The 121,517-nt window shown below is 51.4% G+C and overlaps 1 protein-coding gene and 3 long non-coding RNA genes across 5 annotated transcripts; 2 read left to right on the forward strand and 2 right to left on the reverse strand.

The window, feature by feature from the left end:
• Positions 1 to 39,286: 39,286 nt before the first annotated feature.
• Positions 39,287 to 101,584, forward strand: LRRN2 (leucine rich repeat neuronal 2). 2 transcript variants are annotated; one of them, XM_025277791.3, is made up of 2 exons: positions 39,287 to 39,458; positions 98,800 to 101,584. In XM_025277791.3, the coding sequence occupies exon 2, from the start codon at positions 99,036 to 99,038 to the stop codon at positions 101,172 to 101,174; it is 2,139 nt and encodes a 712-aa protein (XP_025133576.2). In that variant the 5' UTR covers positions 39,287 to 39,458; positions 98,800 to 99,035; the 3' UTR covers positions 101,175 to 101,584. The 2 variants fall into 2 exon arrangements, with proteins under 2 accessions (XP_025133576.2, XP_025133577.2); XM_025277792.2 differs by lacking the exon at positions 39,287 to 39,458 and adding an exon at positions 94,961 to 96,027.
• LOC123333747 lies at positions 67,612 to 69,904 on the reverse strand. Its single transcript, XR_006551251.2, has 4 exons — positions 69,765 to 69,904; positions 69,592 to 69,668; positions 69,063 to 69,309; positions 67,612 to 67,838 (listed from the first exon to the last, which is right to left on the reverse strand). It is a non-coding gene; the product is annotated as an uncharacterized LOC123333747 (long non-coding RNA).
• LOC123333749 lies at positions 90,584 to 91,343 on the reverse strand. Its single transcript, XR_006551253.1, has 3 exons — positions 91,206 to 91,343; positions 90,918 to 91,022; positions 90,584 to 90,726 (listed from the first exon to the last, which is right to left on the reverse strand). It is a non-coding gene; the product is annotated as an uncharacterized LOC123333749 (long non-coding RNA).
• A 1,894-nt stretch (positions 101,585 to 103,478) lies between the features above and the next one.
• Positions 103,479 to 105,193, forward strand: LOC123333748. Its single transcript, XR_006551252.1, has 2 exons — positions 103,479 to 104,200; positions 104,619 to 105,193. It is a non-coding gene; the product is annotated as an uncharacterized LOC123333748 (long non-coding RNA).
• The last annotated feature ends 16,324 nt before the right edge of the window (positions 105,194 to 121,517 follow it).

Raw genomic sequence — 121,517 nt, forward strand, 5'->3', positions numbered from 1 at the left:
GTGGTGATTTATAGCCAGTCTATCAGAAGCCTATCAGAAGCCTCTTGATGAAGGTGAAAGAGGAAAGTGACAAAGCTGACTTAAAACTCAACATTCAGAAAGCTAAGATCATGGCATCCAGTCCCATCACTTCATGGCAAATAGATGGGGAAACAATGGAAACAGTGACAGACTTCATTTTCTTGGGCTCAAGAATCACTGCAGACAGTGACTGTAGCCATGAAATTAAAAGACGCTTGTTCCTTGGAAGAAAACTATGACAAACCTAGACAGCATATTAAAAAGCAGAGACATTACTTTACCGAGAAATGTTCGTCTAGTCAGAGCTAAGGTTTTTCCAGTAGTCATGTATGGATATGAGAGTTGGACTGTAAAGAAGGCTCAGCACCAAAGAACTGATGCTTTTGAACTGTGGTGTTGGAGAAAACTCTTGAGAGTTTCTTGGACTGCAGGGAGATCCAACCAGTCAATCCTAAAGGAAATCAACCGTGAATATTCATCGGAGGGACTGATGCTAAAGCTGAAGCTCCAATACTTTAGCCACCTGATTAGAAAAGATCTTGATGTTGGGAAAGATTGAGGGCAGGAGGAGAAGGGGACGCCAGAGGATGAGGTGACTGGGTGGCATCACCCACACTATGGACATGAGTTTGAGCATGCTCCAGGAGATGGCGAAGGACAGGGAAGCCTGGTGTGCTGCAGTCCATGGGATTGCAGAGTTGGACACAACCAAGCCACTGAACACAACAAATCAGGAACACAGGCAACTGGACTTCTGATTGGCATCTGGGGTGGGGAGGTGCACGCTTATGAGACTGAGCTCTGAAACTGTGTGATACGATACCGGTCCTAGGTAGATGCTGTCAGAATTGAGTTAATCTCTTGGTAGTGTTGGAAAAAAAAACCACATTGGAATCAGTGCCAGAATTGGACTACCATCTCAATCCATTGTGAAACTCAGTTTTCCTCAATTGACTTAAAAAGACTACTCAAGTCTTAGTCTTTTTAACAATGCTGTTGAAACAACTAGATACACATATGCACAAAAATGAGTCTCAATCTATATCTCACACTTTATATAAACTAACTCAAAATTAGTTAAAAATGGATCATATGGACCACTTTACGTATGGATCATATGTAACACATAAAATGATAAAACTTCTAGAAGAAAGCATAAGAGAAAACTCTGTGACCTTAATTAGGCAAGGAGTTTTTCAGATACAATACCAGAGCATGATTCATAAAAGAAAAAATGATAAATTAGATATTATCAAAATTTAAAACTTTTCTTCTGCAAATTACACTGTTAGAATACAAGCCACAGGTTGGGGAAAAATATTTACAAATCACATTTTTTACAAAGGAACATATATCCAGAATATATAGAGAACCCTTAAAACTCAACAATAAGGCAACAAACACCAACTAAAAATGGACATAAGATTACAATAGACATTTCTCCAAAGGAGATACAGGGATGGCAAATAAGCATATGAAAATGTGTTCACTATCATTACTCTTTAGGGAAATGTTAAAACCACAATGGAATACCACTACAAACTTGTTGGAATGGCTGGAAAAATATTTTTATATATGACAATATTATCAAGTGCCAATGAGCTTGTAGAACAACAGAAATACTGCCAGTGATACAGCCACTTTGGAAAACAGTTGGGCAGTTGCATATAAAGTTAAACATATACCTACCGTACAACCCAGCAATCCCACTTTCCTTGGCTTAAGAGAAATGGAAACATATTCATGCTAAAATCTGTACACGAATGTTTACAGCAACTTTATTCAAAATCACCAAAAACTGGAACAACCCAAATGTTCTTTAACTGGTAAATGAATAAACAAACTCTGGTACCTCCATGAGGGACTCCCAGGTGGCTCAATGGTGAAGAATCCACCTGCCAATGCAGGAGACGCAGGAAACTCGGGTTCAATCCCTCTGTTGGGAAGGTCCCCTGGAGAAGGAAATGGCAACCCACTCCAGTATTCTTGCTGGGAAAATCCCTTGGAAAGAGAAGCCTGGATGGCTACAGTCTGTGGGCTCGCAGAGTTGGAGACAACTGAGCATGCGTGCACTCTGTGGAATGGAAAAGTAATTGACAATAAAAAGGAACAAAGTACTAGTTGACCTACAATATGGAGTTTTAGTCTTAACTGAATTTTGCTAAGTGCAAGAAGTCAGATTCAAAAGGTTACGTACTACATGATTCCATTAAATGACATTCGGGAAAATGTTTATAACTTTAGGGACAAAAAACAGATCAGTGATTGCCAGGGGTTAGTGCTGGGGAGAGAGACTGACTGAAGGGGCAGGACAAAGGGGATTTTGGAGTAATGCAGTTATTCTGTATCAAGTCTGCAGTGGTGGATACACAGCTCTGTGCATTTGTTGAGACCTATTGCAGTGCACACCAAGAAAAGGGAATGTTACTGTATGCAAATTAAAAAAAATTAGCCAGAGTATTGGAGGAACTCAAAATGGAATACTCTAATATATAAAGTTGTATACACCTATGCTGAAGCGGGTGGGAAAGAAAAGAACCAAAGCTAAGTAATGTTAGAAAGCAATTTTGACTGGACACAATAAGAGAACGGACTAAATAGACCATACAGGTGCTGTGCTCTAGTCAGGAAACCTGCTTCTCACAGGGCTATGCCTCAGGCTGCTGCAGCTGCCTCGGGGGTGGCTCGCACTGGAGTCTAACACTCGTTATCCACGGCAGTTAGAATCTACAAAGGACTGAGGACACTGCCTTAGCAAACCCTGAGCCGAGGCTCCTCCAGAAATATAGGGTTTATTTCCTGTGTGGACCTAGTCAACCAGTCAACACATAACTTTGTTTTATACGTTTTTGATTAAAGAAACCTTATTAAATTATATCGTTGATTCATTACCAATGAGCTCACCATCAACAACGCCAGGACTCGTGCCTGAGGGAAGCTCATCTAACACCCATGTTTTCTGCATAAGGCGCGTCACAGGTTCCCCTGCTCATCGGCTCCAGAGGGCACCTCAGCACTGTGCCTGGGGACCATGGTAAACAGCAACATCGCCAACGAAGAGCGTAAAGACAAGGAAAATGTGGCACTAAATAGACCATGAAAAGGGCACTTGTTTACAGAAGAAGAGCAGACGTAACCAGGCGGAGGGGCACCTCATTTCACCTCAGAACACATGCCTCTGGCAACTCAACCTGTTCCCCACTCTGCACACGATTGACAAAACACCCTGAGCATTGATTTGTGGGTGAGGAATAAATTTTAGTGAGAAAGAGAATTTGCAGTATAGAATCCACAGTTGTTGCTGTTGTTGCTCAGTGGTGTCTGACTCTGTGACTCCATATGGACTGCAGCACACCAGGCTTCCCAGTCCTTCACCATATCCCGGAGTTTGTTCAAACTCATGTCCCTTGAGTCGATGAGGTCATCCAACCACCTCATCCTCTGTCTTCCCCTTCTCCTCCCACCTTCAATCTTTCCCAACATCAGGGTCTTTTCCAATGAGTCTGCTCTTTGCATCAGGTGGCCAAAGTATTGGACCTTCAGCTTCAGCGTCAGTCCTTCCAATGGACATTCAGGACTGATTTCCTTTAGGATGGATTGGTTGGATCTCCTTGCAGTCCAAGGGACTCTCAAGAGTCTTCTCCAACACCACAGTTCAAAAGCATCAATTCTTCGGTGCTCAGCTTTCTTTATGGTCCAACTCTCACATCCATACATGACCACTGGAAAAACCATAGTTTTGACTGGATGGACCTTTGTCCACCAAGTAATGTCTCTACTTTTTAATATGCTGTCTAGGTTGCTCATGGTTTTTCTTCCAAGGAGGAAGCGTCTTTTAACTTCATGGCTACAGTCACTGTCTGCAGTGATTTTGGAGCCCAAGAAAAGAAAGTCTGTCACTGTTTCCATTGTTTCCCCATCTATTTGCCATGAAGCGATGGGACGAGATGCCATGATTTTCATTTTTCAAATGTTGAGTTTTAAGCCAGGTTTTTCACTCTCCTCTTTCACTTTCATCAAGAGACTCTTCAGTTCTTTTTCACTTTCTGCTATAAGGGAGGTGTCATCTGCATACCTGAGGTTATTGATATGTTTCCCAGCAATCTTGATTCCAGCTTGAGCTTCATCCAGCCCAACATTTCGCCTGATGTACTCTGCATAAAATTTAAATAAGCAAGGTGACAATATACAGCCTTAATGTATTCCTTTCTCATTTGGGAACCAGTCCATTGTTCCATGTCCAGTTTTAACTGTTGCCTTGTGATCTGCATACAGATTTCTCAGGAGACTGGTAAGGTGGTCTGGTATTCCCATCTCTTGAAGAATTTTCCACAGTTTGTTGTGATCCACACAGTCAAAGGCTTTGGCATAGTCAATGAAGCAGATGTTTTTCTGGAATTCTCTTGCTTTTTCTATGATCCAACAGATGTTGGCAATTTGATCTCTGATTCCTCTGCCTTTTCTAAACCCAGCTTGAACATCTGCAAGTTCTCGGTTCACATACTGTTGAAGCCTGGCTTGGAGAATTTTGAGCATTACTTTGGCTAGCATGTGAGATGAGTGCAATTGTGTGGTAGTTTGAACATTCTCTGGCATTGCCTTTCTTTTGGGATTGGTATGAAAATTGACTTTTTCCAGTCCTGCAGCCACTGCTGAGTTTCTCAAATTTGCTGGCCTATTGAGTACAGCACTTTCACAGCATTATCTTTTAGGACTTGAAATAGCTCAACTGAACTTCCATCACCTCCATTAGCTTTGTTCGTAGTGATGCTTCCTAAGGCCTACTTGACTTCACATTCCAGGATGTCTGGCTCTAGATGAGTGATCACACCACCATGGTTATCTGTGTCATATAGATGTTTTTTGTATAGTTCTGTGTATTCTTGCCACCTTTTCTTAATATCTTCTGCTTTTGTTAGGTCCATACCTTTTCTATATTTTATTGTGCCCATCTTTGCATGAAATGTTCGCTTGGTATCTCTAATTTTCTTGAAGAGATCTCTAGTCTTTCCCATTCCGTTGTTTTCCTCTATTTCTTTGCACTGATCACTGAGGAAGGCTTTTTTTATCTCTCCTTGCTATTCTTTGGAACTCTGCATTCAGATGGGTATATCTTTCCTTTTCTCCTTTGCCTTTTGTTTCTCTTCTTTTCTCAGCTATTTGTAAGGCCTCCTCAAACAACCATTTTGCCTTTTTGCATTTCTTTTTCTTGGGAATGGTTTCCATTACCACCTCCTGTACAATGTCATGAACCTCTGTCCATAGTTCTTCACGCACTCCATCAGATCTAATCTCTTGAATCCATTTGTCACTTCCACTGTATAATTGTAGGTGATTTTATTTAGGTCATACCTGAATGGCCTAGTGGTTTTCCTTCAGTTCAGTTCAGTCGCTCAGTCGTGTCCGACTCTTTGCGACCCCATGAATTGCAGCATGCCAGGCCTCCCTGTCCATCACCAACTCCCGGAGTTCACTCAGACTCACATCCATCAAGTCAGTGATGCCATCCAGCCATCTCATCCTCTGTTGTCCCCTTCTCCTCCTGCCCCCAATCCCTCCCAGCATCAGAGTCTTTTCCAACGAATCAACTCTTCGCATGAGGTGGCCAAAGTACTGGAGTTTCAGCTTTAGCATCATTCCTTCCAAAGAACACCCGGGGATGATCTCCTTCAGAATGGACTGGTTGGATCTCCTTGCAGTCCAAGGGACTCTCAAGAGTCTTCTCCAACACCACAGTTCAAAAGCATCAATTCTTCAGTGCTCAGCTTTCTTCACAGTCCAACTCTCACATCCATACATGACCACAGGAAAAACCATAGCCTTGACTAGACGGACCTTTGTTGGCAATGTCTCTGCTTTTGAATATGCTATCTAGGTTGGTCATAACTTTCTTTCCAAGGAGTAAGGTTTTCCTTACCTTTAAGGAAATTTAAGCCTGAATTTGGCAATAAGGAGTTCATGATCTGAGCCACAGTCAGCTCACGGTCTTGTTTTTGCTGACTGTATAGATGACTTCTCCATCTTTGGCTGCAAAGAATATAATCAGTTTGATTTTGGTATTGACCATCTGGTGATGTCCATGTGTAGAGTCATCTCTTGTGTTGTTGAAAGAGGGTGCTTTTGCTGTGACTAGTGTGTTTTCTTGGCAAAACTCTGTTAGCCTTTGCCCTGCTTCATTTTGCACTCCAAGGCCAAACTTGCCTGTTACTCCAACTATCTCTTGACTTCTTGCTTTTGCATTCCAGTCCCCTGTGATGAAAAGGACATCTTTTTTTGGTGTTAGTTCTAGAAGGTCTTGTAGGTCTTCATAGAACTGTTCAACTTCAGCTTCTTTGGCATTTGTGGTTGGGGCATAGACTTGGATTACTGTGGTATTGAATGGTTTGCCTTGGAAACGAATAGAGATCATTCTGTCATTTTTAAGATTGCACCCAAGTACTGCATTTCAGACTCTTTTGTTGACTATGATGGCTACTCCATTTCTTCTAAGGGATTCTTGCCCACAGTAGTAGACATAATGATCATCTGAATTAAATTCACCCATTCCAGTCCATTTTGGTTCACTGATTCCTAGAATGTTGATGTTCACTTTTGCCATCTTCTGTTGCTTGAGATCTAGGCCTCAGTTTACTCAGATTGATATGACCAAAATGCCAGAAAAAACTTCTCAATAGCTAGAGCCTTGGGTTCAGCCTTGGACCTCCCTCCCTTCCTTCCACTCTCATTACCATCTATATGGTACCATCTCCCATCATCTATATGGTACCATTTCTCAGTACCATCTATATGCAGCTTTATACCTCCAGCCTGGAGCTCTTTCCCTGAACTCCAGACTCCAATTTCCAACTGCCTTCACCACATCTGCACCTGGATATTTAACAGGCATATCAAAAGTAATATCTATGAAACAGAACCTTTCAGTTCAGTTCAGTCGCTCAGGCATGTCCAACTCTTTGCGATCCCATGAATCGCAGCACGCCAGGCCTCCCTGTCCATCACCAACTCCTGGAGTTCACTGAGACTCACATCCATCGAGTCAGTGATGCCATCCAGCCATCTCATCCTCTGTCATCCCCTTCTCCTCCTGCCCCCAATCCCTCCCAGCATCAGAGTCTTTTCCAACGAATCAACTCTTCGCATGAGTTTCAGCTTTAGCATCATTCCTTCCAAAGAACACCCGGGGATGATCTCCTTCAGAATGGACTGGTTGGATCTCCTTGCAGTCCAAGGGACGCTCAAGAGTCTTCTCCAACACCACAGTTCAAAAGCATCAATTCTTTGACGCTCAGCTTTCTTCACAGTCCAACTCTCACATCCATACATGACCACAGGAAAAACCATAGCCTTGACTAAACGGACCTTTGTTGGCAAAGTAATGTCTCTGCTTTTCAATATGTTCCCTCCCTAATCTTTCCCAACCCAATAAACAGTAGCCCCTGTTGCTCAGGCTAAGATCTTGGGCATCATTCTTGAATCCTTTCTCTCATATGCCACATTCCATCTGGCAGCCAATTCTGTGGGCTCCTAGTACTTCCTAGCCATGGACACGGCCCTCAGACTGCCGCATTCACTTCCTGACATGGGTGCCCTGCTTCTAGCCTGGCGTGTACAGTCTGTCAAACAGCAACTGGAATGGTCTTATGGAAAATCTGTCGCGTCATTGCTGTTCCCCCAGGCCCTCCAGTGGCCTCTCCTTTGCTCAGAGTAAAAGCCAGGGCCCACGGTGGATGTCCAGGGCCTGCTTGAGCTCCACTTCCTCTATACCTTCTATGGGGCACACCCTGGCTCCTGCCACTAGGCCCCTGCTGTGCACAAATGCCCAGGCGTGTTTCAGCGGGCCTGTGCCCTTCACCAGGAAATTGCCCCAGAGCGCAGGTTTGCAGACCTTCAACACTATCCTATTGGATCTGGACAAGCAGATCTGGGTTGCAAACCTTTGCTTGCTGGCAGGTCGTCCTCCTCCTCTCCCACCACCCACTAGCCATTCTCAGTTCTTTACAGCTTTTTCCACTTCAAGGCTGGGTTTTATCTCCTCTTCCCAGGTTTGGAATGTGTCCCTAATCACTGGAGAATCTAATTACCACTCCTTCTAAGTGAGTTCTCTGTCTCTTTTATGCAAATATGGTTGTAATAGTGTCAGGCAGGTTTTGTTGCCATTTTATCTTTCCTCTACTGTGTCTCCCTGCCCCCACCCCCTACCCCTTTCAAAGTGGAGTTGCGGTTCCTTTTATTTTTTACTGTGAAGACCCCTGAGGTCCCCAGCTCCCCAACCACAGAAATCATCTTGATTACCCACTCTGGATCCCAGGAGCTGTAACAGGTCTGCCTCAGGGCAAACAGAAGGAAAAATAAACAGCGTTTAGTGGAAGTTATTTTATTTCTTTGGAGATGCAAATCAGAAGGTTCCAGAGGAGCTCTGGAAGCCTCAGTGAGGGTTGGGAGGAAGTTGGCTGTGCAATGGGGAGCAGACTGGGAAAACTGGCCTCTCTGCAGCCGCTGGGGATGCGCTGATTCTAATGATGCTAAACAGAGAGGGGAGGGCGGGTGTGTGTGTGGTGGGGGGTGTGTGTGTGTGTGTGTGTGTGTGTGTGTGTGTAGGAGTGGGAAACAGCGCCAAAGTCCAAACTGTTACACTTGCTATTTTGTCTTATTAAAAGTTTCTGAGCCCTCTCTGAGCAGAGGCTCTTGGGAAGCTCCGGCCCATTTCAGCCTTGAAATTGTCCATTGGCAGCCCTGGCTGGGCTTCTGGGGTCCCTAGAAGGGGTGAGTTCTGTCCCTGGGATGGTCTGGGACCATCCTCAGCTGCCACATTCTGTTGACCTTTGGCTTCCCCAAAGTGGGCAGAGCAGAAGGCAGGGAGATTGTTTGAGGTTCCATTTATTCATTCATTCACTCATCCACAAACACAGTGAGTGCCCACTACGTGCCAGGCAATATCCCAGGTGCAGGGAATGAGATTCCAACCTAATGAAGGGAGACAGACAATATACAAATGGGTGAATATATATTATAGCAAATAGCAATGAGTATAAAGAAGAAAATCCAGGCTGGAGAGATGGACTGTAGCCCACCAGACTCCTTTGTCCTTGGGATTCTCCAGGCAAGAATACTGGAGTGGAGGCCATTTCCTTTTCCAGGGGATCTTCCTGACCCGGGGATCTAACCCAGGTCTCCTACATTTCAGGCAGATTCTTTACCACTGGGCCACCTGGAAAGCCCCATATGAGGAAAAACACAATTTGGAAAAGGTGGTCAGGGAAGAACTCTGATAAAGACACATTTGAACAGAGCATTTTGCAAACAGTGAGGCTGGAAATCCAGGCCTGACTCCACTGGCCACTCAAATCTCTTGTCTGGACTCGGATGAACGTGTTCAGGATCCGCAGACCTGCCTGGGGGAGCCTGAGCTGGATCCCAACAGTTGTGCGACCTCGTGCTTGACTGGCTCCCGGTAACCCACCTGTTTAAATGGGACCTAAAGGGCTGTTCGGTGATTAAATGCTATACTGTGTAAGCGTGTGTGGACTTTAAACCTGAGGGCAGTGTGCTCCTTTAAAAGCACCTTCTCAGTGTGAGTCTTGCAGAAACTGTGTGGCTTCCAGTACAGCATAAGCTTGACCCCCTTCAGGAGGAGGTAGCTTTTGAGTTGAGAAGGCAGCTAACCCAGGGAGGAAGGGGGTTGGAGCCATGCAGCTGGGGCAGGTGACTGCAGAAGCAGGGTGACTGAGGAGCTGGAAGGACTGAGCGTGCTAGCGAATGCGATCTCACCCTTTCTCTCCCAAGCCCCAGCTCTCTTTCTCTCGTCAAGGAAGCACAATGGCAGCAGGGTCACCTTGAATGCAGTATTCGTGCATGTATAAAAATCATTAGCAAATGTGATCCTTTGTTATTAGTAACAGATAATTTGTGTATACCACATACTGCCTGGACACGCTCCTTGAGGACAGGGGCCAGGTTTTATTTACTAATTGTATTATCACTTTTAATTTCTGGCACGTTGGTGCATTGTAAGTTATCAGGAAATGTTTAATAAAGGACTAACTAATAACACTCCCTTCTTCTCCACTACTGAGGCGTCGGCCAAGGGAAGAGGACTCCTTAAAACCAGACGGCTTAGGTCTATAACCAGCATGACTCAGCAAAGGATTTAGGCACTGCTGTCTCCCATATGTGACTTCTGGGCAATGTTAGGATGTTGGAACCAATGTCCCAAGTTCCCAAGAAGAGAATGGATGGCAAGGAGCTTCTCTAAAAGAGAATGGACTCATCTCATCCTCACCTCTTATCTGGACTCGAACATTAGAGCCTAATTCCTGAGATTAGAGAAGAATGAGTCAACTGTTATTCTTTTACAGGTGTGTGTGAGTGTGTGTGTGTGCATATAAATGTGCATGCGCATGCGTACATTGTGTGTGTGTGTTTTCATTTAAGTAGTGGTTGTGGAAGTATTTCTGTAAGTCAACTATTAGCTGAAGCTGAGTCTGTGCTGAGCTGGTTTCCGTGGTAACACATCAGCTTCCTATGCTTCCCTCTCTTCTCCTCCTCTATTATGGGGGTATTTCTTTTCTAAACAGGAGGGCCAAGAGTAGTGAAAGAGAGAAGGGACCCTCATCCAATGCCTCAACTGCCCACTGACACCACAGCTAAGGAGCGGTTGCTGGAAATCTGAGGGGTCTGCCCCCACGGGGCTCCGAGATGGTGGAGGGACAGACGGACTCCCTGCTCCAAGGTCACCGCCCCCCAGATTCCTGCTCAGGCCTCACCTCACCCTGACAGCTAGGCTGGCGGTGCAGGCACAGCTGTGCCCAGGGACTTAATTACATGCTTGGGATTCTGTTCTCTCCCAGATCAGGTATTCGTTTATCAAATAAAAGGACAGCAAAGGGTTTGGAGGAAGACAGGCACTGACAGAGGAAAAATGACAGATAGACAGGGTCAGAAAAAAGAGCACAGTAACCTTTTGACCTTCTGCTATTCTGAATAAAAAGAGTCCCCAGAGAGTACTGGTGAAGGACTAGTTAGAAGATGAGGTCTCAGGCTCAGAACAAACACAGCCTGAGCCCACACGTTTTCCAACTTGCAGGCTACTTATTTTATAATACAAGGTGCATGAACCCATGAAACCTTCCCCTTCCCCTGCCAAATGTATATAAAGAGGGGACCACCCTTTTTTGATATTTTCTGATACAGTTAACTTCTCAGAGCAAGGAGACACATTCAAAGAATCTAGACTTGAGGTTTTATTTAGACTAGATGACCATGTGCCAGGCACCACTCTCACGCCATCACAATATATTAATTAGCTCATTTCATCCCTGCAAAAAGCCTTTGATATAGATGCTATTAAGAGCCCTCATTCTACAGAGAGGGAAAGAGAGGCGCAGAGACATTGAGTAAATTGTCCAAGGTCACACAGCCAAAAAATAACAGAGCCAGAGTTCAGAATCCAGAATCTGTGTTTATAATCTCTCTACTAATGTGGCTAGAAAAGAATTTAGACAACACCCATCCTGTTTAACCCTCTCACTTTACCTGGAATAAGGAAGTGACCTAACCAAGGTCATACAGCCCCTGAGCAGCAGACACCGAAGGCAAGTGCTTGGATGATTAAGCTCTACCTGCTCTCTCCCCTCTGAAAAAGCTCAGCTGGGGTAAAGTTCTCCCCCAGCCCCACGCCAGTCCCCTGCCATCCCGAGGGAGGTTCGTAGTCCTGGCTCCCTCCCCATTGAAGTGCCTGGGTCTCACCCCCTGGGTGAAGGGGACATCTCAGCCCCTGGGTGAAGGGGACATCTCACCCCTGGGTGAAGGGGACATCTCACCCCTGGGTGAAGGGGACCAGGCTCTGCCCGGCAGTGCCGCTGAGTGGCAGCACCGCCCACCACCCTGTCATCTCCGCCTCATCCCCGGCGGCCGCCTCCCAGCTCCCAGCTGTCTGTCAGCAGCTGCTGGGATATAAATAGCCACCCGTTGGCAGAGCACCCTGGCAGAGAGGGGCGGGAGGGGGAGGAGGGGTGGTGACAGGCAGGAAAGAAACCTGGGGGTCTCCTTTGGGCTCTCGCTCGATAGCGGGGCTGGTAGAGGCCTGGCAGAGGAGCGGGAACCGGGGTTTAGCAGGAAGCGACCAAGCAGATGCCTGGAGCAGGCCAGCTCGGTCACATATCCCTGGGTACCGGAGCAACCTGCATGCCCCCAACTCTTCCCTCTACCACCTGATTCTTGAGGACGCGCAAGGGGAGCTCCTCTCCCCACCAAATCTGTGGGGTGTGAGGACGCTGGTTCTATAAAGGGAAGACACTTCTAGAGAGGAGAAGGCTCCTGAGGCCTGATGAACGCCCAGAGTAAGGGCAGAAATAAGAAGTAAAGGGAGATTGTGGCCAACTTGGGAGGAGAAGGAAGTAATTTAAAATTCAACTAACATCTATCAAGCCTATACCATATGCTGGGTGCTTCCGCACACATCACCTCACTTCATGCTCTCTATAATCCCGGGGGTGGGCACTATCTCCGTTTTACAGATAAGGACACTGGAGGGTGATAAGGAGAAGCGAGGAGACTCGGGGCTGGGAGATCAGGGGCGCAGTCGTCACCTCTGCCGAGGAGACACGAGGAGGCTGATGACAAGCCCAGAGACACAGAGCCAGGCAGGGGCTCACTGGAAACAGCTCCACAGCCCCTCACCCTGCGCCGCCTCCCAGCCGCGCACGGCGCAGCTGCGGGGTCGCGGGAGCTCAGGTAAAGCCAGGGAGGCACGCCCCAAGAGGAGACCGTGACCAGGCCTGCTTGATGCCTTGACTAAGGCGGCCCTCTAGGATCTCGCGGTGTAGGACGGTCTCACACTTCAGCGTCACCGTCACCTGCAGGGGTTGAAGCGGAGGGCTGAGCCCCGCCCCCTGAGTTTCTAGATCAGTCAGGGTATACTTTTTATTTTTTGTATTGTAAGGCGCTTTGTAATCATGGAAATCTTTCTGGCTGGGAAGAGGGACTGCCTCTTGGGCTAATCAGGTAGCAAAGTGTCCAGCTGGGAGCACATCTTCCTTTGATATGCAAACTAACCAATCCGAAGCCAAATCTCTTCTAATATTTGGCTGGGACACCCCAGGAGGCAATGCTTCTGCCTTAATCATCCCAAGGCTGGGTACCAGGCAACTAGCAACACCTTATTGCTCAGAGCCCTCCAGAATTATGCAAACCTGCCAACCTTGTCTTGCTTGCTTTTCCCACAATTCAGTTTGGTTCAGTCACTCAGTCGTGTCTGACTTTTTGTGAGCCCATGGACTGCAGCACGCCAGGCCTCCCTGTCTGTCACCAACTCCCGGAGTTTACCCAAACTCATGGCCATTGAGTCGGTGATGCCATCCAGCCATCTCATCCTCTGTCGTCCCCTTCTCCCGACTTCAATCTTGCCCAGCAGCAGGGTCTTTTCCAAGGAGTCAGTTCTTTGCATCAGGTGGCCAAAGTATTGGAGCTTCAGCTTCAGGATTAGTCCTTCCAATAAATGTTCAGGACTGATCTCCTTTAGGATGGACTGGTTGGATGTCCTTGCAGTCCAAAGGACTCTCACGAGTCTTCTCCAACACCACAGTTCAAAAGCATCAATTCTTCAGCACTCAGCCTTCTTTACGGTCCAACTCTCATACCCACACGTGAGCACTGGGAACACCATAGCGCAGCTTTTCCCACAGAAGCCTCAGTAAAGGCTGTGCTGCCCCCTTCCTCCTGCACCTCCTGCCTCCTGACCGTGCTTCCTCGTGTGGCCCTCCCTGTGAGGCAAGCTTCCGGTTTCTAGAAGCTGTGAGTATAATAAACGTGTTTTCCTGAGTGTCTCTTCCTATGGCCGCACCTGACTGACAACCACATAAAAGAACATGGTACAATAGCTCTAGGGTGAGCCCTGAGAACTCGAATTTCCAACAAGTTCCCAGCTGATGCTGCTGATCCAGGGACCCGACCTTGGGAAGGTGGGCTCAAAGATAACTGAAGAAGGACTAGACAAACTTGCACAGGGCTCCAGAAGCTTCGTGAAAAGAACATGACCAAGTCACCGATCTTAAGTTCAGTAAGCAGTGGTGACCGTAGACACCACTGGGGAGAATGGACACCAAGGTCTCCCAGGCAGAACTCATCCTGAGGAAAGAAGACTCTAGACCAGGCTCTGCAGGGGGCCCGGTACTGGCATTGGCATCGTGTGGGATGAGATGAACCTGTTACGCCCCATCCAAGGCCCGCTCAGTCAGAATCTCTGAGGTCTGTGTTTGAACAGGCTCTGCAGGAATTCTAATACAATACACAGTACAATTGGGGAAGCCCTAGTCTAGACTGGCCGTCTGGCCGTAACGCTGGAGCCCAGGTTATCTTGGTAGCAGAGCGGCTGGTTCTCGCACAGAGGATGGCCAGCAACGCTCCCCAGTCCAGCTGTGAAGGCGGCCTCTGGGGACCATGGCTGAGCACGTAAGCACACATTTATCCACAGTGAGTCTGAGGCCCAGGAGTGGAGCATCCCTGTGCTGGCCTATGTGAGAACCTGAGCAGCAAGGACGTCAAGGCAGCTGCAGGACCTGGGAGACTGCTGTCAGAGCCTCGTTTCAGGAGGAGTGACGCAATGTGGACTGGTCAGGGCTTCCAGTTGTCTGCTCACCCATCTCTTCCCATTTCACAAGGCCTAGGACTTTCCTTACAAGGGCCAGGACTTCTGGCCGAAGAGAGGGGCATCAAGAAAGAGGTAAGGGACTTCCTGCTAAACTGGGCAGGTGGATGCTCAGAGGATTTAACTTAAATACTAAAAAACATCTGTGACCTGACTTGTCTCCTAAGCCAATGAAGCAGATCACACTGATTATCTTTTTTTTTTTTTTTTTGGTTATCTTTTGATACATTTCATAATTTATCTGTGTCTCTAACAGAGACGGGTTACTGGTACTCGCCACTGAAGGTTCTGCCTAACCGTAACCTGAACGTGAGGTAAGGTGTGGCCCAGCGTCCTCACCCTGCCCTCAAAGACTGCAGAGTTCACACAACTGCAGATGATTCCATGAAGGTTTGCTGCGAGAGGGGTCCCGGCAAGGAGAAGGAACGATGCCCCTGAGCACTAGGGTGCCCTCGCCTCACCCTCATTTCTCACGGTCACCTATGCCTTCTAAGCCCCTGGCGACTTTCCACCTCTGCTAAGGATGCTCCCTCCCACTGGAAGGTCATGCTCCACCCTACCCAGATGACAAGTGTCTGTACCTTCCTCAGGACTTGGTTTGGGGGACTTCTCTCAGATTTTCCAGACCTGCTCTCTGGTGGTATGGCCACTGCTTTGCCTCCACTGGACACTATCTGTCAGAGCACAGACAAGGCTTTTTGCTGGACTGTAAATCCCCAAAGGGCAAAGATAACTTGCCTTTCTCTTTAGGCTCAGCTTCTTGCAGGGCGAGCAAAATAGTTACTACCCAGGTGGAGTTTATAATCAGGTATGATTATTATAAAGTGATCCAGATAAAGAATTCAACCTTGGATGAGGAGCCTTAAATGCCTGATATTTTACCAATTAAACTACCAAGACCTAATCTGCTTAAGAAACAGGCCTACCTGGGGAGCTCCCATTTGATTGGGGAACCCAGCTCCTGCCCCGGGAACACCAGTCTGGTAGGGGTGATACATCTCTGGTCCTCAAGAAGGTTCCAGCCTGATGGGTAAATATATTCATCAAGACACTGTTACGTGCCATTGATGGGGAAGGTGGCCCCTAGAAGCCCAAAGCTAAATTGCCCTACAGCTCACAGTCCAGAGGAAGAGACCCAGGTCCTAATGTCATGTCCTGACCAGAGAAGGCCCTGTGCGGCCTGGCAGGTTAGGCAGGGCCAAGTGGGCAGGGCGCTGCTCACGCTGCCCAGGCACACAGATGGCTCTGTCGTAGGAGAGGGCTCTGGTGCAGGGCTGAGAGGGTGGACAGAAGAAAGGCCGCAGGCTGCAGGAAGCAGACCCCCACACCCAGCCCGGGATGGTGGGCAAGGACGGTGCGAGCGCAGGTTCAGGGGAGCCTGGTGGTCCGGGTCAGCGGGGTTAAACAGCAGGCGCTGACGGGGAGGGAAACCTGGACTGAGAACAGGAAGAGAGAGGCCCACAGGGTCAGAGGGGGCGGAGGGGGTCCTGTCAGATGCCGGGGTGCTGGGAAGGGGTCGGGGGCACTCAGGAAGGAGAAGACAGTTTCTCAGAGCGTGCTGGAGGCGTGAGGCCCAGCATTCCCACAAGCCTCACTCGGGTCCTCTGCCCCCTGCTCCCGGCTCTAGCACAGGACACGTCCCCCTCAGGGCTTGGCACCAGCTCCTGGAAATCTACAGCTCTTTGGAGGACTGGAGAGGAAAGCGTGTAGCTCTACTCCTTCCAGAGGGAGAGGCGGGGCCGGCAGGGATTTAAGTCCCACGGAAGTTAGGAATGACGTGGGGGAGGGGGTGCTGAGCGGGAGAAACTGAGAAGGAGAGAGGTTTTTAGCTTGTGCAAGGAGCCGAGTATGGGGTGGAAGCGAACGGAGGCAAGCCTCACTGTTGTCATGGCAACATAGGCAAACCCAACTGTGCCGTAAACACCGCCGTCTGCGAGTCTATTCCTAAACCCGGAGCCCCGAGGCTCTCCCTGGACAGAGAGGAGTGAGGACAGCAGAGCCCGGGGTGTGCGATCCCCACCCTGAAGAGCCTGCCCCCGGCAAGGCTGGACGCTCCCAGGGCCAGGGCAGGACCGGACTGGGGTCTCCTTTCCGAGGAGGCCGCCTCTGCCCTCGGGGCAGACAGAGGGCAGCCGCTCATGCAGGGTGCCTCCCGCTACAGAGAGGAGCTGAGAGGTGCAGCTTGGGCACCGGGAGTGCTGGAGCTGTGAGGGGCAGAGGAGATGCCTCCCACCAGGTGGGCCTTGCCCAGGGAACCCAGGACTCATCACCAGCACCGGTGGTCTGGCCAGCCACGGCCCTGCTCCATCCTCCCTGAGAAGGGGCAAGGGGGTGGCAGGAGACAGATCCCTTCGGCTGGCTGGAGGCAGGTGGCCGCAGGAATCCCTGCCACCTCCTCCTTTATTCTCCGCTCCTCGTCCCCTGCCTCTCCCAGCTCGCATCTTTCCTGCTCCCCCGGTCTCCCCGCCCACCGCGCGCTGTTCCCCTTCCTCTTCCTCGCTCTGCTTTCCTCCGCCTCTTGTTCCCTTGGTCGCACTCTTTGCCCGCCCCACCTGCCGTCTCTCTATTTAAATCGATACTAAGCCAGAGAGTGGGTGGAAAAATACTGCGCTGGGGACAGCAGGGAGGAATGCTTTAGTGTCAGGCCTTTTTCTTCCTGCCACAGTGGAAGCAGCAGAGAGCCCAGGGGGCACTATCCCGTGCACACGGGTCACCCACGCACCCCACCCCAGCACCGCCCTTCTTGGGATGGGCGGTGGGAGACCAAAACTCAGGGGAGGAGAGGGGGGTCGCACCCAGCCCTTTCTTCTGTGTGGACGCCCTGCAGCTACCTGCGATCTCAGATTCAGGAAAATTGGACCGTTCCTGAGTGTTGTTCACCTTGGGAAATCCTAGCTGTTGTGCACTGTGGCTGGCGGAAGCTGACAGAGAGCCCTGTGCAGAGTCGTGTGTGATGACCACGGGAGGAGAGCTGGGGCTCTGCAGGAACCCCGGGCCAGTCCTCTGTGCTGGAAAACCCCCAGCTGAGGCCGACAGAGAGGCAGGTTGGCCTGAACGTCTGATGTGGATGCGTTGGTGAGGAAGACTTTCTCCAGAATTGAAACTAAAAGTTCATTAATGAAAAAGGCCCTTTGATTCCCATTCTGCTAAAACAGTGATACTTCTTAAGTTGTAAACCCACCGTTGAGACTGCGGCTATTCCTAATGGCCTGTAAACACATTTCCTGGATCTTACAGATCCCTATTTTTGGGGGGTGAAACTACCCATCTCGGAGCCCACCCTCAACTCTGGAAGGCTACACTAGATATCGGACAGCCATAGGGTGTTTCAGGATGTCACCCTGCCCCCCATGGAAACTGTTGACCCTAGAGCCACCCCGCCTCCCCAGATGAATCCAGACTTACAGCAGAGTCACCCTTCAGTCTCCAGGGTCCTAGAGTACGGCTAAGGGCGGTGGGGAGCAAGGCTGCACGGGAAGCGCCTTCAGCCCTGGCCCCACCCTGTGCAGACACTTGGGATCCTGGGCACTGTGGGCAGCACAGTTGGTCAAGCATCAATCAGCAGCATCTGGGGCATGTGTGTGTGTGTGTGTGCGTAAAATGGCTAGATCACATGCACCACATGGGGAAGAAAGAGAAGGTCAGGTTAGCCAGCACAGGAGGTAAGAGCGTGGGCTTGGTAAGGTCTCATGGAGCACTCAGCTTCTTTCTGATACTCACCACAGTCTACACCTGCTGATCATAACACTTGATGTGACTGCTCTAGAATCTGTGCATTCTAGAGCACTCTGACTTTTCAGAGCTCTTTCTCATCCATTATCTCATTTGATCCTCAAAGCAGTTTCACGGGGATCACTTTCCCAAATTCCAAGACAAAGGTTGAATTCAGAGAGGTTAACTGAATTGCCTAAGGTCACACAGCTTATTGGATTTGATAACCTCCCAGATGTTTCCATTGGGTTAGAAATGTGTTATTTCTCAAAAAGATATGACATATTATTTGGTAGCTCACTGGTCTAAAACGTGTCAAGTCTAACATTGGTCGAATACAGCCCAGGAATTTGCCCCTCAGACCTCCTGGGCTTGGACCAGGGTGGAATGTGTTGGCAACTGCCCTAAAAGACCAGGAAAAAGTGAAAAGTCTAGAATGCTTGGGGAAAAGCAGCCCCTGTTGTGAACCACCCCTCAGTGCTAGTTGCTTTCTGTGTGAATGCACAGACGCACACATGTCACCTGGGCGCCCTCTCCCTGGGTCTCCTGCGTGTCCTGTCCTTGCTATTGTCATCCTGTGGCCAGGCCTATTCGAGAGCAGAATCTTGGATCTAGGAAAGGGAGCAGCCCTGTTCCCGCGCCCAAGGCTCTCCTTATGTGGGCTGCCTGTACACACAGCGATGCAACCCTGGCAAAGAAAACAGAAACAAATGCAGAGGAACAGCCCAGCTGCGGCAGCTCTGCATAGCCATGCTGGGGGTGCAGGGCAGGGGCAGAGTGCGGACCTGGGGGTGCTGAGTCCAGGCGGCTGTGTCTGCGGTTCAGAAACTAACTTTAAGGGTGAGCTCTAATCAGTACAGAAGTCCCGGGGCTCCTTCTCAGACAGTCTGCGTTGAGCATGACTGGGTGGAAGCTTGGACAGCCCCTTGGGCTCTGACCCAGGCCTGAGGCTCCCGTTGGGGCTGGGGCAGGAAGATAAAGCTGCAAGAGATAGATATTGTCTCTGCCAAGGGGTAGAGAGAAGGCACTTCCCTAGAGGGCTGGGCTAGTGACTGTCTGTGGCCAGAGAAACAGTCTGCTGTCTGAGTGCAGAAAGCCCATCCTCAGTTCCATTGAGGGGCAGAAGGGGGTCCCTCCCACTACAGTAACTGGCCCCGTGAACAGGCTGGGAGAGGGACCAGCTTGCCAAGGAGGACACATCAGGGCACAGCAGGACCACTCTGAACTCCTGGATGCCAGGCCTCCTGCCTTCTTCTTGCAGCTCTTCTTCACCATGGGCCTCATCGGAGATCTTCTGGAGGCTGATTTAAATCTAGCTTGACTAAAAACTTCCTACCTTGTAACCCTTGGTTTACATTCCCCAGGCTCCAGTTTCCTGCTTGTAATTTGGACCTCAAGGAAAAGACATAAACATCCTTACATTTGAAGGGCCTCTAAGGAGCCACAGTAGGTCCTGGGACCCAGTGATCAGGGGGTGATGGCCCCAGCCCTCCCCCAGAGCCTGGCCCGGGGCTGGGAGACGCAGGGTCCTGCCCTGTTTGTGATGCCAGGAGACATGGGGAGGAGCGCTCCTTGCACCACGGCTGTTCTGCAGTTTACAGCCGGGCACCTAATTTATAAGCTGTTTTTACTGCTGTTGTCAAACAGCCACAAACCAAAGAAATAAGCAGCCAGAGGAACAATGTCTGCCCTGGGCCTGGGCCCTCCCAGCCTGTCTGCTGTCTCAGGGCGTCTGTCTGAAGGGCCGGGGAGTTGAGGTGCTCTGTGACAGCCCCTCCAAAGTGACTCCCCCAGGTGCCTGTGAGGAGGGAGAGACGTTCAGGGGGCTGGTGGGAAAGATTCAAGGCTGGGCCCTGAGCTGGATGCCCGAGGAGAAAGCTCCTGGCCCTCTAGACAAACGAGGATGTGCCCAGACTTCCCCGCCTCCTGGCTGAGCATCCCTGGTCCGCCCTGTGGTCCTTTCTCCCCGGAGCTGCCAGGAAGGACATGCAGCAGAAGGAAGGGGTGATGACATCGCACCCCAGGGCACACCCTGCCTGGGACGGGCCAGCTGTGGCTCTGCTCACCTGCAGACCACAGTGCCATGAGCGATGGCACATGATGATGGGCACTGTGCCCTGGGGAAGGGTGTCTTCTACAAAATGACACCTTACACGGCTTTGGGCCCCCTTCTCGTCACACGTGGGCCCGCAGAGGGCAGCTGACCTGCACCTACAGGGATTAAATGTGGTTCTGGGAGGGCAGGGCTGAGAGCATGTGAAGGAGGCAGCAAGCAGATGGAAGGGGACCGAGTGTGCGGGCCCATCCAGGGAGGGGCACGTGCCATCTGGGCATGCCTGCTGGACCTTGGGAGGAGGGCCAGGGCGCCGGCCATGTCTCACAGCCACTCTTCTATCGGGGGCAAACACAGGACATGTTTGGTCAGATGCTGAGGCCCTGACCAGTCTCCCCTGCAGAGACAAGCGTCAAGGCCTGGCTCCCCTCCTTAATCACGCTGGAAGAGCAGAGGACGGTGTCTCCCGGGGCCTCCAGGAGGGTGTCACCCAGGTAAGTATTGAAAACCGAGATTCCCGGCTGAAGCAGGGGAGACAGCTATTTGAGACACGGAAAGCTGGGCAGGTCGTGGTTACTCCGTTGATGAAGCCTGTTTGCCATGGCTCAGCACAGACACCCAGGCCCAACCACAGCTCTGAGCTCTGCAGCCACCCAGACCGCAAGCTCACCTCCACCACTCAGAAATCCCTGTCCTTAGAACTGCGAGCCCAGGTGACTCCCCTGCGCATCCTTTAATCCAGACCCTGGCTAACATCCGATGGGAGCCCCTCCGCTGCTCCCTCCTGCCCGGGCAGCCTCCCTCTGCTGACGGCGACTGGCCTCCCTTTTCAACCCTTCACGCGACCAGCACCACTCACCTACCCTCCCACCCACCCACCACAGCTCCAGTCAGTCTCATTTCCATTCAGCAGCCTGCGTGGGCCTCCCCTCAAAGAGGAGAATGCGAGATGCTGGGGAAGGAACCCTGAGGGATACCTCATCCTCGCCCTCGCCCTCGAGGGGCCCACAGCGGAGCAGAAAACCCTGGCATGATGGTGGATAACTGGCAGTCATTTCCAAATAATTCCCATGTGCACTCTAACCCAGGAGGGATCATAGTGGGTGAGCCTCCTAATAATCATGGAAGGCTTCACAGAGGAGGCGGGCACTCCAGGAGGAGGGGAATCTTCAAGAAAAATGGAAAGGTAGGAACAGACATTCCAGAAGGTGGAAATGGAATGAGCCAAGGCCCAGAGGCAGGGTTTGACTCAGTATGGAGAGGGGATATTGAGTCCTGAGCTTACATATTATCTTTTCATTCACTCACTCATCCCTTTACTCATTCATTTGTTCAATAAATATTTTTTATTGAAGTATAATTTATTTCCAAAGTTGTGCTAATTTCTTCCCTACAGCAAAGTGGTTCAGTACATACACATACATTCTTTTTTATATTCGTTTCATTGTGACCAACACAGGATACTGAATGTAGTTCAATATACACAGCGTGTGTGTGCTCACTCAGTCGTGTCCAACTCTTTGTGACCCCTTGGACCGTAGCCCGCTAGGCTCCCCTGTGTGTGGGATTTTCCAGGCATGAATCATGGAGTGAGGTCAAACCCCCATCTCGTCCTGTGTCTCCCGCATTGGCAGGTGGCTTCCTTACCACCGAGCCACCTGGGAAGCCTGAGCTATATGCAGTAGGACCTTGTTTATCCATTCTATATATACTAGTTTGCGTCTGTTAATCCCAAACTCCCAATCCTTCCCCCCTTCCCTTCTGCCTTCTCCCCTGGTAACCACAAGCCTGTTTTCGATGTCTGTGAGTCTTCTTCTGTTTCATAGATAAGTTCATTTGAGTTGTGTGTTCATGTGTGAGATTTTGCATATAAGTGATCCATGCGGTATTTGTCTTTCTCTCTCTGACTTACTATCTCTAGTTCCATCCATGTTGCTGCAAATGGCATTGTTTAATTCTTTTTTTTTTTTTTTTTTTTGGTTGCACTGTGAGGCATGCAGGATCTTGATTCCCTGACCAGGGATCAAACCAGTGGATGAGTTTCCCCTGCAGCGACAGCACAGAGTCTTTGCCTCTGGGCTGCTGGGCAGTCTCTGTTTCATTGTTCCAATGGCTGAGCCATATTCTGTTGAAACTCAACATTCAAAAAACTAAGATCATGGCTTCACTTCCTGGCAAACAGAAGAGGAAAAGTGGGAGTAGTGACAAATTTTCTTTTCTTGGGTTCCAAAATCACTGTGGATGATGACTGCAGCCATGAAATTACAAGATATTTGGTCCTTGGAAGCAAAGTTATGACAAACCTAGACAGCATATTAAAAGCAGAGACATCATGTTGCAGACATAGGGCTGTGTAACCAAAGCTATGGTTTCTCCAGTAGTCATGTCTGGATGTGAGAGTTGGACCATAAAGTTGAGCACCAAAGAATTGGTGCTTTCGAACTGTGCTGCTGGAGAAGACTATTGAGAGTTCCTTGGACTGCAAGGAGATCCAAGCAGTCAAAGTCCTAAAGGAAATCAACCTTGAATATTCACTGGAAGGACTGATACTTTGGCCACCTGATGCAAAGAGCCAACTCATTGGAATAGACCCTGATACTGGGAAAGACTGAAGGCAAAAGGAGAAAGGAGACGCAAGGGATGAGATGGTTAGATAGCATCACCAACTCAATGGACATGAATTTGAGCAAAATCTGGGAGATAGTGGAGGACAGAGGAGCCTGGAGTGCTGCAGTCCACGAGGTTGAAAGAGTCGGACACGACTTAGTGACTGAACAATACATGAACCACATCTTCTCTATCCATTCATCTGTTGATGGACATTTAGGTGGTTTCCACGTCTTGGCTATTGTAAATAGTGCTGTTATGACATGTATGTTTTGAATTACAGTTTTGTCCAGATATATGCCCGGGGTGGGATAGTATTTTGAGGAACTTCCATACTGTTTTGCGTGGTGACGGCACCAGCTTCCATTCCCACTAACAGCATAGAAGTGTTTCCTTTTCTCCACACCATCTCCACCACAACCAATATGTCTTGAGCACCTACTCTTTGTCAGGCCTTGTGCTAAACCTTGGGGACAGAGAAATGAACTATGGATGCTGTTCTCAAATAACTCAGTCTAGTTGGCAAGACCAGCCATACATGTGAAGATAGTAAGGCACACAAGTTTGCGTGCTAGGGGACCAGGAGGAGGGGCCCTCCATCCCTGCGTGTAGACTCGGGCAAGATTTCTCGAGGAAGTAGTTTCTAAGCTGAAACATGAGGGACACAAATATAGAACGATTTTAAAAACATCCATAGTCACTATCATCATAATCAGCGTCGTCAAAATAACTGACATTTATTGAGCCTTCACTGAGTGCCAGAGACTAATCTGAGCACTTTACATTTCTTCTCTTCCAATACTCACAATATCCCTGTAAGATAGACGCTATTCATTACCCCTGTTTAGGGATGAAGAAACACAGGCTAAGAGTGTTCACAAGACTTGTGCAAAGTGACATGGCCAGGAAGGGACAGCGTCAAGATTCAAACTAGGTCAGATGGAGCGTAACCTTTATGTCCCTATGCACGATACTAGAGGTCAGGAAGAAGTATGCTTAAATCCCATGACATTCATGTTTGCATACATGTGCGTGTGTGTGGGGGGGGTTGGTTCAGGAGAACACTTGTTTAGTCCGTCTGCCCACAGTACCCCCACCATCACTGCAACTGCCCACACCCTCAAGCTCAGCCCTCCTGGCCCTGGACCCGGCCGATCCTTCAGTGTAAAACTGGTGCTCCGAAGAGCCAGAGCACCAAAAAGCAAAGGAACCTCCAGAAGAGCCAGAGGCATCGTCTCCCTTTTCCTAAGCTTGCCCCATCCCTCCAGCCCCTTCTGAGATGCCTGCTCCAGGAAAAGTAGGGGGTGGGGCACAGACCCACACAGCTGACTCTGAGTTGTCTGCCAGGGTAGTTCAGGTGAAGTCCCACATCTGTCATCACCAAGTCTCCCAGTTAAGAAACCAGAATAGTTAGCCAGAAATAAATGTATGTAATTCATTCTCCAAAAGAGGCAGCATGGAGTCCCATGGTGGGCTGCAGCCCAGCTCTGCCATTAGCTGCTGCAAGGTCTCAGGGTCTTCATCCACAAAATGAGGCGTCTTGTCCATGTGAGCCTGGACACAAGACGAGAAAAGGGGGACATGCACTCCTGGATAATTGCCTACCTTCCCGGCAGCCCCACGAGATCAGGACGGGAAAGATGAGGGTGGGCCTAGATGAGCAGTAAGGAGACGGCATGGGATCGAAGCAGGACGGGTCTGGCTCCTTCCCTCCCAGAGACTTTGGGAAGGGAGAGAGAGCAGAGCTCCTGGGGCCACTCACAAGGGGAAGGGGTGAGTGTGGTTAAAGCAAGTCTTAGGATGACTCTTTCAGGCCCCTATCCTGGACTCCGCTAGGGCAAGCTGCTCTCTGTACCCCATGCCAACAGCAGGGTGGGGCCTCAAATCTCCAGGTACACACCACAGGTTCAGAGAATGGCCCCAAAATAAAGCAGCAACAGAAGCACGACTTCTGGTAATTGAACTCAGGATCTTCCTTAAACTTGAAGGTGAAGCTGATTAGACTTAGAATAATCAAATAAACAAAATATGTTTATGCTCCTACTTCACAGGGTAGATAATCCACTTAGAAAACAATACCCCCAAGAGGAGGCACAGGATGGAAACATGCAGAGTGCCCAAACCAGATTATAATGATTCTGGGGGAAATGGATTCATTGTAGATTAGAAGGAGAACTAAAGTATTTTAGCTATTGTCCTAATATTTAAGAATGCCAGCAGAATCTGGCCCTTCCAAACCTATCTTGAACATCAAGCCAGAGATCAAAGGCAGCCCAGGGACTGACAGACAGTGGTAGCGAGGGGTAGAGAGGTTCTTTTTTAAAAACAAAATAGGAATTGAATGCTGGCACAACATACAGGCCTTACTGAGATTTCACCAGTTTTACATGCACTCATGTGTGTGGTGTGTATACTTCTATGCACTTTTATCACACGTGTGCGTGCATGCTAAGTCGCTTCCGTCGTGTCTGACTCTGTGATCCTGTGGACTGTAGCCCACCGGGCTCCTCTGTCCATGGGATTCTCCAGGCAAGAACACTGGAGTGGGTTGCCATGCCCTCCCCCAGGGGATCTTCCCGACCCAGAGATCGAGCCCACATCTCTTATGCCTCCTGCATTGGCAGGCGGGTTCTTTACCACTAGCCAGCTGGGAAGCCCAGTGTCACGCGTGTAGATTCATGGATCTCGTGCCACAGTCAAGATGAAGAATTGCTCCCGTCACACCTCATGCTACCTTTTTATGATCACATCACATCCCTCTTCTCCTCTTAAACCACCCCTCCTCCTCATACCCTGGTAACCTCTAACCAGTTCTCTGTACAATCTGTACAGTTTTGTCATTTTGAGAATGTCATATAAACAAAATCATGCAGAAGTGACTTTTGAAATTGGCTTTTTTCACTCAGCACAATGCGCTGAGAGCCATCCAAGTTGTTGCATGCATCACTAGCTCACTCCTTTTTGTTGTTGAATTGTATTCTGCATGGTGTGGAGGGACCAGACTGTCTAACCATCTACCCTCTGAATGACGTTTTGGTTGTTTCCACTCTGGGGCTATTACAAAGAAAACTGGTCATTCATGTATATGATTTTATGTGAATATAAGTTCTCATTTCTTCAGGGTACCTGTCTAGAAAGATGACTGCAGGATCATATGGTAAGTATATATTTATTTTTTAAGAAACAGCAACTGGGACAAATAAACAGGCACATCTGGGAAGTGCAGGCACCTCTGGCACACGATCAGAGGCAGCCACTAAGTCTGGCCAGGTCCAACTGGGAAAGCAACTGATACTTACCACGCTACAGAGACTGAGATGTCAGCTGACCCAGCGGCAAATGGCAAAAGCAACTGGACAGAAGAGCTATCTGAACTGCAGAGCTATTTCAAGCAATCTAGAGAGAACTTAGAAACAAATTTTAAACAGCAAAGTAATACTAGCCTCCAATAAACCCCTAAACATGCTAGAAAGATGGGTTACCCAGGTGATTTTCAAGACTTAACCACATTCTGGTAAATCAGAGCCCTGCACATAATGCAATCAGAAGAACTCACTTGTTCACTAAAGAGCTGCCTTATGATCCAGCCCCAACCTGCGCTGGCTCTGCCTCCCTGGACCAGGGGGGCAGCCAAGGGGAAGGCACCAGATCACTCGGTCACTCTCTCAGCGGGCATCAGTGGAGGCTCACGTGCACGGTAAGTACTAGGCGTCTGATTCAACCAAAAGGAACCAGCAGATGGTCAACATCCGGGGGGAAAACAAGAGAATGTTGAGGACTGTCCAAGGGACCTTAAGAAAGTTAGCATCTTCACCAGACAGCATTTCTTAAGAGAGGGCAGCCAACAGGCTGTGTGTGAAGGCAAGGTGTCGGGGCCTTAGGGACAGTGGCCACCTCTTATTGAGCACTTGGTCACCACTGACACCAGCAGTATGCCGAGCATTTGACAAGACAAATGGTCCCTGACTTCATGAGGGTTTAACAAAGATTTTTTGACTTTATGATGGTACAAAAGAAACCCTTGGGTACACACCCTTCTTCAGGTTTAGATTTTGATCTTTTCCTTGGCTGATGACATGCAGTCTGATACCCTCTCACTTCTTAACATGCAAACATTTTATATTTCACTTTCAGTACAGTTACAATCAACTACATGAGATATTCAACACTTCATTATAAAACGGGCTCTGTGTTATATGATTTTTCCCAACAAGGCAAATGTTAAGTGTTCTGAGCACATTTAAGATAGGCTAGGCTAAGCGATGTTATTCAGTAGGTTATGTTAAATGCATTTTTGACTTCAGATATTTTCAGCTTATGATGGGTTTATTGGGATGTGAGCCCACTGTAAATTGATGAAGACTTGAAATTTAATAATGTAAGTTTCATGCAGTATATACTTAATGAGTTTCCTCCTGTGTGCCTGGATGACTGAAGAAGACACTGATTTCTCAAGATGAGGGGAGTGACTTGGACAAGAGACTAAAATGTCCTTGGATAGTCCCAACCTGGCATGGCTGGTGCTTTTCTGTTTATCCTGTGCTGGATATTATGGCAGCGATTCAGTGATTCTCCATGGAGAGGGGTGGGGAAATTTGATCTCCAATGTGGGACTTACATAGAGATTGAAAGAGCATATTCAAATGATATTATAATTCTATGTTTGGAAAATAAAAATTTTAATTTTTATAATAAAAATTACATTAAGTTAGGCTTGATGAAATGTTCTCAGCTAGTGCAGATACACAGAACAACAATCATTCTCAAAGAGGGTAAAGTTCTGGGGTGAGATGCTGCTGAATCTCTGAAAGGGTGTGTACTATTTTTACGGTCATCACAAAGAAAATTTGAATGAAAAGAAAAAAAAAACACATTATATTATCGGGTTACTATAATCACCCTGCCCTGCCCACTTTCTCAAATAGACTCTTCCAACCACAGTTAGAGAACACAAGCTCTGGAGCACCAGGCAGGGGCCCTGCGAGGCCGCTTGTCTCATCTTTCTTTCTGATACTGTGCCCTCCTCCAATAAGCCCATTGTGGATGTCCACGTGTTTCCCTTTTCTCCGACGGTTCTGCAAGAAAAATGCACCACATATTGGGGAAACTCACTGGAGCTGGCCCTGGCTGAAAACGCCCTCCTTTTGGTGACCTTGTCAGAAGGTCGGTCCGGTAGTGAGGGTCCCGCCACATCAAGCAATCCTTCGGCGAATCTGGTAGCAATAGAACAGGAAGGCTGGGCAGTGGGAGACTGTCGGGCCTCCATCCTGTCGCACCCACTAAACGCATCTGGCAGCCCCCAGAATGTTCTAAACCTCAATCAGAGGAAAAGGAGCGAGATCAGCTTCTCTTTGTCCTTAAGAAAAAAAAGATACATTCCAGATAATTTCACTGTGATGAAAGGAGAAGAACCGCTGAAGTAGCAAAGGAAACAAATTAACGCCATCTCAGCTAAAATCACACACAATTAAAACCTGGATCTGCGTGTACTTTGCTTTGCAGAGAGAGCATCTTGAAAATGACATGTATTAGTCATCCCCTCCAGCCACCCTCCTCAGTGTGGGGAGGTCATCTCTGACACCGTTCGTGGTGGGCGTGGGGGCAGGGAAGGAGAGGGGCTGGGTGCCGGACCTGGGGCCTCAGCTTCCTGTTCTCCCATCTGGAGTCTGAAATCCCACTCCTCCGGGAGGGGAGTGTCCTAGCAAGCAAGGGGCAACTTGTTCCAGAGGCTGTTTCACCCATCTTCCCTTCCAGGGTGGGACCCATCAGCAGGAACAGGGGCTGGGGTCTGAATGGATGTGCACCACTAGCCAGCCAGTCGTGCAGAAGCAGACAGAAGTGACCCAAGATGCCCAGCTCTCTGCCGGGTCCTGGTCTGCAAGGAGCGCAGCACTCGTAGGGGGATCACCCGCTCAGGTCACCCGCTCAGGTCGTGCCTTCAGGCAGACCAGCCTCCCTCAGCTCAGGAAGAGGGGGACTGATTTACAGCTGCAGCTCTCTTCTTTCTCCTGCTTTTCTCCTCCCTCCTCTCAAAATTTTTCTTCTCCCAGAAAAGAAAAGGAAGCCCCCCACCCCAACCATCAGCAAAGGAGATGAGTTTACAGTGCCTGAAGAAAAGACAGAAAAGACTTCATAAAGCCAAAGGCTAAGGGGTTCCCACATACAGAAGCTGGTGACCGGTGACAGGCCGTTCTTCATCCCCCCCGAGGTTAAAACAGGAGGAAATGTGGTTTGTGGCAGGAGGAGCAATAAGGATAAAACATAAGGACGAGTTTTCTGACAGTGAAGATTTTAATCCCTTTGACAAGTGGCTCTCAGGAATAGTGGGATGGGGAGGCAGGGGAACTGCAGAGGGGGATGAAAACAAAGAACAACAGAAAGACACAGCGGACTTTGACCAGAGGACATGGGCCCGAGTTGGTGGAACCCATAAGGACCAAGGGAGACCACACGCTGACCACTCCTTGCACAGAACCAGGAGCTTAGAGTCAATTTTATCCAAGTTGCTTATCATGCAAGACAATGCCTTGGGACAGGAGAATGGACCAAGCTGACCTCTGCCTGAAGAAGCATTTAATCCAGGAACAGGACAGTGTTCATGCCTTCCTCTGTCTGTCCATTTTAAGGCTTAAGTGTCAAAACTTAGGGCCCAGGACACTTGCTTTAGGCTGCTCAGCAGCACTGGGAGTAGGGTGAGGAAAGCTGCCTAGAGCCGAGAGTTAAGGAGGTGCCCCCTCTCGAGGACCTGTGAGTGCAAGGTCAGCATCTAAGAGCGGTGGTGGAGGTGGTCGTGGTGGTGGTTTAGTCACCAAGTCGTGTCTGACTCTTGCAACCCCATGGACTGTAGCCCATAGGACTTTCCAGGCAAGAATACTGCAGTGAGTTGCCATTTCCTTCTCCAGGGGATCTTCCCGGCCCAGGGATCAAACCCAAGCCTCCTGCACTGAAGGCAGATTCTTTACCGACTGAGCCACCAGGGAAGCCATCTAAGAGTGGGCACTGCCTTAAATTTTGCTCCGTAAGCAGCTAGCTTGCCTTATTCTAGAACTAGCCTTGCTGCTCAGACCCCTGCCTTTGCTCTTCAACGTGTTTCTGAATGGGGAGCATATAATAGCCTTTGATGAAGCTACAGTCCCAGCAGGGTCATCTAGACTCATCAGTTTTTACCGATTCACTTCTCCCTAATGCTATGGAGGTGAGATGGAAAGGACAAAGTCAGACACAGCTGAAATCACCCAATCAATAAGGCTGCTTGATCCAGGGAACAACGCAAACACTTACCCCTGCCCTGAGCACTCAGGGTACAGACTACCACCTAAGCAGGCAGGGGCTGCAAGGGGCAGGGAGATATACAGGAGGATTCTGTATTATGCACAGAGAGCATATGAGAAGTCTGCCATGAGCAAGGTCCTCTGCTGGGCACTCTGGGGAAATAGTAATGAATGATACACTTCCTTGACGGAGCTAATAATTTAAGTAGGAAGGCGGGATACCCAGATAAAATAAGTTTTCAAAGTGCAAATGATTGCAAATAAACATAAAGTGGCAAAAGTAAGACTATTCCTGCAGAAGAGAAACAGAGGAGTGATCAGAATCAGAAGTGAATCGGAAAGCTTCCTGCAAGGAAGTGAATTTTCTCCACGGTTTACAAATACATAGTGTTTCTCAAAGTGTGGTCCTCAGAATCACTTAAAGAACTGGTCAGAATCGCAGTTCAGGAGCCCCACTTCAGAGCTATGTGGGATCCAGGAAAGTGCATTTTAATCAGTTGCCCAGGGGGTTCTTTTGTATGCACAGTTTCAGAAGCATGAGTTTAGAAAGCAAAATTAGACCCAGGAACTGGGGGCTGGGACAGACCTTAGGAGTGATCTCTGCAGAGCCCTGTGAGCTCTAAGATCTCTGTTGGAATTAATTCAAATATTGGAAGTAAGACCATAAAGACTTCCTTCTCTGAGAGAAAATAAGAAAGAAAATATAGGTGTTATGAATAGCCGAAGCAGTCTTGAGAAATAAGAATGGAGCTGGAGGAATCAGCCTTCCTGACTTCAGATGACCACAAAGCTACAGTCATCAAGACAGTATGGTACTGGCACAGAAACAGAAATATAGACCAATGGGACAAGATAGAAAGCCTGGAAATAAACCCATGCACCTATGGGCATCGTATTTTTGACAAAGGAGGCAAGAATATACAATGGAGCAAAGACAGCCTCTTCAATAAATGGTGCTGGGAAAACTGGACAGCTACCTGTAAAAGAATGAAATTAGAACCCTTCCTAACACCTACACAAAGATAAACTCAGAATGGATTAAAGACCTAAATATAAGACCAGAAACTATAAAACTGTCAGAGGAAAACATAGGCAGAATACTCTCTGACATAAATTATATATAGCAAGATCCTCTATGACCCACCACCCAGAGTAATGGAAATAAAAACAAAAGGAAACAAGTGGGACCTGATTAAATGTAAAAGCTTTCCCACAGCAAAGGAAACTATAAGCAAGGTGAAAAGACAGCCCTCAGAATGGGAGAAAATAACAGCAAATGAAACAACTGACAAAGGATTAATTTCCAAAATATACAAGCAGTTCATAGAACTCAATACCAGAAAAACAAACAACCTAATCAAAAAGTGGGCAAAAGACCTAAACAGACATTTCTCCAAAGATGTACAGATGGCTAACAAACACAAGAAAAGATGCTAAACATTGCTCATTATTAGAGAAATGCAAATCAAAACTACAATGAGATATCACCACACACCAGTCAGAATGGCCAACATCAAAAAGTCTACAAGCAGTAAATGCTGGAGAGGGTGTGGAGAAAAGGAAATGCTCTTGCACTGTTGGTGGGAATGTAAATTGATACAGCCACTATGGAAGATTCCTTAAAAAACTAGGAATAAAACCACCATATGACCCAGCAATCCCACTCCTAGGCATATACCCTTAGCAAACCAAAATTGAAAAAGACACATGTATCCCACTGTTCACTGCAGCACTATTTACAATAGCTAGAACACGGAAGCAACCTAGATGTCCATGAATGGATAAAGAATGAATGGAGTAGATAAATGGATAAAGAAGTTGTGGTACATATACACGATGAAATATTAGCCATAAAAAGGAATGCATATGAGTCAGTTCTGATGAGGTGGATGAACCTAGAACCTATTATACACAGTGAAGTAAGTCAGAAAAAGAAAGATAAATATCGTATACTAACATATATATATGGAATCTAGAAAAATAGTACTAAAGAATTTATTTACAGGGCAGCAATGGAGATACAGACAGAGACATGGGAAGAGGGGAGGAGAGGGTGAGATGTATGGAGAGAGAAACACAGAAACTTACATCACCATATGTAAAATAGAGAACAAACGGGAATTTTCTGAATGGCTCAGGAAACTCAAACAGGGGCTCTGTATCAACCTAGAGGGGTGGGATGGGAAGGGAGGTGGGAGGGAGGTTCAAAAGGGAGGGGGTATCTGTATACCTATGGCTGATTCATGTTGAGGTTTGACAGAAAACAGCAAAATTCTGTAAAGCAAGTATCCTTCAGTAAAAAAAATTTAATTAATTAAAAAAAAAAGAAAATATAGGGGTTAAAGACAGTGCCGAGAGCAAAGGATTGGATTAGGATACAGGGAGTCCTGGTTTCTTTGCCCTGCCAACCAGTTCTGAAATAAAATGCTCAGAAATAAACAGAGTCTGATTGGAAAAGAAAAAAAATCAGAGAGAAGTCATGCCATGGAAAAAAGCTGGATTTGAGTAAACACATTAGTTTTAAAATGTGAGATTGAGTCAACTCCTAGGCAGGTTAATAAAAAGTCAAAGGTCCCCAAGGAGGAGATGGGGTCTGGGGCTCTCAAGGAGGAGATAGGGGTCTGGAATTCTCGAGGAGGAGGAAAGGACAAACGTCTTTTTTTCTCTACATTCCTTAGTCTTAGTTACATACAACTAATTAATTTTTCTTAATAATTTTTTTATTAATACTTTTGCTCCAGTTTCATGAAATCTTATGTGTGTACTATGTCATGGTGTTCAATGAATATCTTACCATGGGTCTATCAAACCATGGCTATTTATTCCAAACAGTCTGCAAATAAGAAAGGATCTTGATAGCTTAAGGTGAAAGGTGTTAAGCCCAGAACTGATGATTACACAGCAAACAACTCAGTTTAAACTCTGTACTAAGGATTATATAACAACAATATACCCTGCTTGAGGACAGTTTTTCCTTCCTGAAAACCTTCTGACTAATCCTGATATCTTAGACTGTATATTATGGGAATGGGTCTGGTAAAATCTTTCTATTGTTAAGTTCTAATCTTGTTAGAACTTATTTGCTTATTTAACTTATATGCAGAGTACATCATGAGAAACATCCAGCTGGGCTGGAGGAAGCACAAGCTGGAATCAAGATTGCTGGGAGAAATATCAATAACCCCAGATATACAGATGACACCACCATTATGGCAGAAAGCAAAGAACTAAAGAGCCTCTTGATGAAGGTGAAAGAGGAGAGCGAAAAAGCTGGCTTAAAACTCAACACTAAAAAAATGAAGATGGCATCCAGTCCCATCACTTCATGGCAAATAGATGGGGACACAGTGGAAACAGTGACAGACTATTTTGGGGGCTCCAAAATCACTACAGATGGTGACTGCAGCCATGAAATTAAAAGATGCTCGCTCCCTGGAAGAAAAGTTATGATCAACCTAAACAGCATATTAAAGAGCAGAGACATTACGTTGCCAACAAAGGTCCATCTAGTCAAAGCCATGGTTTTTCCAGTAGTCACGTATGGGTGTGCGACCATAAAGAAAGCTGAGCCCCGAAGAATTGATGCTTTTGAATTGTAGTGTTCTAGAAGACTCTTGAGAGTCTCTTGGATTGCAAGGAGATTCAACCAGTCCATCCTAAAGGAAATCAGTCCTAAATATTCATTGGAAGGACTGATGCTGAAGCTGATACTCCAATACTTTGGCCACCTGATGAGAAGAGCTGACTCATTGGAAAAGACCCTGCTGCTGGGAAAGATTGAAGGCAGGAGAAGGGGACGACAGAGGATGAGATGGCTGGATGGCATCACCGACTCAATGGATATGAGTTTGAGTAAACCCCGGGAGTTGGTGACAGGCAGGGAGGCCTGGCGTGCTGCAGTCCATGGTGTCGCAAAGAATCGGACATGATTGAGCAACTGAACTGAACCGAACTGTGGTGTTGGAGAAGACTCTTGAGAGTCCCTTGGACTGCAAGGAGATCAAATCAGTCAATCCTAAAGGAAATCAGTCCTGAATACTCATTGGAAGGACTGATGATGAAGCTCCAATACTTTGGCCACCTGATGCGAAGAGCTGACTCACTGGAAAAGACCCTGATGCTGGGAAAGATGGAAGGCGGGAGGAGAAGGGGACGAGGATGAGATGGTTGGATGGCATCACTGACTCAATGGACATGAGTTCAAGCAAGCTCTTGGAGATGGTGCAGGACAGAAAAGCCTGGTGTGCTGCAGTCCGTGGGGTCTCAAATGGTCGGAAATGAGTGAGCGACTGAACAAGAAAATGAAAGGAAGGAGGAGACTCTGCAGCCCTCTCTGTGGCTCCCTCCTTTCCCCCAAAAGAGCATTTCTCCTAGGAATCTTCTGAATTCATTAAATTAAACTGAATGGGATTTGGTTATCATATTGCCCAGTTTAGCTGTTTTATATTATATTATATACTCAAAGTCAATTTAACAAATACAGAGTGCAGGTGTATCATTTAAAGTTCATTAAATATGATGTTTATGGTGTTTATACATATTCCTTTAAAAAGCTGGGCACCAGGACTTTGGTGAGGATTGTAATTTCCATCATCACATTGTTTCTGGGCAAAAACAGATTCAACCTACATCATTTTACCTGCAATATCTTTTCCAGGAATATAACCCCAGATACATTTGCGGACTCCCTGCAGTACCTGCTGTTCGGCTGTCTGCAGTGTCCTCTTGCTTTCTGGTGCTCTGTGCTCCAAGGTGTGTCTATGGATCCTGGGAGCTCCCTGAAGGCAGGGGCCAGGGGAAGATCCAGTTTTTGTGGGGCCCTCTTAAGAAAAAGAACAAATACAAAATTAGCCCCAATGGTTTAATTTCTTTAGAACTAGAAAGATCACAACAATGTATGTGAACCTTGGAAATTCAGATCCCTTTCTTCTGATACCTCTTCATTCAGTTTACCAGAAATGCTTGCATAAAAACGCTTGCTGTTTGTAAACCAACCTCCCCTCCCCTCATCCCCTCAAGTGAACAACCATCAAGCTTAAACTTCATCAGCTTCATCGTTAATCTGCCTCTGGCAGGGACCCTGTGTTCTCTTTTCACTGTTGTTCCCCAACAGCCAAAATATAGGGCTCTGTACTTGCCGTGCCCAGGCAGAGAGCGATCAGAGAGTGATGGACACTCCAGGCCAGTGTCTCAAAGCAGAGTTCATCCGCCACTTGAATCGGAATCACCTAGAGAGTTTGCCAAACTGCAGATTCCAAGAACTAGAGGATCTAACTCTGGGGTAGGAGCTGTGAGGCTGCATTTGCACACATGCTCTAGCTGACGCTTAAGCCTGAGGACCACCGCTCTGGGGCCACAGTCTCTACCGAGTTGAGTCCCTGGTGGGACAACAGCCCTCAACGACTCCAAGGGCCTCACTCAGGGCTTCCTGAGGTGGGGCTGAGCAGAGGCTACAACAGTGGGGTTTCCACTGAAAGAGGTGGCGCCGCCCTCCAGCCTCCCTTCTCTAACTTGGCTCACCGCCAGGCTCCAGGAGGATCCCTCCTCTCCTCACTGCCCCCCACCACACAAACAGCATGCTTCCAGCTCAGCCTCTGACCCCTACATTACAGAGCCAAGTGGAGTTGAGCTGAGAATCATTTGTAGTGGTGTGTAATCCCGGCATCCTTCTCCCAAGACACTCTGGGGTCACAGAGTTCCAGGCTTCTGGCAGTAGTGATGCACAGCTAAGCCTAGAGATTAAATTTGGAGGGCAAAAGGTCACTAACCGGGCCATTAAATCTCCTGCGAAATTACCTAAGAGCTTCCAAAGGACTAAGTTGAGTGCCCATCTTTCCCCAGAAAACTGTCTGGTTCGGAATGGAAACCATGGAAGACGAGTTGAGAGAGAGAGACGACCGTTTACTGAGATGTGCTATATGCCAGGTAACATGCTCACTCCAGACACACGTATCCCCCATTCCATCTCACAGCAGTCCTGTGAGTCTGAGTGAATGTCCTTATCGCTACCCTCATCTTGAAGAGGTGGTGCAGGCTAGTGGTTCAGTGTTGGGACTCTATCATCAGATACCCTGAGTTCAGATCTTAGCTCTATTATGTACTGGTTACATAACTTTAAACCTCTTTTGTCTTCTATCTCGAGTCCTAGGGTTGATGGAATTTTCAATGAGCTGAGGCATAAATATGCCTTACATGTAGCAGGCGTTCAAGAAGTATTAACTGCTATGACTTGAATTTTTTTACATAGAAAAGAACTGGAACCCAGAGAAGTTAAAGCACTTTTCCTAAAGAAAGAGAAAGTGATGAGGAGAGTTTCAAACCTCAGGCTCTGAAACCAATGCTGAGCTCCATTGGATGGTAAGGAATCTGGAGTCAGCTCAAGAAGTCTCCCCTATCCTCTGCCCTGAGACAATACAATTCCCTATCCCTTACCCAGCACACGTCTTACAGGTCTGCCACTTAGAAACAGCCAATTGGCAATGCTACTTGCTTTCACCCCACTTATTCTTTAATTATCAGTTATTGAGCATCTACTATAAGGCATTACTTCCCTGGTAGCTCAGAGCTAAAGAATCTGCCTGCTAATGCAGGCGACTCAGGTTCGCTCCCCAATGAAACGGCAACCCACTCCAATATTCTTGCCTAGGAAATCCCATGGACAGAGGAGCCTGGCAGGCTATAGTCCATGGGGTCACAAAAGAGTCGGACTTGACTTAGCGACTAAACAACTGTAAACCACTAGTCCTGACTCGGTGCTGCGCGGGAAGTCTCAGCCTCCAGAAGACCCCATCTGGTGGGGAGCTGAGACACACTACGCAGCATGGATGGGTGTTGAGGGGCTGGGGCCCTGGAGTGTCGCTCAGCTGGCAAAGGGCTGGTGACATTTCCTCCTTCTTAAGAGTAGCCTGAATACACTGACATTGTCCCTCAGGACGGTGAACTGACAAGGGACTCCAACACTCCTGCTCAAAAGCTTAGAGTCAAGTTTTGACCCCTTTCACTTACGCACTCAGTGTCAGACTTCTACCAAATCTTCTTACAGAGGCCTATTGCATTTACTCTCCAGTCTCACTGCTCCCCTCCCTCTTGTTCCACTAACAGCCTTCTCTCTAGCCTCCCATCTTCCAGCTTCTTTTATCCCAAATCACTTGTGTACTGGGCCAAGGCTAAACTGTTCAGCCTGGAAATTCATGCTCTTTGTTCTGCAGACCCAGTATGGTGTTACAGCAAGGGCACTGTGGTTCCAAGAAGAGGTTCAAATTCGGCCTATAGAACTTAAGCTCTCTGAGCCTCTATTCTGCTGTCTGTTAAAGGGAGGTGTAAGAGTCAACTCAGAGGATAAAATGAGAGGGGTGTGTGAAAACACCTGGTATCTAGTAGCTCCATAAAATCCCTCCCTTGCCCCCTGCCCTCCAAGCAACCCACTCTGCTCTGAGGTCTCCACTTGCCTGCATGTGTTGGCCCCTGTTTTCTGTCAGTTCCTCCATATGGGCTCAGCCTGAAGCTCACCTCCTCCATAAAAGCTTTCCTGAATAACCTTAACCTATAACAGCCTTTTCTTTCTGTATTTCTATGGCACTTCCTTTGCCTTGAAATGTTTAAAATTGTTTCTTGTAGTTCCAGCTTGTCCCTCTAAGGTCCTAGAGGCCATCATGCCCCACAGCAGGGGTGGAGAGCATGGCATGGGAGTGGGTTAGGAGGTACAATGGGAACTTAATACATGCTTACTGAATACAAGAAGGTGAGAACCCCCTCTGTGCATACAGGACACACAGACCTTCAGGCTGATTTGATAAAAGCCTCCAGGCACGGAGTTAGCACAGGCTGTGCCCTTGGAGAAGGCAGAGTGAAAAAGCTCTCTGAAGCTCACAGAAGGCATTGAGCTCAAGCCCTGGATGGAGGAAGGAAAACCGGATGCCACTCCTGGCAGGACTCCCCATCCCTTGGGCTCCAGCCCACCTGCTTCTCTATGGTTGCTTCTGCAGGCTCTGGTCATGGATCTGAGCTTGTTTTGAGTGGTCCAGGTCGAAGGCCCCACTGAGGCATGGGACTCAAGCAGTTGGCCCCAGCAGAAGACACACTCCTAAGCTCTGACAGGGTGGTGACCCAGCCTTTGTAAGCCACCACGTAGCAGCCGAGCACCACCTTCAGCGCCCTGCTCTCCTTTCCTAGTGTTCACAACGCTTGGCCCGCAGGGGGGGCATCCGCCCAAGCCAAGCCCCTGAGTGGGCTTGCCAGTTCCTAACACCTATGGAGATGGACACCTTTGCTAAAGGCCAGGATGGAACCTTCCAGAAGGTCAGAGCTGCCGAGCTCAGGGGGCCATGCTAGAAGGGTATGGAACTGGCGGGGGTGGAGTGTATATTCCACACTGTTCTTTAGGCTAAGAGACGCCTGTGCCCGTGGACAAATTCTAACCCACTCTTTGCGTTCCTTAGTCCGCTGTTAACTTGGGGGGAAAGGGGGCAACAGCACCGCGCAAGGCAAAAATGCTGTGCCTGTGAGTTGCACCTGTCCTCTAGAAGCTGCTGAATTTCCCCTCTGTATTCCTTAGCAAGGGAGTAAGAGGCAATATGAGAACGGCCCCTTTCCCCTCTCGGATCTCCCTTCTTCTTTCGGACCAGCGCTGCGTCTGAAGGCGCAAGGGCTCCGCGGCCCGGGAGGCCCAGCCATAGCATCCGGCCCGGCCCCGCCTCCCGCGAGCTGTGTCGGGAGCGGGCCGCCGACCACTCAGGAGTTAAAACGGCAGCGGGCCTGGAGGGAGGGGGCGGCGCGGCAGGCAGACAGCGAGGAGGCGCCCGGCGCGGGCTGGGGAGGCCGGGGCGCGGCGCAGCGGCGAGGAGAGGCCGGGCGGAGGGTGCGCGGAGGGGCGCGGGCGCCGCGGGGGCCTGCCGGCCGCACCCGCGAACGCGCGGCGGGCGGAGGAAGCTCCGCTCTCGGCCGCCGCCCTCCAGCCCGGCGCGCGGGCCCGGCGCGGGCAGGGAGCGGGTGCTTCTACCGGGCCGTCACCTCGCTCTGCCCCGGGACCACTCCCAGGAAAACTCCGCGGCGGGGAGGAGCCCGCGACCCCGCCCCGGCCTGTGCCCGCGGCCTCCCTGAGCCCGGCCCGGGCGGGAGCCGAGCGGTGCGCGGGCAGCAGACGGCGCCCGGGGTGAGTGTGCGGTTCGCGGGCGGACCCCGGGGGCCGGGGGGCCCGCTGGGGAGCGGGGGCTTGGGCGCGGGGCGGCCGCGCGGGGGCAGGGAAGGAGGGCCGGAGACAGGAAAGGTTGCCGGCCGCGCGGGCTGGACCCGAGGAAGGGGCGTCCGAGCCTGAATGCACCCGAAGAGGTCCGAGCCGCCCCAGACTGTGGCTGGGCAGAGCGGGGGCCCCGAGATGTCGGGGGGCCGCGAGGTTAGGGGGGGCGTGACGGGGGCGGACTCGCCAGGGAGGGCTCCGGAGCCTGCGGACTTGCCCTCCCCTGGAGTTTGGGCGTCCAAGGTGGCCTTCGTGTCGGTCCGAAGTCTCTGGAGCCCGGAGCCCGGAGCCCGGAGCCCGGCTCCTCCCGGGCGGCCGGAGTCTGTGCGCGGCCTCTGCGCGGGGACCTGCGGCGTGGAGGAGGGGCCGGCTCGGGCCGCCGCGGCCGCCGGCCGACCGAGGGTGGGCCAGCCACAGGTGGTGCGTTCGTCCTGCGGGCGGAGGGCGGCGCGGGCTCCGGCTGCCCCGCCAGCGGGGCGCTGCCGGGTGGGGGGAAACTGAGCTCCAAGAAGCCCCGGAGGTGCGGGAGACTGGGACCTGGAGCGGGGGCCCGGGGGTGTTGCTGTGCCCCCCTTCTGGCCCTGCCCTTCCTCCCCCACCAAAGGAACAGGAAGGAAAATGTCAGCTGGGCTTTGTGCTCTGTTCTTCAGCCTGCCGCAGCTCCCATCTGTTGGAGCCAACGCAGCTTCTAATTGGGCAACCGGCAGGGTCGGGAGGGGGTGGGCTGGGCGCAGCGCTCGGTTGATAGAGATGGGCCGATTGGGCCCTCTTCTTGAAGACCCCAGAAGGTGGGTGGTAGAGGAAACAAACCCCCCTCCCCCAGGTCAGGGGGGTAGAGGTGGCTCCCTGCCAGCGTGGCCATCATCATGGGAAGATCTAGGTCTTTCCATGCGCCCTGATAGCCGCAGGCTCCCCGTTCCCTGACAGCTTGGGATGGGCTCTGGCCCATGTCCTCTTCCTGAATGAGAAGGCACGGATCCCCTCCCACTGCTCCTTAAAGTTCCCTCCAACAAGAGCACTGGGCATGGGGTGGGCAGGGTCGTGTACAGGGCACCGAGGCCCCCTTGCCTGTTGTTAGAAGAAAGTCACATGTGAGCGGCCTGACCCACTTTCCTGGCTGGCCAGGTGCCTTTGTGGGGAGAAGATGGAAAGAGAGACCAGTGAGGGGTCTGAGCCTTCTGGATACCTTTCTTTCCCCTGGGCTGGCTCACACTGAGTCTCCTTCCCATGGTGGCTGGGGAGGGGCTACCCTCTAGACCTAGGGTGAAACCTCATTGTTTGGAAAGGATGGAGCAAAACGCCTCAGGCTTCAGGATTGGGACCTGCCCAGGGTCTGGCAGACACCTGGCATCTAGGGGTACCCCCAAATCCACAGCCTCCCCCTGCACAGCCCAACCCAGAGGAGATGCTGAGTGGCAGGGGGAACTCAGAAGTCTCGCTAAGACAATTCCACCCAGGCTGAGACAGCAGATTTCCTCTGGAACTCTCCACAGTTCCTACCCACTCCCCATCCTTATTTCCAGTGCCTCCTCCCCACCGTGCTCCTCCTGTCTCCTTCAGGAGTCTCTTCCTCCCCACCCCCCACCCCCCCCTCGCCCCAACAGTGTTCCCCTTCCTCTCTCACCCTCCTCCTCTCCCCAGACTTCTTCCTCCCTCCCTCCCTCCCTTCCAGGCCTGTCTGCACCTTTTCCCCTTCTCTTCTGTAACCTGCAGCTTCAGCCACAAGCCAGGCGGTATGTAGGCTCCTGGCTTCTGAGCCTCCTAATGGGAACACCTGTGCTGGTAGCTTTGTTGCGTCCCCTTTGCAGGGGCGGAGCCTGGGTGGCCGGCCTGGCAGCTGCATTCCCCTGGCATCACTCCTGTACCAGGGCATTTGCCCCTCCTATCCTCTCTCTTTAATTTGAAATGGGAAGGAAAATCCATTGTTTAAAAAAAAAAAAGCATTCATTCAGCAATTTATTGAGCACCTACTCTGCTCAGCACTATCTTAGGAGCTGAGGATACAGCCATTAAACCTTTATATCTCAGGGCTGAATTTGTATCTGGACCTCCCAGCTGATCAGGTCTCTGCCCACTAGGCTTTTTACCCATTACTTGTGTTGCTGGGGGAGGGGTGTGAACAGTCCTAGTAAATTGTCATCTTTATCATACTGAGTAACCTCTAATGTGACAGGCGCATCTCCTTACAATAAACCAGGTACTGCAAAGCTTACAGACCGAGGTCATCCTGTCCTTAAGACATTTTTGACCTCCAAGGATGGATCAGTTCATGTCTCATCGTTTATCTGGGACGGCCGAATAGAAAGCCGGTGCCTTAGATGGAGAAGGGAGAAAGAAGCATGTATTACTGAGTACGTACTAAGCATCAGTCTGTCAGGAACTTTACAAAAATTATCTGATTTGATCCTCCTAATAACCTTCTAAATTTTGGATTACCATCTGCTTTATAACTGAGGACACTGAGGACCGTAGAGGATAAGGCACTTGTCCCAGGTCACAAAGGTCTCCATTTTGAAATCACTGCATCTTTGCAGTTCGTTTGGCACCTGTGTTTGTGACATCTGGTAACTTATGCAGTTCTCTGAAGGTCACATTTTAACCAAACTTTTCAGAAGCATGCCTTGTCTCCTCCGAATATTAAGATATATAAAGATTTGCTGAATGGTTGCATGAATAAGCTTTCTCAAGGGATCAGGGAAGGCTTCCTGGAGGAGCTGGGACCCTGGGAGAAGAGACAGGGAGGGCAGTGGATCTTCCTGATCCAACACAGGTTTGTAACAAGCTACAGGCAGGCACACACACACAGCACGTCCGCAGAGATCGCTGTTTTCATTCAGGGTCTGTGTGTGGGAGCTTGGTCCGTGGCCAGTCTAATGAATCAGTGTCACTGGTGTTCTCAGCTTCCTTGGGGAAGTCTGGATTCTAGAAAAGCTCTAAGGCAGAGAAGGAGGGTGGAAGGCTTTCAAGCCTGCAAGAACTTTACGGAAGGACAGGGCCGATGGATGGAGGCTGAATGGGACAGGAAAGGGGGAGAGTGACCAAGGAACAGACAAAGGCAGGAGACATGCAGGAAAAGACACAGCGGGCAGGACAGAGTGCAGGATATGGTGCACTTGCTAAGAGAGGGCGAAGAAGGATGCCTTTATCTGATACTTTCTGGAGGGGCTTGGTCTCTGTGTCCTACAGCTTAGAGGCTGGAACGTTCGCCACGTTAGCCGTATGCAGGCACATGCTGTGCGTTCAGCCCAGTGCTAGGTGCAAGGGATAGAAACACATCAGGTGTTGCCCCTGCCTTCTAGGAGTTCTAAAGCCACATCACTGGGACTTGAATCCAGGCCCCATGACTTCTAGCTGAGTGACTTTGGTCAGGTTGTCTAACATCTCTGTGCCTCGGTTTCCTCGTGTATGAATGGGATAATAACAGTACCTACTTCATAGAATTGTAATGATTGAATGAGTTAATACATGCCCTGAGTTTAGAACAGTGCCTGGCACAGTAGGCGCCAGATAAATATTATTTTTAGCATTATTAAGTGGAGTAGTTATGTACTTGCAGTAACGAAACAAGTGCTATAATACAGGGCTTTCCTGGTGGTGCAGATGGTACAAGTGAAAGTCGCTCAAGTAGTATCCAACTCTTTGCAACCCCAGGGACTATACAGTCCATGGAATTCTCCATGCCAGAATACTGGAGTAGGTAACCCATTCCCTTTTCCAGGGGATCTTCCCAACCCAGGGTGAAGAATCCACCTAAAATGTAGGAGATCTGGGTTTGATCCCTGGTTGGGTAAGATGCCCTGGAGAAGGGAATGGCTACCTACTCCAGTGTTCTGGCCTGGGGAATCCCATGGGCAGAGGAGCCTGGTGGGTACAGTCCGTGGGGTCACAAAGAGTCGGATACGACTGACCAACTAAGCACATACAACAGTTAGTCTTACAGTAACAAAACAAGTGCTGTAATCCAGGGGTCTCAGATAAAGAGGTGACTGTGTCTGTCGCCAGTTTATGAGATGGACCTTGGAGGCCATGATACTGGGGCACGGTTTGAAAAGGAGTCAGCCAGGCAGAGGCAGCAGGCCTGAAGGCCCCGGCGCTCAGGACTGCATGTGGAGGGGGCCGTGTTGCGTGCGTACTGCCCTCTATGGAGGGCAGGAGCCCCTTGGACCCATCCCACTGCAGCCTCTGCTTCCAGTGCTCAGAGCTGGGCTTCCGGTGGGGCTGGCAGGTCACCCAGAGCATCCCAACACGCGCCAGCCTCAAACAGTTGGCCTTTGGGCTGAGGACCTGGTGCACCCCTAGGATTGCTAGGATTGGTCTCGTGACCGTGGCCTCTTAACTGCTCTAAGCCTTCGTCAGGCAGTCTCTGCTCCAAACCCAGAGCGGCCACGGGCCTTGTTCTCTGGCTTCCTGCTCTTCCTGGGGACCCAGGAGATGCCTTGGCCTGAGGGCCTGTCTTAGAAGGTGAGTTGAACCAGGCTTGGTTTAGAATTCAGTTTCTGTCTGTACATTTCTTCCACCCACACCTTCCCTGCTGCTCAGCGTTTGATGGGCTTGAAGTTCCCGGATGAAGAGCAGGCAGAGGATTCGTGGGGCGCTGACTGGTATTCAGCCTCCACCTCACACGTTGTGATGGCATTAATGATAGCAGCTGGCATTTATTGAGCACTAACTATGTGCCAGGCACAGTGCCGCGTGCTTTACCTACATTTTTCCATTAAGCCCTCAAAAAGTACTCCATTAGGTAGGTCCTCCTATTATCCCTAATTTAAACACCAGGAAACTGAGACTCAGGTTCAGTAACTTGCTCAAGGACATGTCGCTAGAAAAAAACTGAGGGAGGCCTCAACATTCTCTCTGACTGCAGGGCTCCTGCTCCTTACGCCCCCAGAACCCAGTGTTCTCGGGCCTAGAGGTGCCCTGGTAGCATCCTGCCCGTTCTCCCCACTCCTTCCTACAGTAAGCTGCTCCCCAAAAGAGGGAGATGGGAGGGAGGGCATCTGGGTGTACCTATGGCGATTCTTATTGATGTATGACAGAAAACTACAAAATTATGCAAAGCAATTATCCTTCAATTTAAAAAGATTTAAAAAAAAGATGCCCCCCGAGTCCTGTCCAGGCTAGGGCTGCCTGCCCCACTTTGGGGACCCTCAAGGAGGGTCTCCCTTTTTTTCCCTCAGATGACAGCTCCTGGAGAACCAACATTTTTTCCTTCTGCTTCAGCTAAGTGCTTCAGGGGCCACATGGAGCCAGTGACCTCAGAGGAGTGGCACCCTGACTCAGTCCCTGGGGACCAACACTGTAGTGGGGCCGACGCAGAGGTGACTTCTGGGAGAGGTCTGCTCCCAGTGGCTCCGGGGAACCAGAGTGCAGAGTCCAGACACGGTGGTGGGAGGGGGAAAGCTTGTGACTAGTGTTGCCAGTGGGGTGTCTCTACAAGGGAGCCTCCTGTGTGTTGGGAAGAACAAGAACAAGCAAACATCGTTTTTGCAAACATCTTGCAAGGCAGAGCCTCCAGGAGCAAACATGTGGAAGAAGGAGCAGCGGTTGTTAGGCAGCCAGCGTGGGTCCCCCAGGAAAAGCAGGTCTGTCTTCCCTCATCCCTACCAGAGTGGGAAGAAAAGGGGCGAGGAGAGAGGAAAGGTAGGGAAGGCCGTGTTCCTTTACACAGTGTTCTCAGAATGAGCATTGGAGGCAGGCGACGAAAGTGGCCTGGGAGGACAGGGGTGGTGATGCCCAGGAGATGGAGCGAACACAGGGGCAGCTGATGGGCAGGCTGCAAGTGTAAGTGCTGTGCGTGCGGAGGGGAGGGGCTTGACACTTGGCTCTGCCTGGTCCTCATCCTCACCCTCCGCCTTCTCCTTGGACAGCCCTCCCAATGAGATGAAGGTCACTGGGGCTCACGCAGCTCCAGGCCTCCAAACAGAAGGTGCTTGCCCAGAGTTGGCCTGGAGCTGGCATTGTGGAACCCTTGGGCTTCCCTGATAGTTGGTAAAGAATCCGCCTGCAGTGCAGGAGACCCCCGTTTGCTTCCTGGGTCAGGAAGATCTGCTGGAGAAGGGATAGGCTACCCACTCCAGTGTTCTTTGGCTTCCCTTGTGGCTCAGCTGATAACAAATCCGCCTACAATGCGGGAGGCCTGGGTTCGATCCCTAGGTTGGGAAGATCCCCTGGAGAAGGGAAAGGCTACCCACTCCAGTATTCTGGCCTGGAGAATTCCATGGACTATACAGTCCATGGGGTTGCAAAGAGTCGGACACGACTGAGAGCCTTTCACTTCACTTTCATCTAGGGAGAACCTACACCCTACAGAATTTCCTGTCCATTGTCCTGCTCTGAGCACAGCTGTGCCTCTGCCATCTCAGACCAGGGTGGCGCTGGGTGTCTTCATTCGGCAAGTATTTATGAAGCACCTGTGTCAGACACTGGGTACAAATAACTGAGCAACCAGAGATCATCACCCTTACAGAGTTTATACTTTATTGTCTGAAGTGAAAGTGAAGTGAAGTGAAGTCGCTCAGTCGTGTCCGACTCTTTGCAACCCCATGGACTGTAGCCTACCAGGCTCCTCCCTCCATGGGATTCTCCAGGCAAGAGTACTGGTTTGGGTTGCCATTTGACTTCTCCAGGGGATCTTCCCAACCCAGGGATCGAACCCGGGTCTCCCTCATTCCAGGCAGATGCTTTAACCTCTGAGCCACCAGGGAAGTTCTTATTGTCTGCTGCTGCTGCTAAGTGGCTTCAGTTGTATCCGACTCTGTACGACCCCATAGACGGCAGCCCGCCAGGCTCCCCATCCCTGGGATTCTCCAGGCAAGAACACTGGAGTGGGTTGCCATTTCCTTCTCCAATGCATGAAAGTGAAAAGTGAAAGTGAAGTCACTCGGTCATGTCTGACTTTTAGCGACCCCATGGACTGCAGCCTACTAGGCTCCTCCGTCCATGGGATTTTCCAGGCAAGAGTACTGGAGTGGGGTGCCATTGCCTTATTGTCTGAGGATACAGTAAATAAATAATACGGTTGACCCTGAGCCACAGGTTTTAACTGCATTTTTTTTTTTCCAGTAGTAAATACTGAAGAACTACATTACCCCTAACATGCTTGGCTGAATCAGTGGATACAAAACTGCAAAATAGAAGGTTGATTATAAATTAAACTCAGATTTTCAACTGTGCAGAGAGAGGGTCAGTGCTCCAAACCCCACATCATTCAGTAGTCAGCTATGTATTAATCCCTCTATGGGATTCTCCAGGCAAGAGTACTGGAGTGGGTTGCCATTTTACTTCTCAAGGGGATCTTCCTGACCCAGGGATTGAACCCAGGTCTCCCGCATTGTGGGCAGATGCTTTAACCTCTGAGCCACCAGTACACACTATGTATTATTAGGTTGGTGCAAAAGTAATTGCAGTTTTACATTTTCGAACTTTGCCTATTGATATTGGAATATATTCTTAAATAAATGTGGTTATGTTATACATCATTTTAACGTGCATTTCTTGCTTTATGGTTTTTTGCTAATGACTTATTACTTGCTGTTTGTTTTATATTTATTTTAGACTAGGGAAATGATGTTAGGCAAAAAGCAAATTTGAGCGATTTTCTTGAGTTCAAAATGGGTCATAAAGCAGCAGAGACAACTCACAGTATTAACAGTGCATTTGGCCCAGAAACTGCGAATGGACCTACAGTGCAGTGGAGGTTCAGAAAGATTTACAAAGGAGATGGGGGCCTTGAGGATGAGGAGCACAGTGGCCGGCCATTGGAAGTTGGCAAGAACCAACTGAGAGGATCATCAAAGCTGGTCCTCTTAAAACTGCACAAGAAGTTGCCGAAGAAGTCAGTGTCGACAATTCTGTGGTCATTCGACATCTGAATCAAATTGGAAAGGTGAAAAAACTCGATAAGTGGGCGCCTCATGAGCTGACCTCGAATCAAAAAAATTGTCATTTTGAAGTGCCATCATCTCTTATCTACACAATAACAACAAACGAGTTCTCAATTGTATTGTGACATATGACAAAAAGTGGATTTTATGACAACCGGCAACAACCAGCTCAGTGGTTGGAAGAAGAAGCTCCAGAGGACTTCCCAAAGCCAAACGTGCCCCCCACAAAGGTCATGGTCATTGTTTGGTGGTCAGCTGCCAGGCCAGTGCAGCTTTCTGAATCCCGGTGAACATCTGAGAAGTACGCTCAGCTAACCCATGAGATTCTCCATAAACTGCAACGCCTGCAGCTGGCACTGGTCACCAGAAAGGGCCCAGTTCTTCTCCACAACAACTCCCGACCCCACGTCGCAAAATCAGTGCTTCAAAAGTTGAACAAATTGGACTACGAAGTTTTTCCTCATCTGCCATATTCACCTGACCTTTCCCCAACCCACTTCTTCAAGCACCTTGACAACTTTTTGAAGAGAAAACACTTAAACAACCAACAGGAGGCAGAAAAAGCTTTCCAAGAGTTGGTTGAATTCCAAAGCATGAATTTTTATGCCATAGGAATAAGCAAACATTTCTCATTGGCAAAACTGTGTTGTTTATAATGGTTCCTACTTTGATTAATAAAGATGTGTTTGACCCTGTTGTTGTTCAGTCACTAAGTTGTGTCCGACTCTTTGCAACCCCATGGACTGCAGCACACCAGGCTTCCCTGTCCTTCACTATCTCCTGGAGTTTGCTCAAACTCAAGTCCATTGAGTCGGTGATGCCATCCAACCACCTCATCCTCTGTCACGCTTTTCTCCTCTCGCCTTCCATCTTTCCCAGCATCAGGGTCTTTTCCAGTGAGTCAGCTCTTCACATCAGGTGGCCAAAGTATTGGAGCTTCAGTTTTAGCATCAGTCCTTCCAATGAATATTCAGGTTTGATTTCCTTTAAAATTGACTGGTTTGATCTCCTTGCAGTCCAAGGGACTCTCAAGAGTCTTCTCCAAAACCACAATTCGAAAGCATCAATTCTTCTCTCACATCCATACATGACAACTGATGGACGTTTGTCAGCAAAGTGATGTTCTGCTTTTTAATACACTAAGTTTGTCATAGCTTTTCTTCCAAGGAGCAAGCATCTTTTAATTCCATGGTGGCAGTCATTGGTCACAGTGATTTTGGAGCCCAAGAAAATAAAATCTGTCACTGTTCCAAATAGATTCCTCATCTATTTGTCATGAAGTAATGGGACCAGGTGACATGATCGTAGTTTTCTTAATGTTGAGTTTTAAACCAGCTTTTTTACTCTCACCTTAATCAAGAAGTTCTTTAGTTCCTCTTTATTTTCTGCCATTAGAGTGGTATCATCTGCATATCTGAGGTTGTTGATATTTCTCCCAGCAATCTTTATTCCAGCTTGTGATTCATCCAGCCCAGCATTTCACATGATGTATTCTGCATATAAGTTAAATAAGCAGAGTAACAATATACAGCCTTGACATACTCCTTTCCTAATTTGGAACCAGTCTGTTGTTCCATGTCCAGTTCTAACTGTTGCTTCTTGACCTACATACAGATTTCGCAGGAGGTAGTCTGGTATTCCCATCTCTAAGAATTTTCCACAGTTTGTTGTGATCTACACAGTCCAAGGCTTTAGGATAGTCAATGAAGCAGAAGTAGATGTTTTTCTGGAATTTCCTTGCTTTTTCTCTGAGCTAGCAACAAGACCTGGAGCTGACTGTGTCTCAGACCATGAACTCCTTATTGCAAAATTCAGACTTAAATTGAAAAAAGTAGAGAAAACCACTAGACCATTCAGGTATGACCTAAATCAAATCCCTTTATGGTTTTGCAGTGGAGGTGAGGAATATAGTCAAGGGATTAGATCTAGTAGGCAGAGTGCCTGAAGAACTATGGACAGAGGTTCGTAACATTGTACAGGAGGCGGTGGCCAAAACCATCCCCAAGAAAAAGAAATGCAAAGAGGCAAAGTGGTTGTCTGAGGAGGTCTTACAAATAGCTGAGAAAAGAAGAGAAGTGAAAAGCAAATGAGAAAGGGAAAGATATACCCAACTGAATGCAAAGTACCTGAGAATAGCAAGGAGAGATAAGAAAGCCTGAAGTGAATAGTGCAAAGAAATAGAGGAAAACAATAGAATGGGAAAGACTAGAGATCTCTTCAAGAAGATTGGGGGTACCAAGGGAACATTTCATGCAAAGATGGGCTCAATAAAGGACAGAAACAGCAAGGACCTAACAGAAGCAGAAGATACTAAGAAGAGGTGGCAAGAATACACAGAAGAACTGTACAAAAAAGATCTTAATGACCCAGATAACCACGATGGTGTGATCACCACCTAGAGCCAGACATCCTGGAGTGTGAAATCAAGTGGGCCTTAGGAAGCATCACTACGAACAAAGCTAGTGGAGGTGATGACATGCCAGCTATTTAAAATCCTAAACAATGATGATTGACTTTCCTGTAGCTCAAATGGTAAAGAATCTGCCTGCGATGCAGGAGACCAGGGTTGGATCCCTGGGTCAGGAAGATCCTCTGGGGGAGGGAATGGCAATCCACTGCAGTATTCTTTCCTGGAGAATTCCATGGACAGAGAAGCCTGGCAGGCTATAGTTCGTGGGATTGCAAAGAGTCGGACACAACTGAGCGACTAACACACAAACAATGATGCTGTTAAAGTGATGCACTCGATATGCCAGCAAATATGGAAAACTCAGCAGTGGCCACAGGAGTGGAAAAAGTCAGTTTCATTCCAATCCCAAAGAGAGTATTTGAGCTTAGTTATAATGATTTAACAGTCAGTCCAAAACTGCAGTTATGTTTGTACCAACCTAATAGAAAGTTGGCAAGTGCTAAAAAGAAAAATAAAGCCAGGAAGGGGGATAGAAGAGTCTTAGAGGAGGAAACTGTAGCTTTGTACAGGCTGACCTTACTGAGAAAGTGATATGAGGAAAGAGGAAGGTGCAGGTACAAGGTCTTGGAGGCAGGGCTGTGCCTAGCAGGATTGAGGAGGCCAGATCTTGGTGAGCCGTGGAGCTGGGCTGGGAAGTTTGTTTTTTTTCTCAGAGCAAGGGGAGTTTTTGCAGCATTTAGGGCAGGGGGTGGTATGGTCTGATCCTTTGAAACCCCAAGGTTGGGGCCATCCATTTCAGTGTTTTACTGGGTGGCAAGGAAGTTCTCCAGGCCTTGAAGCTGGTTTAGTCAATCTGCACTGTCCCAAAAAGTTGTCTCATGAAGGGCACAGCCTCCCAGGCAATAGCGGGTGGAGGGGAGAGAAGATAAAGAAACAGTAGACACGGTCTTTACTGGTGAGGAAACCTCCCAGTCATTGGAAAGGCAAAAGTTACAGTCACAAGAAATAAAGAGGGAATAATACCAGACCGTATTTGAAACCAAGTACTAAACTGTGTGTTTAGACTATAAATGTTATCAGAACTGTGAGCTCTGTGTGGGAGTATATACTTCCCTGAGGAGGTACAGCTGATTTGGGCCTGGAAAACAGGGTTGGGTTTGGATCTGCAGAGAGGACTCCTCTCTGGAGGGGAGCTTGTGGAGTGGGAGGGGGGACGGGTGGCCAGGCCAGGGGAGGGTGTAGAAGCTAGCAAGGGCAGGCATTTGTCTCTGGAGTGGCCCTTTCCCATCACCTGGGTTTCTGGGTCCCCTTTATGCTCTTGGGGAACAGGAGGGCAGCCATTTAGTGTTCTTGGCCTCTCCTTTGCAGAGCCAGCTGCTCTCTGTCCCTTGGAACCTCTTGCTCTTCTCAGCCCCAGTCCCAGCTCTCTGGTCGTTTTCATGGACCCGCTTTCTCGCAGTCTGGGGCCATCCATGAGCCCCTGGCCTCCTCACGTTCAAGACTCGGTTCTCTGCAATTCCCTTGAGCTCCATTGTTCTGCCCCGTCTGCAGCCAACTTCTCTTCTTCATTTCTCACTGCCTAGGCTCCTCTTTGGTGGGTTACTCCTAGAACATTACAGTAGTTTGATGTGTAGTGAAATGGGGTCTTCCCTGGTGTCTCAGACAGTAAAGAATCCGCTTGCAGTGCAGGAAACCCGGGTTTGATCCCTGGGTCAGGAAGATCCCCTGGAGAAGAGAGTGGCTACCCGTTCCAGTATTCTTACCTGGAGGATCCCATGGACAGAGGATCTAGCATTTACTAGATCCTCTGTGGACTGTGGACTGTGGGCTACAGTCCACGGGGTCACAAAGAATGGGACATGACTGAGCAACTAGAGAGAGAGCATGAAATGGAAATGAAATTCTGCCCAGATGTGCCCCCATCCTTCTCTTTGTTCTGGAGAGAGGCTGCCTGGGTCCTGGGGGGTCGGGCTTCCTTCTGGAGTATGGAGAGAGACAGCCCTGGGGTGGGGTGGGATCATTGGTGGTGCCCTCCCCTGCCCAGGATGCCCGCCGACCCAGAGCCAAGCGTCCCTTGGGTGAAGCCTTCTGCCCAGTGGTCCGCTCTCCCTCCTCGGGGCCCCCGGCGGCCTGAGGAAGAAGGGCCTAGCACCGTCACCTCCAGGACGCAGGCCTGAGCCTGGGGCTCGCCTACCGTCCAGAGGAGCTGTAACCAGAGCTGCTGAACGTCCCTTCCCTGACCGTATGCCCTTGGGCGTTTTACCTCTCTGAGCCTCAGTCTCCTCATCTCTACATCTGGATTAATAGCACCCACTTCATAGGCTTGTTAATGATCACAGCTGAGTTGTTGAGTGCTTGTGATATGCCAGAAGCTTTGCTGCATTCATCCCACTTAATCCACATAATGCTGTGAAGTAGATGTTATTTTCTCCCATTTTGCTGTTGAGGAAACTAAAGCTGGGAAACATGAAGTAACTTGCCTGAGGCCACACACAGCCAGCATATGGCAGCACCGGAATTCAGCCCCCAGTCTTCTGACTCCAGAGCCCTGGTTCTCAACCAAGTGAGCTAATGAGCTAATCTATGTAGAGTGCCTGCTCCAGAGTAGAAGCTCCATAAATGCTAGTTCCTCTTCTCCTCAATCTCTCCAGAGCTGCACCTCCAAAGAACAACTTTCCCCTCCTGTATCATGTTTCTCCTCCCGGGTTCCCTGGGGCACATGATAAAAGTAGGAATGGGAATGAGCCATCTGTTGATACCAGGGGGGAAGAAAGGCTGAGAGAGGGTGAATAATTTTCATAAAATCAAAAAACACCAGGGCTGTGATTAATACCCAGGGTACCTTTCTCATAAGAATTTGACTCAGCTCCACTGGGTCCCGGGCAGTTTGGCAGGGACTATCTTGCAGAGGTGAGAACAGAGGTTATGCTGTATGGGAAGACCACCGTCTCCCCCAGGGCCAGTGTTGATCCCAAGAGGCCTAGAGACGCGCTAGCCAGGAGATTCTAAGACCTTTGCTTTCTGAACTTGGGTGCTGTTTCTTGAGTTTATTACAAATCATCTGGGGGCTCCTCTGGATGGATTTAGGAGGGGGACGGTGTTGAGGTCACAGTGAGGGAAGAAGGGGTGCTATCTCTTCTTTTTGACTATCAGATCAGGACACCTTTTGCACGAGATGCAGTGCCGAGGGATGGGAATGGGTAATGGGGTGCAAAGGAAGCAAGGACGTGGCCTCTGGGATCACCCGGTCTGATGGGGGAGGTCATTCACTTGCACGCCTGGATACACTGCGCACACAACTCCATCCGACCTGACCGGAAGGAAAAACAAGAACAGATGACTGCAGGGTGATGTGGTAATATGTGGATACAGAGGCATGGGAGAGGAAAGAGCTGAGACTGGTGGATTCCCCAAAACAGGGCTCTTCTGGTGGACACAGAGACCTACCTCTCTGCATGCCCTGCCGGGACAGCCTAAGCTGCCAGCATTCACTCTGAATGGGCAGGCCCTAGAGTTCCTCTGAATTTCCTTGCAAGGGTCCCCTAGGGAGAAAAGGAGGTGTCCAGGTCATAGCATTCAAAACTGATGGCAACTGAGAGTCTTCTGGTCATGTGGCTTCAAACATTGCTAGAAATTGATCCGTTTTTTCAAAACAAAGCTATATGTGTGGTAGGTAGAATAATGGCCTCCCAAAGATGCTCACCTCCTGATCTGCAGAACTTGTAAATTTGTTATGTAACAGGGCAAAGGGAATGAAGCCTGTGAATCAGCTGACCTTAAAATGAAAAGATTATCCTGGATTATCCAGGTGGGCCCCGTGTTATTATCACAAGTCCTTTGAATGTGGAGGAGGGGGCAGAAGTCAGTGTCAGAGTGACGAGATGTGAGGAAGACTCGCCATTGCTGGCTTGGAAGGTGGAAAGGGCCGTCAGCCATGGAGTGCTGCAGCCTCAAGAAGCTGGAAAAGGTGTGGAAACAGGCTCTCCCTGAGACTCCAGGAAGGAATACATACCTGCTGACATCTTGATTTTTGCCCAGTGAGACCCATTTTGGATTTCCCAGGTGGTGCTAGTGGTAAAGAGCTTGCCTGCCAATGCAGGAGAAGTAAGAGACGCGGGTTCGATTCCCGGGTTGGGAAGATTCCCTGGAGAGGGCATGGCAACCCACTCCAGGATTCTTGCCTGGAGAATCCCGTGGACAGAGGAGCCTGATGGGCTACAGTCCATGGGGTTGCAGAGTCAGACATGACTAAAGCGACTTAGCACACACGCACGAGACCCATTTTGGACTTCTGGCATTTCGAATTGTAGACAATTATGTTACTTTAAACCACTAAATGTGTGGTAGTATGTTACCGCAGCAACAGGAAATTAATACCGGCTGCTGTAGCTAGGGCAATGCTGAACCACAGCCCCACTGTTCAGCCTCCTCCTGATCCATGACTGGAGGAATCGCTCCAGAACTCAGAGGCTCAGCAGAGCCTTTTTGAGGTACACTGTGTCTGGAACACAGTCTGGTTATTTCCCCAATGACGACATCGAGTCCCAGAGAGAAGTGGCTTTGTCAGAGGTCCCCGTAGACTGGTGTTCGGTCCAGGGCCTGCTCCTATCCTGTCAGAGATCTCGGGTACTGACCACGTTCATTCCCATCTACTCACTTGTTTGTGGCCAGTGGATGTGTGTGCTAAGCCCTGGGCCGAAGCGCATGTGAGTACCTCGTTCAGGAAGGTGGGCGAGGGTGGTTGAGCATAGTCCTGCCTTCAGCCCTCGGGCTTCTTCCCCCAGACTCGGGCCAGCTGCTCAGGTGTCAGCCTTCCTCCCTGGGGCTGGTCCCTGAATGTGCTTCGTCACCTCCTCTGGGCAGAGCGGCAGCTCTCTGAAGGGAGGGCCTGCCTGCTGGCCCGGCTACTCCTGCCCTCTGGCAGCGCACAGGGCCTGGGGGAGGGTGGGGGCTTGGCCCACTGCCCCCTCCCCCCCGCAGCCCGCGCCTGCTGGGGCTGCCTCTCCCTTCTGCTGGGCGGTTCGGCCTTGCCAGCCCTGCGCGCAGCACACCGGGGCCACAGGCTGGTCCCCGGGGCTGCCAGCTCCTGGTGCCGGTCTCCATGGCAACCCCACATTTGCTGTTCTGGTTCCTAATGACTTATTGGCATGTGTGGTAATTTGTAGAGCTTGGCAGGCAGAGCTAGGGGCGTTTGTGGGGGAGAAGAGGGGGGCTTGGCAGTGGGGAGGGGGTTCAGGTTTGGGATGGTAATCTAGGCACGCTTTCCTTCCCAGCCCACCCTTCCTGTTCTCTGCTAATTAACACCTGTAGCAAAGGAGGTCCTTCAGGTCCAGGGCCCCCCTCTCTGAGGAGCATCAGCTCTCTGCAGGCCCCTGAGATGCAGATGGACAGACAGATGTGGAGCACAGCTGCTCACCTGTCAGGCAGTGGCGGGCAGGCATGGGCTGACAGCCGTGTCCATCCGTGCAGGTCAGACCATTTCTGTTTTCTGACGTCTCCGGCGTGCTCCCTGGGCCCTGGGAACAAGGATCCCTCTTAGACAGAGAGTCTCTCCACCTTGTGAGGAGGCGACAGGTCTTTGCTGCATCTTGGCCTCACACACTCAGAGAACCAAGCCAGGCCGTGCTAAGTGGGATGCCAGCTCGCATAGGCAGTGGGCGATCCAGCCAAGCAATCAAAGTGGGAGGGATGAGCAAGGGCCTGACCCTCTGCACCTCTCTTCAGCAAAGCTTACCCAGCCTTGAAGCCGCTGCCTCGGGCAAGGCAGCGGGGAGCCTTGCCTGTGTGCCGCACAGTCTTCACCCTTCTCTGCCACCGTCTTCGCTTCTGTCTTCATTCTGGTCTCTTTAGGTGAGAGGTAGCTTGGTGTGTTGAAAAGAACACCATCTTTAAAGTTGGATGTATCTAGGTTAGTGTCCCAGAGCCACTGTCTACCACTTATATGACTTTGGACATATCTCATAACCTCTCTTTGAGCCTCAGTTTGCTTATCTGTAAAATGGGATTAACAGACCCATTTCACAGGGTTCTGGAAATGAAGCCAGCTCACCCTTCAACAATTGGCATATAGTAGTGTGCTATGCTTAGTCGCTCAGTTGTGTCCGACTTTGTGACCCCATGGACTGTAGCCTGCCAGGCTCCTCTGTCCATTGGGATTCTCCAGGCAAGAATACTGGAGGGGGGTGCCATGCCCTCCCCCAGAGGATCTTCCCAACCAAGGGATCAAACCTAGTTCTCCCACCTTGCAGGCAGATTCTTTACTGTCTGAGCCACCAGGAAAGCCCAAGAATACTGGAGTGGGTAGCCTCTCCCTTCTCCAGGGGGATCTTCCTGACCCAGGGATCGAACCAGGGTCTCCTGCATTACAGGCAGATTCTTTACCAGTTGAGCTACCAGGGAAGCCCCTGGCACCAATAAATATCAAAGAATTTAAGATATAATCTTTTATCTATACCAATAAATAGGAGCAATGTGATCAATAATTTAAACAATTCTGGTGGGCTTGGTAAAGTTTTCTTTTTTAAGTATTTGAAAAGAGTCTTCATTTATTCAGTAAATATTTACCGAGTACCTACTGTGTACAAAGTCCTGGGCCAGATGCCGGTCTTTCCTAATATTATGATTAGGGCGTAGCTAAGTTGCCTGTGCAGTCCCTAAGCATTGGCGTCGGACAGGAGGTGGAGGGGTGCTGAGGAGGGCTGGTGCAGAGAGAGGGGAGCCCAGGGTCAGCCTCATAGTGCTCTTCTGTGGGTCTCCGAGGAGTGGCTGGCCCCAGGAGAACGGTCTGCACTGTGAAGGCTCTTTCTGGGTCAGGTACCCTGAGACATTCTGCCTGCCTCCTTGGAAGTGGGGAGCCTGTTTTTAGAACTGGGAAGTCTGTGCAGGAGCCAGGAGGAGGTCGCACCTCCACTTCCAGAAGCTGCTGCGGAGGCTTGAGGGGGCCACCGGTGACCCCCAGGGCCAGGACGGAAGAGGAGCAGACGCAGCTGCGGCTCACCTGGGCAGCTGGGTAGATCCCAGCCCTTCAGCTGTTGCTGGGAGGGAGGCGAGGGGGGCAGGAGGGAGCTGGGGACTTGGCTTCCGTCTCTGCCAGCAGATGGGCTTCTGCCTGCAGCCGGAGTCTGTCTGTTCTTCCGTGGGCCTCCCCACAGCCCCTTCCGAGACGGAGCGCTGAGACGGCTGGGCCTGGAGAGTCTGGCCCACGCTTCCCACCCTCTTGTGCACGGAACAGCGCAGACATGATGACGGCGGCTCAGGAACTCTGACTCGGGGCGGGGGGATCCGTGTCTGAGCACGCCTGTAACCCATCTGGGGCTCCCTAACGTGGATTGGGGAGTGCTAGCTTAGCCAATTCCCCAGCCTATTTTTATTGATGTGAAGTCTGAGGCTTGGGGAGGGGGAAGGACCCACCCAAGGCCACATAGACTGGTGTTCATTTGACTTCTGGCCCTGTGCTCTGTCTGTTGCCTCTTCTCAACACTCTTTCCACTTTCCTTTCTGACCTTCCACTCTGGAGAAAGTACTTAAGGTGCAAGGGAATGTAATTCCCCTAAAAGACCATTCTTCCCCAAATCTCATAAAATTAGGCTTCATCTCCACCTCCCCCTGTCATCACCAAGCGCCCTCTTGTTCATAGAAGCCTTTGGTATCTGCCCCTAGGCATCCGCTCCTGGAACAAGTCTGTCCATCGTTTGGAGTGAGCTCAGTGACTCGATGGGCAATGAGTTCTACCCCCAGGCCCATCAGCCCCTTTACGGGCCTCCCCCTCAGCCGGCCACTCCCAAGGTCACACACTGGATCTTGCCCTTGCCTGGAGGTCACCTGATGGAGTCCCCCTCTTTCTGACCACCACCTCCTAGCCCCCCAGCTTGTTATCTCAGACTCCCACGCAGCCATTTTTAACCTCGTTGAGACCTTTGGTTCATATGGACGTAGGTCCTTTGGGACCTATGTTCTAGAGTCTTCGGTCCACTGGCACCTCTGCTTTCTTGCCATCCGTGACCTTCATCTGCCTACTCTTCTTCGAATCCAGAGAGAGTCCATGCTCCATCACTTTAAGAACTCTCCTGCCAATATCCTAACCTCTCCTGACTGTCTTCTTATTGTCCCAGAACTGGCAAAGTCCCAGTTCTGGATTAACCACGCTATCTGCTGCTTTCTGCCTGCATCCAGTCAACAAATCTGCTAGAAAAAGACTCAAAATGAGGCAGATTGGGACCTGTAAAAATTCACCATCGCCAACCCAACTTACCCTGCAGAACTGCCTGGTGTTCCTACCACATTCCTATGGTTATCTCCCTCTCAACTCTCCACGATGACTAGTTCACACCTTCCTTCCCCAAACTCTACCTACGCCCTTACTCTCAGCTCAAGACCTCGCTTCCTACTTCACAGAGACACAGAAGCGTCAGGAGGACACCCTCAACTCTTTCATCAAGCCCGGAAGCCCACCTGCCTCTGCCCAGCCCTGCTCCACCTGCCTGTCTGAGCCAAGGCGGGAGGTGGTGTGGCCCCCGTGGCCCAGCCCTGCTCCTCCCGCCTGTCTGAGCCAAGGGGGAGGCGGTGTGGCCCCCGTGGCCCAGCCCTGCTCCTCCCGCCTGTCTGAGCCAAGGCGGGAGGCGGTGTGGCCCCCGTGGCCCAGCCCTGCTCCTCCCGCCTGTCTGAGCCAAGGGGGAGGCGGTGTGGCCCCCGTGGTCCAGCCCTGCTCCTCCCGCCTATCTGAGCCGAGGGGAAGGCGGTGTGGCCCCCGTGGCCCAGCCCTGCTCCTCGCACCTGTCTGAGCTGAGGGGAAGGCGGTGTGGCCCCCGTGGCCCAGCCCTGCTCCTCCCGCCTGTCTGAGCCAAGGCGGAAGGCGGTGTGGCCCCCGTGGCCCAGCCCTGCTCCTCCCGCCTGTCTGAGCCAAGGCGGAAGGCGGTGTGGCCCCCGTGGTCCAGCCCTGCTCCTCCCGCCTATCTGAGCCGAGGGGAAGGCGGTGTGGCCCCCGTGGCCCAGCTCCTGCTCCGACTGCGGCACACCCTGTCCTCTGGTCTCGGAACGTCCTCCCAGCCATGCTCATGCCTCTCCCGTCTCCATCCACAACAGAAAGCGTCGCCGGCGTTGCCGTGGGGCAGCACGAGCCCCCTTGCTCCTTAGGGGCCGCGCGGCTTGAGAGGACTGGCTGGTTGCGCTGGCTGTCCGTTTCTGCCTTCCCGCCCCTCCCTCGCCCGGCTCTGCCTGGCCCCCGCTGCCTCCATGAAACAGCTTTCCATGGCTCTAAGCGCAGGCAACAGTTTTTAGTTCTCAGAACTGTTTTTCACTCCTTTCTGACACTTCTTTTCCCTCCGCTTCTCTGACCCCCTATTCCTGGCTTTCCTGGTTATTCCAGGTCTTCTTTGCTGACTCATCCTTCCCTTCTCTGCCTCTCAGCGTTGGCATTGCTTATAGTCTGGCTCAAGGTATTCTTTAATGACCGCACAGGCTTGTACTATCAGCCCTGTGCAGGTGGGTGTCTGGCCTGCGTGTTTTTCTCTTAACTTCCATATCCCTGTGTCCATCTGCCTAATTGACTAAGCGGGATGTCTCGAGAAACCTCAGACGTGGCATATCTAAAGACAGAGTCACAGTCCTCTTAAATCTCCACTGCCTTTCCGCTCCCCTGCCTGGTCCCCCTGCAGTGTTTCCTGGTTCTTGAATGGCACCACCTCAAGCCAGTTCTGTTCTGGGAGTTGTTGTCAACTCTTCCCTTTACCCCTTTATGGATGGACTTGCTAAGTCCACCCACAGGCCCTATCCAGTCTCTGGAACAGCGCCCATGTCCCTCACTCCCCATCTACACACTCCCCTCCACACTGCCTTCACCTCTCGCCTAGGACACTGGAACCCCCTTCTGATTCGAGTGTCTACATCTGCCCTTGCCAATCCGGTCTCCAAATAGCTGCTAGAGTAATCTTTTATGGATACAGATCTGATCTGGTCCCAGTCTTTCCCTACTCTCGAAACTCCTCAATGATTCCCAGTGCCCCTACACCCTCATGCTCTACACTCTGCACACTGGCTTCTTTCCATTCTTTGCTAAATTTTTTGACTCATGGTTTTCACACATGCTGTACCCTGGCCTTGCGTCACTCTTCCCATTCCATACTTCTCCCTCAATTCTAGTTAGCGTTCAGATCTCAACTCAGATAACTCTTCTTTAAAAAAAGCTTCCCCAGGGTGCCTCCAGAATTTCATCAGGCCTGTTGAACACACTCATAGTGCCCTGTATGCTTGGGTGTTTGTTGGACAAATGTCTGTCTCTGCCACTAGACTGTGACCCTGTGAGCCACACTGGCCGTTAAGTTCACTTTTGTAACACAGATTAGGTATACAAAAATTATTTGGGGAGTTTAGTGAAAGATCTTTAAATACAAAAAGGATCTCATGAGAAAAGGTGAAGGGAAAAGCCAACCCCAAATGCAGCGTTGGTAGACCAGATGCCTTACCTGTGTTCTACTGTAAAAGGAAGCAGGGTTGATGTTCCCGTCTCCTTTCCCTTCACCCTCCTACCCCAGCTAAAGACCTTGCCTAGCTTCAAAGAAGATTTACTCTGATTTTCCAGCCAGAGGGGTAGACTCCTCTTCACCAATAGTTCTTTCAGGAACAATAGCAATAATCTTCCACATCTGGACAGTTGTTTGCAACCTACAAAGCTCTTTCACATATGTCATCATGGTGTTTTTTAAAGGCCTTTGAGCCACCCCTCTGAGGAAGCTGGGGTATGTGTTATGATCACTTGTTTCACAGCAGAGGAAACGACTGCTCAGAAAGGTGTAGTGGCTTACTTGCAGCCATGGGGCTGGTCAGCGAAGAGTCAAGCTCAAACCCAGTGCGTGTGGCCCCACTTCTGTGCTCTCTGCCCTGCTCCATTCATGCTTGTATTCTAAAAAGAGACAAGTTCTGGGTTATCGATAGGAATGGAAAGAGTGGTACCAAAGAAACACAGGCCTACATGGGTGGGGAAGGAGGAGGTGGGTTGGAAAGTGACGTGCAATCAGGTTTGTGTAGATTTGCTGCGTGGCTCAGGGCGATCCCAGTGGGCTCTGCAGAGCCTGCACAGGCCTCTCACCTTTCCCAGGCACTTAGGGTCTCTCGTTCAGCGCAGGACAGCGGGACCGATCAGGCTCTGGGGACCCCAGGAGCAGAGTGCCCAGGGAATCCAGAGGAAAGGACAAGGTGGCTGAGGAGGGCCCGGGACAGCGGCCCCCACGCCCACCTCCGGAGGGAGGGTTCCGGGCTCCCGGGGCATCCGCGGCTTCCTGCTTGGCTCCTGCCTGCTTTGCAGCCTCTTTCCCTACCACTCTCTGCCCCCTATGCCCTTCTCTGCCACTCCACACCTTAAGCTTTACTCTGCTCTTCCCTCTGCCTGGGTGCTTTTCACGCACACTCACCTGGTCGGCTCTCCCTGTGCTTCAGCACTCAGCCCTGGTGACATCTTTCCCAGGAAAGCTTCCCTGAAGCCTGGAGGCCTCTTCCCTTGTACTAGCACACTCAGCATGCCATATGAAAAATCTCTTTCCCCTGTCTTCCTATCTCGTTGGATTGGAAGCTCCTTGAGAACAAAGGTCTCTGTGACTTATTGATGTGGTTCTCCCAGCAACTGGCAGGAAGAAGTAACAACAGGTAATGAAGGCTTGCCGTGTTATAGATGCTATGTGAAGTGCTCTGTATTAATTCATTGAACTTTAAAATAACCTTATCCTGTAGGTGCTATATACCCTATTTTCAGAAAAACGTTTTGTCTTGAAATAAGTAAGGATTCACTGGAAGTGCAAAGAAGTGAACCAGGAATTCTTGAATATGCTTCATCCAGCCTCCCCCAACATTAACATCTTATGTAGCTATAGTTCCATATCAAAACCAGGAGACCGACACTGATGACGTTCAGTTTACCCGTATTTCATCGTGCACGTGGCTTTGTGTAACCATCACCATAGTCAGGCTCCTTAACTGGACGGTCACAGGGCTCCCTGCTGCTACCTTCATAGCTACACACCCCCATCCCTGACGTCCGGCAACCTCTAACATGTCCCCTATCTCTATGGTGGTGGTATTTCACAGATGTTACATCAATGGGATCATGCAGTCTATAACCTCTGCCATTGGCTTCTTTCCCATCAGCACAGTTTCCTTGGGGTTCAGTCAGGTTGTTCCCTGTATCAGTGGTTGGCTCCTCTTTGTTGCTGAGTGGTGTTCCCTGATAGGGATGCGCTACAGTTTGACTCCTTACTCCCTGAAGTATATTTGCATTACTCCATTTTCAGGGGAGAAAACTCACTTGCTAGGGTCACATAACTAGTAGCTGGCATTTCATAAAGGTTTAGGAGTAGGCACCAAATAGATGTCTCTTGTACTAAGCTCAGCTGAGGGCACCTCGTGCTCTTCTGTTAGTTCCCAGCCTGGTGTCTTCCACACAGTAGGTGTTCAGTGATGTTTGCCATGAGGATGTGGCTGCAATTGCATCTGTGTTTACATAGGTAGCGGTAATGTCTAACTTATCCCTGTGCCTATACATTTGCAAGAGAGACATTTGATAGCTTACATAACTGCACTTTCAGTTTCACTTGGAATATCAGAAAAGGAAAATTGGGGCAGTAAATATGATCACATACAGGGCTGGCATTTTATTGCCTAAAATGCCCAAAGCTGTTGGTTCCAAATTAATATATGCCATATTTGCATGGTATTTTGCATCTAATTTGCAGGTGGCTCATTTTAGCACAATGGAGAGAGGCCCTTCCAGCTCCTGCTTGTCACCCCCGCCCTCTCAGCTGCTCCGGGCAGGCTGGCTGGTGCAGGCTGCACAGACCATGGTTAGGTCCTGAAGGTACCCACCCTAAGCCAAGAAGGCCACCAGGGCATTTTTGCCCATCGAAGAGGACCGGAGTTATTGTCCCTCAGCAGGGGCGTCTGGAGGTTTAATTAAAGAGGATTTGTGGAGCAGTTGGAAGCCTCAGGTGTGGAGCCAAATGCGATTAAGTGACTGGCAGGGCCCCGCAAGGTGGGCTTGTCTCCACCTGGGCACGGCACCCAAGGGACGGGCTTGCTCAAGCCCCTGTGCCATCCCTCCTCCAGGAGTCCAGTCAAGTCCTCACCAAGGGTGCGTGTTGGAGGGTCAAACAAAAAAGGTGAGCCATACCCTCAAGGAACTGCTAATGGTGTTGACCCAGCCTCAAAGCAATGATTTAAACACCAAACTAAATGGTGCAGGCCCCCACACCAGTCACGGTTGGTGGAAAAGAGAGGCTGTTAACTGGAGACAGTGTCCTGGAGGAGGTCGACCCGGTGGGTGTGCCTCTCGGGGGTAGCTCCTCCTTGACTCAGAGGCTCAGGGAGGAAACGCCAGAGAAAAGCAAGTGTGGGTCCGGCGTGAAGTTCACAGAGTCAGACCAAGACTGCAGAGCCGCTGGGACCTTTCTGCAGGCCCCTTGGGACGGTGTCCTCAGACCCCCGGGAAAGCGTGACCACTCTCTGTGGTCAGGGCCACTTTGAAGGAGCAGTTGGCTTGCCTCCCTCAAGAGTGTGGAGTGGTGGGTGGAGAGGCAGCGTGGGTGTTGGGAGGCTGGCTCGCTGGGGGCTCGGCCAACGCCGGGGAGAGGGTGTGGCGTGTCTCATTTGGGGCCAGTGTTTGAAGGACTCGAGTTGGAGTTTGGTAGCGTAGGGACTGAGTGGAGAGAAAAGATCACAGCACTTGGTGGTCACCGGGGTGGTGCTGCCAGTGTGACAAGGGGGGGGCCAGGGAGGGGCCAAGGAGGGCGGGGAAGAGCCTGCAGGAGGCCGGTCCTAGACGGGGGTGAGAACTGGAGGCACGGAAGACAGGGAGAGGGTTCCCCAGAGAAAGGGCTCCTCACCAAGTGGCTGATTCCATCAAGGGCTCCCGGAGGCTGAAAGCGAAGAAAATGCTGCCAGGTTGAGAAGAATGTTGAGACTGGAAAGCAGCTCACAGGGCATTTTTCTAAGCCTCTATTTAGGAGGAAGAGCAGACCAAAACGGCATTTTTATTGTTGGTTTTAAAGATGGAGAGAGGGTTAGTGAAGGACTGAGTTTCGTGGAGGTGGGAAGGGATGAGGTTGGTGTTTAAAGAGAGAAAACCTCTCTCCTTAAGACGGAGCGAAGGAAGAGAAGACGGTCCACTGGGCGAGGTGGGGACGGAGGCCCAGTGCTGGGGGGCACAGGAGGTCGCTCCTGCCCAGCCTGTCAGCCCCGTCAGAGGACAGGGAGCGGACAGGGAGAAGCAGGTCCAGGAAAGGGCGCTCAGCATGTGCCTGGGCGGCAGGGAGAGAGGGCTGAGAGGGCAGCAGGGAGCGGGCCGGGGAGGCTGTCTGCTACGCCCTGGTCTGCTGGCTTCTCTTCTTCCTGCAGTGCTTTGGGAGGAAAGGAACAAGGCGGGGTAGGGAAAAGCACTAATCTTTTCATTAAGACGGGGTGGCATTGACACCAGTAATCTTTGCCTTACTTCCTGGAGCCTGGGCTCCTAGACTTCTGTAGAGACTTTCCCAGTCTGGCCTCCTCCTGCGAACAGCCCAGCCAGGTGGTCCGTCCATCTGGCCTTGCCATCGGAGGAGTCTTCCACCTCTCAAAGGCTGAGGTCATTTCTTCTTGCCCTGACTTATCAGTGGATCCAGCTCTAAGAGTCCCACTTGCCCTCACTGCTCTCTGGGCCCTGCTTTCATTTTTCTCCCCTCCTTGGTCTTGCAACAACGGCTAAATAGCCTGCAAGAGGGTCAGGCGGGGAAGATGAATGCCGGCCTGTGGGGGCTGCATCCTGCCTCTCCGTTAGGGAGTCGACGGAAGGCGGGAAGCAGAGTGGATAATCCAAGGAAACACCAACAGACACAATATGCTCCTTGTCGGATAATCCAAACAGTGTTTCCACTTGTGCTCGGAGAGTGCGGTGATGACTCGAGTGCACTGATTTGCTGGTCTAATTAGGTCTGATTTGAAGAGCACTGGTTGCATCGCCTAGAGGAGAGGCAGCAACAAGCAAAGCATTGCTGGGGAGAAGCCATCCAGTGAATAATCCCCAAGTGCACGCAGACGCAGGATGGAGGGTCCATGAAGGCCGCCTCCCGGCCGGCCATCAAAACAGTCCAGATCCTGCAGGGCACCCCGGGACACAGTACTCCACACGTGTTGTGTGTTGACCCCCAAAGGCCAGGTTAAGCAGGGAGAATGCCTGCACTTTACTCTCTCCCTCGAGATAGGAACAAAGAAAAAAGGGGGGGAAAACCCAGATTTTTTCCAAGCTTAACCCTAACCCCCACTCATTGTACTTTACTCCCTGTCCCCACCCCAGGCCTTGGAGGTGTCATGTTTGGTCACCATCCTTCAAGCTCTAGTGTTTCTGGAGGCCCAGGACCCAGTGCTGTGCTGCCAGAGGACCCAGGCCTGTTCCCCTGCCCGTCTCCCTGTCACAGCTCCTAGGGACATGCATTTGCTGTGTGCAGATTGCCAGAGTCCAGGCACACTCCAGATGAAATTGGCCAATTTTAGCTACAAATGAAAAGACAAATGAGATGGAAATTGCACAGAACAAACCTAGTCCTCATCAGTAGGTGTCAGTCCTGACACACGGAGCTGTGCAGCCTGTTCAGGCCCTTCCCTCCCGCCGAGGTCCGCAGGGCTCTCCCTTGATGAGAAGACCCACTCCTCCGCTCCCAGCCCAGCGGAGGGGCAGTCAGAGAGCCTTCGAGAGGAAGCCAGCCAGGGTGTGAGCATGTGTGAGATGGTGGTGGGGCAGGGGGTACAGGTAGGGGACACAAAGCAGATGCTGAATCGCACCATGCAGAAAGAAGAGCTCATTATTCCAAAAAAGGAAGGAAAAAAAAATTTTTTTGAACATCTGTGCGCCCAGCCCCGCGCTAAGTGTTCACACTGTAAAGGTAGAGAGCCCTGGGGGGCTCCCAGCCCAGGCGCCATGGAGAGAGAAAGCGAGAGGATGGGTCAGAGACAGCAAGTGCAGGAGGACATGCCTGGCAGAGGGAGGGGACACTGGGAGGAAGAAGCGGGATGGGCAGGAGAGCGGGGGTCAGCTCACAGCGGGGACGGAGCAGGCCGAGCTCCACAGCTACCCGGGACGTCCTGGAGCCTGAGCTACAAAGCAGGCCGAGGCCTGGGAGGGGCAGCCCGCCTGTCCCCTGGACTGCAAGGGACAGCCAGGAGAGCTCACCAGCGCTTTACAGACAGCAGCTAATTGGTTCCAGGCGAGGTGTCAAGGAGTAGGGGCAACAGGGAGTCCACGCACCAATCTAGTGAACGAGGAAAACCAACAAGCAAAATGAAGGATCGTTTACTTGCTCTTTGTGAAGAGGAGTCAAAGACCCAGGAGTTCTCAATCCCTGGGTTGAGGGACCTTACACATTTTCCGAGCTGAGGGAGTTGCAGAGATGCGGGGAATGCAAATTTGTTTTCTTATGGATGTAAGCTAAATACAGCTTTTGTAATAATAACAACAGTAGCAGACACTCGTAAAGCACTTACCAGGAGCCAGGCTGTTGTAAGCACTTAACCCTATTAGTTCATTCGCATAGTAAATATGCTGTGGTCTGGGGTTCAAAGCCAAACAAACACATGTAACTTAAAATCCATCCGTTTCCTTTCCTCTTCCTCACTCTGAAAGTTGATTAAGAACTGGTGGCCACAGAAAGAACTCTGAGCCAACTCTCCCTTGCTTGCGTTAGCATGAAGCAGAAGTGCTGTGGGGCTGGATTTGGGAGCAGTTCCATGAGGCCTTGGATGATCCAATCTTGGTGGGTCAGACAGACTTCCCCTCTGCCTCTGCATTCCCTGAGCTGAAGTGCTTCAAGCCAGGCCCCTTGCTAGAGTGGGGTGAGGTGCTCGTGGAGAGAGGAGATCTAGGAGACACCCTGAAGGGTGAAACTGGCTGTGAGGGTGGGTATGGCCAGTTCTCCAGGGACAGCTCCCTGCCCGTTACCAGAGCCAGAATCGATGTGCATCCCACCACTGTGAATGTCTTTAATTAAGCCTGATTGTCACCAGGGAACAAGTTTCTATAGTGACAAAGATACACTAGACCCTTGACATTCTCAAGGGAGACATTATAGCCCATCATGAATCAATGGATTAAAAACTACCCTATAATTTTCCCCGTAAAGCATAGTAACATATGGCTGAGAAAGGTAACGGTAACAAGGATAGCTAGTGAGGGCAAAGTTACCTAACTCTCAGCTTACCGGGAGGTTTCCCTGAATCCGACTCAACAGCCTGCAAGTCAACGCCATGCACCATTTCATGTCAGATGTCGGCTGCTGGTTGCAGTGTAAGCCACTTTATGATAAACTTGAGAATGCCAAGTGTCTACTGCTTTTCAAACAACAGATAGCACAGAGGGACTGTGATGGAACGGGGTAGACTGAACTCATCCATGTTTCTCTCTGCTGCTGCATGTAAACAAGAGTAGAGAAGGGGTGCAAGCCCACAGGGCAAGGGGCAGGACACCAAAGTGAATCGGTGATGTCTGTGCAGCTTTGGAAGTTGAGAAGCTAACTGACTTGGCTTGATGGAGCAAGTAGAACCTAGAGATCCCCAATGGAGAGGCCAATGAGCAATGGACAGATTCCTGCCGTTGAACCACAGACAGGCTCAGAAATCAGTGGCATCTGACGATAGGGTAAGGAGTAGGGCCAGAAGCAGAAGAGTGATTCCTCACCCTTTCACCACCAAGTAGCATCCTGGAGAGCTCTATTCTCCAGAGAGCCTGAACCCAAGAAGTGCTGGCATGGGAACACAGCTACAAGCATGGGTGGAAACGAAGCAGTTTATTGAAAAATGGGCATCTGCTGAATGTTGGCAAGCCAAATGGGGAGAGCCCCTTGCCCTGTTCTCCCTGTTGGCTCCCTGAATGCCGGTGACTGGGCAAACAGTGACATCTGGGGGGCTCCACTTGACACCTCCCTTGATGAAATTCACACATGCATGCAGAGCTTCCAGATGCCTCACTCGTAAATACGAGCCATCGGCCAAGCACCACTAGATTTTTAAGGAAGGCATCCAAAATAAAAAAGCATTAGCCAAAATAAAATTAAACAAATTGAAGACTGTAAACTATGCAGGGAGCAAAAGAAAATGTAAACACCACCACCATCACGATTGATATCCTCAGAAAAATAAGGGAGGATTTTTTGTGCCCAAAGAACAAGCATCCTTTAAAAAAAAAATTGAGAGATAATTCACATACCATAAAATTGGTCCTTTAAAAATGAACAGTTTCATGGGTTTTAGTGGTATCCACAAGGTCAGATCACCACTATGTAATTATGGAATGTTTCATCATCCCCAGGAAGCCCCACATCCGAAAGCAATCACTCCTCATTCTTTCTTCCTCCTGCCCCTGGCAACCACTAATCTACTCTCTGTCTCTGTCCATTTACCTATTCTGGACATTTCCTAAGTGGAATCATGCAACATGCAGCTTCTGTGTCTGGCTTCTTTCACTTAGCATAATGTTTTCAAGATTCATCCATATTGTGGCATTATCCGTATGTCACTCCTTTTTACGGCTGGATAATATTGCATGTGTGGATATTTCACATTTTATTTATCCATATATCGGTTGATGGACATTTGGGTGATTTGCAGACAGTGAAAATGTAAAGAACAAGAATGAACTCTTATAAACTTAAAATATATTTCATGTTTCTTAAAGGAAAATGATTACTTTCCAGATCACAAGAATCCATTAGGTGGCCAGCATAATTAGTGACAAAAGGCCCTCACAAGGACACATTTTAAAATTTCAAAATATTGGTGGTAAATGAAGATTCTACAGGCTTTAGGATAACAGCAGACTTCTCAACAGAACCCTGGCAGCCAGCAGATAATGGAAACATTCCTCCAAACACAGGAGGGAAGGTTTTTAAAATCTGAAATTATATTTTCAGTCAATCCATCAATTAATTATGGAGATTAAGACATTTTCAAGCATGCCAATTGTCAAGAAACTCACCTCTTGTTCAAACAAGTAACTTGCTGGTGTGCCCCACCAAAACAAGAAAGACGACGTGAAACCCAGGCAGAGGAACAAGCAGTGAGAATGTTTGCTACCATAGGAAAAAGCCTGAAAGGACCTGCACCAAAGTATTAGTATCGGTTAGTTGGAATTGGGAGGTGGAAAAGGAGATTATTTAAACCTTCTCCATGTGTTTTCCTCACTTTTCAATAACAATGCTATATCACACCTACGTGACTACATACATGTCGTCTCGTGCTGAGAGATGAAGGCAGGAGCGAGGTGCAGAGGGCAGAGAGGAGTCCCTCTGGTGGCTCTCCCCTCCGTTACTCCCACTGCAGCGCCCCTGTGACACGTTGCAGCCTCTGGGGCTGAATCAGACCGGCGTCTGTCTGTCTGTCTGTCTGCTCTGCTAGGCCGAGAACTTCCCCAGGGAAGGGCTGGCTCTTGTCTATCTCAGAGAGCAGGCACAGAATCAGAGCTTGGATGAATCTATGGAACGAGAAAGGGAGGAGGAAACAGAAATAGGAAAGAACAGAATTCCTACCAAACGTAGACCATAAAGTGAATGAGACCTGGGAGTAGGGACAGCGTCAGAGTTTAACAGATCTGCTGGCCTGGAAATGAAAGAAGTTGACTACAGGTCAAGGAAGGTAGTCAGCCCTGGGCATCCTCCACCTGGGGCCAGTGGAGTCAACTCCTGGAGTAATAATTCCCCAAACACAGAACTGCACCGCTGAGAGGGACCAGTGGTCACGTAGCTTTTTATCTTACAGCTGAGACTCAGAAGCCAGAATCCGGTGAGAGGGCCCTGCTCAGTCTCTTCCTACTCTGGGCCTCTGGTTCTTCCACTGAAAAGCCGGGAAGCAAAATGAGGTGACTGAGGTGAGCTCTGACCACCCGAGGCTCTTAGCACATGCATCCCAGGAGGCTGAGGACCAACTCACCTTACTTAGGTGTGGAGGCTGCCCAGGCAGACGCCTCCTCCGCCTCCCAGCCAGCTCCTTCCCTCTGTGGAGGCAACTTCTGAGATAGGTGCGGTGCTGGACCACGTGGGACAGCAGGTGTGGACCCAGCCGCCTGCATCAGAATCACCTGCTTAGAAGTGAGTTCAATCTGCAGGTTTCTGGGCTCCACCCCCAGGCTTGCACGATCAGGGACTTATAGTTGCATGTTAAGAAGCACTCCAACTGATTCGTGGGTGCACTCTGATTTGAGAAATGGATTCAGGGGGCTGGGATTAGGGTTGGGAGGTTCAGTGCTCATATTTGAAATAGCTCCCATTTATCCCATACCTACTCTATGTGGGGCACTTTCTGACATCTCTCATCTTTACAACCACCAGCCGGCAAAGTAGGTATTACTCTAATTGTACAGAGGAGAAAACCGAGACCCAGAACAATTAACTTGCCAGACATCGCACAGCTAATGCGACAAAGAGCCGGAATTGTAGCTGAGGTCCTTCTTTGCTGTCCTACTACGCAGCTCTGGCTCTCCGGAGGCCTGCCTCCAGTGTTTGGCGGGAACCCGCTGCACCCGCGGAGGATGGGGTCGTGTGAAGGCGGGGCTGCCCTGGGGGGCGGGCGTGGGGCGTGGCTGCCTCTTAGAGTCCTCTTCCCTCTCTTCTCAGGCTTCCTTCCCCCAAGCACGTTTTGACAGGGCTTGAAGCCATCTTCGACCTCTGTCTTCCCTTCTCCCAGCTTCTCATTGTCTTGCTAATTAAAGACGCCTCGAAGAATTGCCCTGCTAGAGTCGGACACGACTGAGCGACTGAACTGAACTAACTGAGCCGTTGGCTGCGTGCCGCACCCTCTGGGGAAGCGGCAGCAGACACTTGGGCCCCTGGGCCCTGGCGGGGGCCAGCTGAAGAAAACAGCAGAGCAGGGGCGAGGGCAGCCGCCCGGGAGAGGGCTGGACCAGGCCGTTGCCGGGAGGACGGTGTTCCGGGAGGAGCCCGCCAGCCGCTCCGGGCGGGTCCCGTCCTGAGCGGGAGGCCCCGCAGCTCCGTCACCTGCTCTGGTATTTGCCGTGACTCCCCCGGGATGCGTTCTGTGCCGGGTCACCGTAAAGCCCCACCCCAGAGTCTTCGCCTGCTCTCCCCTCTGCCTCCCGGTGACCAACCGTTTGGTTTGCTCGGAACTGGGGGCTTTGGGGATTCTGGACTTTAAAGCTGGGAACCGGGGACAGATTGGTCATCATCCTCTGCTGCCCTCTCCTCATTCGGGTCTGGGTCCACTAGTCCCTCCTCAGAGAGGTCTTCCCAGACCCCAGCATAGAGAACCACCAAGTCACAATCCTGTTTTGTTCCTGGGTTGGTTTTCTATTGCTCCTGGAACAAACCACGCCGAATTTCGTGGCTTAAAGCAACATGCATTTGTTGTCTCACAGCGTGTACGTCAGCAGTCCATCTGGGTTGGTTCTCATGGTTTCTCTGCTTCAGGTTTCAAAAGGCCAAAATCAAGCTGTCAGCCAGGCTGGACGCAGCATCTGGAGGCTCTTAGGAGAACCCACCTGTGAACTTAGGCGGGTGGCAGGTGGAGCCCAGCTCCTTGCGGGCGTGGGGCTGACGTCCCTTCTTCCGTGCTGGCTGTCAGCGTCCAGAGGCCTTTCTTCAGCCCTGGGCGTAGCCCCTGTGCCTCTGAACTAGCAACAGGACTCCAAGTCCCTGCGTGCCTGGACTCCCCCTCCGCTTCAGCTGGACAAAACTCCTTCATTATAGGGACTTGTGACCAGGTGAGCCTCACGTAATAATCCCGGTCACTGCCCTTTAGAGTCCGCAACCGTAGTCACATCTGCGCTGTCCCTTTTCCTGTGCAAAAGGTAACGGATTCAGCAGATTTCAGGGTTTTTAGAGGGCATCCTTGGAGAAGGCAATGGCACCCCACTCCAGTACTCTTGCCTGGAAAATCCCATGGACGGAGAAGCCTGGAGGGCTGCAGTCCATGGGGCCGCTGAGGGTCGGACACGACTGAGCGACTTCACTTTCACTTTTCACTTTCATGCATCAGAGAAGGAAATGGCAACCCACTCCAGCGTTCTTGCCTGGAGAATCCCAGGGACGGGGGAGCCTGGTGGGCTGCCGTCTCTGGGGTCGCACAGAGTCGGACACGACTGAAGTGACTGAGCAGCAGCAGAGGGCATCCTAATTCCTGCGCTCCTTAAGAGCCCTCGCCACTAGCAGGTTCCTTGCTGCATAGGTATTTATTCTCCGTTTACCATGTGTCCCTCTCCTCCCCATGCCAGTGCCACATGAGCAGGACGGCATCTGTATTGTTCCCTGAAGTGTCTCCGGCCCTTTCCAGTGCTTGGCGTGTGGTAGGCGTGGCACAGTTTGTTCGATGAGTGTTATAGTGATTGCTGGACGCCTGGTGGAAAGGGCAAGTTCTGCAACTCGCACGAGGCTTCTCAGAGCCTGCTCCCCACGGAGCAGATGGCAGGAGGTCCAGCAGGGAGACGCCCGCGGCTCCAGTGCCCTTGGCTGATCAGCCCAGCCTCTCTGCCAGTGTCCCCCTCCTCCTCCCGGAGCCCCCAGATGCTCAGTGTCTCCCTGCCTGAGGACTCCAGAGGGCAGAAGCCTCAAACTAGCTGGCGGCCCGAGGGGTGCTGAAGACTGCAGGCCGGCCTGGGAGGAGGCAGGGAGTGCTGCAGCGGCTGGGTTCAAAGCCAATCCACCTGGGACTTCCAACAATTAATTTTCCCCATCTGCACAACGATCAGCTTCTGAGGGAAAACAATTAGCCCACTGCAAATTGTAATTGTCGTCTCACTCCTGACTTTAATTTGGACTAATGAGGCTAAGTGATTCCCGCTCCCTCCGCCTCCCGCTGTCCGGGCCCTGGGCCCTCACCTGGGCGGGCAGTTAACCCTTGGCTGTCCGCCTTGCGCCAGAGACTTAGGGCCATTTGGAGGCTGGCCCAGGCCGGGGCTGGGCCGAACAGAGGCTGGCTGAAGGAGAAAGGAAGAGAGTGCCTCGGGCTCGCAGGGAAGCTGCCTGTTTACGCGGCTCCTAGACAAACAGAGTTTTATTGAACAGAATTGACTGCTGGCTCGCTTCTCTGTCACAGCCAGTTACCTCTGGGGACCCAGCATCCGGGAGCCTCTCCCTCCCACAGGCGGGTGCCCCTGCCCACCCTCTCCACTCTCCTGTGCTGAAGCTGTGCTCCACAGCCGGGAGAGTCTTGGGGTTGGTGTGAGCAACTTGGCATCATTCAATTCAACCCTGCTCCTGCTGCACAAACCAAGGCTGGAGCAGATGAGGACTTGCTCAAGGTCACACAGGGGTCTGGCCTCAGAAGGAGCTCACACCACCCTGCTGTTTCTTGCTTACCTGTCTGTCTCTCGTCTCCTCGGGCGCTTCCTTGCTCTCTTGCCCCTGGCATGCCCCCAGCACAATGTCTGGCATCCTCACAGATGCAGGAAATGAGGTGCGTGCAAAGTCCTGAGTCCACCAAGCCCCTCACCCCTCTTGGCTGGGTTGATTTGTTCACTCACACTCATTCATTCACCTGTCAGTGTCAATGTGTGCTGGGAACCACGCTAGATGCTCGAGCACAAAGACCAACAAGGCCCTTCCCTGCCCTCCAGGACCTCCCAGCCTCGTGGTTCTCATATGTGGAGCTGTTCGGCCCTGGGTCCCCAGCCTCGTGGTTCTCATGTGTGGAGACGTTCGGCCCTGGGTCCCCAGCCTCCAATGAGTCAGTCTTCAGTGAGAACCAACTCTGACCCTGACCGGCAGCAGGTGAGGGAGCGGACCCTGGTTCCTGGCCCCATCTCTGCTGCGGAGCCACCCTGAGCTCTCCTGTCACTGCTGCCTGAGGAGTTAGGTGTGGAATCAGGAATTTAGATTCCTCATCCTGGCTTTGCCACTGGCTCTCTGTGTGCTAAGTCACTTCAGTCGTGTCCGACTCTGTGCGACCCCATAGACGGCAGCCCGCCGGGCTCCCCTGTCCCTGGGATTCTCCAGGCAAGAACACTGGAGTGGGCTGCCATTTCCTTCTCCAATGCATGAAAGTTAAAAATGAAAGTGAAGTTGCTCAGTAGTGTCTGACTCCTAGCGACCCCATGGACTGCAGCCCACCAGGCTCCTCCGTCCATGGGATTTTCCAGGTAAGAGTTCTGGAGTGGGGTGCCATTGCCTTCTCTAGGCTCTCTCTGTGGCCTTCCGCAAACCCTCTCCTCGCACCTGAAGCCAGGGTGCTGGGCTCTGGTGTCTGTATGGTGCCCTCTGGAGACTCAGCAGGGGCCCCCCACCATGGGAGCCGGTGGGGCTGGTGGGAGGCCCCGGGCTCCTTAGGAACAGCCTGGCTCCAGGCTGCTGCCACCCCCGTGACCTGAGCCCACGAGGCCTGCAGGTAAAGGTCTGCACTGCAGCGGGCAGCTGTGCAGCCCCTTAGGTGGCCGCTGGCACCACAGGAGAGGAAGCGGGCATTGCTGGTGTGCCCTGGTGGGAGCCCCACATCTGAGTGCCATCCTTCAGTTTGGTGGGAGCACTGACTTGTGGGGAGGTGGAAACTGGCAGTCGGGAGAGAGAGGGATCTCTCAGAGCATCCTCTCCCAGGCTTCCATGGTGCCAGCTCTTCCATGGTGAGAAGAGCGCTGCACGTTGGCAGCTGAGCCTTATCCCCTGTGATATCCCCATGAGGGCAGCCTTGAGGGAGGCCACGGCTTCATCTGGGCCCTGCCCTGGCCCCTCCGTCGCCTCCTCCTGAGGGAGACACAGGTGACTGCCCCTCTGCTGCCTTCTCTGTGTGCGCTCCCTGTGGTCTGCCCAGGCCCGGACCAGCCGGCCCCAGCCCTGGGTCATTTCCTGCTCCTGGCCCTCTTGGCTGGGCTGGGCCACCGGCTCGGGTCCCTCCTCTCCCGCCCCCACCTGTGCCTGAGGGAAAGGCATGGGAAGGTCAGGACCCCTTCTGCTCTGAGGGCGCTTAGAGCTCATTGCCATCCGCCTGTTTTTTGTCCTGAGGATGGGAGGCCAGATGCCACAGCATGGCTGGTTCCTCACCTGGGACATCCCCACTGCGGCCCTGCTGCTGCGGCATGGCCCGTTCCCCAAGTGCCTGGGAACCGGCTCTGACATGCACCCTCTTGTCGCAGCCACCCTCCCCTTGCGATGCACACCTGGTCCTTCACTTACGCTTGAACCTCCCCCGCTCGCCCGCTGATGGGGCCGATGCAGCCTGCTCCAGGCTGGGGGTAGGGAGGGCGCTCCCCAACCCGGAAGTCTTAGGCTGACCCTGACTGGGATCTCCCATCAGTGCTTGTCAAAGACCACCTCCAGAGTGGGTTCAGCATGCAGGTTCCTGGGTCTCACCTCCAGAGAATGTGATTTCAGGAGTCTGGGTGTGTATAGGAATCTGCAGGATTAGTAAGTACCCTGAACCTGATTCTGGTGTAAGAGGACCGTGGCCCACCCTCCATGAAAGGTTGCTTGATCTAGATGTGGTGAGAAGAGCTCTCCCCTGCTCTTTAAGGCCTTGGAGTTCAGGGTTAAAGAGAGAAAGCATTGGCCCCCAGCCAGACTTGGTCAGGGGTCTGGAGTATTGGCTCACCCGAGATCTTCAGGTTGCTGTCAACACCCTCTTCTTGCCTTGGTGCCCTTGGTAATCCTGGTCTCCATCCGTATTCCTGCACTGGCCTGGGAGGTGGGCGCCTCAGCAGAGCAGAGGGGCTGGCTGTGGGCAGCATCTGGGAGCTGGCTCAGCTCTAGGAAGGGTATTTGCTTCCCCAGGGACAAGGCAATGCTCTGATGCTCCCCCACCTTCTTTAGATGCACTTTGAATCCCCCACTTGGGCTCACGAGGCTGGTCACAGCCCAGGCTGCACACGCTGGTGGCGTGGGGGCTTCAGCACCGTGCCCCCGGTCCGGACCCCAGCCCAGAGCTGTGGTGTCTGCCACAAGGCGCAAGCACATCAGGCCACCCTAGGAGGTCAGGAGCATCACCACTGCACCTCCCTCCCGCTACTGCTGCTTGCCCCTCTCAAAGACAGGTGAGGGAACAGGCGCCTGGAAGTTAGGTAGTTTGTATTACGGGTCACAGAGCTTTGGGGCACACTCAGAAGTCATCGACCCACCCTTCATTTTACACTGAGAAAACCAAGGTGCCAAGGGGTAACAGTTTCCCAGACTCAGAGAGGGCCAACGGAAAAGTTAAGCCTGCAGCTAGTTAGTGATGAGACTTGGGGAGTGTTCAGTCCTGGTTCCTACCTAAGACTAGGAAGGGGAAGCCTTGAGTGAGTGGTGGAGGTAGGATCTGGACCTGCATCTTTCTAAACTGCAGTCTATGCTATTGCTCCTCAATAGAAATAAAATACAAACCACATTTTATATATGGAGTAGCCACATGAAGGGCTTCCCAGGTGACTCAGTGGTAAAGAACCTGCCTGCCAATCCAAGAGACACAGGTTTGATCCCTGGGTCAGGAAGATCCCCTGGAGAAGCAAACAGCAACCCACTCCAGTATTCTTGTCTGGGAAATCCCATGGACAGAGGAGCCTGGAGGGCCAGTCCATGGGGTTGCAAAAGAGTTGGACCTGACTTAGTGACCGAACAGCAATAGCCACATTAAAAATGTGAAAAGAAACAGGTGATGCTAATAACATGTAACCCAGTGTATCAGCCCAGATTATCATTTCAACATGTAATGGGCGTAACAGATTTGCTAGTACTTTCATTCTTTTTGCACATTAAACCTGTGTAAGCTGGCATGGACAGCAGCGTACTGCACTTCTCAGTCTGGCCTGGCCACATTTCACGTGTTCAGTGGCCATGGGGGCTGCCATGTTGGACAGTGCAGGCTGAGGTTTTCGCAGCTGCTTGTTTCTGCTGCATCACCCAGTGACTCAGCATGAAAGTCAGAGCCGTCTCCTGGCCTCTGCTGCCCTGACTTCCTGCTGTTCCCGGGGGCGGGCCTCCTCTTCCTTTGGGCTCTTACAGGATTGTAGTCTTCTTTCCCTCTCACCTGCCCATCTTCTCATCCACCTCTCTCATACCCCCCTCTCCTGAGCTCTCTCCTGGAGGACTTGTTGTCAGACTAGAAACCTTTAAATAGGTGAGACAAAGGTGACAAATGCCCCTCATTTACATTCAGGTTCTATCTGGCTTTTTTGGCCCTGTTGAATGGCACTTCTATCAAAACATCTCATTTGGAAATGTCAGTGTGGTTTTTGATAAGTCATCAGTCACCGTGATGGCGACCGACAGATGGGAAAGAGTGTGGTGGTATCTAATGCGCTGCGGAACCGCTCTTCTGCAGTTGCGTAGTGTTTTATTTATTCAACGTGGCATGAAATCTCTCTTGAAGGAAAGAAGCGATTAACCCTGCCACACCAGGCCCCTCAAGGTCTTCTTTTCTCCTTAACTTGCTAGCCTTGCTTTTGCCTCCTTGCGCCTTTTGCACCTGGAGTCAGGATCTTGCGGTCACCACAGGCTCCATGGCGCCTCCACTCCAGCGGGAGGCAAGCCAGCCGCCCTCCTGGCACCCGAACAGGAGCTGTGAAAACTGCCCAGCTGCTGCAGGGCCCTGGCTCTGAATCCAGGTGCCGGAGCTGCCCATGAAGTTGACCTGGATCTGAAGCAGTTCCCATGTGCAAGGAAAGCTGGCACGCTCCACAGTTGCTGTTCACTCTGGTGTGGTTGCGGTCCTCTGTCTCCCCCTCTCTGCGTCTAACCCTCCCTCAACTCCTGCAGGGTCCCCGTGGGACTGCGCCCCCAGCCATGCACTAACTAGGTGCCTACAGTCCTGATTTCCTGTCAGTTTCAACAGAAACGAGTAGATTTTTGAAAAGGAGCATTAAATATTAAAAAAAAAAAATGATAGTGCACATGCTAAAAAACCAAAACAAAACAAAACACAGGAGTCTCAAGATTTTCCGGATCACATGTTTCTGATAGAAAATAAAGGTACTGAAATCTGAGGTGGGCTGGTTCCATCCAAGCAGCTGGCCCCTGGCTCCTTCCTTCATTTCACCCCTGTGTCTGGAGTCCCCTCTCCTCTCACCCTGAAGGGCTCCCTCCTCCTCCCCACGCTTCCTGCCCATCCTTTTGGGGCTGAGACTTGGGATAGAAACAAGTGTGGGCTGAAGCCCCTGGGTTGTGCGTCTCTGTGCCGAGAGAGCCATCCCCACCAGCACTGGGAAATGGTGACAGCTGCCCGGAGGCTCTCCTTGTGACCCTGAGCCCCGTGGGGATCCCCTGACCCGCATCCGGACATGTGGGAGCAGAGGTTGTCCAGACCTTCCTCCATCCATTCTCTCTTCATTGGTGATGAAGGAGAAATATCACACAGGCACGCACATGCATGCACAGCCTTTCAGTGTGAGCCTTTCTCCATTCCTCTTCCCTCTGGGTGCTATGTTATGATTTCTGCAGAAGACAGCGTCTTGGGAAGAAAAGAGCTCTGGCTCTAGAGCGGGACCATCTTGGCTCCGGTTTCAGCTCTCTGCAGCTTCTTGCCTGGCTCTGGGCCAGTGAGTTGCTTCTGAGCCTCAATGTCCTCGCCTGTGAAGTGAGCGGAGGATGCCAGCCTCTCAGAGCTTGCCCTAACACTGCCAGTGTTCCTGATGGTTAATTCCCCTCCTCTCTCCCTTCACATCTGCTTCCTCCTGATGCAGGTGCAAGGTAGAGAAGGGTCTACAGTGATTGGCAGAAACCCTGTGCCCTGGCCCCATGGCTTGAAATAGGCACGTGCAGATCCGCCTTCTAATTGTCACCCACTGCTCGTGTAGTCTAGACGTGGGGTTAGACCTCCCCCATCAGAGCCCCAGCTGGCCACCTTTTAATGAGGGGCTGTCCCTTTTCAGGAAGCCTCCTGTTAAGGTCAGCCCCACTGCCAGGCATGGGCAGTCACACCACTTGTTCTTTTACCCCCAACCCACATTTGCTGCTGCTGCTGCTAAGTCACTTCGGTCGTGTCCGACTCTGCGACCCCATAGATGGCAGCCCACTAGACTCCCCCTTCCCTGGGATTCTCCAGGCAAGAACACTGGAGTGGGTTGCCATTTTCTTCTCCAATGCATGAAAGTAAAAAGTGAAAGTGAAGTTGCTCTGTTGTGTCCGACCCTCAGCGACCCCATGGACTGCAGCCTTCCAGGCTCCTCAGTCCATGGGATTTTCCAGGCAAGAGTACTGGAGTGGGGTGCCATTGCCTTCTCTGCAACCCACATTTATTGAGCACCGATCATGTGCCAACCCCCGTGTGAGGTGAAGGGGAAACCAGGGTGGAGCAGGCCCAGCCCCTGTCCTGGAGAAACTCAGGCCCAGGAGGCAGCCACCCCATGGTTGCTGCTCAGCTGGGGTTGGTGCTGGGGGAGGGAGAGGATGGAGGGCAGGGATGTCACAAAGGAGGTGACAGTCGAGCTGATGATGGACGGTAATTAAGAGTTTACCCAGCAGCGAATAGCAGAGCATTCCAGAGTGAGTTAAAAGGCCTGCAGGCACAGAAGGGAACATCCAGTTCCTATTCAGCTCAGGAAATGAGAGGAGGGGAGGCCCTGCAGAGGGGGGTGGGGACGGCTGGGGCTGGGGCTGCTGCTCAAGCAGCCGGGGGTCTGCATTTGGTCAAGGAGAGCTGGTGGCCTCCCTCATCACAAGGAGAGAGCTGAGGCAGAGGGACTGAATGACAGATGGAGCACCCAGAGGAGAAGGGGACCCCAGGGGCGCATGAAGGATCGGGAGATTGGGCAATGTGGGCAGCAGAAGCTTCTGGCCCATTCACATGTTACCAAAAAGCCATTCTCCCCTGGGGCCCTTTTTCTCGGATACTGCACTAGTGAAGCAAGAGGGTGTAGGTGTGCATGTCATGGCCACGTCTGCGGGGATATAGAGCTCATTTGTTGAACTCCTGCTGTGCGCCAGCGCTGTGCCAGATTTTTTGTAAGTATTACTTCACTCAGTTCAGTTCAATTGCTCAGTTGTGTCCGACTCTACGAACTCATGGACTGCAGCATGCCAGGCCTCCCTGTCCATCACCAACTCCTGGAGCTTACTCAAATGCATGTCCATCGAGTCAGTGATGCCATCCAACCATCTCATCCTCTGTTGTCCCCTGCTCCTCCTGCCTTCACTCTTGCCCAGCATCAGGGTCTTTTCCAATGAGTCAGCTCTTTGCATCAGGTGGCCGAAGTATTAGAGCTTCAGCATCAGTCCTTCCAATGGATATTCAGGATGTGTCTGATTTCCTTTAGGATGGATTGGTTGGATCTCCTTGCAGTCCAAGGGACTCAAGAGTCTTCTCAAACCACAGTTCAAAAGCATCAATTCTTTGGCACTCAGCCTTCTTATGGTCTGACTCTCATATCTATAACTTTGACTAGATGGTTGGATGGCAACACTGACTGAATGGACATGAGTTTGAACAAGTTCTAGGAGATGGTGAAGCACAGGAAAGCCTGGTAGGCTGCAGTCCATGGGGTCACAAAGAGTCAGACATGACTAAGCGACTGAACAGCAACCACCTCACTGAATCCTCAATAACCCTGTGAGACATTATTCCCATTTTACAGATGTAGGAATTGACACTCAGAGAGGATAAGTAATTTGTTCAAGGTCACACAGCTAGGAAGAAGCAGAAGTAGGATTTGAGCTCAAGTCTTTCCTATTCTGAAGGCTGTGCTCTCCATGCTGCTGTGTAAAGCATTTGGTGCCAGGTTCCTTGCCTGTTCTTCATCTAGCCGCTGGGGTTCTGGAGGGATTTATATGGCTTTGCTGCTGCCTTTGTCATTAGAAGGCTGTCACTGGGGTGACAGAGAACAGCAGATATGGGGCTGTCACTGCAGGAAAAAGGTGACGAGGAAGGCACTTCCTCCCCGCCGCTCGATTGGAGGTGGCCACAGCGCTGCCTGGGCAAAGCGTCCCTGTCACGGTTGTTCTGCTGTGTCCCCAGAGTTGTCCTAGACCCCTTCCTCAAGCTGGTGGGATCCAGGCCTCAAAATCCACTGCTGGTTTCTGAAAGATGAAGAGAATTTTATGGAAAGGGGCCAGTCCATCCTCTTCAGAACTGACCCAGGAATAGAGCAGTGGTCCTTAACATTTGGGGCCATAGACCCCACTCAAGGAGAAACATACCCATATGCCCACACTCACATGCACACACACGATTTCAGGTATTTGCCAGGCTCTTCAGTCCAGCTGTGGACTCAAGATTAAGCAGGCTTTCTCTCTGGAGATGCGGGGGGCGTGTTTATGATAAACACAGCTGCTGACTGTGTTTACCCTTCTGACCCTTTCCTCATCCTATGGCTCCTAGAGAGAGCAAAGGAAGTGTTGCTCAAATCCAGTAATTGCTTTTCAAGTGTGTCTTTGGGGAAGCGAAGCCACAGACTGCTTGAGAGTTCTGGCTTCTCTGTATTTAAATTGCCGAGGCCTTCACGTCTGTGAGGGCTGGGTGGGCTGCCTGGGCAGTTGGGAGTGGGCTCTGTGTCTAAAAGTCTGTCGGGATGTCGGCTCTCGGGACCTTGGGAACTCTCCTTGCCCTGAATTCCCTGAAGACTGCTCTGGAGCAGACAGCCGTTGCCGCAAGTCTCTGAGGACCTGCTCCTCCCCCTCGGCCACCTCTGGATGTTCCTCTCCCTCCCTGGCGGGAAGCACGTGCGCTTGTAATAGAGCTGCCTAATCACTTGTTTAAACTAGACATTTGGTGTGTAATGGCTCCTGGCTGGGACCAGAAAAAGCCATCAGCCTTTCTCTGCAGGGACCAGACCTGCCGGACGTGGCTCCGTTTCCTGGAGGAACGGGGGCCATCCTCCCGAAGGCAGCGCCCCTGTGTTAGGAGCCCGGAGAGGGGGTCACCTTTCAAGGTTGGGCAAAGACAGCTGACACCCCACTTCCTTGCTCACCTCCTGGGCACAGGGTGAGCCCAGAATGGGAAGGAGTGAGAAGGCAGGGCACCGGAGGTCATTTCCCAGCTCCGCTAGTGACCTGAGGGGGCAGCTTCTGGAACAGTCTCCTGTGCACCTGCCTTGCTGCCCAGCTGGAGCAGACAGGAAATCTGGCAGGGCCTGAGGCTTCCCAGGCTCGTGGCTATGACTGGAAAGCCAGCAGATTTGCTATTTGCCCAGAGTTTTGAGATCTGGGGAGAGAGACGCTGGAGAAATATAAGCCACAGCTGTGTTAATTATTATTATTTTTTATCATTATTACAGAGAAGAATGTTCCCTTGTTAATTCCCTGGGAAAACGAGCTGGCACCACTCAGGCCTTGAGCCCAGGAGAGCAAGAAGTGGTAAAAAAATAAATAAAATAAAATAGCCTCTGTATCTGCTCCCCTCTGAGCTGGTTCACCTGGCCAGCTCTGTGCCTCTCCCTCACACATATGCACACACACAGACACACACGCACTCTCACATGTGTGCAGCCTGAGCTGCTCCGGCAGAAGGGAGGGGGTATAGTCCCTGGAGTGCTTGTTCTTTTGTCAGTGGGAGAAAGCTGGCCAGGCCACAGCAGAACTGTGTTGGGGAGAAGACCCTTGCTTCTGTTATTCTGGAGGTTTCGGTCGAGGAGCACTGTGAACACCTCCACCATCCACAAGTGGGCTCCCTCGCGGCCTGGCACGTGGTGTGAGGAGTCAGGGCCCAGTGTCACGGGCTGGACGTGTGTCGTGGCTTCTGCACATGCCAGCTGTGGGGCCTGGGCGGTGGCTTCACTTCTCTGAGCCCCCGTTTCCCCTGCAGTGCGTATACCTGCCACTCTCAGAGGGCTGTTCACATGGGTTAGAGAAGAGAGAAACTTTAGGAAAGGCCCAGGACAGAGTAAGTGTTCATTAAATTGTACCTGCTAAAACTCAGAGAAGATGTTCTTATCCCGTTTTACAAGTGATCTGGGGTTCAGGGAGGGGGGTCCCCTAGTTGGTAAGTGGTGGAGCTGCTTTCTTCGGGAGATTCCCATGGGGGCAGAGTGGACCTGGGCCTCCACTGCAGCCAGCTCCGTCATCCCTGGACTGCACACACACGGCCACCCCTCTGGGGACTTCTCCAAGGGCTGACCTGGGCTGCAGCCGCACCCAGTCTCTGCCAGGTGGGGGCAAGGGTGTGGAAGCAGAGGAGACCCCCAGCCAGATGGCAGCATCAGGAGCTGGTGGGGGCAGAGAGGAATGATGGATGACCTGCAAGGTGGGAGAGGGGCAAGGAGAGAGGGCAGTGGTGAAGAAAGAGGTGGAGGCTGGGAGAAGGTGGGCCCCACTGACTTCCAGGAAGCCCGTGGCCGGGCTGCGGCTCCGTTTGCTCAGACAGCTGGATGCCCTTCCAAGAGGAGTTTCCTGTTGGTAAGAATAAAATATCCTTGAACTTGGTGGCAAATCCGGCCACTGAATTTACCTCTCAAATATAATGTGATTGTGAATTGTGGCACATGAATTATATCTGAAAAGCGTTATTTATATATAAGTAATAATTATATATACTGCATATACATATATACACACATGCATTTGCATATATGTGTGTCTGTAATCACAGTCATGTCCAACTCTTTGCAACCCTTTGGACTGTAGCCCTCCAGGCGCCTTTGTACACGGGATTCTCCACGCAAGAATACTGGAGTGGGTTGCCATGCCCTTCTCCAGGGGATCTCCCCAATCCAGGAGTCGAACCCACATCTCCTGCATTGCAGGTGGATTCTTTACCCACTGAGCCATTGGGGAAGCCCCATGCATATATATATAAGTTTATAAATATATAAAATGGGGTTGTTAAGACCACTGGTTCTTGCCCCTTACTAGTTGTATGATCTCGAGACTGAGGTTGGAGGCCTGGCCCTGCAGCCCAGACTGCAGCCAGCAGACTCTCTGCCGGGGCCTGGCGCTCGGGCCCCGGGGAATGGGCAGTCGCGGCCGGGGGCCCCTACGCTCAGTGAATGCATTCATGAAGCAGAAGGGGGGCCAGAAAAAAGCAAAGAAGAGGAAAGAAACACCAGCAAATTCTCCTCTGTCCTCCCCCAGCTCTGCAGCTCCTGGGGGAACCGAGCTGCATAATACAATGGGATTTAATAAAATGCCTTTAACTCACAAAGTTTGTCTGCTGCCAGCTCCTTAATTAAATTGCCTAATGCTGCTTTGCGATGGCGGCACAGACTCCTGTGTTTAAAGAGCGTGGTGTTGCCATGGCGCTCTCCCGGCAGGGCCAGCCGGCCTGGAGGAGCATACAGATGAGGCGGGGGCCTGGCCCTGCCCGCAGCGTCCACCACACCAGGCACACACACCAGACACACACACACCACATACACACACACACATAGACAGACACACACACACATAGACACACACACACACCAGACACACACACACATAGACAGACACACACACACATAGACAGACACACACACCAGACACACACACACATAGACAGACACACACACCACAGACACACACACACATAGACACACACACCACAGACACACACACCAGACATACACACATATAGACACACATACCAGGCACACACACACACCAGATACACACATACCAGACACACACACCAGACAGACACATACCATATACACACACCACAGACACATACACACACACCAGACACATGCATATCAGACACACACACACACCCCAGACATGCACACACACCAGACACACACACATAGACACACACACACCACATACACATACACCACACACACACCAGACACACACACATAGACACACACCAGACACACACACATAGACACACACCAGACACATACACCACAGACACACACACCACAGACACACACCAGACACATACACCACAGACACACACACCAGACACACACACACACACACCAGGCACACACACAGTCACACGCACACACACCAGGCACACAGTCACGCACACACACCAGGCACACACACCAGGCACACACGCACACACCACACACACACACACCACAGGCCTGGCCCCTGCCCACAGTGTCTGCCCCACCACACTCACACACACACTACAGTATACCCTGGTGTTCCTGGGAGAGGGTTTAATCCCTGCCAAGAACGCTAGCCGAGGCTTTAGAAAGGGGAGACCTGGGGACATGGCAGAACAGAGCTGGCCTGCCGGCGTGGCAGTGGTCCTGGGCCCCGCCCTGGCACTTGGGGCAGCCCCTCGAGGCCTGGGCAGCTGGTATCTCCCCAGCCACCGGCTCCTATGGGCAGCCTCTCCATCTCCCCTGGTGACCACCCAAATACCCTTGTCTGTGTGTGCCGAGACCCAGAGAGGGCCGGGAAACACTGGTAGAGAGTCCGTGAGTCTGATGAGAAAAGGGTAGGGTGTTTTTTCACACATGGAGGGTGGAGGAAAGAGACGTTCACTTGCTTATGGAATTTTCCGTTAGGTGCAGTGCTTCTCAGCAAAACCAGTTGGGTATTTTCCCCCTCTACTTTATTATGAAAAATTTTAAATATTGTATCACAACAAAGTTGACAGAATTTAACACTGAGCAGTCATATACCCACTACCTAGATTCTACCATTAACCTTGGATGAGACTTGCTTTATCACATCTCCTCCCATCCATCAATCCATCTTATTTTTCCTGCATTTTAAAGTAAATTGCTGGTATTAGTACATTTTCCCTAAATGCTTCAACAACCACGGAGTTCAACTTTATTTTACAGATTTGTTTTTTATGTAAAATCTACATGCAAATAAATTCTGGGGAGTTTTCCTTCCATGCCTGCATTGTACCCCCAGAGACTGGTTTAATTGGTCTGGAGTGAGATGCAGATATGAGTATATTTTAAAAGATCCTCATATGAATCTCTGGTGCAGCCGGAGTTGAAAAACAGAGATAACAGGAGGCAAAGAGTGATCATTTTTATTTCCCCCAAGGAGAATGCGAAGCTCTGGTTGCCTGTCCCCGTTTATACTCCCAGCCCCACTTCCCTTCCCCTAGTACCACATTCATGCTGCTTTTAGGGTGTACATGTGAATCCACTCATGCTCATGTTAGCCTTACAGGGTAGGGTCTCTTCATCTGTATTTCCCAATGGCAAAATCCATATCTCTTTCAGATGGTGTACAAGTCACAGGGATGAACCTGAACAAATCTTAGGATGATCAGGGTACTTACGATGACCAGGATTGAGGCAGTGGATGCAGGGATGATGATGCTGGTGAAAGGTGTTCACAGTGATGAGTGGTGAAGACAGTGAGTGAGGGGTCCTGGGGTCACAGCTGAGGACGACAACAGGGGGTGAAACTGATGGAGACGGTGTGCTGCAGGCGGGGCGACCACCAGCGTGGTGTCAACCCCAGGTGGCTGCCTCGTGGTGGCGACTTTCATGTGGTGCTGCTAATGTTCCCCTTCCTGTGAGGGCGTGCAAACACATGCTCACTCACCACACTGATGCCCATCTGGGAAGAATATTGGTCATCGTATGGCAAGAAGGTTGGTCCCACCATTTGAGAACCCCACTGCTGCAAAGTGCAGCTCCTTCCAAAATGCCGAGAGGTCACCTGAGAGCTGCACCCCCTGGAGCCCTGGACAAGGCCCTGACAGAGCAGCAGCCCCGCGGTCGGCTGCCCCGTTTCACTGTGCTTTAACAAGACTCAGCTCTAGCGTTAAGTACGAGTGGATCATTAGGAACATTTATTTAAGTTGACCAGCTCTGAGCCAGCTGGACCTGGGATGCCAGCCATCTCATGATCGATAGAGATTTTATTTGCTGCCTGCGTGGTTTCCTGTTCCTTTCATGCCTGGTAAGCTTGAGTGAGGACAGAGGAAAAGGGCTCGGCTCCCTCCCTGAGGCAATAGGGGGCAAAAGGGTGCAAAGCCCAGCACTCCTGTCCCTCACCACAGCACTTAGCTGGCCCCCCTCTGCATTGTCCTGGGCTGCTGGGATGAGAACGAAGTTAGGATGCTAAGGTGTACTATTTTAAATATATACACATATATCAAATATATATCAACATATATATGTATAAGGAATTGATTTAGGAAAACATCTTGAAAGAAAGTGAAAGTGAAGTCGCTCTGTCGTGTCCGACTCTTTGCAACCCCGTGGACTGTAGCCCACCAGGCTTCTCTGTCCATGGGATTCTCCAGGCAAGAATACTGGAGTGGGTTGCCATTTCCTTCTCCAGGGGATCTTCCCGACCCAGAGTTCGAACCCAGGTCTCCCGCATTGCAGGCAGATGCTTTAACCTCTGAGCCACCAGGGAAGCCCCCACTTTAAATATATACGTATATATCAAATATATATCAACATATATATGTATAAGGAATTGATTTAGAAAAATATCTTAATGTTGTCCAACCCTTTCATTTTACAGATAAGAAAACTAGGGCCAAGTGGGCAACAAATAGAATCCCTGTTGAGAACAACACTAAGAATCCCTTTCATGTATATAATATTGCTAATGAGGCAAAGACACCTAACGCCTATGATCTGATTTGATTTTTAAACCAGCCCTGTGAGCTGGCAAGGACCTTCCTGCCCATTTGACAGACAGCTCCTGAGTTATTCCCAGATTTTTTCCACTAGCAGTTAAGCCTAGATGGTATACCGCAGTCCATAGCATATTTCACACTCATGTTTTCATTAGATCTAAACCAGATCTCTCTCTGGACAAATGACAGAAGGCACTAGTCTTATCCCCATTTCTCAGAAGTGAAAACTGAGGCTCATGGAGATTAAGCATTTTGCCAAGCTTGTACAGTTAGTAAGTGGTAGAGTGACAGCCAGAATCTAGGATCCCAGCATAAGTTTGCTGGGGCTGCCATATCAAAGTACTACAAAATAGACTGGATGGCTTAACCAAGAGTAACTGAATTGCCTCGGGTTCTGGAGGCTGGAAACCTGAAATCGATATGTTGGCTGGGCGGCAGGGTGTAGTCTTTCTGCAGCCTGGAGGGGAGGTTCCCCCCCAGCCCTTGGTGCTGTCTTCGGCGGCTCAGAGCTGCAGCGCTTCATTTGCGTTCTTCATCACCTCATTGCATTCTCCCTGTGTCTCCGTGTCTGTGTCCAAGTTCATCTCTTCTTACAAGGACACCAGTATTGGATTAGGGCCCACCCTAACCTAATAATCGGAGAAGGCAATGGCACCCCACTCCAGTACTCTTGCCTGGAAAATCCCATGGACAGAGGAGCCTGCTGGATTGCAGTCCATGGGGTCGCTAAGAGTCGGACACGACTGAGCGACTTCACTTTCACTTTCCACTTTCATGGATTGGAGAAGAAAAAGGCAACCCACTCCAGTGTTGTTGCTTGGAGAATCCCAGGGACGGGGGAGCCTGATGGGCTACCGTCTATGGGGTGGCACAGGGTCGGACACGACTGAAGCGACTTAGTAGCAGCAGCAGCAACCTAATATAACCTCATCTTTACTTGATTACCTCTGCAAAGACCTTGTTTCCAAATTAAGGTCATATGCACAGGATCTAGGAGTAGGTCTTCGTTGTATCTTTTGTGGGGGACACAGGTCAATCCATAAGGGTCCAGTGGACTTCTGCAATGCTGTTTGCATCCTGTGCTGCATCCCACCCATTTTCTCCTCCGTGGCTTCCTCTGCCAAGGACGAGGCACTCCCCTCTCCTCCAATGAAGAAAGTGGGGCTGGCTCAAATCCCTTTTCACCTTCCGCTCTTCCCAAACGATTACAGGCTACTAAGGTGGAATCGTGAAATAGAGGCAGGCTTTTTGTCTTTTTTACGCCCAGACAGTAAAAATCATTAAGGCTTGCTCTTAATTAGTTTCATTTCGAAGCTTCTAAATATTGATTTAACCTACACTCCTTTGTACTTGCTGCAGTCACTGAATTATGCCTGATATTGATCACGGGATGGAAGTGTTTCCCTCCACCAGGCCCTGGGCCCTAGAAGCCCGTGGTCCCCCAGCGGGTCTGAGGGGCTCAGAAGGCATTGATGGGCTTGGAGGCAAGAAGCCCCTGCCAGGTTGGATAGGGCCTTCCTCTCCCAGAAGTGCTATTCAGCTTAGGCCAGGGGCCAGTGTCTTTCTCTTGGGCTGGCCCACGCTTGGGGGAATTTGATCAGCTGGAAACTTCCCATTCTTTCCAGGCCTGAAGAGAGCTGGGCAGGGGCAGCTGGAGGAGGGTGCTGTGGGGTCAGGGTTTAGAGCAAGGGCATTGGCAGCCGCCAGACCTTGTTTGACTCCTAGCTTTACCAGCTGGATGTTCTTGGGTGAGGGACATATCCTCTCACATCTGTGAAATGGGGCTAGTAATCCCCTTATCTTGCTGTGGTTTTGAGCATTGAGTGTGAGCACTCACGTCAGAGCCCAGCCCAAGGCTGGCTGAGAGAGTCTTCAGTCAATGGCTACCATTATTAACATTGCTGTCCCTCTGGGATAATAAATCTGGATTTGGAAGCACACAGTGTCTTTAAGCTAAAAGCCGTGGCTTTTACTTGCTTGCTATATGATCCTGGGCAAGTCACTTAATATCCTTTCCATTAAAATGGGAGTGATGACATCTATGATCTTGCCAGCCTATTGTGAGACTCACACAGGATCATGGAGGTGGAAGAATTTAAACTGCGAGGTGCGAACGGTCATAAGGGGTATTGTTATTGATGGCTACGGGAGGCACTGCCTTCCATGCCCTCTGTCTGCGAACCATGTGCCTTCTGGCTCCAGCCTGCTGTTCCGGTCTCTTCACACGGCTTGCACTGTTGGAAACTAAGGGGGTCCACTCAGTTCTTGAAGCTCTCTTCATCATTTTTGTCCCAGGACCTTTGTTCCTGGTGTCCCCAGTATGTAAAGAATATCTTTCACCATCTGTGCATCTGTTGACCTGTTGATTTAGACAACACTTCCCTGGGAGGTTTGTTTTCTAAAGAAACAAAAACAACTTTATTGGTACATTTCATACCTTCAGATCTACCCATTTTTTGTGCATAATTGAATGACTTTTGGAAATTTCCTCTGAATTTTTGCCCAGTGTCCCTCATGAGGCAGAATTGTGTTTTCTCCTCTGGACCGTGTCCCTGTTGCCCTTGGTGGGTACTTCTGTGACAACTCTCATCATGCTTTAGTAGAGTGGGGATTTTTTAAATCTGTGATCACACCTGCCCTCCCCGTGACCTTGTACCCCTAGCCGCCCATAGTGCCAGCATACAGTCGCAACTCTATTAATGCCCATTGGGTAGAAAGTTTCATTGTGGCCAGAACAGAGGTGTGAGGCGTCTGGAATACTCAACCCTGACCTATCAGCATAATGATATGAAGCTCATCATATGCGGAGTTTTAAGTAAGCATTCCTAGCTGGCACTGTTCTTGTTTACAGAATTCTAGGCTCAGCTGGGGGGCGCTTTAGAGATTATCCAGCCCAGCAGTTCTCCAACATGGAGCCCATGGGAGGCACCTGGAGGGTTTGCTCAAGCACAGATAACTAGGCCCCACCCTCTGATCCTGGAGGTCTGCGGTGGGCTGGAGAATCTGCACAGCTAACAAATTTCCAGGTGATGCCGATGGTGCCGTTCCAGGGACCTCAGCTTTAGAAGCGCGCTGTACCCCAGCCCCTAGGTCACAGGTGAGGGGCCCGGACACATCCCCAGGCCAGTCCAGGCCAGGGGCAAACCCAGTCCTGTCCCGCCCCGCGCCCTCTGCCACTTCCCGCGCTCTGACCTCTGCTCCCGCCCTGACTGCAGAGAAGCTGGATGCGGGCCCAGGTCACACGGGGCCTCTGACAAAGGCTCCAGTCGGGGCAGGACGAGGGGGTGCTGACTGAGGGGGGAAGCAGGGGACGGGGAGGGCCCCGGGAGGGGGCAGGCCCAGGCTGGGCAGGGCGGGCCTGGAGGAGGCCGTGCGGACAGGCCGCGCTCCCTGCGGTCGGTTGCGGGGGCCCTCCGCGGGGCTCGGCTGCAGCCATCTGTCTCGCAGGCCTGCCCGAGACAGCTGACAGAGAGGGGAGGCGGTGAGCCCCACCGGGGCCGAGGCTCCTTCCGCCGCGCCATTTATCTCGGAGCTTCATCTGGCAAACCTGCTGATGAAACGAGTCTCCTTTTCTCTCCGCCTCATCAATTTTCATTCTGATTTCATTTTCTTTTTCCGTTAGAAGAGCTTTGGCCTTTCTCCTTGTGTAACTGGTCTGTTCCCCATTGGCTCTGCGTCTTTCTTCTCAGCCCCGAGCCCGCCCCCCAGGCACCCCTCCCAGCGCACTCCCACTGTGCTCACCTTGGTGCTTCTCTCCCCCTTAGTTCTGGGCACAGGGGTCACAGAGTTGCCTCGAGGGGCTCACAGTCTGACACAGGAGCTGAGCATCATACTGGATGTGGGTTCCTCGATGAGAAAAAGAGCAAGGGATTAATTAGCTGGGGGTGGGGGTGGTAATGGAAGACTTCAGAAAAGGACAGTGTGAACTGAGGCCTCAGAGAATTCCCAGGGTACACGAGCGTGACAGGGACTTCTGGGCAAGGCCCCTGCATGTACAGAAGCAGCGGGGCAGGAAAGAGCATTGCTCACCTCTCTCTGAAGCCTCCTTCCGCCTGCACCTGGCTCCCAGGGACCCACTGCATCTTAAGGGCTGCTGAAATGCTGCCCAGCACCCTCGGCTGATTCTAGGAAGGGCAGGAGCAATTACTGGGAGGGAGCGGGAGAGGCTGAAGGTCGGCGCTTGGCCTTGGCTGCCCCTTGGGCTGGCGGCCAGTGCAGACTGGCTGTGGGCTGCAGCCACACTGGGACCCTTGCAGCGCTGCTGGGAAGGGCCCTCTCGACCCTTCCAAGGAGCACCTGGGCAAATGGAGGAGCTGCTCACCTAAGCCAACGAGAGTGAGCTGTTTGTTGGGTGAGAGTGTCAGACACTGGTGATCTATAAGTGGACTGAGTTCCAGAGCCTTCTAGAGTCCTGAAGACTAGAAACAGAACCCTGATTGGAAGCCGCAGGGAGTGCTTAGAGTTGACCCAGGAGAGGGCAGCTCCACCAAGAAGGAGTATCAGCCTGAGATGGAAGAGCTCCTGGGAAAGGCTGCCCGCACTAGGAAGCACACATCCACGGGCAAGCCGTCTGGGGCGGGCCTGGTGCGTGGGGGGCCTGGAAGCTGGAGACTGTGCCCCAGACAAACCCAGGGAGATGGAAGCGGAAGAGGGCTCCACTGAATGCCGGGCGCTTGGCAGGCATCACCTCTTTTAGATTTCCCCCATGAGGGAGGTCTCTCCCCAGCTACCAAGGAGGAGCCTGAGTAGGGATACTCAAGGTCCAGGATTCAGGTGCAGACTGACTCCAAAGCCCTCTTTTGAACGGCTGACCTAATCTAAGGCCCCGGAGAGTCCAAGGCCAGTCCAGAGACCTGGAGATGCACATATTTCTTTCTGGAAACAAATCCCTTCCCTCCCAAGTCAGGAAAAGGTTTTTTACTGAAACAGTGACTCCTCTCACTGCAAAGTAGAAGAGAGGGCAAAGGTGGACGGGAGGACCTCATCCTTTCCCCAAGAGATGCCCCCCATTTTTATCCCTGGTCTCTTCCAGTCTCCCCAGCATCTTCCACTCTTGGAACAGCTTCTGGTACCAGAATCATGGAAGCAGAAAGGGCTGGTGTGTGAGGCACAGCCAGGTTCCCACTCGGGCCCGTCCACATCCGAGCTGTGGGACCTGGGTCTGATCCCTGGGCTCCACTGAGTTGAAGTTTCTTTTGTAAAAAGTACCCACTTACAGGGATGTTGGAAGGATGGGATAAGGTATGTAAAGGGCCAACAAATAGAAATCCGGCATGTACAAAGCACTCAGGAATGTTGTATCTTCCCTCTGACACTGATTTATATCATCCTTCCTGCGGCGTCAACGAGAGTTGAAGGGACTCACCTCAGTCAGAGAGGTCCTGCAGACTCATCATTTCCAAGCTTTTATAGCTGCGACTCAAGGGCAAAAATGCATGATTTTGCATCATATCTGACTGTGTACAAGTGTGTGTGTGTGTGTGTGTGTATAAAACAGAAAGAAAAACGTTTCTTAAAACATTGCTTCCTCTAGCTACATACCACGCACTCTATTGTCTATTTCATTTTTAAATGCACATTGTTATCCACTTTAAACTGTTTTCATGACCCACTAATGGGTTGCTGCTCATAGTTCATGGTTGTAAATACCTCCCACCCTCTACACTGCCCTAGGTTCTGAGAAGATAAAAATCAGTACCAAACCATCCCTTCCTCCAGGAAGTTGCATCCTGGTTGAGAAAACAGGCAGTAAGACAGATGCTGTTACAGTGGAGGTTTGTTCCGGGTTCCAGGGGCTGCAGTGGGCATGACCACCTTTCTCGGAGGGACTCTGGGAACATGTTGCAAGGAGGTGGCATTTGGGATGGGTTTTTAATGACTGGAAAGGAGTTTGACAGTTGAAGTTGGGGAGAGGTTTTGTGGGTTGAGTGCGAGGCCTGAGGAAGGGAAGGAAATAGCAGGTCTAGTTTGGGGGGAGCATGAGGTGTTTGGGAACAAGAGGGTCACTCAGGGCTGAGAAGGAGACACCAAAAGAGGCTATCGTAAGAGTCAAGACAAGCGATGAGAAGGGATCGTAAGCATGCGCACTGCAGTGGGCACGTGTGAGGCGGGAGAGGGTCAAGGTGGCGGAGATTCCCAGTCCTGGAGACTGGTGGGTGCTGGTGCTGCCTGAGCTGGTTTGGTGGGAGGTGTTGGGCTTAGGGCCCGTCGAGTGCGAGGAGCCTCTGAAATGGGTAGGTGCAGAGGCCCGGGGCAGTGAGAGGGAGTCTGGTCTGGGCCTCTCCTCTCTGGCCGCTCCCCTGCTTGTCCCCTTGCCTGCTACCGCAGACTCTGTCATCAGAATATCTACAGGTCTGGCAGCAGAAAGGGGCTGGCAGTGCTGCCCCAGGAGGAGGCCAAGGCCCAGCAGGGCTCTGGGGAAGGGCTGCCAGGGGTGTGGGGCCAGGAGGTCATCCTGCCTTTGCCCGAGGCAGCATAGCACTCACGGGTTCAGGTCATAGGGTTCCAACCTGAGAGGGGACCCTAAGACGTAGGACTGTAGATCAAGAAAGAGAAATAGAGGCATCTCCCTTCTTGGAGATCACTGATTAAGAATGAGACCCTGGGAAGCTATAGTCACTGTGAAGCAGGAGGATGAATTAGGTGAATTTCAAGTCTGAGGTTCTGGAGTTCCCTAGGGCCTGAGTCAATATTTCCAGAGCCGTGGTTTCGAGTTGTGATGGGGAAGGAAGGGGAGTTCTGTCCTTAAAAGATGAAGTTGACCGACGGTGACAGAGTCAGGCGGGACAATGGCTACTCCAGGCGGGAGCTGCACATTGACTGGGAAGCGTCGCACAGGAACCTCAGGAGGGCTTGGAAGTATTTGTTTCTTGTTCAAGGGGTGGTTATATTGGTATCTGCTAATGTAGAAATTCATCAAGCTGCACACTTGGGATTTGTGCCATTTATGTACTCTCTTATAATACCTGAATAAGAGAAAGGAAAAGTTTACTACAAAAGGTAAGAGTTGAGAAGTAGGAGCTAAGATGGGAGGAGGGGCAATGGGGAAGGGGGCCATGAGGGCCATGAACAGGCACGTCCTAGACCTCGATCCGGGGTCCTCACAGCAGCTCTGTGAGGGGGTCTCATCCTCACCTCCCCGCCCGGGGCGCTGACTTTGCCCAAGGTCACACAGTGAGCGGCAGAGCCAAACTCAAAACTGATCGCAGAGGCCGGCTTCCTTCTGCTTCACCACTCCTCCTTTGCATAAGTTATTTATGGAATTTAGACTCTGGAAGACTAGATAAACGCTGAGGTCTCCTGCAGCCCTGAGGTCCTGGTTGTCTGTGATTAAATGGGAGGCGGGAGCGAGGGCCATGCTCCCCTCCCAGGAGGAGCTCTCAGGGGCCAGGTGTACAGATGGAGCGCTGCCCGCCCCCCCCGCCCCTCATGTCCCCCAACCCAGAGCTTATCTGCCGGTGAGGAGGCCGGAGTTTATCAACGCTACACTCAATTATGCTGCCCATCTGTCTCCGCAGCTCAGGAGGCCCTGGCACTGAAGCTGCAGTGAAGGCCAGGCCATCGATCATTGCCTGCTGCTCCTCCCTCTTGAGGACTCCCAGCCCAGGGGGGCTGGGCTGCAAGGAGGGGAGGGGGACAGATCCACTCTGCACCCATGGCCATCTGGAGGAGCGACGCTGTCTGCTGGCAGGAGCCTCCGGCTGTGCTGGGCCAGAGAAACAGGAGAAGGGCCGCTGTGCCCCTGATGCCAGCTTCTCCAGAATTCTTCATTCGGTGCTTTGCCAAGGATTGAGGTTCAGTGGGAAGTGTGTGGAGTCCATTCCATACTTTCTGCTAGGTCCAGAGCAGCTGCCTGGAAGAGGGGGTCCGTCAGGGCTCACAGAGCCAGCTTTTCCAAAAGAAGCTTTGCTCCTCTCTTCTCTTGGGCTAGACCCCCCATGTCCCCCTCACTGAAGGCCAAGGCTGCAGCGGTCTGCACACAGCAGCCCCCAGCCCCCGGTACAGAGGCAGACTGAAGTCTGTGCCACCACACAGAGGAGCAGGGGCTTCTCTGTGTGTCCCCAGGGGAGTCCCTGTAGATAGGAATCAAGGCATGGTGCCCGAGGGCCCCCTCAGGTCGCCGTCGGGGAGGAGGGGCACAGGGTCAGGTCGTCCCTGAGGGGCTGGCCGCTGAGGCAGGCTTGCTGGGCCACCAGGCCGGCCGGCGTCAGTCTGCCAGGCAGTGAGCCGTGGGCCGGGGAGGCAGGCTATGGAGTCAGAGACCTGGGTTTGAACTCTGACCCCACCACGTCAGAAGCCATGTAACCTCCAACATGTCACTTAACCTCTAGGTGCCTCAGTTGCTTCTGCTCCAGAGACTAAATGATCTCTTCCTTCTCTGCCTGCACACAGGATTGATAGGAGCATTACATACTTCACTCTTTGTATCCACTCACCAGTACCCTCTGCCAGTCCTACACTTGGCACCATGGGGACACAAAAACATGCACGACACGGCCCCTGCCACCAAGAGCCTGAAATCCAGCTCTCGGGGAAAGCACACACGTGATAATCTGAACTCTTGCTCACCCGGAGAGATTATAGATAAAAGACAATTAGCTTTCTCTGCAGCTCCTGCAGAAACTGCTAATCAAGCCTGCATGAGTGGGCCATGTGCAAGACAGCCTTAAGTGGTGATGGCAGGTGAGTGGGCAGCTCTGAGTTCTACCCTGGAAGCTCAGCAGCGATGGGAGGACTTGTCTAGGCCTTTGCCAAGCATCGGGGCCAGAGGTGCATGTCAACATGAAGCATCCAGCCGCTGCCCCTCTCCAGATGCCGGCTCTCACCCCAGCCCAGCCACAGGGGCAAGGAGGTGGGTGAGCCTGGGGTAGAGGGAAAGGCATGTCTCTGAACATTTTAAATGAGCTTTTAAGTGGCTTCTCGATGCCCTTCACACCGTTGTGCATCAGCAGAAAGAGGCGCCGGGACAGAGGCGCTGGAGGAGGAGCCTGGGACTCGGTCAAGACCTCAGGGCCCTCTCCACCCACTGAAGCCTTCTCTTCCCTCACGAGCTGTCTTGGGCTCTCCTAATCATTTTACATTTTTGGTCCTGCCAGAGTGGCACTCTTAAAGGTGTGGCATTTAGTTCTGCCCCCAGCTCCCCACCCCACATGGGGATGACACCGGGCCCACAGTGGGCAAGCTTTATAGGGACTGGTTAAGTCCTAGGATCCAACTTCTCTCCCCTCTGAGAAGTCCTGAAGCTGGGGTGCCTCCCCATCCTGGGGGATGTGGAGAACTAAGACTTCCTGAGCTCTGTGTGCACCACACCCAGCTCCTTCAATCCTAATGACGAGCTCATTCTACACTAAGGAACCGATGCTCAGAAAAGTCAACAGCTTTTCCCAAAGTGCTCTGGTAGGAAGTGGTAAGTAACAGTAAGATCTGTTTGCTGTCAGGCCTGGGCAAGAGGCAGAGGCCTCTGGTGTGCCCGCGAGGCAGGACCACAGTCTTAGCCCCACGACAGGGACAGCCCTGCTTCCTCTGCACCCACACAGCACACTGCGGAGGCCTCACCCCTCCTCCTGACCTCCACTCACCGGCCTGGGTGGCTGAGTTCCCCTGGCTCCCCTCTGCATGTGGATGGAGGTGTGCATGCTTTTGTACATGTGTGTTTGTTTGCCCTGAGTTTTATGTGTCAGTGTACACACCCCCCACGCAAAACCTCTGTGCATTTTAAGTCATGTTGTTTTTCCCACCTTCAGAAATAGCTGCAGAGGAAGGTGGGAAGTAGTCAAATGTAAACAGGCATGCCGCTCCCCTGCTCAGAGGCCTCCAATTGCTCCCCTCCCAGCCCCAGCATCCTGGAAGTGGGAGGAGGAAGCCAAAGAGTGCCTCTGGCCGACTGAGAGGCACCTGCCTGGAAGGTGATGGGAGACACAGCTCCCAGCTTCTCATAGCTCCCTGGCAAGTAGTCATCTCCTCAGGGGACACAAATGGGCACCCAGCCTGCTGCTGCAGCGGCCAGGGCAGCTCAGGGTGCCCAGGATTGGGTCGGGCCAGATGTGGGGCAGAGAAGGACAGTGTAAAAGGCACACCCTCTGGATTCCTGGCTCTTGCTACTTGCCAGCTGTGTGGCTTGAGACAAACTCTTCAACCATCTCTGAACCTCAGTTTCTTCATCTGGAAACTGGAAGTATTAATGCATATCTTATAGAATCTTTATGATGGTTAAGTGAAATAAGACACGCACAGCCTTGGGTCCTGGCAAATTGCAGGTGTTTAGTAACCGTGTGCTCCCCTGAGGCCTACAGCTGGAAAACTACCCAGTCAGACCTTCATTTGGGAGTCAGATGAAGCTTGGAGGCGTCCTCTAGTTCCCCATCTTGGTTCTAGGCCAAGGCTGGACTTGCATCAAGGGTGATGCAGCCGGGCCCTGGGTTCCAGAGAATCTAGACTGGATTGTCCATGCCTATGAAGAAGGAACAGCAGTGGCTGGGATTCTAGATGGGGTAGGGGCAAGGACCCAGCCTCCTGGGGAAAGGAGCCCTGGGACCACAGAGACTGATTTATATGATAAACCCTCCCTGGGCCCCTGCCTTGGGCTGTAAGCATGATGATGAATGACACAGGTTCCCAGCTGGAGAGACATTTCCACATGGTGTGATCAGGGCTGTGACGGAAGAAAGCAGAGGGCACTGGGAGAGCAGGAGCCAGGCCCTTAGCCTTCCAGGGGTGCAGAAGGTGAGAAGCAGCTTTCTGTAGGAGGTGACTGGCCTTAGGTTGAGCTTTCAAGAACAAGTGGAAGTTATCTGGGAGACCATGAGAAGGAGACAGGGGTGAATGTCGAGGGTAACTTTGACCCAGAATATTGGCTGCAGTGAGTACGGTGGGCAAAGCTAGGAGAACGGGCAGAGGCCAGATCACCTAAGGTCTTACCTGCAGGACTGAAGAGCTCAGACCCAGGCTTAAACCCACCTCCTCCTCCTAGCAGCTTGGCCAGGCTGCTGGGGAAGGGAAAGCCCCTACCTCCAGGTAGGGAAGTTGGCAAAAAACAAAGCCGACCTCTATCCCAGGAGAGCCTAAGCAGACCCCAGATGACCACCCCACTGCCCCAGCCAGTCTGGGCACGGGGTTGGGGCCCACTGCCTTTCAACTTTCAAAGTCTTAGGAGCTTACCCTGGAATTGAGAAACGACATTTGGTTCTGCGACCGTCTACCCACACTGTGCAGAGAGATGTCTGAAAACCATCACTTTATTTCCCATTTGCTCAGTGAGCCGAGGAGGGAGGGAAGAGAGAAGAGGGGCAGGCTGGAGAGTCTACTTCTCGTCTCTCTGGGCTCAGAAGGGCTCTGAAGATGACAGCAAATCCAGCCACCCCCTCTCCTCCACGCACACACACCTTCCCCAACTTATCCCGGAGGCTTCCAAGGCTCAATCTCTTGCTCCTTCCCTGCGGACTCCCAGTCCCTCCCCCAGCAGATGGGAGAAAAGGACAACAAAGCGGAAGAGCTGTAGGATGGAGCGCAGGAGGCCTGGCTCATCTTGTCCTTTGGCCTCCTGAGTCTAATGGGGGAGACGCAGGAGGAGGGGGTAGATTCGGATCCTTTGAACCCTCCTTAACTCTGCGTCCTCTCCTTCCAGGCTGCCCTGACGGGGCATGGTGACGAGCAAGCAGACCCAGCACCTGTAGACCAGGATGGAGCGCTGTTCCCAGGCGGGCAGGAAATGGTGCCCTCCGGTCCCCGCATAGAATGACTGCCCTGGGGGGGTGGTTCCCTGGGTCCTGGCCGGGCTGCTGACCTTCAGCCTGCGAACCGCCAAGAGCACTGGGACTCCAGACTCTTCTTGTGGATGGTCCCCTGCCCTGCAGCTCCACCATGAGGCTCCTTGTGGCCCCCCTTTTGCTAGCGTGGGTGGCTGGTGCCACTGCCACTGTGCCCGTGGTACCTTGGCATGTGCCCTGCCCCCCTGGGTGTGCCTGCCAGATCCGGCCCTGGTATACCCCCCGATCATCCTACCGCGAGGCCACCACCGTAGACTGCAATGACCTATTCCTGACGGCGGTCCCCCCAGCGCTGCCCGCAGGCACACAGACCCTGCTTCTGCAGAGCAACAGCATCGTCCGCGTGGACCAGAGTGAACTGGGCTACCTGGCCAATCTCACGGAGCTGGACCTGTCCCAGAACAGCTTTTCAGACCCCCGAGACTGTGATCTCCGTGCCCTGCCCCAGCTGCTGAGCCTGCACCTGGAGGAGAACCAGCTGACCCGGCTGGAGGATCACAGCTTCGCAGGGCTGGCCAGCCTGCAGGAGCTCTATCTCAACCACAACCAGCTCTACCGCATCGCCCCCAGGGCCTTCGCGGGGCTCAGCAACCTCCTACGGCTACACCTCAACTCCAACCTGCTGCGGGCCGTTGACAACCGCTGGTTCGAGATGCTGCCCAGCCTGGAGATCCTCATGATTGGCGGCAACAAGGTGGATGCCATCTTGGACATGAACTTCCGGCCTCTGGCCAACCTGCGCAGCCTGGTGCTCGCGGGCATGAACCTGCGGGAGATCTCTGACTATGCTCTGGAGGGGCTGCAAAGCCTCGAGAGCCTCTCCTTCTACGACAACCGGCTGGCCCGCGTGCCCCGGCGGGCGCTGGAGCAGGTGCCGGGGCTCAAGTTCCTAGACCTGAACAAGAACCCACTCCAGCGGGTGGGGCCCGGGGACTTTGCCAACATGTTGCACCTCAAGGAGCTGGGGCTGAACAACATGGAGGAGCTGGTCTCCATCGACAAATTTGCGCTGGTCAACCTCCCCGAGCTGACCAAGCTGGACATCACCAACAACCCTCGGCTCTCGTTCATCCACCCCCGAGCCTTCCGCCACCTGCCCCAGATGGAGACCCTCATGCTCAACAACAATGCTCTCAGTGCCTTGCACCAGCAGACCGTGGAGTCCCTGCCCAACCTGCAGGAGGTGGGTCTCCATGGCAACCCCATCCGCTGCGACTGTGTCATCCGCTGGGCTAACGCCACCAGCACCCGCGTCCGCTTCATCGAGCCCCAGTCCACGCTGTGTGCCGAGCCCCCGGACCTTCAGCGCCTCCCAGTGCGGGAGGTGGCCTTCCGGGAGATGACGGACCACTGCCTGCCCCTCATCTCCCCCCGCAGCTTCCCCCCGCGCCTCCAGGTGGCCAGCGGAGACAGCCTGCTGCTGCACTGCCGGGCACTGGCGGAGCCCGAGCCCGAGATCTACTGGGTGACTCCCGCTGGGGTTAGGCTGACGGCCGCCTGGGCGGGCCGCAAGTACCGGGTGTACCCCGAGGGGACGCTGGAGCTGCGGAGGGTGACAGCGCAAGAAGCAGGGCTGTACACCTGTGTGGCCCAGAACCTGGTCGGGGCCGACACGAAGACGGTTAGTGTGGTTGTCGGCCGGGCCCCGCTGCAAAGCGGCAGAGACGAGGGGTGGGGGCTGGAGCTCCGGGTTCAGGAGACCCACCCCTACCACATCCTGCTGTCTTGGGTCTCCCCACCCAACACAGTCTCCACCAACCTCACCTGGGCCAGCGCCTCCACCCTCCGGGGCCACAGGGCCACCGCGCTGGCCCGCCTGCCACGGGGCACCCACAGCTACAACATCACGCGCCTCCTTCAGGCCACGGAGTACTGGGCCTGCCTGCAGGTGGCCTTCGCGGATGCCCACACCCAGTTGGCTTGTGTATGGGCCAGGACTACAGAAGCCACCTCTTGCCGCAGAGGCTTAGGGGACCGGCCCGGGCTCATAGCCATCCTGGCTCTCGCCGTCCTCCTGCTGGCAGCTGGGCTGGCAGCCCACCTTGGCGCCGGACAGCCCAGGCAGAGCGTGGGTGGGCGGCCTCTGCTCCCAGTCTGGGCTTTCTGGGGCTGGAGCGCCCCTTCTGCCCGGGTGGTGTCGGCACCCCTCGTCCTGCACTGGAATCCAGGGAGGAAGTGGCCCAGGTCCTCTGAAGGGGAGACTCGGTCCCTGCCATCATCACAGAATTCCTGAAGCTCAGCCTGTTCTCGGCAGTAGAGAAATAACTCGGACTACTTTTTACCAAGAGGGAAGCAATCTGGGCCAGACGCCCTGCCAGGAAATTGACCTGGACCCGCATGCTTGAGGCCTGGCAGCTGAACCGAGACAACCAGCTTCTAGCCCCAGGGGGTGCCCTGCAGCCTCCAGGAGCCGCCCTTACCTTCTGGGGGCACTTCTGCTGCCATTCTGAGGAGCAGCTCCAAGGAGCAGGAAGGACTCTGGCTAGAGCCACCTGCCTCCCCAGTTGGCTTTGTGCCCGGAGAGCCCTGGGCCTCTGCCTGGATGTCCCCTGCCTGCGTCCCCAGGGCCCCGGCCCACAGGAGGCACCCCCTCCTCTTTGTCTCTGTGCAGTCTCAGTTGCTTGCTCTTTCCCCCACCCTGGGCAAGGGCTGAAGGCCTCTCCTCCCTACCTGGGGGGGAGCTGCTCCCCACGTGGCCCCGCCCCGGCCTCGCTGGATTGGAAGGAAGCGTGGAAGAGGGATGCCCAGGAACGGCTCTGCCCGGCAGCCGGCTCGCACTGACAGTGACTTTCTGTAGGAAATTTTGTACCTTCGTGGAGAAACATGTCACGTCCCCTCAACTCAGTTTTGCTCCTGTTTTGTAAAAAATAAAAATAAATAAGAATAACAATAATAAGAGGAGGGGAAGGGAACAAAAGAGAAGCGATCATTCAAATACTGAGTGTGACTACAGAACTCTCAGTTCTGAATCCCTTTGGAGCCTGAGGGTGACAGGAGGGCTGGGGGGATGAGGGAGTCGGGGAGCTTGGAGCTAGAGGCACGGTTTGCCCCGCAGGTTTGGAGTCTGATGTGCAGGCACCCCCGGACTGCTCCCCAGAGAGCCCTGTAACTGAGCAGGAGATCTGGGGATGGTGCACAAGAGAGGCTGACAGGAGAGGAAAGAAGAGGAGACATGGAGTGAGAGGGAGAGAAAAATGGAGAAGTCTGGAGATGGCGACAGTGGAAATTTCCATCACCACACACTGTCAGCCCTTCCTTTTCTGTGATAAGCAATTAACATGCCAGTACATAGGAAGCACTTCCCAGCCTATTTCTAATTAAACAAACCCAAGAGGCAGAGTCACGCAGAGAATTTCAAATCGTCAAGACAGCAAGGACTTTGGCTCACTGGGGTAGGAGGGGTCTGGGGGGGTGATGGAGGGCCTGAGGTGGGTAGGGCTGTGGGAGACTGCAGCATCTATCTTTCCAGTCCATTTCAGTATAATTTGCAATGAGCCAGGTTTGCTTTTGCAGTTTTTTTTTTTTTTAATGGATCAAATTCTTAGGACCAAATGTGAAGAGAAACATCTGTTGGAAAAGCAGAAGAGCCGAGGGGAGGGGGCTGCCGTGGCCAGCCAGTGGGGGTTCCACAGCAAGAGGCTGCCAGACAACAGCTCTTGTTTCTGAGACGGGTCTCTTGAGACAGAAAAGAAGCCACATGTGAACCTGAGGACTCCAATGTTACAGACACAGTTAGCAGACATGAAGGAAGTGGGCTTTAAGTCACCCTCAAGGTTGCAAATGTAGATGCAAGGAAGCCAGACCAGTAGCCGGAGCTTCCGACCCCATGGACCCAAGAAAGAGAGCCCTCACCCAAGTTAGAGGGTTATGCCCCTCTCCCAGTGAATCCAAAGACAGTAGGGTTCTCTGAAGACCTTCAGCAAAAAGGCAGGTTAGAAGACTTCTTCCTCTTGGACAGAAGGGTTCTCACACACCAGCCTGCATCAGTCACCTGAGGGCCAGGTCAGCACGGAGGCTGGTCCCACCCCCAGAGCTTCTGATCCAGGTCTGGGCAGGACCTGAGAGTGTGCATGTTTAACAAGCTTTCAGGTGATACTGATACTGCTGGACTGGGGACCACACCTGGAGAACCACGGAGCTCCAACCTGGGGTGGCTGCAATGTTTTGCTTCCTCTAGGTCCCAGTTTTGTTTTTTCCTAGACAGTGGTATAGGTTATGGCCCTGTGAGAGGGTTGCGGGGTACGGGGGCTGGAGGCTGGTCCACTGGCTCCTCTCCCCTCTACTGCAGGGCTGCTCAGCCCCGTTTCAAAAGGACAGCCCATCGCCCTGAGTCAGCAGGCTCCACCCACAAGTGCTCTTTCCCATGCGCAACTTACATGTTCTTAGGGGAAAGTGAAAAGGAAAGTCGCTCAGTCATGTCTCACTCTTTGAGACCCCATGGACTATACAGTCCATGGAATTCTCCAGGCCAGAATACTGGAGTGGGTAGCCTTTCCCTTCTCCAGCAGATCTTCCCAACCCAGGGATCAAACCCAGGTCTCCTGTTTTGCAGGCGGATTCTTTACCAGCTGAGCCACAATGGAAGCCCTCTTTAGGGGAGGGAGCTGGGAAAGCTTTAGGACCATCATAGCCAAGTTCGGGGCAGCCTAATCACTGCTGGTGAGGGTTCATCCTCCATGATCCAGAAGCTCCGTGGGGAAGAGGCAGGGCAGGACCTGCATTGATCTTGGAAAACTGAAGTCAGAGGTCAACACCTCCTGTGTCTAGGATGAAGGGCAGGTGCTACCTTCTGGATGGGCCCATATGGCAAGGAGAATCCAGGTGCTGGTCCTTTATATAAGCACCCAGAGCCCTGTGAGTCCTGCAGCCCTCTCCCAGCAACACCTCCTTTGCCACCTCAGAACTCCCACCCAGAACGCCTCTAAGAGCTCAGGCTCAGTCATAACAACCCCAAAAGTGACCCCAGCACACCTCAGATCCTGCAAGTGCAAATGCTTGTAAAGGTGCCTGGGGTTGGAGGGTGAAAGGCTGGAAGATGAAAAACATCTTTGCTACCTTCCTTTCCCAAAGACTCCTGAGTTACAGGCAGGGAGCCCTGAGAGAAAGGGGTGCTGCTCTGGCTCCATGTCCTTGGGAGTTCCCTGCACTGAGTCCTTGAAAGTGATCCCTTCTTCTGGGGGGAAAGGCATTATGGTGATTTAACCCAGTCTCAACTGAATTCCCTGGTCCTGAGCATGTGGCTGCCCCCAGAGAAGTTAGGTGAGCTGGGGAAGGATGGTGGTGAGTGGCCTCTTTTCTCCTGGAAAGAGAGCTGATGCTGCCAGGCTGAAGCCAGCTGTGAAGGGGAGGGATAGACACTTTGGGGTTGCCGTGTCCCAGAATAGCTAGAAACTGATCAAATGAGAGCCTCTACCCTGGTACAGAGCCGGGCACGCGGCTCAGGTGTGTTGCAACCAAGTGGGAGGATAGTGGGACTCACGCCCTGTATGTCTATTAATGCAACCTAAGTGCCATTCAAAGTCTTAGCTTTCCAACTAGACTGGGTGTGTGGGCAACGAAACATGCTGGGGTTAAGACAAACAGAGCAGCTATTTAGCCTGGTCTCTTCTGGATATTTAAGATTGCTTTTTAAAAAATGCTAAATAGGAAGCAGTAATTGTCACTGTTTGAATTTCAGGTTGTTACATTGGGCCTATCATTTCCATCTATTGAGATGATTTCCAAAGCCAGCTCAGACTTGCTGACTTGTCCCTGGCTAGGACACGCCTCTGCAGGATCCAACCCTGTCTCTCTGTCCTCATCCGTGGCCCAGATGGTGAAGATGCAGGCCAGGATGTGGTTCTGTGGCTCACCACAGTGGCCTTCCCACCGCATGGACCCATCCACCAACACACCTGAGATGCTCAGCCACCTACAAACCCCTTAAACACACCCTCTTGCAGCCCACGTCCCTGCATTCTCCCACGAGACCGACTTCATGGGAGGCTCTGCCAACACAAGGAAGAGTGAGTGTAAGGCAGTGCTGCGAGCTCTCAGATGTTCCCCATGCTCAGGAGTCAGTGAGCCGGGCTGACCTAGCATAGTGTGACCAACTGGGTCTTTCCTGGCCTCAGCACTGAAAGTCCCTTGTTTCAGAAACTCTCTGTGCTTGGAAAACTGGGATGGTTGGTCATGCTGGTCCAGTGACCTCTTTCTCAGCCTACCAGACACCTTCTTTCCTGCTCTTCTCCTTTCTGCCTTCCCATCAACAAACATTTAATGAACATGACTATGCAGTTGACACAGTTCCAGCAACTGGGGAGGCAGATAAACTCTCGGATCCCATAAACCTTGCATTTTAGTGACTGAAGGAAGTTGATGAACAGGACAGATAAGTAAGAATATGTAGCCTTTTGGGTAGTAGCAAATACCATGGAGAAAAGCTTGAGTCAGGGAAGAGGATAAATTGGGGTGGGGAGGTTACATTGGAGGGCTCAGGAAAGGCCTTGCTGAGAAGCTGACGTTTGAGCAACGCCTTGGGGGAGGGAACCAACCAGTTACCTTGGAGGAAGAGTGGTCCCAAGGGAGAAGGCAGGCAGGAAGCGCAGAGCAAGGAGGAGGGCGGAGGCAGAGGAACTGTGGGCCCTGAGGGAAGGGAATAGCCTGGCGGTGGGGCTGGGCCTCGTAAGCTCCTGTGAGGACTCAAAGTTTTCCTTCCAGTGAGAGGGGAGACACTGGACGGAGCTGAGCAGACGTGGCTGGATTTGACTCATGTGGTTCCTCAGATCACAGGCGTGTGGGAAGGCCAAGGGCAGCGCAGAGAGGCCACTTAGCAGGCCAGAGCAGCGATGACCTCAGCTTAACTATCGCTTCTAGAACTTTGGCAGAGACACACACTAATGTGCCCATTTCCTAAGTCTATCCTCTCCCCATTTTTGAAAATCAAAGCCTCACTCTTTTGCAGGCTCCTGACCCCTCTCATTCTCCCTGTGACTCTTCACAGCAGCTCACTAGGTCAAGACTCCACCATCAAGTCTGCTAGTTCTGCCAGTGCCTGCCTCATAACAGAGACTGGAATTTACGCAAGGTAGTGAGGGATGATCTTCACTGGCCTTAATTCCATCTTAATTATGTTTGCCATTCAAGCACGTTAGTCATTCCAAGGGAGAAACAGCAGAGGCGGGAGTCCTTATCCTGCCTGTTCCCTGACAACGCATTGCCGTGGAGTGTTGCAAAAACACTGCAGAAGCAACGCGATGACAGCCCATTGGCTGTTCCAGGCCTGAAGTCCACCTTCCTACTGGATGTTTTTACCAAAAGAACCCTTGTGTGTTCCTCATAGGTTTCACACACATCCCTAGCCTCCCTGTACAACTGTTACCCATTTGGGCTATCCTTTTACAGACGCCCTTTGATTGAAAGTGTTTTGTATTTTTTTATAGAACGGTAATAATGACTAACGTTGAGCATTTACCATATGCTAGCCACTCTAGTGGAGAAGGCAATGGCACCCCACTCCAGTACTCTTGCCTGGAAAATCCCATGGACGGAGGAGCCTGGTAGGCTGTCATCCATGGGGTCGCACAGAGTCGGACACGACTGAGCGACTTAGCAGCAGCAGCAGCAGCAGCAGCCACTCTAGTAGGGATTTCGATGGACCCCTTCGTTTCAGTCACAGCTACCTTATGAAATGGGTACAGGACTTCCCTGGTAGTCCAGTAGTTAGGAATCCACCTGCCAATGCAGGGGACATGGGTTCAATCCCTGGTCCAAGAATATTCCACATGCTTTGGGGCAACTAACCCTGTACCATAGCTCCTGAGGTCCAGGCTGTAGAGCCTGTGAGCTGCAACAAGACAGCCTACACGCTGTAGAGCCCGTGCCCCTCAACGAGAGACGCCGCCACAGTGAGAAGCCTGCGCTCCACAGCTAGAGAAGGCCCTCGTCCGGCAGCGAAGGCCCAGCAGCCAAAGATAAACAGATAAACATGTAAATAAATAAAGTGGGTGCAATTATCCCCATTTTACAAATTTAGGTATCAGAGCTCAGAAAAACTAAAGGACTTATCCAAGGTCGCACAGCAAGTAGGTGTGCGAATCCTAAGCCAAGTCAGGATTCAAATGCTAATTCCAAAAAACTCTGTCTTAACTACTGCTGTACTATATTCAAATGTATGTACTTTGAAAGTGTGTCAATAGATTTCCAGAACACGGACACTTCTAAAATCCGTGTGCAGATTTTAGAGAACTCTCTGTGCAGCCACAGCTATTTTTAGATGCTGCCCTCTTTTTTTTTAAACTCAGGATAATTTGTGGCTTTATTGTCAGGCCTTCAGTTTTAAAATCTCTTGAACTATATTCTCTTGAGAATCAACCACAGCTTCTAATTCTTTTCTCTGAATTTTTGGAACATGCCTTTTAGAAGCCCAGGTGTCTGATTTTGCCCCCTCTCCCTCTGCATCCTTAGATACTGTGAACTTTAAAATTCCACAGTGGCTTCCCCTGGAGGTTCCGTTGTCTCTCCTCATCAGTCAGTTCTCTGTTGATCAGAATCACATCCAGAGCAGCCTTTGCCCATGAGCTTCCTTTTCGCCTGAGCTCAGACATCAGCTGGCCAAGTCGGGAACACATCACAGGCTCCACTTTGAGCCAAGCAATGCACCAAGTCCTCTTACTGCTTCCTCTGGCCTCTGTGCCCGTTTTATGGCATCCCTTAGAGAGCACGGTCCCCGTGGCCCCCTTCTGACCCAGTGGCCCACGTCATTCTCATACCACAGTGTCCATTCTCCTTTCAGCTTCATCCAAAAGCTGGCTCTGCTCCTTGCATTGCCCGCCACAGCCGTCGACCAGCGTCCCCACCGCCCGTCTCCACCACACACTCCAAGCCTCTGTGCCCCTCCGGTTTCCTTTCCTACAGTCCCCAGCCAGGGAACCCAGAGTTCCCTCTGCATAGCCCCCACCACTACTGTGCACAAAAAGAGACCTGCTTGTCTTGCTTGTGAATGTCTTAGAGCGGAAGAGCCAGTGTCGGAAATGGCAGCTCCCTTAGCAACAAGAAAACACCAGTTGGTTGAGGAAACACTAAGGAGCGATCCCTCATTCCTTCATTGCTACCCTCAGGACTCAAAAAGCATCAGGCTGTCAGCCTCTGAGGGAAGAAAGAACCCAGGCTCACCTACATGATAAGAACAAGGTGCAGTATGTGGTGGCCTATTCCTAAGCTTATTGCTATGTGCTTTCTCTCTTGCTCTTAGTCATAATGAGTTGTACTGTACAGATACGATTATTATTCCCATTTTACAGGTAAGGAAACTGGGACTTGGAAAATTTAAGCTTACCCAACATCACACAACCAATAAAGGTAGAATGGGAGTTTAAGCCCGGTCTTCTAATTCTGAATCCCCATGCTCTGCTCACCTACCCACACTGTGCTCTACGTCCCGAACACGGAGTGAGTGATGTGTGCTCCTCTCAGGATGGGGGCAGGGGGCGAAGCTGGATGGACATAACCAGGTACTGACTGCAGAGGAGAGAGGAGATGGAGTCCCTTGTGCTGACTGGCTCACGGGAGCTGGTGAGTGGTGCCAGGAGCAACAGCCCACAGATGGGCTCCAGGACCATGGGGTGGGCTGGCCCAGGCAGCGGAGCCACAGCAGAGAGGGCCACGCAGGGGCAGTGCCCAGCTACGGGGCTCGGAGGCCAGGGCATGGCAAAGTCCACCTCTTCCAGCTGAAGCCAGCCTCCCAGAGTCCCCTGGCCTAGGCCCCTGCCTTCTAATGGCCTCAATGTCATTATCTTTGTGCATTTCACAGTGAGAGGAGGAGAGGGACCGGATCTCTCCACTCAGGGCTGGACTTAGTCATTGGGAGACAGATGGGCACTCTCCTCAGAGCCCTCCGTTAGAGTCAGTCATTCACAGAGGACTTGGAGAGTCCATGGGCCGCTGTGAAAGGCTGGCAATTTTTCTGTGCACATGAATATGTGACATTTTCTGGAGAAAGGGCACCTTGGATTTAGTAAGACTGCAATGGGCCCCAAATCCAGAAAGACCAAGGATTACTGCATTAGAGGGTCCTAGAGTCCCACTCACAGCTATAGGTCTTTTGCTGGGAGTTACCACAGGAAACAGGGCCACGCACAATTTGTGGGTCTGTCCGGGAGGATGAGGTTGATGAACATCCCCCATCCTTCCGTGTGCAGGCTTCTCTTCTGTTGTAATAAGTGAGCTCAGTTGACGTGTGGCATGTGGGATCTTAGTTCCTTGACTGGAGATCGAACCTGCATCTCCTGCACTGGAAGGTGGATTCTTAAACTAAATGGATTCAGATTTCCTCATATAGACATTTCCTTTAAAATGAGGAAGATGAAGTGAATTCTCAGCATTTTCATTTGCAAACATTGTCTGCCCCTAACCAAACAAAGCGTCAAGCTTTCAACTCATCAAAACCTATAAGCTCCCTGGAACTCCACAGCACCCCCCACTTCAGCTCCATGGGTCCCCCAGCCCTGAGAGCCCCAGGAGAGCTCACTCAGCCGCTGAGCAGCACCCATCTGACAAGCATGTGCCCAGGGAAGGCACAGGATTCACCCAAGTTCCCTGGGAAACCCAGGCTGAAGCCCTTCTCTTTAATCCTGAGTAGACTGGAGTCATCTATTCTGTTCTATTTCTCCTTTAGACCCCTTCCCCAGTTCCTCAACTTCTCTGACCCCTTATGCACACACACACAAGCTGTGTGCACACGTGCATGTCCATGTGTTTGCACAAACACACACAACTTTGTAAATGTCATTTGCAGCTCTGTTCCAGTCCCCATTCTACACGCCATCTGCCAGAAGCTTATTTTAAGCACCTAATAAAACTGTTTTAGAATGAATCCTGGGATGTTCTGCCCTTTGCTTCCCCAGGACAAGAGCAGTTGGGCTCCAGATGGAGCTATGTGTTGGCATCAAGCAAAGAGAAAGAGAAAGAATCATCAACCCAAGGCCAGCAAGAGAACCCAGTCACCTCCCCACAGCAGTGTGGTGTCTACACAGCCATACACCTGAATTTAAATCTCTGCCGTGAGGACTTCCCTGGTGGTCCAATGCTTAAGAATCCACCTTCCAATGTAGGGGATGCAGGTTGTATCTCTAGTCAAGGAACTCAGTTCCTACGTGCCACGTGGCAACTGAGCTCATTTACCACAACTAGAGAGAAGCCCGTGCACCAAAGGAACAGCCCACGTGCATCATCTAAGATCCAGTGCAGCCAAATAAACAAAAATAAATCCTCGTGCTGATCCTTACCATCCCTGAGACCTTGGCTACTGACTACACCTGTCTGGCTCATCTGTGACGGAGGGCTGCTAGCAGCTCCACGGTTCTCAGCCTGAGCACACACGAGTCCCCTGGAGGGCAACTGAAGCACAGACTGCGGGGCGCACCCTCAAATCTGGAGTGAAGCTTGAGAATTTGCATTTCTAACACAAGCTCTCAAGAGGGTGCCGCTGGTCCAGGACCACTCTCTGAGAGGCACTGACCTAACTTGCGAGTTCTTGTGAGGATTAAATGAGAAAACAGATGTAAATCCCCCGGCACTTAGTATGGTAGTGGTCTCCACCTTGACTGTGCATTGGAACTACCTAGGGAGCTTTGAAAAGTGGTGCCCAGCATCACAGACCAATTAAATCAGAGTCTCCAGAGGTGAGATACAGACATTACTACTTTTTCAGAGAAGTTCCCGGGTGACTTAAACGTACAGTCAAGGTTGAGAGGCACTGTAGCAGGAGCTCAGCACATTTAAAACACCCTGTACAAGCCGCCCAGCTGCCGCTGTTTCATGACCTCTATTCTTTGCTCAGGGCCCCATCACCCACTCTGGTTCCCCTGGGAAGGACTGTGGGGACACGTAACCTTGAATTGACTGCTGGAAGGGCCAGGTGCTGAGGACCATTTGGAAGATGAGAACTGGTTCATTCATTCAACGCACGCTGTCAGTCATTCATTTACTAACCATCAACCAAGTTGCTAGGCTTCCCTCATAGCTCAGTAGTAAAGAATCTGCCTGCGATGCAGGAAACTCTGGTTTGGTTCCTGGGTCGGGAAGATCCCCTGGAAAATGACATGGCAACCCACTCCAGTGTTCTTGCCTGGAGAATCCAATGGACAGAGGAGCCTGGTGGGCTATAGGCCATGGGGTCACAAGAGTCGGACATGACTGAGCACAGCACAGCACAACCAAGTTGCTCTATTTATGAGGTGCTCTGGAGGGGGGTACGAGAATGAATAGAATCCAATCCTGCCCACAGGAGTTCGTGCCATAGCACAGAGGAGCTGGAATAATCGCCTCTCAGCTTTGGAAGTTCTCAGCCTCTCCTCCTATCTGCCTTAGGAGCTCTCTCCACAACCACCCCATAATTTCATCCTAGCTTCAATACTGAGAGCTCCTTACCTCACAAGGCGGCCCATGGGGTTTAACATTTCTACCTTTTAAAAAGTTTTCCCTCAGACTGAACAGAAGCAGAGCCCTTTGACTCCCACTCATTAGCCCTCAACTCGCACCAGGCCTCCCTGCCCACGTGGGCTCAGCTGCGCAGAGCTGCCTTCCGTGGTGGGATGGGGGTTGGCGAGTACAGCTGCATGTTGAGAGTGCTTTCTGATTACCATCAAAGTGTCGGAAAGGCAATGTAGAGGTTCTTGGTAACCGAGTATTAATTCATCAGCTTTCACAGGTTGTGCCAGGACACAAAAGTCAACGTAAAACAAAAACACAATGAATTGACCACACTCTAACCTTAACCCTCACTCAATTTTGTTCTGTAGCCTCAGGCTGACTTCATCCCTGTGGCAAAGGTCTTTGTCCAGGCTCTGCTGACCGTGGGAGGTTAGCAGGAAACAAATAAGATACAAGCCCATTGCAAAGTAAAACTGCATATCTTGCCCCAAAAATGCAGATTTTAATGCTGTTGACAAAGTGTTAGAGAAATATTTACATCACCCACAAAGCCACTGAAGAATTAACACTGGGGTGGGGACACCAGTTAACAATGAAGAAGAGAAAATCCACAAGGATTATACACGATAGTCGCCTCAAAAGTAAATGATTTGGACACCCAAAATTGAGACACCCATGGGAGATGGAGGAAGCACTGTAATAGCTGTACAAAATGAAGACCCTCTTTAAGATCTTGTTCCTTCCCTGGTGGCTCAGATGGTAAAGCGTCTGCCTGTAATGTGGGAGACCCGAGTTCGATCCCTGGGTTAGGAAGATCTCCTGGAGAAGGAAGTGGCAACCCACTCCAGTATTCTTACTTGGAAAATCCCATGGATGGAGGAGCCTGGTAAGCTACCATCCATGGGGCCACAAAGAGTCGGACACGACTGAGCAACTTCACTTTCACTTTAAAATCCTGTTGCAAAAGTAAAGAAATAAAGACTGTTTCTCTCTAAGAATCTATCATTTGGTTAAGGAGTTCAGTTTTACCCAATAAAAGAATTTTTACATTATGCCAGTAATGCACAGCAGTGACGATCAAGAGTTGGATTAAGGGGAACCCAGATTCTGACTTCAGAAGAGGAGAACCAGTGAAGTCTGGAAAGGCCAGGGAAGGTTTTGTCAGGAAAAGGCTTGTTTTTCAAGAAAAATGTACACCTACCACCAGTCTTCCTTCCTGACTCCTCTGTGGTACCCAACACATCCTAGTCAATAGGCCCCCAAATTTAGGAAAGCCAAGCGCACCTGGCCTATCCAGCACACCCCATGTTTCTGGTCAGGATCCCAGGAACCTAAGCAAGCAATGGACCACACCAAATGGCAGAGGAAGGCCGAGGGCTGGAGAACGCCTGAGGTGGCCGAGGAAACACTCAAGGCCCTGGTTACGTCGGTCCAGCCCGTCTGGGGGCGCGCCAACAGCATGATCCTGGGACACCAGTGGGTCTGGCTGCCTCAGCCTGAGGAGGGGTGAGGAAGGCAAAGGGCAGCCAACGGCCGCCTTCCCCACCATGTGGGTGAAAAGAGCTTCCCACCCATCAAGCCACCCAACCCTGGTCTTCAGCGGGACCTCAGCTCAGTTCTCTGGAGAAGCAGAGAGATTGCTTCGTGGCCTTGTGGCTAAGATCGCGTGGAGAGACAGAGCAGGGAGGAGAAAGAGGGAGCCAGAGACACCTCTAGATGAGTGTGGGACCAAGGCAACGTCACACCTCCACCTCTTAGCCTCCCCACAGTATTTATGAGAAGAAACAAGCTAGGACTAGTATCGAGGGGAAAGTCAGTTGAAAGTATGTGCTCAGAGCAGATGCAATGTGTGTGTGTGTGTGTGCGTGTGTGTGTGTGTGTGTGTGAGGTGCAATGGGGAAACCGCAGCTGTGACCTTGGCCATTTGGGTCCCAGCTCAACATTCAAGTACTTCTTCTCCTGCTGCCCTGACAGCCACCTCATGTCTTCCCCAACTCTGTGAGGGCAAGGGGACCCCTGGGAATCAGACGTCCTCACCTAGGGCTGCTCAGGGGAGGAGAGTCAGAATACAGGCTGACCTCTCCCTTCCTACGCCCTCAGAAACGGGGAGCTGTTTATACCCCCACCCCCTGGCCCCTGCTTTGCTTCTTTTTTTTTTTAATTTAAATCATCTGATTTAAAATTTTTTCATTTTAAATTGTGGTTTAAAACACACAACATAAAATGTAGTATTGTGGTGAAGAATGTGCCTGTCAATGCAGGAGACCTGGGTTTGATCCCTGTGTTGGGAAGATCCCCTGGAGGAGGGCATGGCAACCCACTCCAGTATTCTTGCCTGGAGAATCCCATGGACAGTGGAGCCTGGTGGGCTAAAATCCATGGGGTCAGAAAGATCAGACACCACTGAAGCGACTTAGCACGCACGCAAAACCAGTTCTAAGTATACAGCTCAGAAGCGTTCAAGATATTCACACTGTTGTACAACCACCTCCACAACTTTCTCATCTTGCGAAACAGAATCTCAGTTCCCTTTAAGCAATGACTCCTTGGTCTTTCCCGGTGGTCCAGTGGTTAAAAATGGCCTTGCAACGCAAGGGACAATGGTTGAATGCCTGGTCCCAGATGATGCCACGTGCTTCAGAGCAACTAAGTCCAGGTGCCACAGCTGCTGAGCCAGCTCTCTGGAGCCCATGAGCCACGACTACTGAGCCCATGTGCCTGGAGCCCGTGTTCTACCACGAGAGAAGCCACCATCACGAGAAGTCCACACATCGCGACGGAGAGGAGCCCTGCTCACCGCAACTAGAGAAAGCCTGCGTGCAGCAACGAAGACCCACCGCAGCCAAAAATAAAATTAAGAAAGAAAGAAATCTTTAAAGAAGACAAGCAATGACTCCTCATTTCCCCCTCCCCACAAGCCCTGGAAACCACCATTTCTACTTTCTGTTTCTGTGAATTTGGCTATTCCAGGTACCGCAATGCACAGTCTTTTGGGACTGGCTCCTCTTATTTACATAATGTCTTCAAAGTTCATCCATGCACTGCACGTGTCAGAACGCCCTTATTTCTGAAGGCTGACTGACACTCCATTGTGTGTATACACCGCACTTTGTTCATCCATTCATCCGTTGGTGGACGCTTGTGTTGCTTCCACCTTTGGGTTATTGTGAATAATGCTGCTGTGAACACGGGTGTGCAAATATCTCTTGGAGATCCTGCTTTCAGTTCTTTTCTATATATACCCAGAAATGAGCTTCCTGGATCATACGGCAATTCTATTTTTGATGTTTTTGAGGTATTGCTGTGCTGTTTCAGCACAGCAGCTGCACCGTTTCACATTCCCACCAATGGTGAACTAGGGTCCCGGTTGCTCCATCCTGCTTTGCTCTTTAGGAGTTGCCAAGAAGGAGGGGCTCCCAGCATCTCTGGGTTTGATGAGGAGTCGGACCTCAGAATGCTTGCTGTCCTGTCCTTCCTGGCCTTATCCTCAGAGGTCTCATGTCATCCCTCAGCCCTCAGCTCTCCAGCAGGCCAGGGAGGAACAAAGGCAAAAAGACTTCCCAGGTAGCCCGCAATACAAATTCCCAAGAGCAATGGTGCTCAAGTAACAGGAGCTCCCAGTAGCGGGACAGATCCGGGCGAGGACAGGAGTGGGCCGCTGCCCCCATGCTGAGCTGCCTGCGTGGCAAGAGGTGATGGGGGAGAGGCTGGGTGGGGAGCCCCTCCTTCTCAACGAGCGTGGAAGTCCATGCTGCTGCCAGCTCCCCACGAGCCCCCAGCAGCGGGCAACCGGTCCCCTGCCGCCCTTGTTTTGTGCGGGCTCAGCAGCAGGCAGAGGGCGCCTTTGAACATGCAAACCCCGTCCTCTCACTTCCTACTGAAAGTGGTTCACTGCTCCTACTGCCCTCGGACTGAACTCCTTGACACGCAGTCACAGCCCTTCACATCCGAGCCCTGCCTGGCTCTCGGTGCATTTGCTGTGTCCCTCCCTCCTACTCCGAGATCCAGCCACACAAATGCGTTCCGATTGCTAGAACGTGCCACACTCGGTCTCTGTTGGGCTTTTGTACATAATGTTCTCTCAGCTTGGATCAGTCTCCCCCACAACACCCTCTCTCCTCTCTTCATCTAACTAGTTCTTGGCATCCTCTGGGTCTCTGCTGAGATGTCACTTCCTCCAGGAAGCCTCCCATGGCCTCCAGGATTCTAAGTATTACCATGGGGGTCATCTCGGGGCTCTGCCGCAGGTTATGTTCCCCGGTGCCTCGTGTTCCTAGGACACTAGGTCCTGTGAGCAGAGTCTTGTCCGTGTTTCTCCCAGCTCCTAGAACACTGCCTGGCTCAGGGTAGGTGCTCATGACAAGTTTTTGATGAGTGAATGAGTGTGTGAATAAAAGCATTGGAGGCTTCAGGCAGGAGGCTGATGAGACCTGGGAGGTACAGGGGACTGGCTTCCTCCCACCCCCCTTTTAACCTCATCCTTGTCTTTTGGCTTTTAGTGTCCCCCAAAGTTATGGGGAAATGAGGATACTCCAAAAAGGGGATAGGGGCCATACAGATGAAGCATAAGCCCTGGAGTTCCTTGGGGAACTGTTCCAAAGCTCTGGATTATCAGGATATTTGAATTTATCTGGCCGTCCCCGATCTTGTGACCCCGAGTAATGAAGGGTTTATGGCTTCCTCCACCTCCTCTGGCTTCCCAGTGCACAGTGATCATGTTCTGTCCCCTCTGGCCCTACCCCCATTGCTAGGAGACAGCTGTGACCTATGGCCATTTGCCTAGGGGGGCCCCCTGGCCAAGAGGCCCAAGGCCCCAAGTACAAAAGTGATGTGCCTCTCAGAGCTGGGCTCTAACGGGCCACTCTCCATGGCGTGTCGAGATTTGGCAAGACAAAAGTCTCCCCTGCAGCATCCTGAATCTCTCCCCCGCAGCGGAGAAACAGCAAGCCCTGGACTGGGAACATTCAGAAGGGAAGGGCAGCAATTCGGGGAGAGGAGGGCAGACAGGGGTCCGTCCCAGTGCCCAGGTTTGTGTACATTACGGCACTGCCGTGCCACAGAGCCCGGGCCGTTTCTGCTCCCCAGCGCTCCCCAGCCTCTCCTGTGGCAGGCGGGTGGAACGCGCTCCTTTCTGTCACGTGGCTAACCGAGGGCACCGTGGTGGGGGCCCACAGAGCCCACCGCACCCTTCACTCGTCCCCGGGCACCATGGCTCCCCAACTGTTACCCGCTTCAGGACCTGAGAGGGTCGGACAGCATGTCCAGGGCTTCGCGCCTCCTTTTCTGGGCATTAGGAGCCGCACTGCAGTTTTTTTTGGCTGCACTGGGCCTTTGTTGCTGCACTTGGGCTTCCTCTAGCTGCGGCAAGCAGGGGCCACTTCCTCTGGTGTGCGGGCTTCTCACCGCAGTGACTTCTCTTGCTGCGGAGCCAGGCCCCAGGTGCGCGCGCTCAGTGGCTGTGTGCACAAGCGTAGTTGCCCCACGGCCTGTGGAATCTTTCCCAGCCAGGGAATTCCCTGCACTGGCAGGTGGTTCTTAACCTTTGGACAGCCAGAGAAGTCCACAGTACATCTTAATTAGGAGGAAATCTGAGGCGATTAGTATGGGCTCTCCTGCAAGGAGCATATTAGCAGAGTGACAACCAGCTCCACACACACAGGGGTCTCAGAGCACTTCACCTGGGCTCGTGTGACGCTGTTGCTGGCCGAGGCCTGCGGTCTTGGCCCAGGTTACCAGAAGCGGGCTTTGGGGACCTCCTGGTTTGCACACAAATGCAGCCTCCTTGGTTATCTCTTTGCGCTGGGCACTAGAGGGAATGGAGGAGGTGGTCCAGAGGTCATCTCACGTGCAGAGCTCAGCTCAGCCTGCAAGAAGGTTTTTCCAGTAAAATGAGATTCAGTTACAGCCAAGGTAAGAAAGGAAAGTCCAGTTAGGTGAGGTGAAGACAGGCACTAGACAGCTGTTCTAGAAGATTACTCTGCCACATCACACACAAACACATGCATGTACACACACACACACACACACACACACACACACACACCACAGCTCCACCCCAACAGAGACAGTTGCTAAGCATAACAGACAAACCAGGAATAGCCAGCTCAAAGGCAAACTCTCCTGCCTCCTCTCTGCCCAGCACTTAGACCCAGAGACCAGACGCACGGATGACTCAGGCCAGACCCAGGGGGCTTGCAGTTCTTACCCTCTCATAATAATTCCTGCTTTGAGCTAAGCACCACAGTAATTCACCCACACAGGCCAGAGCAGTGGGAGGATTTCTCTTGCCAAAAAAGCTAATGGGAGGCGAAATGGCATTAATAACAGTATAGTGTCTAGACAGGAGGCAATGGTCCGGAAACTCTCTGCCCTGGTCAGGCCTCTCCTTGCTCAGCCTAAGAGCCACATGCAGAGGCCACCGGTAAACCTGGGCTCCCTTCAGCAAGACCTCCAGAAAGCGGGGTTGGGGTCTAGAGGGAATCCTTGCCCACTTGCAGCCTGTGAGAGCCATCTTCAGATGGCAGAAGGCAGAGGAGAATGGTTCTCAGCAGGGTCAGGATGGACACTCAGAACAGGGCCCGTGAGTTACAGGGAGGTGGGTTTCCACTCAAAGGAAGAAAACCTAACAACCCAAGCTGCCAATGATAGCACTGTCCTCTTGTGAGGTGCTGAGACCTCTGTCACAGCATGTATTCAAACAGTACAGCGCAGTGTTTAGGAGCTTATGCTATAGACTCAGATATATCTGGCTTCACTTCCTTACTGCCACTTACTAATTGTGTGACCCAGAGGAAGTTAATTGAAATTGTTTGCTCATTGGTACATAAGCATAATAATTACCTCCTCAAATTTTGAGGCATATATGAGATTAGTACATGTAAAGTAGAGTACCTCATAACCATGAATACTCATTGGAAGGACTGATACTGAAGCTGATGCTCCAATACTTTGCCCACCTGATGCAAACAGCCGACTCTTTGGAAAAGACCCTGATGCTGATGCTGAACAAGACTGAAAGCAGAAGGAGAAAAAGGGAACAGAGGATGAGTTGGTTGGATGGCATCACCAATTCAATGGACATGAACTTGGTCAAACTCTGGGAGATGGTGATGGAAAGGGAGGCCTGGCGTGCTGCAGTCCATGAGGTTGCAAAGGGTCAGACATGACTTGGCGGCTGAATAACAACAACTACCACCTCACAGTAATAAGCACTTGATAAATTTTAGCTACAACTATTCTTACATATAATAACAAGCAGAAATTAGGTGACTACCAGTTGGGGGAGGCTAACAAAGAGAGTCTCAGAATGATTAGAGATGGGAATAGATAATCTGAGATTCTTTCCAACTCAAAGGATATACAGAGCCACTTATTCATTTTTTTTCCCTCTTTTTTCTCATTCAACAAATGAAACCACTCGGTGACAGAAACTATGCTAGACTCTGAATAGACAAAGGATCAGAGGCTGCCTCACACTCCTCCTTCCATCTGAGAGCTCTTTAATCATTTCTTGCCTTAAAGCCCTCCCCAGCTGATCAGAAGGATGAGATATTGGCATGCGACACACACACACACCCCACCACCACCACAGTGCTTTGCCCTCACCAACACAACAGACACTGAGTCCTGCTCACAGGCTGTCTCTGGACGCTGTTGATGAACCAGCCTAGTAGTAAGATCTCTCTGCCACAACCTGGCTCACCAGATACCTATTCCTTGGGTAAGCAAGCTAAGGGCTGCAGATTCCACCATTACAAAAATGACCCTGGTTAGCAGGGACCCTCTTTCCTCCAGGAAAAAGTGTCTGTTCCAGGAGAACAAACCGTAGCCCCCTCCATGGATCAGGAGCCATATTACATCTCAATTAGAAGGAAATTTGAGGCAATTATCTGAATTAACCAACCTAGCCTAAAGCAGCTGACACGTCCCTCTAGATTGTGGTGCAAGTCAGGAGCTCAGGGTTGGTTCCTGCTTTTGGAATGCAGGGCATTTAACGATGGCAGTGATCGGCTTAGCGTTGGTGAGAAGACGTGGCTGAGCTATGCCAGGCTCTCAACCTGGTCACCGTGGCCACTCTGTTCACAAGCCACTGAGCAAACGCTGGGGGAGGCTGAGGGAGAATCTGAACGTACAAAGCGGACCATCTAGTCTACCTGACTACCAGTGGGAGCTTGGTAAAATTCATGCGGAACACAAATATATTCACATTCTGTGCACATTCTAAGAGGCCCATCCACACACCTTTTTTCTAAACTTTCTTCCTTGTCACCAGTTCTTGAATCTTATCCCTTCCAAGTTCATGACCAAGCCACACGAATTAGGCCTTAACTCAGGCTGTCTCTCCTTCCAAGTCAAGTTGTCCAACTCCAAGCACTTGCCCCGGGCAGCATCTGTCCCCATGTGAGGGCCACTCCAGAATGAGCTGCGGTGCGAGGGGAGTCCCTTCAGGTGGGAGCCAGCGTATCAGGAAGAGTTCCTCAGCACAATCTGGGCTGTTCTTCTCCTCAGTCACCTCTCCCTGAGGCCACAGGGGTCAGCTGAGGAAGAAGCATCAGAGAAGCAGGAGTGGACACCCTCGGGGCTTGAGTGACTCACCACGAGAATGCAGGTGAGCCATGGGGGTCGCTCAGTCCAGTCCCGCTGATAGCGCCTGCAGCTGATTACAGAGTGCCACTGGGCAGGCCTGAATTCACGGCTTGTCAGTCATGATGAGTAACTGCGGTTGCAAGGTCATGTGTTATCCTGTGGTCAGAGATGTAGTCTATCAGGGCCAGCAACAAGCCAAAACTATTTCTCAAAAGAATAGTGAGCTGACAACGCGTGTATTCATTTCCAAAGCCTCCGAACAGACTGAGTTTGCCACGGGATCCACCGAGCATCCCAAGGTCAGTCTCAAAAATCCAGAGACCAACTTGGAGTCAAAATGAGGCAACAAGGGCAGGATTTACCCTCCCACCTAAAACATCCAAACACCAGACAAAATATATGAAACAACTATTTATAAAACATAGCACACCAGGCGATGAAGGACAACGATCCCTGTGAAGTGGGAAATAAACAAGGTCATCCCTGTGACTGCCCCAGCTTGCTACCTTAAGAGAATCTCCAGGCAGCCTAGGGAGAGGGAATCCATATGGAGCCTGATGGGCTGGCTGAGTCAAGGCGCAGTGATACTGAGAGTGCAGCAGGCTGAATTCACAGGACAGAAAACAGAAAGGAAAGAATGCACAGAGGAAGAACTCTGGAGACCTAAAGCGCATCCCCGTCGGGCACTCAGCTGAGTGCTGATCAGCACGTACACATGAGGGACCTCTGTGAGGCCGGGGAAGAGTAAACCGGGAGGGCTAAGGCGAACAGCGCTCAGCGCTCACACAAGCTGGGAACGGCGCTGGTTCCCACAGGCCAGGCTGGCAAACCCTGCGACTCAGGAGCACTGAAGAGAGGGGAAGGGACTTGCCTTAGGACCTGGAGTACGGATTCTCAGCTTTCTCAGCTGACATTTTGGGCTGGATAATGCTTTATTGTACAATAATTCTAAACATTATATGCTTTATAACAGAGCTTCAAAATACATGAAGCAAAAACTAATAGAACTCTAAGGAGAAATGGGCAAATCCACAATTAGCAATTTCCATACCCACTCTTAACAACTGATAGAACAAGTAGTCAGAAAATGAACAAGGATACAGGAAATTTGAACAACCCTATCAACCAACTTGACCTAATCCACAATTACAGAACCTTCCACCTAACCACAGCCAAATATGCATCATTTCAAATAAACTATTATTCAACAAGATTGTCTTCTGGGCCATGAATAAAACTCAATACATTTAAAAGGTCATACCAAGTATGTTCTCTGACCGCAACAGAAATAAATTAGAAATTAATACAGGAAGATATGGAGAAAATCCCTAAATATTTGGAAACTAAATAACACACCTGTAAACAATCCATGTGCCTGTGCCAACAAAAAAAAAGCTAGAAAGTATTTTGAATTGAATGAAAATAAAACCACAACATATCAAAATCATGGGTTTGGGTATAGTGGGACTTATATGATTTTTATTATTAATCATAACAACTAAAATTCATTGAGCAGTTATTTGTTATGTGACAGGCATATGTAAAACCTTTACATATACTATCTCATTTAATCTCTATA

This window comes from Bubalus bubalis, chromosome 5 (genome assembly GCF_019923935.1).
Source record: "Bubalus bubalis isolate 160015118507 breed Murrah chromosome 5, NDDB_SH_1, whole genome shotgun sequence".
NCBI lineage: Eukaryota > Metazoa > Chordata > Mammalia > Artiodactyla > Bovidae > Bubalus > Bubalus bubalis.

Excerpts from the sequence above, each read along its gene's own strand:
- LRRN2 (XM_025277791.3), top strand. The coding sequence starts at position 99,036 with ATGAGGCTCCTTGTGGCCCCCCTTTTGCTAGCGTGGGTGGCTGGTGCC.